This window comes from Stegodyphus dumicola, chromosome 10 (assembly GCF_044657685.1).
Source record: "Stegodyphus dumicola isolate Sdum_Otavi_A_Nest chromosome 10, ASM4465768v1".
Classification (NCBI taxonomy): domain Eukaryota; kingdom Metazoa; phylum Arthropoda; class Arachnida; order Araneae; family Eresidae; genus Stegodyphus; species Stegodyphus dumicola.
Window position 1 is genome coordinate 179,555,640 of NC_140777.1, and position 144,179 is coordinate 179,699,818.

The 144,179-nt window shown below is 32.7% G+C and overlaps 3 protein-coding genes across 9 annotated transcripts; 1 reads left to right on the forward strand and 2 right to left on the reverse strand.

The window, feature by feature from the left end:
• Positions 1–3,417: 3,417 nt before the first annotated feature.
• Positions 3,418–22,854, reverse strand: LOC118187715 (uncharacterized). The gene is made up of 4 exons (XM_035358022.2): positions 22,710–22,854; positions 8,428–8,523; positions 8,282–8,339; positions 3,418–7,944 (listed from the first exon to the last, which is right to left on the reverse strand). The coding sequence occupies exons 1-4, from the start codon at positions 22,725–22,727 to the stop codon at positions 6,626–6,628; spliced, it is 1,491 nt and encodes a 496-aa protein (XP_035213913.2). The 5' UTR covers positions 22,728–22,854; the 3' UTR covers positions 3,418–6,625.
• Positions 22,855–23,157: 303 nt separating this feature from the next.
• Positions 23,158–54,356, forward strand: LOC118187862 (glomulin). Of its 7 annotated transcripts, XM_035358394.2 has the most exons (4): positions 24,370–27,867; positions 28,102–28,152; positions 44,214–44,292; positions 52,311–54,356. In XM_035358394.2, the coding sequence occupies exon 4, from the start codon at positions 52,335–52,337 to the stop codon at positions 54,054–54,056; it is 1,722 nt and encodes a 573-aa protein (XP_035214285.1). In that variant the 5' UTR covers positions 24,370–27,867; positions 28,102–28,152; positions 44,214–44,292; positions 52,311–52,334; the 3' UTR covers positions 54,057–54,356. The 7 variants fall into 7 exon arrangements, with proteins under 7 accessions (XP_035214072.1, XP_035214143.1, XP_085682065.1 ...); XM_035358181.2 differs by lacking the exons at positions 24,370–27,867; positions 28,102–28,152 and adding an exon at positions 23,158–23,307; XM_035358252.2 differs by lacking the exons at positions 24,370–27,867; positions 28,102–28,152 and adding an exon at positions 23,160–23,271.
• Positions 54,357–101,048: 46,692 nt separating this feature from the next.
• Positions 101,049–103,417, reverse strand: LOC118188206 (oxytocin receptor-like). Its single transcript, XM_035358620.2, has one exon. It carries the CDS (start codon positions 103,402–103,404, stop codon positions 102,298–102,300), a length of 1,107 nt encoding a protein of 368 aa, XP_035214511.2. The 5' UTR covers positions 103,405–103,417; the 3' UTR covers positions 101,049–102,297.
• Positions 103,418–144,179: the final 40,762 nt, after the last annotated feature.

A 144,179-nucleotide genomic window follows, 5' to 3' on the forward strand; every position in this document is an offset into this window, starting at 1 on the left:
TAACAAGCGCAGGTATTTTTTGTGATTTCACGATTAGAATTCCTTGAAACTGAAATGCGGACATAGGGCACAGAAAAATATTTTTGAAAAGAACTATGTAGTAATGCATAAATGAAACAAAATAAGTAAAACTATCAACGAAAACATGTAAAAATTATTACATCAAACACTCTCTTGTCCGCAAGGGATAGAATTTTGTTTTCCCGTTTATCTTTCAGCAAATCTTATACAGTTAAATAATCATTTTCATTCGTGTAAAATTATAAACAAATGTAAATGATTATAGAAAACTCATAAAGTTAAACGCTACAGTGCGAAAGGAAAATTCTGGAATAAAAATGTTAAGAAAATTAGATTAGAAATAATCCATTATTTATTGATATCCATATAAACTCTATGCTCTTGCAAAAAATTACACGATTTGAACTGAGATATCAATCACCAAAACAGAGTTAATTTCTTTCCTTATTTTGATTTGTAAAAAGATATGCTAGGTGAAAATTTTTTCAACATTTCTAAAGAATAAAATTTAAAAGTATTTTTACACAGTAAATAAGTACAAAAAAAGAAAGAGCTGAGGTTTTCTGGGAGTAGAAACTCGGGTTGAACTACCAATGCTCAGTGACTTTTCCGCTTGATCATAAGATATTCTGAAATTAGGCTGAACATAATATTGAAGAAAATAGAAGATACAGTATACGTAAGAACAAAAGTGGGCTGAATCAGAGATATACATGTTTGGAAAATGAGTTAAACTTATCTGTGTGCCATTATAAAATATTAGGAATGTAGTATAAAAGCAACAGTGAAGAAGGCAATGGCAATATAAATGTATAACATTATCAGTATCTGCTATTAATTTCAACACTGCTGAAAAAATTATAAATGAATTATAAATCACATGAACTCATTGTATTATAAATTACAACAGAAATATTATTAGTGTAATTTAGCGACTATTTTTATTAACAAATAACTCAGCGTGAAACTAGGTTGGAAAATGAGTTGCATGCTGAAGATTAAACTTTACCAAGGTGTTAGAAACATCTTCTGTTAACTAGAGTTATGATACAAGAATTTGTAAAAATTATCATTTAAATATAAATTGACATAAACACAATACAAAATATATAAATTCTACATACATAAAAACTTGAATACAGTGCAATAATATGTGAAAAAGGAATGGATTAAAAGGGAACTGAAAATCCCAAGATATTAATATGAGGATGTTCGAGGTTTTTTTTTTTTTGGTTAATTATGAAAATTCTGCAGATGCTCATAGTTATGAATTTATTAATTAAGTGTGCATTAGAAATTAAATGCATGCTAAAGTACATCAGCAGATTAAATTTTCATTCATTAATATTGTTTAATTGTTTTTTATCATACATTTAATGACTTCCATTTCTTTGTGTTAGGTACTTATGTACAAAGTAAATGTTGTAAATTAAATAAAGGATCATCTGTGGTCCTGTAACAGATTAATCCATTTTATCTGAATAATTTCAAATTACGAACCGCCCCATTCAAACTCCCTGCCTGATACTGTCCTCAGAGCGGATTGTGCGGGGCTCAGAGTCCCCACACTTAGTGCTAGAAATGTGGCCCCTTCGGACTGCTCTCAGCTTCACCGAGTCAGTAAAGACACGATGAAAGTAGTGGTATTTCACCGACGGCCACAGAGCGATCTCCCACTTATACTACACCTCTCATGTCTCTTCACAGAGTCAGACTAGAGTCAAGTTCAACAGGCTCTTCTTTCCCCGCTGATTCTGCCAAGCCCGTTCCCTTGACTGTGGTTTTGCTAGATAGTAGATAGGGACGGAAGGAACCTCATTAATCCATTTATGCGCGCCAATTAAATTTGTGAAGGAATATTTTGCTTTAATATGTTTTAGAAGCAGTTGCTCATAACATTGCCTGTTCCTAATAACTGTTTCATTGCTAACACAAGCCCACTTTTTATATTGATTCTGAGATATGGACTGGTTTGTCAATTATAGTACAGCATATAAGATCACCTGCCTGAAGGGAGAGATACCTTCATGGATGACCTTCCAAACTGACTGGCATTCACAATACTACATGGGAAAGATCATAGGAAATTCAATCAACTACCCTGTTCAACTGGTAAGGACTCGTGATGAATTGCAAATGTTCCCCAGTTTAGTTTTAGTGACTCAATCATTGATAGGGTCTTCACAACTCTTAATTCAGTAAATGGTAACACTGAATCATTACACCTCACATAAGGGCAGGATTTTGATTTGGTACATTCTTAAAATTTACTACAACTAGTCATACATATTTTTTGTGGTCAGACACACAAATTCTCATCAAGCTTTTTATTATTATATTAAAGTTTGTGATAAAAAATTCCATAAAATAAATGACCACATAATTATCATTAGAAACAATTATATGAAAAGAAGTAATTTTAATGATAAAGTAAACTGGAACTGGAAATTATTAAAAATGACATAACAATTAAGACTATCACAAATGGACATGGAAGTTATAATTTTAATCAGTATTTGTTGTCTGATGCTGATTTTCTGTGCTTTTATTGTCTCCTGAAAATAGCTGGAATTACATAATTTTTACTTATTTAATTCATGAATTTCAGATACTACTTCAGCAATAGTTAGTTATCTTTCATTCTTCCTCACATATTTTAATGAATGGAAACACAATAAATCACGTTTTTTTCCCCACATTATGGACACCTATTCAGGAGACAAGTATAACATTATGAAAATAGAAGCTAGAAATAAATCTGAGATTACAAATTACACAAATAAAAAAAAGTGCCATATTATGAATACTTAAATAGCAATGATTTTCACAGGTGTTTTGAAGTAAACTCCGTATATAATTTATTATTATATTAAAGTCAATGATTGGAAATGTTTTAAATGGAATTGTAATAAATACCAAGATATAATCATGTTATACACAGCATACTTGGAAGATTTAGGCTACTTGGATGTATGCTGAATATTTCATAATTTTCAGCGAACACCTCAGCTACTTCAGTACAGAACTTTCATAGCATTATGCTGATCCATTTTAACAAGGCTTCCTGGCTAAATCTTTCATTTAGGTTTGTTCATCGTAGTTACTGCTTTCTTTAGCTTAATATATTTCAGTAATTTGACCCTAGTACTGCTTTATGACATGATAATTTGCATTTTAAAATCATATAAATTGACTAGGGCTAGCTAAGTATGCACCAAAACTTTTAAACCAGATTTTTTTAAAAGGATCACTATAAAATAGGCAGTACATTAGAGAAGAAGCAGTACTAGTTGTTTTTGTACCTAATGAACAATATCATCTCACTAATCACTTGCACTTTGATTACATAGAAATTAACTGAAAATGTTCATAAAGAAACAGTTATAAACCACGAGGTAAAGAATGCAAAAAATTTGTCTATTTTAATCAGGTTACAACTTTTACCTTCGCATAACTATTACAAAATGTCTTCTCAAAATGATTAACGAGAAAAGAAAACACAATAAACTAAAAAAGAGCTAATGTTAACTGTAAGCATGAATATTGGTATCTGCAGGTTTAATGAGGTTTGATTCTTATCCTGAAAAAGTAACCGAATGTGTCAACTTCTAAAAACATAAAAGCTCCAATTACCAACTAAGCCAGAAATTTTACTGTGTGCAAACTTTAATCTGTACATTTATCATACAATTCATTTAATAATAACAATGTTTGATCACCAAAATTTTACATAAAAAATGTATAAAAAGGTAACTTATTAATCATGTATGCTCATAATAGGATATTCAGACTGCTGAATTTTTTCATATGCATCTCCAATTTGTGTAGTATGATATCAAATATATATCGGACCCATGAAAAATTATTAATTTTGAAAAACTGGTAAAATAATAATATAATTATAATACTAAAACTTGTATAATAATATAATTATAATAACAATATTAATTTTTTAAATAGTTTTTCTTTTCCTTTAAAGGAAAATGATTCTTATTAAGTTTTTTCTGAAATGTTTGCTATCTTTGTGAGAACTTAAGATTTTACAATTAAAAAAATACAATATGTTATATATAAAATAACATAGATTTAAAAAAAGGCAATTATTTTATTACAGTACAAAATATTATTTAAAGCCTCTTTTGTTATATAAGAAATCTGCATTGCTTCCACGATGGACGACTAAAATTGCTAAAACAAAAGTCTGATTTTGATTGATGAATTACTTTTTTTCATCTTCTTTCGAATTATACATTTAGATACAGAGGACCGATTTTCAGCTTTACTTGCTTCCAAAAATTTTAAATGATGCGTTTATACAAAAAACTTTCATCTAGTTTTAACAAATACTCAATAGCCAAAAATGTGACTTCATTATGTTTAGCCAAAAATTATTAGGTTCCTTTCATAGCTGCCAGTTTAATTTGAATTAAAATTATAGGACATTCATTCATAAAATCATTACACAATTTTAAACGTTACTATTATTTAATTACAACAAAACCATAACATGTTATCTATATCATCTGAATTGATAATGAATATGATGCTATATTAAAAATAGATTACTGGAAATTTAAATATGATCTGATGTATTTATTTAGAGAAATTAAATGTGAAATAGCTTTTGTAATTCTCCCCTCCAAAAAAAACCTTATTTTTAAAATTTAGGTAGTTTTCTGCAACAAATAATTTCAATACTTTATAAATTTTAAACTACAAAGGGAAATTTTATTTTAGATTTATAACAGTGTTTCCCATACTGTCTTGAAAATAAGACTATTAAAAAAGTAATTTTCACCAACTTCAAAAGAAGTAAAGCATACTACTAGCAAGTAATATATGGTATGGTTTAAAACTTCGCATTTTTGATTAAAAACAATACAATACTTGACACAACTGCAAAGATTTTTTCTAAACGCAAAATAATATTTGTTAAAAAATAGCAATAGTGACCTACTTAAGTATTTCAATATGCTTCATATTCATTTAACAGTATCATACAAATGTAACACCATAATAAATTAATAATTTAACACAACAATTATTTATAAAATTATGTTTCAGATATATTTTTCTCTGCTTAAATTAGAAAACAACCAAATGTTTTACATTCTGCTTAATGGAAAATAAAACAAGTACTATTTTTTTCAGGGGAGGGGAGAGGGACCGAATTACTTCCCAGATGAAAAATGCAAAGGAATTAAGACTATTATACCTGTATGCTATATGCTTATCTTAGCAAACATTTGAATAATGATGAAACATTTACATAATTTAAGTTTTGTGAATAAATTCTATTAGCTATGAATACATCTGAAAGATGTTATTTTCAATACCGTAAAAACTACTTAAACAGTATATGCCAGAATAGATATTTTTTACACTATATTTAAAAATCACATATTATTAAATTAGTCTTTTAATATGTAAATGGGTAAGGAAAAATATCACTACATCAGTTTGGGAAACACTGAAATGAATTATCGTCTAGTTTCTTGTTTACTAATAAAACATACAGTTTAAGAATTAATGAACAGCACTATTTAATAATCTCACCAATTCCAATAAATAATGCATCATAAATTAGTAGAAACATGCAAAAAATTAATCTAAAATTCATTTACATATTTAATTTTGCATAAAACTGATACAAAGAAAATTCATTTTTGTTTTCCTGGCCAAAAAATGTTTTAAAAATTAGACTGACAGATAATTTTATCATTGTTCATGCATATTTTCATTTTAATATATTTATTGACTTACAGTATGCAATTTTGATACTAGCTTAAGAAAAACTAAAAAAATGTTAATAAATTATTAAAAAAGCATCAATATCACAATAAAACCATATTACAAAAATAAATAAATAAAAAGTAAAATATTTTAGCATACAGCTGAAAACAGAATTAAGTTTATCAAATTTTCTATGCTATTAAAAATTTATTTTCTTCATATAACTTCCACAATCATAACATTAACTTGTATTGCATATGGATTTGCATAAACTTGTTAACAGGTAAGAAAATTGCATATTTCAGTTGCTGACAATAACTTCAACAGTTACATTGAAAAATTGCATGATTTTCTTCTTTTATTGCCATTAAACAGTACGATTAAAGCAAAAAAATGCAAAGCAAAAACAATTTTCCTACATTTGATTTCTGAACATGAATAATTCTTGTCTAACTTTAGAAAAATGTATACCTAAATTTTCAGACACATTTGCTAAAGTCTTCATTCATAAGTCTATTTTAGAAAAGTGTATGTACATTATATTTTGTAAAGAACAAGATAAAAATTAAAACACAGCAAATCTTACACTGTAAAGTTAGTAATGCACAGTCCAGTATAATCTTACACCACACAACTGCACTTCATTTTTGCAGAAGCAAGTGAAATGTGGTAGATATGAGTGAAAGATAGCACAAAAATTTACCCTACCTAATAATTTAAATATACTTATGCACAAAAGCTCAACCCTTCAATCATGATCACAACAATATCACGCTGACAATGTGTAGCAGCCTGCAAAACAGTCTCATTAAAAATGTTTTTCAGGCAAAATATGTTGCACAGCCACACTTCAGTTCTTAGTTCATAACATCTACAGAACATCATCACTAGCAGGCACAGAGTACAATTTTCCATTTGAAATATCTTTGTTTAAGTTATTAATATTTTCATGTCCCTGTTCAACAGCAAGTTGACGATCAATGCCATTGACCTCAGTACATGGTTTCTTGAACAAGTCAGCCCAGCAACGTGAAGAATCCCGAATAGGTTCTTTGTAATCTTCATTTGCTGGTTGGCATTTACAATTATCATCAGCTGTTTCAGGAATGCAGTCAGGAGAAGAGCTAATACTCTTGCTTAAATGATAATCAGAGGAGGAGTTACAGTCTGTTACTTCTTCCCCCTCTGAAATTGTGTTTTTGGCAGTAGGGTCAACAGGTGCCTGTTTGGCATCAGCATGTTGGACACACTGTTCAGGAGCTGGTTCAACCTCACAGTTTGACTGGACATTTTCTAAAGACTTAGGGTGAGATACAGATGGAACAACAGTATTAATATTTTTAATTACTTCATTACTCTCTGTATTTATTTCTGAAGTAGGTTCACTTTCAGGGCGGAGGTTTACAGGAAGAACCATAGGAGCTGAAGGAGGAGAAGGTATATAACTGCCATAAGGATGATTAAATACGGGAACATAATACATGGCAGCTGAAGGTGCTTGCGGTCCAGACATCTGTGTGTATGGAAGTGTGTGCAAACCAGGCGGATAACCATGCAAGGGAAGTGTACCACCCGCAACACCAAACGTTGATGGTGGCACAGGTAAAGGCACAAGAGGCACAGATGTTGGACGTTCGTTGCTAACAGTGGAAGAAACGGGAGATGAAACTGACGTTTGTTCATCACCTAAAACTGCGTCTCTGTAGACATCCACAACATTTTCAGAATCATAAGAACCACAATACTCAGTATTGGGAAGTTTCTTTTTGTTGCGTCGGTTGAACTGCCTGTCAGCAGGTCCTCTGTTTTTCTGAGTATTTTCATTTTCTATTTGTCCAATAAATTTTTCTTGTCCTACTGTAGCTGGGACCACAGGTACAAACTGACCGTATGGAGAGGGCATAGGACTTGACTCCCCTGCACCCGGTATAGGACATGCAAAGAAGGGCACTCCTACATGCGAGTAGGCACGCAGGTAAGGTATAGTCCTGGACACAAAGTACGGAGTATTTGGATACGGACCGATTGTTGTTGGTGGCGTAACAAATGCTTCAACAGGAGGAGGTGGTAGTCGTGCAATTGGAGGAGAAAGAGGAGTCTGAGGTGAGACAAAATGTAAATCTTGCCCAACAACTGTTCCTAAAGTCTTAGTACTTTTCGTTGAATTTATCTCAGTTTTTTCAGCTACACCTGCAAATAAAAAAAAAGCAATTCAAAATAATACTATAGCTTTTTGCAACACATAATTTAAGGATGCTGGTGTGTTTGCTATTTATTTCCTACTTTTCTAAAATATCTTCTCTAATATACTAAACTACATTTTTCATTTAATAAATTAATTTTTATTAATAAAAAAAAGGAAAACAATTTTCTTATCAAATAATGATTTCTAAATGTTGCACATCAGATAAGAATTTACTTGTAAAGAATATTAATGAATTTAACAGCCAATTAATAAATTTAAAAAAATGCAAGTTGTAAACTAAAGAAAAGTAACATTCAAATTATGAGCAAAAAGTAATAGTACCTTCATTTTGTGGAGCTACCTCAGCACTGTTTTCTCTTATTGGAATTTCCCAAGGTAGCTGAAAAGTGCAAAAAAATTAAATACTACATATATAATGATTCTAAAAGAGTTTTAATTTTAACCTCAGAGAAATCACCTTCTATTACCTCAACACAGCCATTGCTTCCAGGACCTTTAAGTATAGCTTGTATTTCTTTGATTTCCTCTTCACTAACATTTTTGAAATCAAAGAATTCCAAATCCTGCATAGGAAATTTAAAAATTCATATAATAAAAACAATAAACCACTTAATACTTAAAACACACATGCATGTGAATATATTAACATATATATGACATAATAATATTTAAGTAAAATTTAGTTTATGAAAAAACATTACTTAAAATACAGAGCATATGCTTACATATAGAAATTTTGAGCAGCTTGGCAAAAACAATTATTTAAGAGGTTTCGGATAAAATGACATTTATTTAATCATTTCATTGCTTAATTATGATTTGAAATGAAAAACCGAGAATGAAACAGGCTTTTGATCTAAAACAAAATCTTTATTTGCTACACAAGATCAAAATTTTAGCCTCTACAATGAATATCAATTGTACTTCAACAATCGAATATTAACAATGTGTACCTCTAAATAAAAATTTTGGACAAATTTTAAAAGCTTCTTATGTTAATAAAATTAATACCTACAGAAATGTTTAATAATAATTTTATAAACTAGCATGAAACGCACGTTTCAACATAACTTCTATTAAGTTAATGATAAACCAGTCCAACCATAACAGATTACCTAATCAAATACAAAGTATTGTATTATTATTAAAATGTTTTCTGCAACCAGGTATGCCCAACATGTGCAGTTTCCAAAGCTCACCATTGCAATGCAGGGCTAAAAGTCAAGTACTGGGTGCACGCCAAAGTTGACAATTTCCTTATTAGATATAATATTATCCCCCCCTTTTTTTTTAAACTCAAGTTTATGGAATTGTGGAATATTTCTAGCCCAGTCGTTTTTTTTCTATTGTTGATCGCTTTAAGTTATTTTTAAACGCTTAAACAGAATTCCCTTTTTTTTTTTTTTTTATTATGTTGGAATGCTTTACGTATATCAAAGTTTCATCTGTCCTTGGGTGATTGTTACCATAATCAGTACGTAATGCTCAGTTAGTACAATTACCCAATTTCCCCCACCAAAACAAAATGGAATAGCATTAAAAAACTACAGAGCGATTTCCCAAAAAAGGTAGCTTTATTTTTTTTATTATCATATAATTTTTACTTATTAATCAAAAATCTGCATTTAAATGCTTCAAGTACATTTTCTTTTTATATGTTGATAATTTTGTGATCTTTTTAATAAAATCTCAAAAAATAATAAAATCACAAACTCGCATCTGATAATTTTTTTTTTTTTTTTTTAAACAGATTTGGTGGTTTACTGAGACACATGGTACATCTTAAAGCCAAAAGCAATTAATAAGTATTGTTTTACAATATTCATAGGATAAAAAATTCAATCATTTCAACTTCTGATAGAAAGTTAACATTTACGAGGGCCATCCAGGAAGTAGATTACGTTTCCGTCTGTGTCCGCTAGGGGCGGGGCTAGCGCGGCCATCTTGGGGTCAGAGCGTTGCGCAGCTCAGTCTGCATCTAGCCGTGCTAGTGAGAGGTTCGTGCTGTGCTCCATTCAGATACTGTGACGGTTTGAAATGTCTGCGTTAATTGAAAATCCCGCGAGCTGCGAGGTGCGCTCAGTAATAAGGTTTCTGACTGCAAAAAACTGTAAACCGATAGAAATCTATCGGCAGCTTCGTGAAGTGTATGGGGACAACATTATCACTGAAGGTGGAGTGCGTCAGTGGGTCATAAGATTTCAAAATGGCTGAACCAATGTTCACGACGAAGATCGAAGTGGGAGACCCAGCATAGTGACCGCCGAACTTCTCGAAAAAGTCGATGCTAAAGTCCGTGAACATCGAAATTTCACAATAACGGAACTTTCTTTGAGTTTTCCACAAATTTCGCGAAGTTTGTTGCACGAAATCATCAGCGAAAAGCTTGGTTACCACAAGTTTTGTGCAAGATGGATTCCAAAAATCTTGACAGAGGACCACAAAAATCAGCGAATGGCTGCAGCGTTGAACTTTTTGGACGCTTACCATAAGGATGGTGACTCTTTACTCGATCGCATCGTTACTGGTGACGAAACATGGGTGAAACATGTGAACTGTTAAATGAAATTGCAATCAATGCAGTGGGGGCACACAAGTTCTCCCCAAAAACCCAAGAAATGCATGCAAACAATATCGGCAAGGAAGATGATGGCGACTGTTTTTTGGGACAGAAAAGGTGTAATTTTGGTGGACTTCCTGGAAAGAGACACTACAATAAACTCTCAAAGGTATTGCCAAACTCTCCAAAAACTCAGAAGAGAAATTCAAAACAAGCGCAGAGGAATGTTGAGCTCTAAGATCTTGTTGATTCACGACAACGCCCGGCCCCACACGGCAAATGTCACTCGTAAAGTTCTTGAATCTTTTAAGTGGGAGTTGTTTCCTCATCCGCCGTACAGTCCCGACCTGGCATTGAGCGACTTCCACCTATTCCCAGCAATGAAGAAGTGGCTGGCTATGCAGCGTTTTGATGACGACGCACAGCTGCAAGAAGAGGTAACGAAGTGGTTGAAGGCGCAGGCGGCCGAATTTTTTGACGAAGGAATTTCCAAGCTCGTACATCGCTACGATAAATGCCTTAATTTGTATGGTGACTATGTAGAAAAGTAGTATTTGAGTGTGGCTTTCATCTGTATATAATAAAATTTGTTTCCTATACTTTGTTTATTTTTTTATTCCAAAACGTAATCTACTTTCTGGATAGCCCTCGTAATTTTGCCTGGCCAGTCATACAAATAAGTAAAATATGTGATTGTATTTACCATTTGATCAGAAGATTTTGATAACAGATTTCAAAATTTCAGATAATACCACTAGCATCTCAAAATATTTGCTCCTACATTTTTAGCTCATATCCAATTTATTTGTAAACTTGAAACTGTGAAGTTACAGCCAGATATATAAGGTACAGAAAACTAAATTTAAGAACAGGGAGTTTGGCTTGTAGCTATAAAAGGCAGTGGTCTCAAAATCTATTCAATCAAGAATTAATTAGGAATGAATGCTGATGCACAACAGCCTGCCATTAGGAAACTGACTCTGTTACTGTCACTAACATTGTCAGTACACTTCTATATAATTACCCTTAGTTGCATGCAGATATCTGTATAGAAATATGATATCATAATGCAATAGCAGCGCCCTCACCTGAAGTAGAAGTTAGATGCTAGATGGGAATGGCGCAATAAGCCATATCCTTTGATTAGTAGAATTTTCCCTATGTTCATTAACTAATTAACTGTATATATTGTAAATAAATATTTTCTTTGATTAGTAGAATTTTCTGTATGTTCATTAAGTAACTAATTAACTGTATATATTGTAAATAAATATTTAACTTAACCTTGTCGAATATGGATCAATTATAGATATGATGTTCTTCATTTAGAAAGATTGATTTTAGATATGGTATAAGTTTTGCCTTAGAATTAAAACCACCCTTTTGCGACAATATTCAACCTGTACTCCAAATCCACCCAAATATTATACAGTATGGTTAATAATGCTGTCTATTATCCGACACATTGCGGGTACACTTTTTTTTATTGATGGCAACAAATGATACTACTGTACACACACAAGTTTTGACTGTGACAGTTATTAATAAATAAGCTGTCATGTATGCTTCTCTTATTATAGCTATAAGACGGTCAGGTAAGTAAACACAAAAATTTCACACACACATCCTAAATACACACTATGTAACATTAAACTTTACACTTAACCATAACAAAATAGACTATACGGTTAAACAAAAGCAAATTACATATTCTGTGCTAAAGTAATTAAAAACAATAAATATACAAATATCGTTAAGAATTTTTGTATATTTGTAAATAATTTTAGTGAAGTTATAGTCTCTTTTACAGAGTAACATGAATACAAAGCTCAGTTGGAAAGGGAAGATTACAGGAGCTGGCCCATTTAACCAGATTAATGGCTTTTGGTGACAAATTATAAACTTGGCAACATTTTGGCCAAATCCCTACGTTACTGTATATGCCAGACATGTCGAAACTGCAGCTCTCCGACATTTTAAAAGCAGCTGGCGAGCTACTTGTGATCATTTGCCATCTGAAATGTGGTTTTGAATAAATATAGTTTAATTTTTTTAATACAAATGAAATTTGAAATTTAAATCATGCAGTGCCACATTTCTTTATTAATTTCTGATGTTATGTACATAAAAATTTGATAGATTCCAAACTGTCCACTGCTTATCGTCAATACAACAAATACGTAAAATTACAAATAATTTCATTTCTGGTAATTACTATTCTGGTTATGTTATTTTTTGAATGGGTAATGGTCATCAGAATACACTATTATGAAGTTAATCTAAAATGCAATACTAATATATTTATTTAATTATTCTCCCTATTTTCCCCCCTCTTAAGTTAATTTTAAATTTTACTTCAAGCAGTATCTGCTTACATTCCTCTATGATCCCATTGTTCACGACAGTTGTGACCTGGAAGATTTGCTATTCGTTGTAGGATTTTCAATCCTTGATTGGCACGAGTAACTGCTGAAGAAACCTTTTCAATCCATATAGAGCTCTTTTAATCTGTGGAAGAGTTTTACGAGAATTTTATTTTTTGTGGAGTGTACCTTCAGCCTCTTACTTGGTTAGGAGACACGCCTCAATTTTTTGTGGAACTCCTTCAAAATTAATTTCCTATTCCTAAGCAAGTCAAGCATTTTTATGATATTGCTTCCCATATTTTGCAACCATTCACGATAACATGCTTAATGAACAATTTTACCACATGAAACTCTTATCTTTCATAATAATTTCTTGGTAATCCTAGGCAGAGATCATAATTTATTTCACCAATGGTTGTGTACGCTGAAACATTTGGAGTCGTGGGAAGAATCACTGGTTTGACAACAATTTAAATTTTAGTCAAAATGTTTAATTCCCGTTTTATCAAATATCGTTATGCCAGATAGAGATCTTTCACGTTAGTCTCAAATCTCCATATCAATAACGTTGCATCAAGCAATGAGGGATCAACAGAACACAAATGTCTCTCTTTTCCAAAGTTTCTGTTAAAATCGGCGTACTGATAATGGTGAAATCTGTTTAGCTTGTGATACTTCCCCCTATTTTTCGATTTCTTGTTTGATGATCTTCTTTCCTTCTACCTCTCACTTGGTTAGAGACATTTTGCTGCACTAGGCTAGAGGCACTATGCTGTCTGACATATGTGAAATTTTTCAACCCGTAAGTACTCCCGCTCTGCAGATGCACCCATTGCCTTAGCTCTAATGGAGACACTTTTAATCTGTTGATATTTTTTGTCTTCCTAATTTTCAATCGTCATGTACGTCTGAAATGTCCTTCATGACAGCTTAGTAGCCAAATGAAAAGTTGAACAATGATCCACTGCTTGATCACTACAAATTTCAGGCTATAATGGAGAAATTTTGCTCCTGTAAACGTTTATTTTTAAAGTCTAATCTTTTAAATTATCCTCTGTTTACAGACTCCATTTTAAGACTACTTTCTGTACGTCTGCTGTGCTACAAAAGGCCTCCACCTCAAACATCTGTGCATGTCCACAGAAATATGAAGAGTTACACGTTCATGATGTATATGAATTCACAAAATAAGTTCATTTTAGTAGTGACAGGTATGTTTTCTTTCTGTAACATCAGTTTTGATTTGCCTTGTATTTGAAAAACAGCTAGGCTGGAAAGTTTGGCTGGTACGCAGATGGGATATGTGTTTGACGTAGCGTTTTATTTAGCTTGGTGTGAACTACTAGATTTATTAGCAACAGGTTATGTATGACCAGAATTATTGCAATGATTCAAGAGTTGTTTCGAGAATTTTCAATGATGTGCATGAACTTCATTATCCGTGTCCAAAATTATCGGGACACCTCGAGATAGTTTTGAGAATTTTCAGTGATGTGGCCAAACTTCATTAGCTATATCCAAAATTATTGGGGTGATTCGAGAGATAGTTTCGAGAATTTTTAACGATGCACAGTGTACTGATTACTAAAAAATTCAGGCAGATTCCGTTGGATGCCACGCTGAAATACTGTATCAGTAAGGGCTGTCATGATAGATACTCATTATTCAAACACCACTGAAGTTACAATCATATTTATTTTGGTGGGGAGACATGAACTCTTTTATACTGGGTATCAGTAAAAGAAGTTATTCCAAAATTTTGAGAAAAAATGTTTAACTATTTCTTAGGTTAAAATCCAAAGATTCGAATGATCTCAGTATGTTGGTCCTTATAATAATTGTGTGCAGAGATGTGAATAGCTTAGTTTTGAATAAATATATTTTTCTCGAATAACAGTTTCTTTGCAGTGTGCGTCGACGTGCATCATTTAAATTATCCTAGACTGCTGACGAGTTTAAAAATTTTCTTTTAAATAATTGTTTGTAGTTCATTGAAATAACACTTTTAATGTAATTATAAAGCAAGGAATATACTTCTGATTCATTTTATTTCTACTATAATAAAACAACAATATTTATAAACAAAAAGGTATAAAGGAAATTAGAAGAAAATATTTGATTTCTCTACCTGAAGAAAAACGCTCAGTTGTCCAATACAAGAGTTACAAAAAAATTTTTATTTCTTGGAACTTAACTTTGATAACCACAAAACAATAGATACAAGATTTATTTATTCAAAATCTGTCTCATTATTATTTTTAAAAAAACATAAATTTGGACTTGTGGCTTTCAAACGTTCATAAAATTTATCATGTGGATCCCATAGTCTTGAAGTTTGGCCATCCCTGGTATATACCTTACAGCAATTTCGAGAAATCTAAGATACAGTACATTTCTTGGCGGTTTTTTATACTGCCTTGTGGCTTTCAAACGTTCATAAAATTTATCATGTGGATCCCATAGTCTTGAAGTTTGGCCATCCCTGGTATATACCTTACAGCAATTTCGAGAAATCTAAGATACAGTACATTTCTTGGCGGTTTTTTATACTGCCTAGTGCTTAATGTTCTTAGTAGTCTGAAGTGATAACTACTGACTGTGCTCTGTCATACTGAGAAAAGCTGCACAAGCTCTGAAAATTTTCAGAACTGCACAGTGTTCCTATTGAGAAAATAAAATTTATCATGCTATCATCGGTTTTCTGTGCATTCAATCCATTATGAACTCGTATGCACATAACAATACGATACTTGTTTTTAAATAATGCTTAGTATGAAGAGGTACACTGGACAAAAAAAAAAAAAGGACAGTTCTATATCTCCTGTTCTATTGGGACGATTAATGAAATTCAACTTGCGTTTTTATGTCTTGAAAGTGTGACTTAGGATATATATTAGATTTATATAAAGCATTATTTTAACACAAAATCGGACTCTTTCTGAAATAACATACCAATTTTTCCATATTTTATTTTTATAACTCATATTATGCCAAAATGCCAAGTTTTGTAAAAATGGCAATAGTTTTTAAAAAATTAGCTCCTCCATGTTAATTGAATTTGATATATACTTATGAATGTTGCTTTTTTTTAAGCATTTTTTGAGTTTTGTCCTTGCTTTGATATTTGAGCGGATAGTGCAGACACGAACATGTCTCTTTATCTGCTCGAGTCAGCTCAAGCGGCACCCGGTGATTGAACTTACACGTCAAGTTTATGCAATGCATAGCGTGACTAACGGACATGGTACTAACATCTAACTCCTTAGCATACTCTCGAGTGGCTGCATACTGATCTTTCACAAGTTCTCGCAAGAGGGCCTTATCAACATCAGTAGACTGGCCAGAGCACTCTGCTTCTTGAACTTGCTTCTTGAAAGTTCTTGTTTTCGAACTTTCGGTACCAAACCTTCACAGTGCCATATGATACAACACTAGTATTTAAAGCTGTAACACGATTTGGTAACATTCTGTAACTGACTTTTTGCAATACAACTGGAAGTAAATGATGGTTCTAATCTGGTAACGAGACAGTTCCATTTCAGATATCTTGTACTTAATGACAACATTTTTTACAAATTTCACTCTACAGTGATCTAAAGTAAGTCTCTTTCTTTCAAATGCCAAAAACTATTTGATAAAATATGATTAAACATGCCAACAGGAACTGTTTGCACATAGAATATTTGCAGTGGGGGGAAACTCTAAAATCTGATTAATCCACAGACATTGATTGTCTAGTGTTGCCTGAATACTTGAAATTACGTCGAAAGCACTGGAATTTTAAACAGTATTGAAACAAATGGTGCAGATAATAAGAAAGTGCTCGAAAAATGAAGATGCTTTACGCTGCATTATGATATTATAATTTTTAAAAATAATTTAAAATGCAGATAAAGTTGCTACAAGCCTTAAATCAATTAAAATTTTTTGAAAACAATCCCGATTTTTATGAATCTTTATTAAAAATACATCAGTACGTTACAACAAATATTCTGGAGATTTTTTCATTACATCTTCATGGATCAACGTGAATTTGTTCATATTTACATTTCACACAACAAAGGAAACACAGATACAGCCAATTATTCTGTCATCAACTAAAATATTAATATTGAATATACTAATTACTCAACATGACAGAAAATACTGCCATCTTCACAAAGGCAAAAAATTAACAAGAATAGAAGCAACTGAAAGCACAACTGCAGACAAGTTATTGGTGACACAACAGCCATCCATGAACCCTCATATCAGAATAATATATTCTGATAGTAAGGGTATTTTCCACAAATTATATTCTACGAGTCCTTGGCATTTTTGTTATTTTGATGAATATAACATTTAATGTAACGTTCATCTCACAGCAATGACATACGATTCTGTCATCAACTAAAATATTAATATTAAATATACTAATTACTCAACATGACAGAAAATACTGCCATCTTCACAAAGGCAAAAAATTAACAAGAATAGAAGCAACTGAAAGCACAACTGCAGACAAGTTATTGGTGACACAACAGCCATCCATGAACCCTCATATCAGAATAATATATTCTGATAGTAACAGCCTACAGTCAGAAATTAATTCTCTTCTAGTCATCCACACTATACACAGTATAGTGGCTAGGGAGCCTACTGCGGTACCGAAGGGCTGGGGTTTGAATCCCGGAGAAGGCATGGATGTTCGTAAATATACAACGCTTTGCAGCATGGGGGCACTCTAAATATATGATGAGCGGAAGTCCTCTCATATGGTTTGGTGGAAGGGAAGAGGGCTGAGAGACACCTTGGACTACCGCCCAGGGTGTTCTCCCTCAAAATTGAGGTGGTAGTAGAAGTTTAACCTCTTTGAGGATCTGGACAACCATTCTAACATGAAATTCATGGACAAGACAACAACAACTCTCTTCTCCTTACTACAAGTAATTTTATAAACTACAGGGACAGATAATTTATTAAATTATTAGCATTTCTGGTTGGATCCTAGCAGAGCCTACACCCTTGATATGAATGATTTTGGTTGGCGCCAATCTTGGTAACCCTACTTTGATACACTTGATATGGTAAACCTAACTATTTCTGGAATTTTCGCATTTCACCATTTTGTCGGCAGGCATTTCGAATTTCGTCATTGGGCTGGAAGTATGGCTACATGCGTGTGTGAGTGAGTATAGGTTAGAATTTTTTACTTTGTTGAATGTGAAAGGTAAGAATTGATTGAATGGTGTATGAAAGAAAAATTGTTTGCTTCAAATTATGAATGTCTTAAATGTAACGAGTGAATGGGGTTATACGAACGAAAGAGTGTTGTTTTGGATGGATTTGAATGGAGATGTCGAAAAAAGGTGTGAATGCGCATGGTGTTTGCAGATGCATAAGAAAGAATTCATGGTTTTTCAATAGTAATTTAAGTATGCATGATATTGTGCATGTAACTAAAATGTGGTTTGGAAGATGTTTGAATAATTATATTGTGAATGAATTGAAACTGAATAAGAATACAGTTGTTGATTGGTTTATGTTTTGTCGAGAGGTTTGTATGAACGTGATTGTGAATGATAGTGTGAAAATTGGAGGAGTATATGTTATTGTTGAAATTGACAAGAGTAAGTTTGGGAAAATGAAGTATGGAAAAGGCAAGCCTGTGAATGGACAAGTTATTGTTTGATATAGAAAGAGGAACAAATAGATTTTTTTTAAGAAGTGATTGAACGACAGACGGAACAGGAATTGTTGTGCGTGATTTTAAGGAATGGGTCTTGCCTGCAAGTACGATTGTTGGTAAGCTTATAAATGTTTGTCAGATGAGGAGTTTAAACATTTCGAGGTTTACCATAGCGTATGTTTTAAAGATTCTGACACCGGTACTCACACAAATTCTATTAAGGGTACATGGTCTGCAATAAAATGTTTTCGGCTGATCTTTAGAATATGGTAACTGGTAGTTTGGCGACATTTTGGAGGCGATAAAGGTTACTACCTGGGACTTTGGTAATAATGTGAGCAGTACTCAGTTCCGATTACGCATTATTTTGTGTGAGGAAAATGAGAGATCATGGGATATGTCATGTGATATTAATGGACGAATTACGGTTCTTTAATCGGAAAAGGGGGGAAATCGGGAAAAAAATCTGGAAATTTTGTATTTGGCTTTATTCTGTGTTGTTGTGAAACAGTGTTCGTTAATTTTTGGATCCCATGGCCCTAACTAAAGTTAATTTTTGGATCCTATGGGCCTAACTAAAGTGAATTCGAAATGGGTATTTAGTGGGATTGAAAGGGGTAGTAATAAGTGTTTCTTTAAGGTTGGGCGAGATAGAAGTAAAGATGTTTTATTAAGTTATTTATTTTACCTGGTACCTTGCTGTGAACTATAAGTATGATTTTAAAGATCCTGAAACAGAAATAAGAAAAGTTTATCGGACACGTAATCAAGATTCTGAAGAAGAATAGGTAAGTTAGTATTTTTAATTATTTGAGGATATTATTTTTATGCATTGTTCTAAATGTAAGGTGGAAGTAAAGTAATTTGCGTAAACGTGCATGGAAATAATTTAAATATTTGACACTAAGTATTTGTAATGTTTGCGGTATGAATTAGTTAGTGATGTTTGTAATATAATAGATAATGTAGAGGTAAAAGTTTTTGGATATTTTATTTATTTTATACGGGGAAATGTTCATATTTGGAAAGGGTATATACGTTTTCGCGATCAGGTAATTTTATATATGTTCTTTTTACCAGGTTTAAAGATTCAGAAAATTGTTATGCATTTTCGTGAAATTTTTCTAATTTATGAGAAAAAAGCAGTGTACATGGATATAATGAAGAGTGTGCGCAATGCCATTTTTGTGCAATTCTGGGATGTTTTTTAAGTAAAAATAAGTCGATGTGTACATGGTTTAGTGATATTTTAATTAAATGATAGTTATTTTGTGAATTTTATGTTTGTAGGAATTTGGTATACGTTTAAGTTGAAGTAAACGTGCATGGAAATAATTTAAATATTTGACACTAAGTATTTGTAATGCTTGCGGTATGAATTCGTTGGTGACGTGTATAATATAATAGATGATTTAGAGGTAAAAGTTTTTGGATATTTTATTTATTTGATATGTGGAAATGTTCATATTTGGAAAAGGTATAAAATTTTTCGCGATCAGGTAATTTCATATATGTTCTTTTTACCGGGTTTAAAGATTCAGAAAATTGTCATGTATTTTTGTGAAATTTTTCTAATTTATGAGAAAAAAGCAGTGTACATGGATATAGTGAAGAGTGTGCGCAATGCCATTTTTGTGCAATTCTGGGATTTTTTTTAGGTAAAAATAAGTCAGCGTGTACATGGTTTATGTGTATGTGTTATTTTGAAAAACGCGTAAGGAGTATGGTATTGTGCACTTTTTCCCAATTTTGCAGTGAATATTTGTCATGATTAAGCAGTTTTGTTAGATAAAATTTCCAGCATAAGTGCAATTCGGCTAGTAGATTGTTGGAAGAAGTGTTCAGTAGATAAAAAGAAAAGAAACATGTCTTTACTTCGTGAAGACAAAATGGCGGCGGGAAAAAAAAATAGAGGGTTGCTGTAGGAGAGTTGGTCGACAAATTTTCGCCAAAAAAACGCCAAGTTACCATAATGTAAAGATCAACCGATTTTAGCTTTGAGGTCTGGATTATAGATCATTCCGGATTATGGGTGTCCGAATTAATGACTTTTGACTGTATTTTCATTACGCATACACCTTGTCCTGCTATATTCACTTGCTCTCATCTCGTTACGGCTTGGCACTTTTTGTTTCATTTTGTCACCAAGGGTGTGGGCTCTCCTAGGATTTTACTGCATTTACTGTTTTAATTTATTTACAGTTCAATTTACATCTTAATTCTAAATTCTTACATTCTCTTTAAAATTTTAATCTATGGATACAATTTAGTATCATACACTAAAAAACACTTTATTAAGATCAATACTTTTACAAGATATAATAATTTCATCTCAGATATAAAAGAAAATATAAAGAAAAAAAATGAACGGAATTCCCAAGAGAAATTTCTTTTCCCATCTTATTTAAAAATCTATTTGTATTTCTTTTGATGGATAAAATAACAGGTTATTTATCTTCATTCAATAAACCCTCACAAATTTTAATACATTTAGTAAGCAAGATTCTTTAATATATTAAGATGTAAGTTCATTAAGAACAAATAATTGTAATACTAACAATTTTTAAATAAATGAATTCTTAGCATCTTGCATGAATTATTACAGATTATTCATTACTTGTCCATCAGCCAGAAAGAAGCAAAATGATTTCGTAATGCTCAGAAAAAAGATGCGATAAATCACTGCAAATTTGTTAAGTTAAATGCCAGGCCTATTTTGAAGTATCTAGACTTGTTCTTACAGACTGATGTGGTGTTTAATGTGTTAAACTAAGAAACTAGGGCACTATATGATCAGTGGCTGATTTCTGGTGCTATGAAATTGTATTCACAGATATTTGAAGTATTAAAATTCAGCTGCTGCCCACTATGTTTGGCAGATTACCACCATATGAATATGTTCTGTATCTTTCATTTGAATGTTTCAAATATATCAAAGACTAAGGTACCGAAGAAAGCATTATTCGTATGGCAGAACTGAATATCCACTGGCAAACAGGAACTCAAATGGCACAAAATTTAAATTTGAACAAGCTTTCAGTTAATGACACAGAAGAGACATGACATTATGATAAATACATCTGTTTTTTGGATTATTTATATCTTATACAGGATTACTACATCAGACAGCAATTTGTATTGAAATTAATATTAATATAACTAGGAAATTATAATTTAATGAAGATCATTTACATCTATGCTTACTAGCTGTTACGCTTAAATTACTGGAAAGAGTATAAGCTACCAGATACAAACTTAAAAGAAATGGAAAGCTCAAATTTTATGTTAAGAATAAAAACTAAAAATCCGATTAATATATTTCGAAGTATTAACAGTTATAAAAATTACTGTGAAGTTCATATTTGCCTATAAGAATCTTTTACTAGAGACTCACTAAATTGTTTTCATACGAACTTTAACCAATCGTTAGTAAAAAATTGCACATGTTAAAGGATATACAATTTATAAACTTTCAATAGGAAGGAAAATTTTTAATAAACATGCTCCGAACTGTTTATCACATAAAATTAAGATAAAAGTACACACACATATATCCAAAATTAAAGAATTTAACTAAACTGTTCCACATGAAAATTTAGTTTTCTTAAACATAAATTAAAACAAAATAATTTTATTAATAGCGAAAGGCGTACTCAATGACAAAATTAAGATGTGTTGCATGTATCCGGATATACCCGACACTTTAAAGAAAGCTTAAAGTAAGCTAAGTATATACATAAAAAACATACGAAATTAACGTCACTAGTATACGCTGTGCTCTTCCTTTCAACGGAAAAATAAGCTATTGATATTTTATATTAAAATCTCACATAATGATTAGGCTTAAATTTGTCATCATCTGATCAAAAGCTTTAGAAAATGAAATATTTGTGCATATTTAGTAATGATAGACACATGTATTGTAGTTAAGAGATTGGCAGGAAGAATATTATTTACGTTCTTGAGGTATTATTACACCAAAGCACATAAAATATTTACTTCCTATTATGGAACAATGCAGGCTTAAAAAGTCAAGACCGCTCATTTCTCTTTCACACAAGAATTTAAGTATAAGGAAATACAAAATACCATTTATTTATTACAAATCGAAAGAATCCACACTTGTATACACAACTTTATGAATTAAATACTTACAGAACAACTTTGGTCCATTTCTATGTCCCTAACACGGCATGCTCTAGCCGAAAGGGGCCGACATCTTGCTTGACACTGTCGTCAGCACGCAAAAATGAATTCGGAATAAATTTCCTCTGGTAATAAAAAACTCCCACTAAAATTAAGAAAAAAAAAAAAATTCGATTTTAACCTCATTGTTTTAGTATGAGGTAGTTAGTGAAATTTTAGTTCAGCTATTTTTTCCAGCAAACTTTAAAAAAAAAAAATAAATAAGTGTTCTTTTATATTAATGAATGTTGCAAAAAAAAAAAAAAAAAAGGAATTTATATCCAGCTCTCACTCAAATATTTATATTTTTACGGCTTTGAAATAACGTGTGTGATGTCAGATCAAAGTATGATGTAGTAAATGAATATTATTTAACATAAAATTTTTATAAATTGAAATTGTTCAGCAACTATAAAATATTTTAACCGAAACTGTAACGTTGTAATAGTTCTATCCCGGGGGGGGGGGAAATCGCTATTTTGATGTTCCAAATTTAGTCGCATTTTATATCTTCAAAATTAAAGAAATTATGGTAATGCTGTCCTGTTCTTAAAAATTGATTTTGAAGGTATTATGTACAGCTTTTCTATGACTACTTTCATTTAATAAGTCTGTCGTGTTATTTTTTAAATTTAATAAATTTACACTCTGCAGTGAATATATTTATAAACTTTTCATAATAATACTGAATGTGTAATTTTCGTTTTCTTTATTAATTCTTGAAATGGCTGTTTCTCGAGATTTGTGATCGTATCTGCAAGCACATTGCATTATTGCATTCATAAAATAATTCGGGAAAAAAAGAAAATTTGGACATTGGCCAAGTCGGGATTTTTATTACATGAACTGCTAGTTTTTGTTTATTTGTTTTTCTCAAGCGAAAGTTGGTAAACTCTGAAGACATATAGGTATGAAATAGTTTATTATTTGAGAAAAACCGTCAGGTTGGAGTATACAGAGTAGAAAGTAATAATTTACGAAGCATTAAGTACAGAGTGTTTATCACAAAGAGTATGGTGATTCATTGTTATGATGTCCATCTTTTGTTTTGCTATACAGTGGCTCACAAAAGTGTTCGTACACTTATGAGTTTTAGTGAAATATAGCTTGGGTTTTCTTCCGCAGAGGATCCGTTGGCGCCGATGCGAATGAAAATTTTTTAATATCTATAAATTTTAGCAAAACAACATTGATTATTGGTTGGATCCTAGCAGAGCCCACACCCTTGGCGCGCCCACTTATGGCGCGTATCGATGTGTACATGGACAAAGTCAAAGGAGTGTGCAATGCCAAATTTGTGCAATTGTGGGATGTTTTTTTAAGCGAAAATAGATCGATGTGCACATGGATACTGAGTTCGTGCAATTTTTTTTACTCTTTATTTTCAAGTTGGCGATTTTGAGAAACGCGCGAAGCAGTGGGTGATTCTGCACTTTCCCAGTTTGTGGCCAGAGGCTCTCCTATTATTTTATGAAGATACTAAAACTTTTTTTTTTGTGTGTGTGAAAAAAATCTAATTAAAAAGTAACAGAAAAGTTACCTCACAAAAGTCTTCGTATGTTTTAAAGAAATCTGCATATATCAGTAAATATTGTAATATTTCTGTTAGTATATCCTACAGTATTTGCCACAGTTTTCAAACATCTGTGCTTAGAGTTCACCAGTTATTTTCTGTAATATCTGTAATAACCTCTAATTCTCTCCAAACATGTTCTGTTGGGTTTAACCCTTAAAAATGTAGTTGCCATTTGGCAACATATTCATATTTAGTCATGTAAATCAAACCAAAATGCAAATTTTAGCTCACTGCATAATATGACCAATTGGATACATACAGTTTAGGTATATAGTTTTGAAAGTTTCAGTGTGGTGGCACGACTAACATGGTGTAACTGTCATTATTGTATAGGGTGTGGTCATCATTTGTGTTTATGTGTTTGTTGTTAATTTGATGTATTCAAAGTTTTAAAATTGTTTGAACAAATTTAAAAGGTATATATTATTACATATTTGCCTATCACATTCTTTTGGTAAAAGTTAATTTCTAAAAGTTAATATTTTTTCAAAAAATGGAATAAAAACTTAGTTTAGATTATTTTTTACAATTTTCATTATTTTATTTGATATCAATTCTAATCATGCATTTAAGGGTTAAATCTTGTTACTGAGGTGATGTTTTGAGAACTTTTGGTCAGTTATGGACACCCAAAAGGCAAACGTTAAAGGGCTCTTAGGATCGTTATCCTGATAAAAAATAAAGTATAGTTTCCAGTACCCAAATTTTGGGCAGATAATTTAAAATTATCTTTTAAAATATTTAAATAAAGAGCATGATTCATTATGCCATCAATATTAAATTATTTAATCCTAGTGCTGACACGCATCCTCTCATAAGAACCCTTCCACTGCCATGCTTTACTGTTCCAACCTTGTTCTTGGAATTAAGCTAATTTTGGAACTACTCTCATATACGCCCTCGGTTGGCGACATTTTTGGCGAGAAACTCCACAGCGTCATATTACTACCTAAAATTTTGTCTGCATTTTAAACTTTAAGCCTAAAATGTCTGCAAAAATGTGTCCGTTCGCATGTGCAAAAGCTACGTTTTGAACACACGATTTAAGCTAAAAATCCGAAACAAAAACAAAAAAATTACATAGCAAAAACGCAAAGTTTCTAACCAAACATATTTCAGAAGACTCCATGTACACATCAATATGTTTTAACTTAAAAAAATTAATAAATTGCACAATCTATGCAGGAAATGAATCTACGAACTAGACACAGCTAGCTTAAATAAATTAACATAATAACAATAAATTTCAAAGAATACCACGTACACAGCATTGTGTTTAAACTTAAAAAAATCTATGAATTGCACAATCTAGGCAGTGCAGGAATCTACGAACTACACGCACCTCACTTTAATAAATTAACATAACAATATCAAGAATAGCGTGTACACAGCGTTCTGTTTCAACTTTAAAAAACATCTACGAATTGCACAATCTAGGCATTGTGCACTAATCAACAAAATAAACTAAAATAAATTTCAAACAATTTAAAAAAACAACAATAACGACAGAAGTTCATACTAAAAAACAATGAGCATAACATTCTACAAAATAAGAAACAAGAATAAAATAAAATGCATTTACCATGAACGAATGCTTCTTCAAACAGCAGAAATACCAATGCCGCTACGTATCACTATCATATTTATATGACAGCCAGACTCACTATCCACAAAATTGATACTATCTTTCACAAATAAATGTTCAAAACCTTCTTTTTCTAAATCCTTGTAGGATTTCCAGCCATTCGAAAAAACAGTTGTACCAAGCTCAGTTCGCTCTTTAATATACTGCATCAGAGTTTCCTTACTTTTATCATGCACAGGCACCGTAAATAATATCCCAGACCCTCTTTTTTCACACCTTCAAATACCCACTGCCCATCAACAGGATGGCCACGATATTTCTTTTTGCCGAACTTCGACTCGTCAGCTTCCACCATTCTATCTTTCCCTCCTATCTTCTGAGACACAGAGCATACAAAGTCCAGTATACATAAATCAGTCATAAATCACTTAAATACCACACATCACACGAACCAACTAGCAACCGAAATCCAAGTTTCCATATAAAAAGAGTTACCATCGAAACCAACAACGCGCTAAAAACCAGTACACAACACGTATCGCCGCATTTGGCGACCAGAGGGCGCATATAAGAGTAGTACCCTCATTTTTTTTCCTCCATATAATTATACGCCTATCAGAAACAAAAATGTTAAATTTGCTGTCATCTTAAGACATGCTTCCAATATGCTTCAGGCTTATTTACCATTGATTTTACAAAAGAAAAGCCTAAGCTTTCTAATTTTGCACTTCCAAAAATTTTCTTTGAGCAGAGCACCTATGTAATACAGCTGATCTGAGTACTCGAACAGTAGATAAGTTTTCAGTAAATTCTGTAGAAATCTTTACAACACTCAGTGATTTTTCACAGTTTTTCTAACTATAAATCTCTGATCATGATGAGTCATGTCAAGTCCTTTTTGTCAGACAACCTCTTCTTACTTTATTTTGGATCCAGTTTTCTTCTTTAAAGCATTTTTTCACATACTGCACCACAGAATTGGGGAAATTTATTAATTTAGTGATATCCCGAATTGAATTTTCCTCCTTATGATAAAAAATGATCAATTTTCGAATGCTGTTCGCTGTTTCCTTATGGTTATAAGCCATTTTTAAACATTAAATAAAATATAGCGAAGTAAGCAAGCAAAATTTAGCTTTAAACAATTTTTTAAATGTCAAAAAAATGCAAAAATAAAAAAAAGGTGGTAGATATTATTTTATTTATGAAATTTTATGAAAATGTTTTGTTGTACGATCACTTTGGTGGCATGTTTTACCTCCTTACATTTTTCAGCTTTTAGAAAAAGAAAATAAGTCAATATTTGAAATTAAAAAGTTTGGTTTTATTCAAAATTACATGGAGATGATATGAAAACATATTGGACTTTATATTTGAATTCAATTCCGGGTTACAGCACTTTTTCTGCAAATTGTGAAAGTGTGCAAACACTTTTGGGAGACACTGTATATGCCTAGAGGAAAGATGAGCGGACTGAAATCATGAGATCAGAATTTTAATTAATATTTTATGGCAGATACTTGTATGAGAATTTTCAGTGTTATTTATTGCAATTTACTGCACATTTTCAATAAGATTGGCTGTTTGAATGGGTAAAAATATATTTCGGGGTTTGGCCAGCAAGGCATAATTTCAAGATAGCCGCTACACAAAGCAAAAATAACAAGTCTAAGAATTGCACAGACTCTGGGATCTGTGTACACAAATATCTAGTTTCACTTGAAAAGTCATGAGAGAATTGCACAAACTCGGCAATACGAGTTTTGACTTTGTCTTGTCCTTGACTTTGTCTATGTACACATCGATCTATTTTCACTTAAAAAAAAAAAAAAAAAAATCAGGAGAATGATGATGTCATATAATGTTAAAACAAAGTTACTCATCACCCAAATTGAACAAAATTTGTAGCCTATCAAAGCTCAGTAAACTCCATTTTAAATCACTCAAGGAAAGGGGCACCCAAAAATGTAATTAATCTTTGAATGATGAAAATAGGAAACCATATCGGTTCTTTTGTTTTTCATTGTAGATTATATTTTTTTCAAATAAAATGAATCTTTCTATGTATAGAAAGAACAATTAGATTTAACTGCAGTTTGAATAATTTTTTATATTTCTCTGCTAAAGTACGGCTTGGCTGATTTTTTTTTTGTTGTTTGACATATCATGGATTATTCTCACTATTAAATGTTTTGTTGTAGAAAAATCTGTGAAGAAACCCATTTGGTAAATTCCAAGGCAGAGCAAGAATAGTAAAAACATTTTTTGTGATTATATTATATTTGTTCAAGCTTGTTATTAAAATATTTCTAATATATTGGGCAGATAAGCAACGTTGGGATTGGGAGTGGGAGAAGATTGACATAGATAATTAGTTGTCATATAATTCTGTCCTTGCTATTTCTCACTCTGGGAGAAAATATACTGGTACTCAAATATTATCTTGTCTATAAAAATATTTTTTCTGCTATCGGTTAAGAGATTTTGGAAATTGAACAGAAATTTTTAGTGGTGGCTACTGTGGTAACTGTGTAGAACCTTATCTGAAACAGATAAAGACACATTTTAATTAAAAGTGATTTTAAGAGATAATTACTGTAATATAATCATAGTAAATAATTATGCATCATAGTGAATAACTAATTAGTAAATATAATAATAGTAAATACGATAATTATAATTAATGTAATGTAAATAATTATGTTTACATATAGTATTAATTATCATAATTTTCATTGATGTGAGGCTGCTTGAAATTCTTAATGACAGATATTTATCAAATTTCTGATATATATATATATATACATATTGTAGGTATTTCTGGATTGTTTTTGTAGTAGTACATTGTCATGAGGCTGCAGTTAATTTATTGCAATTGTCCATTATTGCAAATCTTATGAATTTTTTTGCAACTGAATGGTCTAATGAATGTAAAGTTGTAGTCTGATCATTTTCACAAGGAAAACTGAACATAAAGGTTCTTTGCCCTCTGCAATTATTGGTACAAAATTGTCTGTCAATAGCCTCAGCATTACCTAGATTGAGAAATCAGTTTGGTTCTGAATAGAATATGACTACCTTTAAATCGGGTATTTTTTCTTAGTTGTGTCTGTTACAGAACTTAATTTCGTACAGCATTTCAAATAATCTAGGCATTATTTGCAAAAATCCTATGATTTAGCCAAGTGCACTTTAGTTAGTTTAGAGAAAAGTTATTTTGTTATTTTCATAATTATATTTCAACAAATAAGTGGAATTGAATTGAATCTTAAAAGTTTAAAATAATACTAAAACAGGGTAACAGTTTTTTTAATCCTAATGAAAAATAACTAGTCTCAATTAAATTAAAAAAAAGTTTGATAAAATTTAATAAGTAAGTAGTGAGGAGTAAATTATACTGATGCCTGCTGTATTGGGCAAGATCTGACAAATGCTGTATGATTAAATGCTCGATAGAAAGATAGTGATGATATTAACAACGAAGTTCCATTTTTCCCTTTCCGATACTAATATATTTTTTGACAAAGGGGTTGAAAGCTGAATATTTTATTAAATGATTTAAGAAATTATATTCAATATAAATATGAAGGCTGCTTTAAATTCTCATGATTTTGTTTCATTTTAAATTATTGTGAAATGATTTCATGATCTTTCATTAAGTAATGTGGCCCATCGGTCACTGAGTTGTTAACACACTGACTGCCAGTCACTTGAGTTAGATTGATAGTTATTGCCATCCATATGGAAGTAAATTGTATCCAGATGCCAACATACTTATTATAAGAAATATGATTTAAAAATATTAATAAAAGATAATTATGTGATACCTAAGTATTATTTAAGGCTTTTATTAAAGAATTTTTTAATTACGCGCCAGTGCGTGATTGGCACTACATGTCAAAATTTTCCCCAAGTGCCACATTACGTGCTGGCGCGTGGAATGTAAAAAATAAATTTAAATAAGAAAAATAAGTGACAGTATGCATTATTTAATATGTATTACAGATAATTATACATATTACAAAGGAATTTATAACAAGAAAATTACGGATACATCTAGAATGTTGAGCACGAAGAACAGATGGCTGTTTCAGTAAACTTTGTATCACGGATAAACGGGTAGTCATACAGTGATGTATTTTCATTGGATATAATTATATAGATAAAGTGGGAATAGATAATATTATATAGATAAAGTGGGAATTATTATAGATAAAGTGGGAATCGTTTATCATTATTTGCAAAACATGCACAAATATTTTCATGGGACACCTAATTGTTTTTCTCCCACAAGGATAATAAGCAAGCATCTAATCTTTCTTATCATTAACGGCCATAAATTTATGATCTTTAATTACAGGTAGAGGTTTCAATTTAATTTCACCTGTTTTGTTTGTTATTTCCGCCATATCATTTTTATATTCGTTGGAAATGTAAGTGACGTCTCTCTTATCCTGCCACTTTGCAATCATCACACCATTAGCATATTTTGCTACAGTTTGCCCTTTCTTCAGTTTTTTTTTTTCGTTTACCTCTTTTGGAAATGTCTTTCTGTTCTTTCTGATTGTCCCAGTGCAGCTGTCATAATAATTGTCCATAAATATGCTATGTCCTACATCCAGCATTTCCTCAAGTAAATTCATAACGACTTTTTTTTTTTCATGTTCTTTTCCGCCAGAATCATCCAACATGCCTGTATATATCATAAATTTCAAAACCATACCATCAGGGGTTGTGATCATGTACAACTTGATACCATATTTGTGACTTTATTTGGTATATACTGTCTGAATATAAGCCGTCCATGCCACAATACCATCGATTCATTGTTTTCCATCATAGTTGAATCATCCTGCTGACATGCAGCCTCTGCACGATTCGTTCTTCATCATCATCAGAATCCGAAATATCATGCGTACCAGTCGGAGGAACGAATTCTTCGTCACTGTCATAACTAAAATCGCTCGGGAACTCATCCGATAGCTCAGCCAACAAATTTGCTGTTTCATCATCCGTAAGAGCCTTTTTATATTGAACTTTTCGTTTTTTTGGGCACGAAGACCCTGCACTATCATCTCTATAACTCATACTAAAAGATTATTTTTTTAATAAAAATAAAACGGTAATTTCGAAACCTCGATTATTTATATGTAGTTTCTAATTTTTACTCCATGCCAATACCATAAGAAATGCCTTGCAAATTTTAAGTTTTTGTAATTTTCTCATATGTGGCCAAATATTTTTCATTAGAAAGTTCTCCTAAGGCAGTGCTTTTTGTAGCCATTCTTAGTATACTTTATCATAATAATTTACTAAGTGAAGTGCAAAGTGATGGAGAAAGATTTGTATGTTGTTTATTTACATACTATACTAAGGTTTACCATGTTTCAATGTTTTATATGACCCTTGCCCACCCCCACCCCCTCACACACAAAGTCAAACTCAAAAAATTAATGTAATGTATTTGTAGAGTAATATATGCAATTGATTTGTGCTAATATGAACCTTCAATATAATTAGAAATGGTAGACCAACTCACTTTCCGCAAGATAGATGTAATTTTTCTATCGGTGTAATGACCCAGTCGATCAGCCAGAATTCTGTTATGACTACCTTTTTGAAAGCATAAATAAAATAAAGTGAGTACTGTTAACAAAATGATAATTTGGTACTTTTTCATTATTCATCTGCCGCACATTTTATCGAGTTTTTGCAATTGTAAACAGTTTCTAGTTATAAGAAAAGTTTATAAATGACAAATATGACAGACGATGGACAGTGTGACATGATGACACTATGATGATGGACCATTGTGGCATGATGACACCATGTGACAGATGATGGACAATAGATTGTCACCTGCCACGTGCCAAGAAGCATGACAGGTGCATAACAGAAAAGAATGCTGTGCTTAACATTTTAATTAATATAAATTAATTGAACTATTCATCTATATACAGGGATCAACCATTTGTCGATCCTTTTCCATTATGCAATTAATTTCTTTCAAATTCATTGGTTTGTGTTTTTGAGTTTCGTATTTTACCACAGTGGGACTTAAAATGTGAGACTTACCCAGCAAAAAAACAAGCGGCAGTTATATTCTTTCAAGATAAAGATTTTATCTATAAAGAAAGACTGTGTTAAAATAAGCATCTGATGGAAATGAAATATTTGCCGAAAGCTAAATGGTTCTGCTATCTTCATTCAGGCAGAGAAGAGAAAGGTATCTGAAAAGGAATCTGGCTTGAGAGCTCACGTATTCCTTTTGTCTCTAGTGTATGATATATTTGTGGTGTGAAAAGCTGACTTCCATTGATTTTTGTGAATTAAGTCACAGCAGAACAGTGGACTTGAGTATTTACCTTCAAGAGGTATGTCATAATTCTTTGATGTCCTGTCTTAAAACTAAGATCAGTAGTACTGACAAAATCGTTGAAATTGATGAAAGTTTGTTCACAAAGAGGAAACATAAGGTAGGTTGCATATTATCTCTATAGTGGGTTTTTGGAGGTTTGTATGAAGAATTGGGAGAATTCCTAGTCTACTTCCTAGTCACTGTTCTAGATCACTCTGCTATAAGACTCTGGGCATCATGTAGAATAATATAGCAGATGGAACAGTGATATTCTTGGACTGCTGGAAAGGTTACAAATGATCTGATTGAAAAGTTGCAGATGATAACTTCATCAGTGAATCATTTGTTCAATTTTATTGACACGGTCACATAGGCTGTCATACCCAGCCTATGAAACATTTTTGAGGCAGTGTTAAATGGTAGAACAAATACCGAAGAAACACTGCCATACTAGCAGATATTTGTAAATTTATGTTGTCCATTTAATGTTCTCATTCATTTCAACTAAATTCTTTTTAGTAATTAACAATGAAAAAAGTTCTTTATAGTAATAAATGCTATTTGTAATAATAAATTCCATCTATAAACTAATTTTGTAACTAGAAATTATTTACAATTAAAAAACCTGCCAAAATGCCTAGCAGGTGCATAATGGAAAAGTACTGATAATTTACTGCAATGAAAAAATGAAAAATATTCTTTTTAATAACAAATGCTATTTGTAATAATAAATTGCTATCTATAAACTAATCATATAAATAGAAATTGTTTACAATTAAAAAACCCACAAAAATGCGTGGGCAAGTGCATGACAAAAAGGTATTGATAATTTACTGCACGCAAAAGACCACAAACAAGTAGTTTAATTACGTCCAGGCATTTTCCAACAGAACAGAAACGGAAAACATTTCCACTTTCTGTAATAGAAAAAGGTTAAAATTCTTGCTGTTTTAAAGGTGTTAAAGTCTGTAATATTTTTAAAAAGGTAACACGTTGCTTTTACTTTGATGAAATAAATGCAAGAACATTTATAAAATATGAAAGGAAATAAAAAAATAATAATTTTCATTAATTGCATTGGCCATCTTTAAATTATTAGAAAAATTTAAAATTCTGTAAAAATTTAATTTTTCATTAAATATGCCATGTTTTACAACCTATGGATCAAAGACATATCCAAAACTTCCTGCAATGTTATAAGAAATAAATGCCGAATGGAATTATAGTGGAATAACAAACTAAAAAAGATCTGTTATAAATATACAAATTGCTGTCCACTTTGAGAAAGCTTTTTGAGATTAATTTCAAATTGGCTGTTAGTAATATATTTCATTAGACAGAATTTAACAAAAAATAAATCTGGCAAAAATCTATTCAGGAATTTTCATGATGATGAATGAAGCATCACAAGACATGTTCACCCACACCCACTGTCACGAACAAAAGATTTAAAACTTAAAAAAAGGGGGGAGTAAATATTTAAATTTTCAGCATTCAGAATTGTTATAATCTCTGTAGTAATAGTTGTTAGTAAAATTATAGTACAGTCAAAAGTCGTTAATCCGGACTCGTCGGGACTTCGGCGATTCCGGATATCTATTTTTCTGGATTATAGATCATCAGTTTAAATCTGGTAAGAAGGCATGCAGAAATTCTAAAATTAAAAATATGAAATAAAGAACAATTATGATCTAAAGGGTATCAAAATTTACAAAAAAAAAAAAAAAAAAAAAAAAAAAAGAGCTTAATATTTATTTGTTTACTTTATTAAACATTTCTTTCAATGTAAGTTGTTTAAATTGCTTCGTTTTATGTGATAATACTTTCTCTTTAATTCTATTAAAGAGACATAATTTCTTGTTCAGTTACAAAGTTCCGCTGTTCAAGTCCCGTAATTGCTGTGCCGAGAATACCGAGTAACTTGTCAATCGAAATTTTTTCGTTTTCACTAACCTCTCTGTCACCTTCTTCATGTCTTTATCCATTTTTTGCAGCAATTCCACTTTTTGTTTGATGGACATCGAAACATACTTTCGTTTTGTAGATCCTTTGGGAGCTCCAGCATCGGAAATTCTATTTGACATAATTGAAAGTTCAAGCTTACTTTTATAAAATTGCTCTTACAGTCTGCAAAAAATAATAAGCCGGATCCAATTTGAAGATTAAGGTACAACGCAATCATCAACGTTAACTGAAATAGATAATTAGATAATTTTAACTTATACCGTCCGTTATACATTAAACGCACACGTGAAAATGTATTCTGCGCTTGCGCACACGCATATGCGCAGTTGTAAAAATCTTACGCGCACGTGTAAACGCCTATGCGCATGTGTCAACGCGGCGTATGTGCAGAAAGTTTTTAGCTTTGTGGTCCGGATTTTAGATCATTCCGGATTAAGGGTGTCTGAATTAACGACTTTTGACTGTAGTAGTTTTTATCATTATTACGTATGTCGATATGATTTTAATTTGCTAAATTCTGTAATTCTGTAAAATGATGTAAATAATTCTATCCCTAAAGGTGATGTAGAATAACAATAGCATCTATTAGTAGAAAAGGCAGTTAGTATGATTAAAGTGCTATAAAATTTTGGCACTTATATATTATCTTTTCAACTGTGAAACTGTGACCAAGCAGCAGGATTTAGTGCCAATTATGGATATGTGTGGCATCACAACACATTTATAACATCAGTGCTTTCATTTAATGTAACTGCAATTGATTTATGACAAGCCATCTGATATTTTTACGAAAAGATATGAATTAACTGTTATTACTATATTTTTTTTAATTTTGGGAGGGGGAAGAGGGCTCTATAATAACATTTGTGACTGCATTCTGTTTCATTTACAATTGATTGAGAAAATTAACATTTGTGAATGGGAAAAATAACAGCTGGATATGTCCAACAAAACAGCAATAGATTAAAAAACAATCACCTGCTGAAAGTTTGTACTGTCGGTGTTCTAAATTTTCAATAAAATTGGAGGACTTTACAAAGTAATAGAACTTGGTGAAAGCTTTTTTATGAAGTGGGTTGAATACTTCTGCAGCAATGTCTGTTTGGTGAACTGGGCAAAAAGACTGATGTAGTGAGACCACAGGAACGATTGGATAACTTTAGTAGGTTCTCTGCCAACTTTCATGGTTGACACAATAATACAGAAGTACTTTAAAATATTTGCATGCATTTTCTACTCTTTCAGGGAGTGGAAAATACAAGTGAGTGTTTTAAATTGACTGATACTTCAGAAAATGAGTTAAGCCACTGTTCGGAATGTCACCTAAAATAACTTACCAAGAAACATTTTATAAAAGCGATTGACTTCTTATGTCTTTTTTTTTTTTTTTTTTTTTTTTTTTTTGTTAGTGTCTAGATGCTCATTGTAATATAAGTAAACTGTATGTGCATATGGTAATTTGCATTCCTGTTACAAAATGACATTGAAGATGAGTGGCATGTCCATGGTTTTAACGAAAGAGGACTAAGTATGAAGAAAAATTATAATCTTTAAGACGACCATGCACAGATGGTTGTAGTGGTCATCTTAGAGAGGTGAAATTCAGTACTAGATGTTAATGTTCTTGGAAATATGGTGACTTTCAGAAGTGGTCACCTTAAGAGGCAGTTATCTGGACATGGGATATTTTATTTTGAATAAGAAGACTAATATAATTGAAGACCGATGAGTACAATAATGGTTAATATATTCTGATAAATTTATGAAAATCTAGTAATGAAGGGAAGTTATAAAAGTGATTATGCCATAATAAATAACTACTTTTTTAACCTTATGGATGTCATAATAAATGATTAATTAAAAATATTTTATCTCAGAAAAAGTTCAAAGTATGCAAAGCAGGTTCAGGTTCAGGTGGAAATGTAGTGGGACACCCAATGTTTACTGTAAGTAATGTAGGTATAGTCCCACTACACTTCGGTTTATTTTTAAAGTTAATATTAAAAAAAATACATAGTATAATATAACACATAATATAACAGTATAAATAGTATATCGCTATTTTGATTGATATCATATCTATAATTATAGAAGTTATAATAGGTATAATATAGTAGGTATAATAGGTATAATAATAGTAGGCTAACAGTCATAATTTATAACAGTTCATAATAGTTCCTTGAGATAAAGTTTATTTTATGAATCTGTATCTTCTTCCTCTTCTTTTTCCTTTTTTTTTACTATATCAGTATTATTGCAAGGGTTTGTTTTTAAGATAATTTGATAAGAAATGTTTTAGATGAATTGCAGCTTCAAAAATGAGTATTTACATTAATTACTTTAGTGCTCACATAAATTTTTGCCTATTGAAGATAGATATTTCATTGTAATTTCTATTTTATTTTTTAAATGTTTATTGGTAATTGCAAAACGGAGGAAGGCATTGATATTTGAATTAGGCAATTTAATATGAGTTGACTTTGTTAAGGGACATTGAGTAATATAATGGAGTATGCAAAGCAGATTAATTTATAGTTTTATTATTAATCTTTTTGTTTTTATCAGAGTCCAAAATAACGGTATAATAATAATAAGCTCCCCTTTGGCAAAGAAATTGTAGCTGGTCGGTGGGATGCGATAAGCTTGGAAATGCCTGTTTTAATATTTCCATCAATTTATTTTAATGATTTTTTTTATTCTAACAGGCTACATTTTCTTTATACTGATGTCATATTTTGTGTCCTCAAATACAAATAAATTTCTATATTATGTGATTTAATATTCATCACCACATAAAATGCTTAAGCAATGGATTTGTGGTTGGAGCTTTGCGAGCAAGATTTTCAAGGTGCATTTTGTTTATCAGTTGTCATCGCAGGGAATTGTTGGAAACATAAGAAAAAGGAAGGTCATTTTGTTTGTTAACATAATAAACATGTTTGCTAATGAATTCATGGAAAATTTTTATCTGGTGATCAGGATGTTAAGAAATTAAAAAAGTTTCCTGTTATTTTTCAGAAAAAAAAAAAAAAAAATATCACATGAGTCCTCTGTGTAGTGTTATTTCTGTGCAAATAACTTTCTGAACAAAACAAAGTGACTATTACAGGAGATTCTGGTGAAAGCAAGAACTAGTTCAGAAAGCAGTGGTGCAATGAATTTCGGTAATTACCATATGAACATGATACCTCTTTGAGTGGAATTTACACAAAAAAACCCGAAATAGCAGATAGATACTTTCAGATCCTGCAGGGTTTCAGTGGGCCATTAAAATTAGAAACTTTCAAGTTACACAATTGATCACAAATGCACAAAGACTGCTTATTGAGAGATACAGCTGTAGAAAAGTCCATAGTCCAGATCATTAGCAGTGTGCTAAATAAAAATGGATGAAAGACTATTTCAGCCCTTAAAAAAGGTACTTAACACAGCGTATTATATTGCAAAGTGCAATAAACCATTTTTTGATTTTAAAGATCTGGTTAATCTGCTTAATAAATATGAAGCAGATGTTCATCTCGGCGAATATCAAAATGATAAATTATTATATTATGTTTATTTCTGATATTGCAGATATTATCCATAAGGAGGCTATTGAGAAATTGGATTGTAGTTGTGTTAACATTCTTTCAGATGCATCAATTCGTAAATCTACAAGGAAGAACTAATAGTATATTTCCATTTTCTGACTGTTTTCATTTAATTTTATTTAATTTCATTTAAGCTTATGCTCTCTCTTTTGTACTTTACTATTTTTTATTCAACTCCTGCATTTTTATATTCAGTAAAAACCTCTTCATTTGAAATGGTAAGAATTTTTGTACTTAAATCGGTCTTTACTCAAATATGTTTTTGGCAAGCTACTTCGTTCCAGGTCGACTTTTCTTTAATCTGATGCCAATTCTTCTCTTCTTGCAAATTGTCATTTAAAATTGTTACTATTTTATTGAATTTTTCTTGCATAGGCTCTGATTATTAAATTTACATTTTTCTTTACAGTTTTTCTTCCATTTTTTGAGACATTCCTTTTTTAAGTTGTTTTACAGGACTGTCTCTTTTAATTTTTTAAAAGAGGCTAATTTTGAATTTTTCCATTTTAGTTTATTGCATAGCAAACAATTTTTGCATGAATCCACAGGTATTTTCTATTTGTATATTTTGAAGCATAAAATTTTTTGTATACATGTAAAGTATTTCTATTTTCTTTTTTGTGTTAGAAAGCTAAGACAATTAAGGAAAAGAGACTATTCAATGAGACTTCTAATTCTGTTAATTATTTAACTAATAGATTAAGTATTGTGTTTACAAGTCTCAGTTGAAGTCAGAACGCCACCAAGTATGGAGCTTCAAAACACTTTTTCCCTTGACAAGTTCTGTTATGAAGCTGCAAAGAAGGGAGATTAAAATTTTTTGCACAATCACATCCCTTGTTTTCTTTCATAGTATAAATCAATGTCTTAGTATCTTAGATTTTTTAATTTCTTCATTCATTTCAACGTCTTAGTATCTTAGCTTTTTGCTTTTATATAGTTCATGTATTATTAATTAACTTGGTAAAATTCGGGTCTTATCGCTGATGAGTTGGATCTAACAATACTTAAATTAAAATTTAGCCGCACTTTGCGCTAATTTCTTCTTTAAGTACTAGCTACTCAACTCGTTGACTACTTCTTTTTTATTTAGATCCTTCCAAATGTATGTATGGGCTTTTCTTCTGCTTTAGGTTACTATGAAACTTTAGGTAGATAAATAGGTCTGCAAACAGAATTGGAAGAGAAAATGGATAACTACCATTTTTTGGGAAAAGGACTTAAAGAAGTCTGTAACACAAAACTATATTGCACACAAGGGAAATATGTTGGACTCAGTAAAAGGCACAAAGTATCTTGATAAACTAAACAATGTTCTTAAGAAACTGGATAAATTTTAGAGTAATTCTCCAAAAAAGGCTATGGCAACTAGGACAATTTGCTCAGCTGCTGCAAGTCAAAACTTTTGAAAATCAAATACTAACATCATATTTGATGAGTATAGTGTCATTCTTCCTCTGTTAAACAATTATGATGTAATGGTTGTTTATTTGAAAGAAGGTCAAATGAAAAGGGAAAGGATGCTGCTGTGGCTGGCCAAAGGATTGTTGAAACAAAAACTTTGTCTTCTTTCCGAATTCAATTAACTTTCTCTGATCATGATTTTAAACAGGGTAGATATTCATATTAATAGGACAATCTCAGAGTTGAATGACTTGAAATTTAAACCAGACACACATGACCATGAGTTTGTTAATTTAACAATTATTAGTGGGAAGTTCGGGAATTGTCAGCGTACAGATATTGATCATCAGATTTTTGATTCAGTCAAGCAGAAAATAATTTCACAAGGAATATAGCACCTAAAGAAATGTTTTCTAGGATGGAACGGGGGTGTTATAAAGGCATGTGTTATCTCCGACATTTTCATGTGGCCTCATGACAATTTGGAAATTTAGAGAAAGGACGAGATTGTGACTTTGAAGGATATCTGTCATTTCAAACCTAGGCTTCTAAAGAGCAAAACTTGAATCTCTACAGAATGAATGATATGAATTTAAAATTTTAAGACAGTGTGCAGAAATACATGAATTGTTTTGTAAAGCAAATCACATAAAGAAAGGTTTCAGCCAGTTATTGTCTATTGTCACGGTTTTGCCATCTTCCACAGCTTCTTGCGAACAAGCTTTTAGCCAAATGACTCTTAAGACTGAGCATGCATAGACAATGTAACACTCAACGACCTTATGATGATTAAACTCAGTGCACCATCGCTAATAGACTTTCAACCAAAAAATGCAACAGAAACAACAGTTTTTTTTAAACACAAAACATCAAGACACATTAGCAGTGCAACCAGAGTGTGCCTGAAGCATAATTTGGTTAAGATGGTGCAGCTGAGAGATTTTGTAAAAAGTTAACAGCACTATAATGATTATTAATAGTAAGTTTTTATTATATTTTTGGGATGGGAGCAAGAGGGGCTGACCAGAATTTTTATTAGCTCCTGGATTTTTGAAATTATTTTGAGTCCTGATTACTATTAATTATTTTGTTATTAATAACAATGGGATAGACAAGTGATCAGAACTATAGGCAGAAGTTGTGACACTGTCGCAGTGTTGTATAAGGACTTTGGAGGTTGCTGGCACGTACTGTGTAATGATCTCTTGCATGGGGACTAGCTTTTTGCACTGCGTCCCTCTCCATAGTTTAAACTTGAAATTACAGAAGCAATATATTTTGCTTTGAATTCTTTCATGTACCTAATAATGCTTTAATAAAGGTAAACTAAAATATAGCACAAAAAGTTAAATTAGTTTGCTTATAAGATTTATGAGAAAATTAAATTTTCTTAATGACCTTTCACCGATAGTACACTGTATCTGTGGCATCTATGGGAACAGACAAAAGCAGTCTAGTCCTTTGTGGCATACAGCCAATGCAATTTGAGCACCTCCTTTTTCACATGAAAACTTCATAACACTTGAATGGTGTGCCATTTCAAAAGAAATAAAATGATATTCCTTTTAATGTTTTTGAATGATATTAAAAATATACTTGAAAGTGTTAATGAATAAAATGTTAAAGGATTAGCCTAGTCCATTGATGACATGCTGCTGTTGGAGATGATGATTTTTTTTTTTTTTTTGGATAGAATCTGTATTAAATTATTATTTGTTTCAATAGTTTTAATTTGCAAATAATTTAATTTTAATTTGCAATAATTGTAAAGGGATCCTTAATATACAGAGATTATATTATGTAAGCTGGTGGCCTCTGATGACTGAGTGACTAAAGACCTAGAACTCTAATAGTTCATTGTAGATTTTACAGCTGGTGGCTGAAGAAGTTGAAGTTTTGCCTTGGTACTGCGTCAATTTTACACATGTTGGTGCATGAAAAGATGCCAGTTACCCAGAAGTGGTCTTACATAAAGGCATTTAACCAAGCAAATAATTTGACTCATATTACATGCTAGCAGTTTCTTAATTATTGTCTTATGGTCTTAACGTTCTGCTACTATTAAACCCATGTCTGGTTGACTGACAGTTAAAAAAATGACTGTTGATGGGCAATATTTGCCCATCATTGGCCATAGGCCTTCAGCATCAGTAACAATAGTATGACTTCATTTAGCTCTGCATTATTTTTTATCAAGACTACCTGAGGAATTCAATCTGACGTTCTTGTATCCTTCATCCCTTACCTCTAACTTTTCTAGAAGACTTTCAAATTGTACGTTAAGTGTCCAATAGTGTTATTTTAAGTCTGCAAAGTCTACAGAACAGTTAGTAGAACTGTATTTGTCAGAAATTATGTGAAATGAAATATAGCGTAAATAATGTTTCCTACACACGGGAAGAATCATGAAAGCATAGCAAAACTGGATGTATTAATTCTTTATTGCATCATATGATATTCATACTTGCAAATTCATAGAATAAATATTTTTTTAACTAACTCAAATTGCATGTGGATAAAATCCATGAGCTACAAGCAGTTGTTGGGCAGAAAATGTTTTAACAGGTTGACACAGTTAAAATATGCATAAACATATTAAATATTAAAAAAAATGCATAAACAACAATAATAATAATAATGCAAATGATAAAGTTAAAATTTGTGGTATTCCGTTTCTATCTGAAAATTAAAGTTTGGTAGCTGCAAGAAATTTTAGTTGGTTTCATTTTGTAATTTGAATGTATTTGGAGCTAACTATTCAATTTTCAGACTTATAACTAATTCAAATAATTCTAGTATGCTGAGTGAACCACCATGCAACATATTTTTAACTTGAGCTAAAAATAAACAAATTTTAAAAACTGAAAGTTTTCAGACAAAACCTTTCAAGTGGAACTAAACTGAGAATAAATAATGACATCCTGTTCTCTTTTATTTATTAATTTTTTCAGCATACTAAATTTTATGTAAATATTATAAATGTCTTTACTTCTAACTACAACAGTTTTGATTCACTTTGCAGCTACGAAGAAAAATTGTGAGAAATTATCTTCATCATAGATTATGATTGATTATTGATCAGGTGTTGTTTATAAGACTTGTTAATTTTCAACAGTAAAAAAAAACTTGTCACATGTAAATGTACTCCCAAACAAAATATTATCACAAAAATTCATAACTGAGGGCATTTATCTTTTGAAAAATAGGAATAAAATTTAATCAAATCTGTATCTTCAAATCTTTTAAGTAAGCTGCATATCACCAATTAATTAGCTCCATTTGTAAATATCCGATCCTTATTCATATTTATTTTTAATGGTAGTGAAAAGGACATAAAATTGAATTCCAAATCATTAAATCATTCTTTAAATTCTTTTTATAATGTTATTTTTCTTTCATATTCTGGAGATTTTTCATTTGAAATAATAAGGCAGGATTTAAGATGTAGGAAATGTACAATTCTTTTTTATTCCAACTTTGTTTCCTATAATTATAATTTATCTTTAATATGAACAAATGATAATTTGTTCTCTCTTTTCAGTTCTTGTATATTTAAATGGTTGATTAAATCAATGAGGAATGCCGAATCTGCTCTCCTTGTATCATTATATAGCTCAATAACGGTTTCATTTTATTTTTATTTATTTATTTATTCATGCATTTATTTATTATGGAATCATCAAAAATTTGATTTGATTTTTTTAAATCAGCAATTCCCAATCTTAATTCTTTTCCCTACCCCTTAATGACAAATTTACCATTTAGAGTAACCCTAACCTTCCCCTTCAGAAGCTGTGCCTCCCTCCTGCATTCTCACAGATATCAAACAGTGGAATATCCTAAAGGTAATAAATTGCAAGAAAGAAAAGTCAGAAATATTTTTTTCTTTGTTCTTTTTTAGAAAATCATAAATTTTGAGGCTTTCTCATCTTCGTTGAAAGGATTTGAAATCTAATTGTCTTCTCATTTGGTGTTGACAAGTAATGTTTGAACAACTCTTAGAGGCCTTTCAAGTAGGTTATTTATGTTCATTATAACTTCATTTGGAACCTGAAACTTGTATTTCTGACAAGGATTTGTAAAGCGTTTTTAATATTTCAATGTAATTTTTTTTTTAAATAAATGATTTGTTGAGTCAGTTTTGTCAGACACTATGAAAACATTTATGACCTGTTCAGCAATACTAAACTGAGTTTATTTATTTTTGAAAAAATATTAGGTAGTTATGCAAGTCCTCAACGATTCATCATTGTAAAAAATCAAGCTTAACTGAAATGTGTAGTCTCTAAAAATGTGTTGGGCACGACCACCAAATCAGAGCTATTATCCACTAATATTTTCTGTTCAATGTAAAGATCTACTTTTTCACTATTTATCCATTTTTACATTAACAACAGTTCATCTAACAACTTTAAAAGAATATGAATTATAAATAAAACCCACACTCAAATTAATTTACACATCACAATTAAAAAAAAAAAAAAGTACTTAACTGGGTTGATGAATCACTCGCTCAATACTGAAAATATAGTTAGTTGCCAATATGAGATATGTTAACAGAGCTGGGGATTAGATACATGCATGTACAGTGCTTCTGGAATCGAGTAATATGACAGGTTGTAGGCAGAGTTAGTTACAGTTTTTTACTTGCTTTTGAATGCATTTCAGTTAGAAATAGTTGAAATTCCTGTGCATTTTAACCAGTGCCAAACTGAAATTTTATAAATATTTTGAATTGTATTATCATTTATTATAATGTGTGATATTTTTCACCATTATTGACAATTCTTTCAGGTGCCCCTGGGTAAATTGTTATGTGTTCCTAAGAGTATGCATACCATGGGTTGAGGAGTGCTGTATTAAATCAAGAAACTATTTTCATACACATCTTCTTGATTTAACCATATTGCATCATTATTTATTATAATATGTTCTTCTAAACTTATTCATCAGTTGTTGCCTAATTTTAGCATAATGATTATTGTATATTTTACAGATGTTTGGAAGAGGGTGAAATGAACACGTGTCATTTTGCGTTTGATTCATCTGCTGTTTGAAAAATATTTGCAAATTGTGTAAGAAATGTACTTTATTTTTTAATTTGTTGACAGTAAAATCACTAATATGCTCTCATATTTTCAGTGTGCCATATCTGCTTTGAATTTACATAGTGTTGCCTTGTTTAATTTACCCGAATAACAATTTCTGAAAGTAAAAATAAAAAAATTGGAAATGGAAATTTTTTTCTGAAGAACAGTGATAGTTATGTAAAAGTTAAATGAACTGTTTATTGAAAGCTTGAAGAAATTGAAGGAAATTAGTTTTTTTAGTCCAAAGGGATTTGAATCCCGATTATTAGTTTCGTTTTGGCATTTTGCGTCGGACGGATAAATGTCGGTTCACTTTTCAAACTGTTGCCATAAAATGTTAGAGTCCTGCATTATATTTGAAGAAATTAAATAATGAAAATCTGCGTAAATGTATGTATATTTCTCACATTGTCATAAAATAACGGTACATAGAGTCATCGAATTTTGAATAACGTAATCCTCCAACAAATATGAGCATGTGGAAGACCAAATTTGAAATTTGTTTTATGATCGATTTCCTATTTTTTAAAACTTTGATGAATTTTTGATTAACAAACTCAAGGATTTCAAAGTGAGCAATGGCAACGTTGTGCAGAAAAAACATTTTTATCTCCAGCGCATGAGTCTCTGTATCGGAAATTCTAAAGATATGCTCGTTTTAAAACTATTTTGCGATATTGCTGTTGCACTGGATCTTATGGTTTAAGTGCGAGGAACATGATATTTAATAAAGAAAGGTAACACACAAAATGTTAAAAAACGCCCCTTTGGACGTAATTTAAAATCTGAAACATTTCAGATTTTTTTTTTTATTTATTTAAATATTCCCCTTACATTCATTTTTGGGTACATAAAGCATCGTCTTTCAAATATTATTTTTAGGATATTTTATGTGATAGGACAGCACATGCCAAATATTTCTGTCAACAGAAAGATACATCTTAAGATATATTCAGAAAGATGTATGTGCCAACCTGATGTTTCTTTCTAGAAAGCATGCTGTAATCATCAAATCATTTTGACTGTAATATATATATTTTTTTAAATGGAAGAAATGTATCTAATAGGTTAGTTATTTTAATGAACAAATAATGAAAGAGAATGGTGCACTTACTCTGTATACGTAAAGAGATAAGAAGGATGTAATTAGTTCAATGGTGGCCTGTGCATTGTCGGTGCATTATAATAGAAAAGATGTTTATTTTTATAAGCATAATTTTAGAGGCAATTGTCAATTGATTTACAATCTGAAAATTTTTTGGGTATGTGAAATTTCATTCTACATATAGGCAATATCTGCTTAGTAGATATATCTCATTCAGTGGAACCTTGTAATAAAAATCTAGTTGTAGAAACATTGATTACTGATATGCTTGATGTCATTTTATACTTTGAATCTTCTGGCTAAATCTGGAATATTTAAAAAAAAAAAAAAAAAAAAAAAAGAGTTTTAGCCAATTACATTGGTCGTTAGGCCATTAAACTCCTTGCTTGCCAATAGCGCTGAAATCCACAAGAAAAATTTGTCAGTGCTTCACACTCATCCAAATCTTCCGACATCATTGGCCATCCACTATTACATAAAACACACAACGCCAAATCAGCTAGTCCAATGCGAAATAAATGATTCTGTAGACAGTCATGTCCCGTCAATAGTCTAAAAGATGCAACCATAACTGTTTGTGGGTGGTCAGAAACAAAAGCTGGGTTTGTTGAGAGAACACTCCAAGGGTTGCTCTCATAAGCCCGAGTGGCAAAACTTCTAAAAGTCTTTTGATATGTTAGCGATGTCAGAAGCTTAATAGAAGGGAGGCTTGCACTCCTTTTTGGTTTTTGGAGAACTGTAGCCCCCTTTTTCGCAAACATATCAACCATCTCGTTTCCATAAATACCGCAGTGTGAAGGTACCCATTGAAAAGATATCTTGTGGGAAAGTTCTTTTACGACTTCCTGACACTGTTGAACGCATATGTTCTTATACTCTTGGTAAGAGGAGATGGCCTGTATTGCTGAAGTCGAATCAGACAGTACAGCAGCCCTTCTGAACGAGCTCTGTCTCAATGATAATTGTTGGAGAGCTACATAAATGGCTTTCAGTTCTCCATAAAAGTGAGTGGAGTAAGCCCCTACATGTATGTAGAAACTGAAAAGCTTGCTAAAAACTCCAGCTCCAGCCCCCTGGATCCTATCGGTCAAAGAGCCATCCGTATATACATGTATCTATTCCTCAGCCGGAAAACGTTGCTCAATTGTTTCCAAAGCTATAGTTCTTATTTGCTATAGACTCATTTCCTTCTTATCTACTTTCATTTCCAGGTCCAACCGTACATTAAGGAAGCTATAATCCAAAGGATTTAAAAAAACAGCAATGACGGTTGCACTGTTCTTATATGATTGTATTGTTCTAGGCAAGAGACACACTGCAGAAAGCCATATTGTGTTTTCAGATTTCGTTGTTTATTATAATCATAATTCCTCCAATGAGGGTTACTTGGTAGACGAATAAGTCTTTGGAAAAGCATGAAAGCATTTTCCATGAGGAAATTATATCATAACTATTTTCGATTTCTATCAATTTCTTTCCAATTTCAATTTCTTTTATAGTAATTTCTTTCCTTAACAGAACTTTCTTGAATTTTCTAGTCTGTTGTTATAATTTGAGTATAGACATCTCCTTTGCCATTGGAGCTGAAGGAAGATGTTCCATATTCAAGCCTTCAAAACTAGTTTTGAAAATTAGTTGAAAATTATGGTGATTCTTCTCATCTTGGTATCTCTATTAATTGCTATTAACATTTTATTTTAACCCACAAAGCATGTAATGTTGAATAAATCGAAGCTACTTTTCTAATATATATATATATATATATATATATATATATATATATATTAAAGTGTGATAGCTTTCAAAATATTTTCCTTTATGAAGGGGTACATTGCAAAATTTTCACACCACATTACGCTGTATATGTAGCTGATGAAGCACATACAACATTGTTGTAAAGTATTTTTCTTTTTCCTAATTCCCGATGGGTTCTAACTTCTAACGTGTGTTAAGTCTCTATCAAGAATTGTTACTTTGTTGCTTTTTTTTTCTAATGTCAGGTGTTGATGGACACCTGCAGGAGGGAGGTACATTGCCCTATTGCCAAAAAGAAACCCATGCATCACAGCTTAGCTGGTGGTGAATGTTTTTCTTGTTGCTACTGGATAATGGATCCCCTGAAAAACTGTAGTTAGATGTTTGGGAGAAGGAGGACTATATACCTGTAGATCTGTTGTGTGTGCCATATTGTTCAGACAGCATCGTACCGCCCATCTGCAATGGTGTCATGAGCATTACAGTTATTAGGCTTGTGTAATATTCTTGGACAGTAGCTTCAGTCTGTCATTGGCTTACAGATGCCAACTGATCCGCTGTTAGAGTGGTACTATTTATTGCCTAGAAAATATCAAGTAAAGGGACTGCTATCCAAGACACAGTATCAAGGTGCAATATGGGCCAGCATCATGCTCAGTGACTGCATGCCTCTGTATGTGCTTGCAGATGGGACTATGATCGGGTAACAATACATAAATGCAATTTTACTGCCTCATGTTTGGCTTTTATGTTGTGCTTTTGTTGATAAATTTGATATTTTAGTGTAGCATATATACTATGTATGCTATACTATTTGGAGCGTTTTCTCTATTTATTCCCGAGCAGCTCCAAAAATCTTCTGAGACTGGTGGATTGTTTGTGGATTACCACTCTTATTCAGAACCAGAATCATCTGAATCTGCACTTTAAACAAACTGTCTGCACACAATTCTTGATTGAAGCATCATATTCTTTCTTGATGCATTTTTAGGAATTTACTGTAAAAAAATGTTATTGTTAGAAATTTATTTTATCACCCCCCCAAAAAAAAACACTGAAAACAATAATCCACTGATAATTCATAAAAAACAAGTGCATATGCTTTTGTAGCAGTCTGTACGAAACAAGTTTAGTTATCTCTCCTGTTTAAATAATCTGCACAAAATTAGTTATTTCCTGTGTTTTAATAACAATACACACAAAGAGAGTTTATTTGTTTTCTGCTTAAACTATGTTAATATTAGGCAAAATGTATTGATCCAGAATGAAAATGAGCATTCTCTAATTCCATGACAAAATCCTCCAGAAACCGATTGTGGTGGGAGAGCATGACCCCCTTTTTTTTTTCCGATCTAGTTTCCATCAGATTTTACAGTTTTGTTGTGCCCATTGATTTTTAAGGTTAAGATTGACACATATCTTTCTTATATAATTATTCGGTACTTATGTATTAATGTCACCGCAGTTGCACATTTGTGTGCCACTTATGTATTAATGGCAGCGCAGTTGCACATTTTAAGTGCCGCCATTCTACACCTAAAATTTTCACGACAAATCATAAATTAAAATACTTTATTTAAAATAAAAACACTTTAAAAAATCAAAACACTTTATTTAAAATCAAAGTAGTCAGTTGGATTTCGGTGGAAAATGGGCCGATGTAAAGTTTAACATAAATTCAAAACAGTCTCTATTTATAAACATTTTCTCTCTATTTCAAAACAGTCTATATTTTGCTATTCAAAACATTTTCTTTGACCTGATGCTGTCGCCATATGAACTCTGCTAAATAAGATTATAAATGATGTCTCGCTGTCCCCCTATGTCCCTTGTTCCTCCATTTAGCACTGTCCCACATTCTCTCAATTGTTTGTGTATGAACTTTTGTATCAGGATCAATAAAATTGTATTTATGATTAACTTCAGCATAAAGGAATCCTTCTTTTTCTATTCTATTTATTTGGTAACCTTTCCAACTGTCAGAATAAATTGTGCTGCCATCTGCAATGTTTTTAATAATTTTATTAAGAAGAGTAGAGCCAGTTCTATTAGGAACAGTGACAACAAACAAATTATTTGTCTCTCTACGTATACCACCAAACACCTACTGTTCGAGTAATACTCGACCACAATTATTTTTACACTTAGTAAACAAACTTTCATCAATTTCCACAATGCAATCTGGTCCACCTACCTTCTTGTTTAGTTTATTCTCCATATCCAAGACACATAATTCATGCATGTGATTGTTCCAATCTTATAACTGTTTTATCCGATAAATCAAGTTGCTTTTCACAAAATTTAATCGACATCAACTCCTCGCACCAGCAGTATATGAATCTCAAAGCTAAACAAAATGGAATTCTGCTCCATTCAGACCAGTTGTCTTTTCCAAGTCCCACTTGCTGATCACACTGTCTTAAATTACATTTCCAAAACGTACGTTCACCAAAATAAAGTTTCATATCATGCAAATTGGTACATTTTCGTTTTTTTGATAAAATATTTTGCTCCTGAAAAAATAAAATTGCATCTTCTTCTGTGTTTGCCATATCCCAGAGACGTATTTTCGTAGCACTAAAAAATGGCGTCAAAAATCAGCAAACAACAAGGCAAAAAGGAATCCAAAAGATAACTGTGTGCAAACAACAGGATTGCCTTTTATTGGCGCATCAGCGCAACTTTTGCTGCGGTGGCGTTAATACATAAGTACCAATTATTCCAATCAATTATCATGTTGTGATTCATTTGAAGCAAGCTTTTCTTCACAAAATTCAGTAAATGTTAACTCCTGATACTAAAAATAAATTATTCATATGGCTATAAAGGAAGAAATGTGGGATCTAACAAATGATGTTTGTGGACAGTTTTCTGGGTACAAGCAAATGTTATGTAGCTATTTCATCTTTGAATTACATTTAATTTCATGCATTAGTTATTCTGTTAACCTTTTCGCCGTCCTGTCCGCGAAAATTTCTTCCCAGCGGCCGTCTGTTTTTCGTAGTGTGTAATGTTGTTTTCTCTGTACATCATAACTTTCCATACATAGCTTTCGTAGTGGCTTAATGTCAATGAATATTAAGTAAAATTATAAGAAATAAAGCATAATGGAAAAATAATATCTCTGACAGCAGGATTATTTGATAACATCTGTTCCGGGCAGTCCACTCCTCCCATTTTGTTGTTGTAATCTTTTACAATTATTGGTTTTTTTTACAGTTCTTTTCCGTGTTCCAACATCAATCATCGAGTTATTATGGACTGTACTCATCAAACATATATCCTTCTTGTCTTTCCAATTCACAACCTCATTTTTTCTCTTTTTCTGCTGAGTAGATGTTGAAGCCATCTCTCACTGTCTTGTATCTTATGTAAAATGGTGCGAATATTCATAAAACCCCAGACAAATTCAATTAGAAATAGAATGCCTGATTAGTGCTGCCCTCTAGGAGGTATTAGAACAAACAAAAATAAAAACTCAAACAAGTAAACATTTAGAAAGCATTTTAAATGTTTAAAAGTTTCAAAATGTAGAAGAACGCTTATAACGTGTTATGGGTGCCCTGCAGAAGTTTCACTTGAACGCGCTAGAAGCGTTACGGACGACGAAGAGGTTAATATGACTATTCATGTAATCTCTCAATAAATAACTTGGAAAATAATGTTAGAGTGATAAAGTGTATTAGATGAAATCCATTCTGTGAAAGGTCTCTGAGAGTTACATCTGATTGAAAAAGTTAGAAACCTTGTGACACACTGAAATAACTTGCTGATAATTTAGTTATTACACATGCATTTAAAATATTATAAAATGTACAGGAATGCAAAATAAAAAACATAAATAAATATTTATTTAATTTGCTCTGTTATATTAAAATTTTCAATACTTGTGAAATTTTATCATTTTTGAGAGGGAAAAAAAAGCGAAACAAATATACTTGGTTTTATTAATAAATAGTTTAGTAAGAGTTTTAAGTTTTACAAATATATATTTTACACACTTAGTGCATATTAAGATATTTTTTCGATGTTGATATATCATTGTGAGCTTTGGGTGTGTAGAAATCTAAAAAAATTGTTCTGGATGAGCCGTTTGGTTTGGTTTATGTGATTATAACAAAGCTTCGAGGGCTATCTGCCTTAAGGGGAGGAATTGCCTTCACAGAGGACTTTCTAAGGAAAGCTGCCTCGTATGCACGTTACACATGGGGAAAACCACAAAAACATCCATGCAGTCAGCCCATTCGCGGGATTCGAACATCAGACCGAGCTAGTGTTCAACAACTTTTCTGCTCGGCCACTGGTGAGCTGAAAGAAATTGATTCTTTATTAAAAGAGAATGTGACTGTTATAGGCAGGTAAGCAATTGTAAATATTTCAAGGAGAGCAACATAAAGGCAGGTAGACATGTATGTGATGGGTATATTGCAAATTAGTAGACTCATTACCAGAGAAAGTCTAAAACAGTAATGAGAAAACAAGAGTTAAGTACAGTTGCATGACTCTGAACTGAATAACTAAACTGATTGACTCTCAGCTCCAGTGTAGCCATAATTATAGAGAAATGGGAATTATGGGAAGCTTCAAGAGAGTCACACCTAAGGGCTTCCAAAATGCATTTTCTGGAAACTTTTGCCTACAGTTTTGTAAGAAATCATAAGATATTATTAGAAAAAGTTTTACTCATATCTTAAATTTTAATTAAATTGTCTGGACAGTTCAAAAGTTGATTGATTCAGATTTAAAAGATCTACAGCATAACACATGGATAAACACAAAACACAGCCACAAATTTAATTAAACAAAAGTATACAATTAATTATTACATAAGATATGCAAAATAAACATTACATAATTCTAGAAAGTTCATAAAAATCAAAACACAATGAAATAAAAAGAAATATTTACTTAAATTTACAACAATACAAGTCTGGAATTACATTTGAAGTTGTAACTGAAAGATAGGCAGAAAATATTGAATTTGAAAACTTTCCTTCAGGTGTGTGTATACCATTGTTTTTCATTTTAGTAATAATTCATGTCATGCGCTATAAACAGTGCCAGAATGAATTGTGAAAAATATTTTATTAAATTTCTCATTTTATAATTATAATATTTTTATGTAATTATTATTTTATTACAGTTTATACTCTGAAACCTGAAGAAAATGGGAGTTTCATTTGAAGCTGATATTACAACTTTACTGAAAGAAAAGAAATTTGAGAAAGTACTTGAGATCCTTAAAAATCTGGAAAATGATAATGAGGTGACAAATAATGTGTGGAATTTAGTTAGTAATATCTGTTCAACATTAAAAACAAATGACTTGGTTCAAGAGGAATCTGATGTTACTCTTTGCAAAAAAATACTACTCCATCTTGTTGACAGAGGTAATCCCAAAGAACTTATTATAGCACTAATGGAGGAAGCTGACTCCTTTAAGGATCATTCATATTTTTGTCTGTTGTTGGATCCGTTGCAAAGAGTATTAAAGAAGGTTCCTGGGAAACGAGGTAAATCTTTAGAATGGGTATTATCTACATTAAATGCTCACATTCAAACTTTGCCTTTGCCAGAAGATTTAGATCTTGAAGGAGATGAAAAACTTTTTTTAGATGCAGATTCATCTGTCATTGATACAAATTATGTATTAGAAAATTATTACCTTTTTTTAGAACCTTTTGTAGATGAAGTTTCACATGAAACACTGTCAAAGAAAGAACATTATTTTATTGATCGCGTAGCTCATCAACAAGAAATTTTGCAAAAGCATATAATAAAACTTTTTCATCATCCATTTTTATATCATGATCTTTATGTGGAGTCAGAGGCTCGACCAAAAAGCACAATACGAGTATTATGTGAAAAATATGTAAAGTGTTTGTTAAAAATTACTCGAAATGTTATTAACTTATTCAGTTATGATAGAATCTCAACCAAGACACATGATTCTACTCAGGATGAACAAGATGTTGATCAAATACCAAAACTAGCTTTTGCAAATCTAGCATACTTACTATTTGTTGAAAATGTTGCATTAGATTTCCAACCATACGTTTACAGCCATCAATATGTATTTGTAAAGTACATGGAATATGTTATTATCCTTTTGTCAAGGAAAGAAAATTTAGTTTTATTTAAAGGACTAAAATTAGCTCAATCTTTCATTGATAAGTTTAAGGAATTTGAGCTTTCATATGATTACATAGAGTTGGAAATCTCTACTCGTTTTCCAGTTGCACTTCTAAATGTTGCAATTTATTGCCAAATAGAAACTCGCCGTAAAACATCAGTCAACCTGTTTTTGAGTTACATAAGTAAATGTGATTGGAAAAGTCGATATCATTTAATTATGCAGGTGATTACCACCATAAATCATTCTGGTGTCCAAGGATTAGTTATTAATTTATGCAAGAATTATGTGCATGAAACTTTAACTGGAAATGTTATTGGTGATTACTTTGTAGGAAGAAACTTAAACTTAATTATGAGAAAAATTTTTACTTTAAGCGATGGTGTTGAAACTGATATTCTTGAAAATTGTGATAAAATAGTTACTGCTTTAAATTTCCTTAGATATCTCTTATTAAAAGATCTGAACAATCTTGGTCAAACTGGGGTATGGGATATGATAGACTTTATAAAAGAAAATTTTATCCATCCTTTGGCTACTGGTCTTGATTTGTCAAGGGCTCATTACAAGCAAGTTGCAAAGGATGCTCGTGAAGCAAAGAAACAGAAGTCTGTAAATACAACTGTTTCTGTTAACAATGAAGTATTGCCGAATATCCCACTGAACTTCCAGAAAGAGGTTTTTGAAAAAGCTCTCGTCACTTTTGATATGATCGAAAGTATTTTATCTCGTGTTAAAGAACTTATTTTGTATTAAATCTGTAATATTGATTGTGTTCATCCATGTTTTACATTTCACAAAAGCTAAAATAGCTTTATTTTCCCCTGCCGTTTGGTAACAAATGTTAAGTTTGATTTAATTATTGATTGTGCTTACCATGCGTCTTGCATTTTACAAAAGGTAATATAGCTTCTTTTTCCTCCCTACATTTTGATAACAAATGTTAACATTGATATAATTGAATACTTTTTTAAATTTGTAAAAATGAATGCATACGTTATGTTGTATAAATATGAAGAACATTTCTGTAGTAATTAAAATTATTTTAACAGTGTTGTTTTAAGGCATGTCTTAATAGAATGATAGTCTGAAGTTTTTCTTATGAATAATGTAGTCTTCATCATGAGAATTGGAAAAAGTCCTAAAACTACCGAAAACAATAGAGAGTTTTTTTTTGTTTTTAAATTGAGGAGGAGGGTAAGAGATGAATGTTTTTTGTGAAATCTGTTATCTTTATAATAGTGCTTTTAGTATTTAAGTTTATAAACATCACAACTTAATAAATAGCCTAATGTTGATTTATTTTTATTACTTTATACATGCACGTAAGGTATAAAATAAGAAAGAAAAGCACATAAATTACTAACTTAATTTGACAAGAGTCTTTTTAATTTCCAATTTTATTTTAGCTACTTCTTCATTCATAATCTGTACTGCCGTACTTTCATTTGCAATGAACAGTGTTTTAAAGCTCTTGACCAATCACCAATAAAAAATTTGACAAAGTAGTCCGATCCTAGATGAAGTGCACATTTACTTTTCTTGTTCTTGCCTAGGTAACTCACGTCTTCTCATTTAGCTTTATCTTCTCTTATTTAATATGTGACCAATGTATATAGAATTGTGAGGTGCTTGTCACATCCGTAGTGATGTGAAGAAAAGGAAATACGTTCTAGGAAATTATTCCTACATAGAACAATCAAATTAATTTTCATGATTAAAAATATTGTGAGCTTACTTTTAGTATTTTTTATTATTACAATTTTTCTTTTGCATTTATTTTATTCTAGAATGTCAAATTACCTTTTAGAATTTTTCTTGTATTTTATCATTTTACTGATATTTAGATAGCTTATTGGTTTATTTTTTTGTATCGAGTTAGTATTATTTATTTCAACTTTCAATATTTTTGTGACTTTGGACAGCTGAAACATGTCAGGAAAAGAGACAAATTGAATGAGATTGTACATTTGTCTCAGTACCTCAAAAAATTTAAGTTCGCTTTGGCGTTCAAAGTCTCTGTGAATTTGTTGCAACAAAACTTGTTTCAGCTTATCTATTTAATCAACTCGGTTTGGAGCTTCAAAACATTTTTCCTTGACAATTTCTGTTTGAAGCTGTGAATAAAAGAGATTAACCTATGTTTTTGATACTCCTAGGTTGCCATTTTTATGTATTTAGCAATTTCGGTTTTAATCTTATTGTTAAAATTTTTTCTTTTGCGATATAATTCAGAAACAAAGATAGGTAGAGTCCAAATATTTTTACAGCTTTTACTAGGTATTTTAATCTTAACTTTTAAAATTAATTAGCACTAGGTGCTAATTTTGAACTTGTTAGTTCTTTCATAATTTTTATAAATTGAACTTTTGTCTTCTTCTCTATGTATATATGTATATATATCACACATATATATGTGTGTGTGTGAGTACACATTTTTGTAAATAATAGCATATTCTTACTAATTTAATGCCAACATAGGGGAGGATGTTGTATATCTTTGTGGGTAATTATTTCACAAGACACTGTATTTAATTACATTCTAATTTATTATGTACAGAACACGTCATCAGTCGCATACACATGTATCACTACAACTACTTGTATTCCAATGTTAGTTCTGCTTTACAACTCTTCCGCGTGCTTGCGATGCTTGGTGCTGTGCTAGCTTTAAGTTCGATTATGATTTAGTTCTCAATACACCACATCCCTCCCCCCTTTTTCATAATTGCAGCCTATCTGGGGAACGTCGAATTCTACTGGACCGATGCAAATATGGCACAGTAGGTTTCTTTGGTAACCTGGTTGTATCAGCAGCAGGTCCGGTGGATGGAACATCCTGTAAATACCTTGACCTTGGAAGACAACACATGCTCATCTACCTGGTAGCTATTATCTTTGGATGGTTATGGAACTCCACTCTTATCAGGCTGTTTGGGAATCATGAGAGCTGGAGTTTACAAGACACTGTATTTAATTACATTCTAATTCATTATGTACAAAACACATCATCACTCGCATACACACGTACCACTACAACTACTTGCATTCCAGTCTTAGTTCTGGTTTACAACTTCTTTGCACGCTTGCAATGCTTTTCACTGTTCAAAATGGGGAACTTAAAGCTAAGTTCGATTATGATCAAGTCCTCGATACACCTTAGAAAACCAGTTTTATATTTCATAAACATTAATTTTTTTCTATGATTTCCTAGTAGTACTTGTTTAAATATTTTTACTTAGTGATCAAAATTATGCATTGCTTTTTTAAATACAAACACTGTTAAGTACAAGGGAAGAAGAAAGCAAAAAAATTACAGTAGGATTTCGATAAAAATTTTACTTTTTAATATATCATAATCCTCATTTAAATTTCTTTTTTAAATTGCAAAAGCATGTTTTCTTTGGATATGTTGATACTTGCTGACTTATGACAAATATCGATAATTTTGCAAAATGTCTCCAAAATTGCCAATTTTCATTTGATCTTTTACCAGTTCGCCAAACTGCACCAATGTAGTTGCGCTAATGTGCAAGTTCCATTCACAGAACTTTAACTAGGGAGAAAAAGAAAAATTTACGTTTTCATCATCAGGCATCATGGTTTATCAAGAACAGTAACTTAGAGATATGTTGATAATACTTGAAATTAATTTAAAAACTCATCTCGTTAACAATCATCTGGAAGCCATCAGAGGCAACTATTTTCGGAGAGTATTTCGGAAAGTAAATGACATTGCCAAATTTTCCCCAAGTTTTCTCTTTCTTTCTTTCTTTCTTTTTTTTTTTTAGATATTTAGCAGTACATAAGGAACTTCAGTTTGTTATGACTTAATCTTACTTCAAGATCTTCAGCTAGTCGGATTTAATTCTTTACAATGCTCTTAAGTTTTCAAGACCATCCTTTGCTTTTGGATGCGAATTTTCAGAAAATTTCTTCCTGCTGCTAAATTAACAGCACTTTTTGCTTCTGGATTGGCTTGTGTACTCACATGGCACCCACCCTTCCCAAAACCAGACCCCAGTTGCCATCATAGTAAGAATTTTTTGATGTACTGAGTCATTTCTCCAACTGCAATAACATGGGGTTACAAGTCCTGCTCCAAAAGAAAAGAACTTTGAGTGTTTTCTCTTATAACAGCTAAGGATTCTGTTGGAATTGTCTGCAAAATCATCAGCCCTATCCTCCGTGCAGCCTTTGTGAAGTTTTTCTTCCTCTTCAAGTTGCTGACTTGACACTTCATGACTGTTGGCTTTAGTTTTTCCTTATGCAAATTTTGATCACAGGTCAATCGGCGGTAAGCTAACGTGGTTGCCGCTGATGTCAAGATCTGCGGGTTGGCCGAGTATTATATGTACGCCGGTATCAGCGAATGTGTTATGATGAGTTAGCATAATTCTATAATTTTCTTTCACTCAAATGATTTTAAATGTAAAGGCTACAACGTTAGCTTATTTTATTTTAATTTACGGAATAAAGCATGAATTTTATTTAGTCTTAACTTTATTTAAGGGAAGCAAAATATGCTCTGCCTTTATTGCCACTGCCAATGGGGTTATGAGCCCAGCGCCAATAGGGTTATGACCTGTTACCCAGTTCAACTCAGCATTGAAGGAATGTAGGTGAAGAGGGCTGTTATCCACGAGAAGAAGCTGACCTGTCTTAGAAGTTTGTTCAAGTTGTTGTGCTCGCACTTAATTGAAGATGTCATTACTACCTGAAGGTTTTGAGCTGTTAAACCATGACAACTGGCATCAATGAAAAGTCGGTATGAAAATGCTGCTACTGGATAGAAATTGTTGGAGCTTCATAGAAGACAAAGAAGAAGAATTAGATAAAAGTGCAACAAGACGTGAAAAGCAGGAATTCACATTGAGAGAGAATAGAGCCTTCACTACATTATATTATGGAATTAAAACTTGGTTCAGGCCACTGATACAAGAATGCTCAAGTGGTAAAGAAGCATGGGAAGTTCTACAGAAGCAATTTGAACCTAAAACAAGAGCAAGGACAATTCAGTTACTGGATGAATTTTTTAGTATTAGATATACCCCAAATGAACAACTTGGCAGATCTTTTTAAAAGATTTCAGGCAATAAGGAAATTACCCCAGGAATACTCCGGCATTGTACAGTTGATCTGTAGATGGAAGGACGAAGATTTTACACTGGAAAAGAATTGCTGAAGAACTGGTAAGGGAAGAAAGCCGACTTCGCCAGGTAAATGCTGATTTAGAAGACAGCAAGGTAAGCGTGTTTAATACTATTAGTTCATATGCAGGGAAAGAGTTGAAAATAAAAATAAATCTAAGAAAAAAATGGGGAATATGAGAATAGAACCTTGTTTCAGATGTCATAAATTTGGACACTTAATGGCTCAATGTAAAGAAAATGTAAGTAAAAATCAGACATTTAAAATAGACAATAAAAATGGACAGTTTAAAGATAAAGAATTAATGTTAGTAGGAAGTTATGTAACAACTACAGATAAAGGAGGTAACGCAGATAAATTTAATTGGCTCGTAAATACTGCAGCTACAACTCATTTCTGTAATAATAGAAATTTAATGACAAATTTTGAAGAAATAAACGATATACGTATGTCTTTAGCTGTAAGAAATTGTGAAAGTAAAGTACTAGGAAAGGGTACTGTCAAATTTTCAGTAAAAGTAGGCAATCGAATAAATTGGATTTAGATAATGTGTTATATAATCCAAATCTAAGGAGAAATTTACTATCAGGAGCAAGGTTAGAGAAGGCTGGTGCTCATTTTGTGATTTTAAAAGGGAAGATGTGGATGTACTTTAATAATTGGAATAGATTATGCTACGCTAAATGATATGGACTTTATCACGTAAAACCATTTAGATATGCAACAGATAAAAAAGAAGCTGGTTACGGCGCAGAAATTGGAAAGTTAAATAAAGTAGACGATGCGATGCTATGGCATTGAAGATTTAGCCACATAAATTTTGATTATATTAAGAATACTAGTAAGAATCAAAGCGTGAAAGGGTTACTAGAAATTGAAAAACCAATGGAGAGGTGTGTGAACCATGTATTATTGCTAAATCTAGTAGAATAACTTTCAAAACTGTTCCGAAGAGATCGGATAAACCATTGCAGTTGGTTTATTTAGACGTTTTTGGCCTACTCCCAGTTCCATCTAAGGGTGGGAGTAAATATTTCCTTGCTATTGTGAATGACTATAGTAGATTAGTAACAGTGTGTGTATGAAAATAAATGTGTAATAGTGTATTGTATGAAAAATAAAAATGAATCGTTCTACAACTTTAAGAATTATCATAAGCAAATGGAAAGACTGACGAACAGAAAATTAATAAGTAAACGCACCGATAACGGTGGGGAATTCTGTAACAGGCAATTCGAAGGGTACTTAGCCGAAAATGGAATTAGTGTTGAACGTGCAAACGCGTACACCCCAGAAGAGAATGGTGTATGTGAACATTTTAACCGAATGGCATTAGACGCAGTTAAAGCTATGGTTAATGATGGGAAAAGAATGGTGGGCAGAAGCTCTTGGCTCATACATACGTGGAACAGAGTATGTCATAAAAGCAACCGAACCCCTTATGAAATGTTCCTAAATAGAAAACCCAGTGTTGTTTATTTTAAAATATTTGGTTGTAAAGCCTATGTTGGTGTGCCAAAACAGATTAGAAATAAATTACAAATGTGCAAAGAAGGAATCATGGTAGGATATGCGAAGGAAACTAGGGGTTATAGGATATGGCTACCAGAAGAACGCAAATTAATAGAAACTTGTAATGTGAAGTTTGATGAAAAACTGAATGCAGCAAATGGCATCCTGGACCAGAAATCAAAAACTAAGTTTAAAAGACTAGAGGAATCTGAGCTATTAGCAGAATCAGATGAAGAACAGGAAACTTCTAGAGAAGAAATAAAGTTGTCGGATAACAAATCTACCCCGAGAGAAGTATCAGACTTAAACTGGCAAAGAAAAGGAGTTAAAAGGCCAGACGGAACACGTACAGACATATATTATTGTGTAGAGGGAACAGACACCTGTTTTAGATCCTATAATGATATTGAAAAGTATTGTGAGGCAAGAAATATGAAAGTTGAAAAAGATAAGTTTGATTTTAGTGGAAAAAACTAATACTCGAGGAAAGTTAATTTTGTAGAACAGGAGACTAGCTCTGTGTCTGAAGAGGCAAATTCCGTAGAAATTGTTATCCCACAAAATTTTAAAGAAGCACGAAAATCAGTAAATGCCGAAGAATGGGATAAGGCAATGAAAGAAGAAATTGACACTGAAATGAAGAAAAGAAAGGTTTGGGAATTAGTCGAAAAGCCAAAAAATAAAACTATGCTAGGAAGCAAATGGGTCTATATGCTAAAAAGAAATGAAAAGAATCAAGTGGTTAGATACAAAGCACGTTTAGTAGCACAGGGATTCAGGCAGAAAAGAGGGAATATTTTAATACCGTTTACAGTCTTGTAGTAAATTTTTCAATCATAAGAATATTTTTCACTATACTGGTATGTTTATATGGATGGACTAATTGTCAGTTAGATGTAAAGAATGCATATTTATATGCAAACCTAAATAAAAAAGTATATATGACCCAACCAGAGGGATTTATTGAAGAGGAAAATAAAGTGTGTTTATTACACAAGGCCATTTACGGTCTACATCAAAGCGGCCGTGAATGGTTTTGTGAATTTGAAAGTACTTTAGAAAATCTACATTTTAAGAAAATACAATGGTGTAATTGTGTTTATAAGAGTTGAAATGTAATTCGGTTGTTATACGTAGATGATATCGTGATTTTGATACAACTCTGATATACGCCCTAATTTCACCAAATGTGGCGATATGTGTTCTGCGCTGGTTTTTGGCGCGATTGCGTATTCTATGGCAACCCTGTTGAAGTTGAAAAGTCTTTCGCTGGAGCTCGTTGATTCGCGTCTGTGTCTGAGAAGATGGGAAGGAAAGATAAAACGGTAGTTGTTGAATTGAAGTTCGGCAAAAGGAAATATCGTTGTGGCCATCCCGTTGAGGGGTAATGGGTATTTGGAGGTGTGGAAAGAGGGTTTGGGAGATTATTTTTAATGGCTATGCATGATAGAAGTAGGGATTTGTGATTTATTTTATTTTTTTTTTTATTTGTGAACCGTATTTTCTGGAGTATGTCTGGCTGTCATGCAAATACGATAGTGATTACGCGGCGGTATGAAATTGCTATTTCTGCTGTTTGAAAAAGCATTAATTCATGGTAAGTGCATTTTATTTTATTCTTATTTTGTAGAATGTTATGTTCATTGGTACTTTAGTATGAATTTCTGTCGTTATTGTTGTTTTTGAAACAGAATGCTGTGTACATGGTATTATTTGAAATTTATTGTTGTTATGTTATTTTATTAACCTTCTGAAGCCGGCTGGTACAGCAGTTGTACCAGGAGAATGACTTTCTCAGCCGCCGGCATTGGTACAATTGTCGTACCATCCATGCCCTCCCCATTTTAAAAAATCTCCTATCTGTAGATTTCTGGGTGGTCCATTGTCGCTGCTCAGAGTAGCCGCTGGTTATGCATTAGTTCCCTCTTCTTATCAGTTTGGCTACATTTTGGCAAAAACCGCAGGTTTCGTCTCGCGCCAATATACTCGAAAATCGAATAGAGGCCATCTCTTTCTCAATCTGTCTCATAATTTTAATGCTAATTTTTTTAGAACTGACTTTTGCTATGATTAAAACGTCAGTGATTTTGTACGCTCTTTAAGCTTACCATATTTAATGTTTTTTAATCATAACAGATAAGAATAGATTAATATTTTAGAATTAATGCCCTTCTAGAAAATAGGTAAAACCGCTTTTATCGTTTACTTCCTTTTCATACTTATGAATAATAAGATTTTATTTTGACATTTTTTGTGGAGTGCATAAAACCCTTAAGAACTGTTAACTCTTTCAAAGTGCTTCTATTATGTAGGCAATTTTGTCTGATTTATCAGAAGATAAATAAGAGACAATTATATGCATAATAGTTTTTGTGATTTTCATTCATTCAGTGATTGCTTTCAATGATTTTCATTGATTGTAAATTAAATAAAATCAATTTATCTTTAGACCCTCTTTTAGGATGAGATCTGCCAAAAAGTATTTAAATATCAGTAAAGCTCACGTTACTCCTAAATTGAATCAAAACATCAGTTACATTGTATAAAATCTCGGCCAGTTTTATTTGCTGAAATTCTTATACTACTCAAGAGATAAAGGGAATTCGGACAAGTTCATAAAAAAAATCTTTAAAAAAGGTTGTTATTTTGTCTGTAATAAGGTGTATGTCAACTTACTATTAAATGTATGAAAAATAGGATTGGATTACGGAAAAGCACGCGAACGCTATCTGCTTAAGGGGATGGATGCTTTCGTGTAAACCTTTATAAGAGAAAATTGCTCGCATTTACGTTCCTGGTGGAAAACTCCACATGCAATCAACCCATTCTTCGGGTTTGATTGGATTAATTTTGTTTGCTTACTGAATTACATCAAAGCACACAAAAATTACCTGTATAAGGGGAGTTATGCCTTCTCGGAGGACTTTCTAAGAGAAACTGGCTTGCATTTACGTTACACAAAAACCGTGAATCCAACTATTCAGCCGGGATTCAAACCCAAGCGAGCTACAAGTGTTCAGCCACCTTTACCGCTCTACTGAAGAGCCCGTAAAAATATTGATAAAGGAAAAGTATTGAAATAACCGGTTTAATTTACTAACCTATATTTCTCAATCAACAGTACATAAATTATGCATATGAGGGGGATTATTTGTGAATAAATAAACTGTATTGCACTTTTCTCCAATATTTCATATTAAGATGGAATTATTGCATTTCAAAGTTATTTCTCATGAATTAATTTTGCTCCGTTCATGATTTTTGATATTTTTAAAGAGAAAATTCCACACTTTAAATAAAAAAATACACGAGAAGATACTTTATGCAAAATTTGGCGTAAACGGTTTTCTTAATTTTGCTTTGAAAATATTCCAGGGTAATCATTTTCATTACTGGAAGAAATATGAAAAACAGATTTACTACATTGTGTCAACACCCAGTATGTTCTTATTCTTTTGAAAACGTGAAGGATTACTCTTTCTAAAATAAATTAAAAAATATATTATGTGCAAATAGAATATTCGTTGAAAATGAAATAGACTTCAACAATTGGATATAACGATGGTTTTAGATGAAATTTCTACCTATGAAAAGAAATTGACGTATAATTAATTCTTCATGAACATTTAAAACTGTTCTAAAAATTCTTTTGATGATTGCATGTATAGGTCACGGATTTTTTTTTCTCTGCTAACATAAACAAAAGCCAATTTTACAAAGAAAAATTCTCGTTAAAGATATACCTTCTTTGCCTGATAGTCCAGTGTAATATTTGTTAAAGTTAAATTATTAAACGTGACCAATGTATCTCGAATTTTGATTTTTATATTATAATAACTGTTGTTCAGAGGCCAATATTTACAGTAAAGAAGGCATCGATTTAGGACAACACACTTTATTTACATGAATAATGAATAAAGATATCACACAGGAAATCATATTGAGTATCACACAGCAAATAACATATCAGCATCTTCCTACGCTCGAAGCTCGAATGACGGATGTGTCGGGAGAAGAGACAGCTGCGCCATCATACGCATGCGCATAAGAAAAAACGTTTGCTCGCCTCAACCCAACACACCCCTCCTGCGAGCAACATTTTTTCAATACAAAAATGAAATACAAACAATATATAACACATTACATTAAGAAATTAATGAATCACCTAGTAAAATAGTACCACCAGAAAATGACTTACCATTTTCTGCATTTCCCCAGCTAGCATCAGCATATGCATTTAAAACTCCAAAATCATTGCTATAGAAAAGTTTTTTATTTTTTGTACCTTTTAAATACCTTAATACCTTTTTAGCCAAAAGATAATGCCTTTTTTCTGGTACATGATTAAATTGTGACAAATAAGTTGTTACAAATGATATATCAGGACGCGTTCTATTCGCTAAATATAAAAGTTCCCCAATTAATTCCTGATACAAAATTGCATCAATTTTTTCATTTGTACATGAAAAACCTTTATCTGCCCCTTTAACGATTGGCGTTTTCACTGCTTTACAATTTTCCAGATTGTGTTTAGTAAATAAAGATTCAATATATTCTGTTTGAGACAAACATATACCATTTTCAAGTTTTTCTATTTGCATTCCTAAAAATTTTGAATTAGTATTTTCATGTAACTCAAATACATTTTTTATTTTAGAAACAATATTTTCAAGCATTTCTTTATTATTACAGAATACAGCTAAATCATCAACATACAAACACAATATAAAAATGTTTTTGGTATCATTATAAATGAATATACAATTATCAGATGCTAACTGTACCAGCCCAAGTTTTTCTAATTCATTTTTTATTTTCATATACCAATTTCTACCGGATTGAGGCAACCCATAAATACTTTTCTTCAATTTACATACTTTACCTTCTCCAATCAGTTTTTCATAACCAGGTGGAGGAGTCATATACACATCCTCGTTTAAGTCACTGTACAAGTACGCTGTTTTTACATCATAAAATTTAACAGTCAAGTTTAATTTAGCTGAAAGTGCAAGCAATAATCTAAAACATTCAATGTTAACTACTGGTGAATATGATTCGGTATAATCCTTATTTTTTATTTGATTAAACCCAGCCGCTACTAATCGCGCTTTATATTTTACTTCCCCAGAGTCTCCTTCCTTCAAAGTATACACCCACTTACTTTTTACTAATTTTGTTTTTTCAGGCCTCTCTACTATTTCCCACACTTCGTGTTTATGTAATGAATCTATTTAATTTTCCATTGCGGATTTCCAGTCATACCAATTAGCACTTTGTTTTGCTTCTGAAAAATTATTCGGAACATTACTGATTACACTTGACGCTAGTTGTTTTGATTTGAGCCTCTCGGATCGTCTTAATGGTATTTCATTTCCATATTTATTACTTTTTTCATAGCTATCTATCAGATGTTTGGACTTTATTCCCCCTGTCATCACCCCCGCTACAACGGCTTATGTCGCCGATTTCGAAATTCGATGAGTCATCATATTCGCTTGCTTGAGTATTTTCCGTAACAACCAATTCGAGGTGTGGTTTTTGATCTAATTCGTTTCCCTTTCTTTCTAATTCTTCAATATCCCAAGTTTCTAAGGTTTTATTTTTTCCTATATAATTACTACCCTTTAAAGATTCGTTAAATTTAACTGATCGTTCTTCAATTAGTTTGTTACTTGCAATATCATAAATACGATATCCTTTTCTTTCTCTAGCATATCCTAACAGTATCCCTCTTTTCCCTGGTATGTCAAATTTGTTTCGCATTACTTTCGGAATGTGAAAGTATGCCACACATCCAAACCTTTTTAGATAGTTTATTTTGGGTTTTTTACCAGTCCAAATTTCTAAAGGAATTTTTTCTTTTCCTTTCCGGGGTGTTAAATTTGATACTTGAGTACTAAAATTAATTGCTTCTGCCCAGAATTTTACCGGAAGCTCACTCTCATGTAGTAATGTCCTAGCTCTTTCTAAAAGAACTCTGTTTGCTCGTTCAGCTTTTCCATTACTCTCACTGTTATATGGAATTGTTTTTTCATGAAAAATACCTGAATTAGCAAGATAATTATCTAATTGTTGATTTACAAATTCTAAACCATTGTCTGTTCTCAAACGTTTAATTCTTTTACCAGTTAAATTTTCATACTTAGCTTTAAATTTACAAAATGCGTCAAACACTTCACTTTTGCTTTTAAGAAAATAAGTAAAATACATTCCAGAAAAATCATCCACTAAGATCATAAAATATTTAGACCCACCAATTGATTCAGTTTGAACAGGGCCACATAGATCCGAATGAATTAATTCTAAAATTTCTGAACTCTGATTAATGTCAATATTTGGATGACTTTTTCTAGTTATTTTACTTATGTCACAAGTTTCACACTTAAAATCACTTACATCATTAATATCAATGTATTCTTTCATTTTAAGCATATATTTTGGATTTAAATGGCACAATCTACTATGCCAAAGCTCATAATTATTACCAGTACAATCATTAGCAATGCAAGATTCAGAATTATAATATGGTTCTAAATTAACTTCAAGCCTACCGTTATTCTTAAATGCTTTAAAAAGTAATTCATTACACCTACTAAAAACTAATACAGAATTATTCCTTGATTCAATTTTACATCCTTTATCCATTAAGGCAGTGAGTGACAATAAGTTATTTCTTAAATCAGGAATATAACTAACATTACTAATAGTTAAATTAATAAAACTAGAATTCTTCGTATTTATAGCTTTTGCTTTAACAGTACCAATACCTTCTGAATATATTTTTGAGTGTTTACCTGCCTGGTAAATTTCCCTCACCTCTGGTGTAATATTCTGAAACCAAAAGAAGTCTTTTGCCATGTGTCCGGTTGCACCACTATCCAGCAACCAAATTTTATCACATTCATCATTTTTTCCCCGCGTAAGTTGAAGAGCAAAATCATTTTCTATTTCACCAGAACGAGATGAAACGTTCACACTAGTAGGTTGTAACTTCATTCTTTCCTTGTTACCTTTGGATAACTCACTTTTTGGATTCTTGTTTCTGTAATAGCAGTCCTTCGCGATGTGACCAGGCCGTCGGCAAATGTAACAAATTCTTGGCTTATAGTTTTTATTCCTTCTTGATATGAACGCCTCTGCGTTGTTTCCATCAGGCCGTTTCCCATTCGTTGAATTGTGAACGGACTCTTCCTCACGGAGTATCTCGAGTACTTCATCAATAGTTTTTTCACGCTGAGTTTTTACAATTTCCCTAATTCGAGAGAATTTCCCACGAAGTCCACGGACTGTGTAAAACGCCAGTTCCCGAGGAGATACATCTAGTCCTAGCGATTGACACTTAGTTGCTATTCCTCTCGCTCTAGCGATATAATCATTAGCCGACTCATGCAACTTCATTTCTAAATTTTTTAACTCATTACCAGCATCTATTTTTCGATCTTCGGCTTGTCCCGTAAATGTTGACTTTATTTTTTCCCAAAGAATTTTTGCATTCTCTTCTGTGGAGAACTGAAGCGCCTGTTGATCCGATAGTGAAAGTTTTATATATGCTACGGCGTCAGCGTTTTTCTCATTCCACAATCTTTCATCTTTCTCGTCTAAATTTTCTGGTTTTACTGTTGAAATTACCGAGTCAAGTCTTTTCAGTGATAAGGCAGCTTTAATTTTCAATGCCCAAATAAAATAGTTCTCTCCAGTTAATTCGGGAACGTTCCACTTCTCCATTTTTGGCTTCCACTAAGTTTCGGTTTCGACTTGGTCTCTAATATCCAATTCTTCTTGACAAAACCACGCTCTGCTACCATTTGTTTTTCAGAGGCCAATATTTACAGTAAAGAAGGCATCGATTTAAGACAACACACTTTATTTACATGAATAATGAATAAAGATATCACACAGGAAATCATATTGAGTATCACACAGCAAATAACATATCAGCATCTTCCTACGCTCGAAGCTCGAATGACGGATGTGTCGGGAGAAGAGACAGCTGCGCCATCATACGCATGCGCATAAGAAAAAACGTTTGCTCGCCTCAACCCAACAATAACAAAATTATCGGAAAAAGCAGATTTAAATCTCTGTCATTGTTATGTAAAGCTTTATTATTGCTGTAAGTTCATCTCAAAATCTAATTGTATTGAATCTCATTCTAACATCTAATGGTAATAAATATTATTATTTCATTAAATTAGTCATTACCATTATTTTATTAATGAACATATGTTATTAAAAATCCCATTCCAGCCTGCAGACTTACAAATCTAGTTCGTATTTACTACATTTTGTTAAATTTTGTTCTCGCTTTCTAATTTCTAATACGAAAATACGCGAATATAAATGAAGAGTGAAAACAAAGTTAAAAAATTCACAAATTATTTACGAGATTGATTAGAAATAGTGAGTGAAATATAAACATTGCATACATTTTGTTCTAAATAAATTGTGCACTGGATATGCATCCAGTACTGCATATTTATTTATGCACTATTTATTTAGAACTTCATTTAAATGAAAGGAAAATAATCATCGAAAAAATTGCAAATCTAGCAAGCCCTCTACTATGGGACGTAAGCGTCGAACAAACATGTAAATTTTACTTCATCCATGGAGGGGGACTAACGACTTTTCTCATTAGGAAAATGTCAAAGAGGGGGCAAAACTCTTTCGGATCGCGCCGGTCTGAAGGCTATATTATGAGAATTTCGGCCTGGTTTTAGATGGGATTAGTGGAGCAGCGGTAAGGGTAGGTTGTCTGTCGACGTTGCTCTTTTCCACCTGCGAGTTGCACCTGCGTGTTCTACCCGTACTTCGATGACGTGTTTTCCCGCCTCGGTGTGGTGGGATCGTCTGCGTTTTCGCTTTGTGGTTGCTTATCTTGTGCCACTGATCGTTCATCACTGAATTGTTGGATTTCGATCCTTCGATTTTTTACTGTTTTGGATTGTTACTCTTTAGCTTTGACTATCAGTGCTGAAGACAAGGGCCTTGTGAAGTCCCGCCAGCTCATCCAGAACACCTTCGTGTGGGTCTGGTTCCGGAGCGCCGGACTCCATTAATTTGCTTATGAATGATGGAACCAAAGTTTTTGCGGCTACTGTTGAGGAGCTGAGAGTTAAGAAACAAAATGGAAATCTTTCTATCAAAGAAGACAAAGAATTTGATCTACTTCAAAAAGTGTATGATGCCTTAATTACTGCTCACAAAGAAATTGAAGAGTTATTAGAACATCAAGAAGAAACTCCTTCTACACCTACAGAAAATGAATGGAAAATTGTCAAAAGAAAACGTATGAAAGGCTCACCTAATAAGCCAAATAAAGACAATTCAACTGAAATTCCTTTCGAACAAGAAACGGATAGTTCAGGTAACGAAACTGAATAGAAACCCAAAAGAGATCGTAGAGTGGGTAAAAGGAAAAAGGGTCATTTTCTTCCCATTAATCCTTCTCAGCTCAAACCAGTTGTTAGTCCTTCCATTAATAGTCAAGAATCAATGGACACTAATCCTGTTGTTCCAAATGAATCTCAGATAAATGAAGAAATACAAAACGATCAAAACAAAAAAGGCAAAGCGCCACCTGCCATTTATATAAATGATAAAAAATTTGATTGGAAAGAACTAAAAGCGTTATTTGCAGAACATAAATTATCAGACAAATCTGATTACACAGGTTACATTCAAAAAGAAGGCTTTAAAATTAAAGTCTCTCATGTCAACATTCATAGAGAAATGACAAGTGTTCTGAACAAAAAGGAAATTAAATATCACTCCTTTCTCTTGCCTGATGAGAAGAATCATAAAGTGGTCTTCCGTCATCTTACAATGGACACAGATCCTGATGAAATCAAAGAAGAACTTTTAAGCAAAAATTACGAAGTTATAAGTGTCAGTCAACTCTCTCGTAGATTTAAAGGAGAAGTTAAAAAATTTCCACTTTTTCTTATCACTCTGAAGAAAAATGAAAAATCTAAAGAAATTTCTAAAGAAACCAAAATTTGTGGATTACATATCAAAGTCGAACCATATAAAGGACGCTCTGGCCCAGTCCAGTGCTTCCGATGTCAAGGATTTCACCATTCACAAGCTGCTTGCCACAATGACTTTAGATGTGTTAAATGTGGTGATAACCATGACTCAAGAACCTGTCAAAAAGACAAGAATGCACCTGCTAAATGTGCAAATTGTGGTCTAGACCACACAGCTTCATTTAAAGGTTGTGAAAAGTTTTCGAAGCAAGCTAAAAAAGAACAAATCAAATCATATGCTGATAGGTTTATTATCAATAAGTCTTTTGCTGAAGCCATCAAAGCTAATAACAATCCTTCTCCAAATCTTATTGCAGAAGCAAAAAAGATATTTGATGACCTTAATACTCTAGTCACCTTCCTGAAAAACTCAGGAATACAACTCCTTGCGCAAAACATCCGTCAAAATGCCACTAATACAGTATCAGATGAAACTAATTCTGACCAGCATATTCAATAAGTCAGATTCGCTTAAACTTTGCTATTGGAATGCTGCTGGCATTGTTAACAAAATTGATGAACTTTCGGACTTTTTTATAGAATATAACACAGATATTGGCATGATCTCTGAAACGCATGTTGTTCCTGCCGATAGACTGTATATTGCTAATTATCGCACCTACAGAGGTGATAGACTTTCACAAAGAAGAGGAGGAACTGCAATTTTTGTTAAAAACTCTCTGCAATCCTGTCTTGTCTCGACAAACTCTGCTTCTGGATTCGAAAGTGTGACTGTTGCTGTTATACTCCCACAATTTGGTACCATCCATTTTACGGCTATTTATAATCCACCACGAAACCGACTTTCTGAAAATATGTTAAAAAACTTACTTCCTGAAGATCAGCAAGTTATTATCGCCGGAGACATGAATGCTAAGCACCTCGAATGGGGATGTCGTCGTTCTAACACCAATGGATGTATTATGCATAATTTTATCTGCAATCATCCTGTCGCATTACATGTACCTTCTGAAGCCACTTATCGTCCTGCCTCTCCAAATCTCTCGGACATCTTGGATATTATCCTTACAAATACTTCTATCCCTATTTCCTTGGAAGTCAAGGCAGAACTTACATCTGATCATGTACCTGTCATTGCTTCTCTTGGTGTTTCTAAAGAAAACCCTCCTATTACCAGAAATAATACTGACTGGATTACTTTTCACAATATCTTAATCAAACATCCTCCTATTTTCACTTCACTTTCTACCAAAGAGGATATCGATCTTGCCATTCATATCTTCACTGACAGTATACTGAAGGCTTTCAGAGATGCTACAGTTACCATTCAATTAACTAACAATAATATTCGACTTCCTCGCAGTATCAGAGACATTATCAAAGAAAGAAACCGATTGCTGAAGCTTTGGCACTGTAACTGGGACCCTGCCCTTAAAAGAGAAATCAATATTTTTAATAGAAGAATCAAGAAACTTATCACTGATTTTAAAAAGGAAACAAGAGAAGATTTTATATCTAAACTTAATATTAATGATGGTTCTCTGTGGAAGTATCTTCAAAATCTTAAAAGAAGTAGTATTAATAATAGACCTATTCATACGGATACTAAAATTGCCTACTCACTTAAAGATAAAGTCGATATTTTCGCTGAATACCTGGAAAAGCAGTTTACTCCTAATATGGAGCCTATGAATCTGACCTTTAAAGATGTTCTCGAAAACTATGTGTATTCCTGGCTTCATTCTTCTTCGGCTCATAACATCCCAAGGCTTACTTCTCCTATGGAAATTACTAATATTATTAAATATCTCAACATCAAAAAAGCTCCTGGAAGTGATCAAATTACAAATAAAATGCTTCGTAACTTACCTAGAAAACTTATCAGTAAATTCGCTAGTATTCTCAACGCTTGTCTTGCTCTCAACTATTTCCCTGATCCTTGGAAGCAAGCCAAGATCTTTCTTCTTCCCAAACCGGGTAAAGATGTGACTAAGCCTGATGGCTATCGTCCTATCAGTTTGTTATCCAGCCTTGGTAAAATTTATGAAAGACTTATTCTCACTAGATTGGAACCTTTTCTTCACCTGCTACCTAATGATCAGTACGGATTCAGAAAAAACCTCAGTACTACTCGACAACTAGTAAGAATTGTAGAATTTGTGGGATCTGCATTCCATAACAAGCAAAGTGTTGCGCTCCTTATGCTGGACGTGGCAAAAGCCTTTGACCGCGTCTGGCATGAGGGGCTCGTCTTCAAGCTTATCAACTTGGGACTTCCTAGAGAGCTCATTCTTCTGATCTTCTCCTTTTTGCAAAACGGCACTTTCTTCGTCGCTCAAGGAAATGAAAAATCCAATTCAAAACCTATAAGATCCAGCGTCCCACAAGGAAGTATTCTCGGTCCAGTACTATATCTTTTCTACATATCAGATTTTCCTCACCCTGGTTTGGACAATTACTCTCTGTTAGCATGTTATGCCGACGATACGGCGATTGCAATTAAATCCATTCAAGCTAATTAATCATGCAATAGACAAAATGCAAAATTACCTCTATGCCGTAGAAGACTGGTGCACAAATTGGCGAGTAAAAATCAATGCTAGCAAGTCACAACTTTTAATTCTTAGCAAAACTAAGAAAAACATTGCTTTTAAAGACCTCTACCTTTTTCAGGAAGCTGTTCCTCTGGTCACAAAGGCCAAATACTTAGGAATTATTTTGAACCAAAGGCTCACATGGTGTAATCACATTAATAGTGTCAAGAGCAAAGCCATGGGCATAATATGCAGATTTCTGCCGGTCATTGGAAAATATTCAAATCTTAGCTTGCGTACCAAAAAAACATATATATACCACTTGCATTCGACCGATACTTTGTTATGCTGCTCCTGCTTGGAACACGGTAACTCAAACTCAACTGCATCAATTACAAGTAGTGCAAAACAAATTTCTGCGCATTATTACTGATTCTCACTATCTTATCCGCAATAAACTTTTACACAGAGACTTAAAACTTGATACGATTCCAGATTACATCAGAAGATCTAATGAAAAATTCTTCAACAAAGCTGTGCAATGTGACTTTGTTAATTACTCCCAAGTTTTTAATTATGAAATTCTCTTCGAAGATAGAAGCGTCAGACCACTTGCAGCCCATACCTTCATGGGAGGAGACGACAATTTTTTCACTTAGATCCTCAATCGTTAGCTATTTACACTTCCAATGCATCTGATTTTGATTGAAGTTCTTCTGTTGCTTCGTTGAATAATTGTATTTAAATTGTGTTGTATAGTTGTTTTGTATTGTGTTGTATTTAGCACTACTGATTGATGTTGTTTAATTATATTTGAATTTGACATTGGAACTATTGCTGTAGTGTATCTTCTCGTATTGTTGTCATTGATTTCCATTGTCTTGGGTCCTCCTTGAAAGCTATGATCGCTCGTCACCTTTTGCGAACTTGTCCGATTGGATTGTCTTGCTCCTTTTGGTACTTTTCTTCTTCCCCTTATCTCCGTTTTCTCATCTGAGATTTTCTCCAAGTCCGGATTTATTTATGTCAAGTGCCCTTGGGCTTTAATTTTGGAACCGGCAACATTGCTCTTCGCAATAGCTCGGTCAATTATAGAGTCTAAGGTTTTAGAAGGTTAAAGCGAGGTGTGCGTAGATCGTAGATTCGTTGCCTAAATTGTGCAATTCGTAGATGTTTTTTTAAGTTTAAACAGGATGCTGTGTACATGGTATTCTTTGAAATTTATTATTGTTATGTTAATTTATTAAAGCGAGGTGTGCGTAGTTCGTAGATTCGTTCGTTGCCTACATTGTGCCATTCGTAGATGTTTTTTTTTAAAGTTAAAACATGTCGCTGTGTACATGGATTCTTGTCAAATATTTTTGGTTAGAAACTTTACGTTTTTGCTATCTAAATTTTTGTTTTTGTTTCGGATTTTTAGCTTAAATCGTGTGTTCAAAACGTAGTTTTTGCATGGGCGAAAACCGCGTTTTTGGAGACATTTTAGGCTTAAAGTTCGAAATGTAGACAAAAAATTTAGATAGTAATATAGCAGCGTGAAGTTTCTCGCCAAAAATGTTTGGCGACTTGAGGGCGCATATCAGAGTAGTTCCGTAATTTTTAGTAAAGATCAATAAAGTAATTTCACAGCTGAGTAAGTTTTTTGATCATAAAGTATTAGGCAAAACTAAAACGTTACTTGTAATTGAATTTTTAGAGAATGAGAATGGGGTTTTTATACATCAGCAAATATATATCGAAGAAATTTTTGAAAAATTTAAACATTTCCAGATACCAATAACTTCACTTCCCATAGCTAAAGGCACTATTCTTACAAAATTAGATTGTTCATCTACAAGTGCAGAAATGCATACATTATCCTTTAGAAATCTGATGGGATGTTTAGTTTTTGTAGCTAACAGGACAAGGCCTGATATTACATATGCAGTGAATATCTTATCACAATTTCAGGAGAATCCTGGAATTAGCATTGTTAAATTGCTTGGTTATCTCAGTAGTACTCAATTATATAAGTTAAACTTATCGAAGATTAAACATCTAAATTTATATTGTTATTCAGATGCTGATTATGGAAGTAATAGGGATGACCGCGTGTCCATGGGAGGATTTATATTATATTTAGATGAAGTACCGGTAATCTGGAAAACTGTTTAACAAAAATGTGTAAGTTTATCAACCATGGAAGCAGAGTATATCGCCTTATCGGAGGCAGCGAAGGAATTAATGTGGACGAAAAATGTCTTACCAGATGAAATTTTAAAATTTAATTTAAGAGAATGTAAACTATTTTGTGATAACAAGTCTGCCATTGATTTTTCTAGATCGCTAATAGAAAATCGCCGAACTAAGCACATAGACATAAAATATCACTTTATTAGAAGACTATTAAATGATGGAGTGTTTGACCTTGAATTTATCACCAATCAATTAAATACTGCGGACTTATTTACAAAACCGGCGACTACTGTTAATTTAAGGAATTTTTGTTTAGATGTTTTCAGTGTTTTCGTATAATAGAATTGAACTATGAACTTCTGTAATTCTGTGTAAGTTTTGTTTTTGTCTTTGCATGAGGAAAAGAGGGCCGTTTGTTGGCTTTAGTTTTTCCTTATGCAAATTATGATCGGAGGTCAATCGGCGGTAAGCTAACATGGTTGCCGCTGATTGGCCGATGACGTCAAGATCGGCGGGTTGGCCGAGTATTATATGTACGCCGGTATGGGCGAATGTGTTATTATAAGTTAGCATAATGCTAGTTTTCTTTCACTCAAATGATTTTAAATGTAAAGTCTACAGTGTTAGCTTATTTTATTTTAATTTACGGACTAAAGCATGAATTTTATTTAGATTAGTCTTAACTTTATTTAAGGGAAGCAAAATATGCTTTGCCTTTCTCGCCACTGCCAACAATGACCAGAGCAGAGACTTCCTAAGTCTTGTTCCTGGATCTCTGAGTCATTTGAGAGACCCTGAGTCTTTGAGAGACTGATGAGCTGTTTAAGTACTCAATAACATTTCGTTTTTAGTGTGCTATCAGGACTACTATTCCTCCTAATCTGCTTGGCGAACATGACATATCCTGACTAAACAGTGATTTGATTACAAGCTACTATGTCCTATGGCGTGTAGCAAAGACAACAAGATGAGAAGGGTTAAATTACCCTTTATTTTGCATGATATTACGGGCACTCTTGCACTTCAGAATACAAAGACCAACCATTTGTGGTCTGAACATAAAAATATAAGAATACTAACTAACTAAAATTTAAATAAGAGCTAACTTTTAATACTTTACACACTGGCCTTTTAAATTACTACGTATGTAGTATGCAAACTGCGAAAAACTACAATACGTCTTTAGCTTTCAAGAGGACTGAAACCTCTGGCCTTAAGGCGGACAGCAAATGATTGAAGCTTGCGTGTAATACAGCGGCAAGAAAGTTCACTCTCTCTTCGTCTAACTCTGCTCTTGGTAAAAAGCCACAAATTAAATACTTAAGTGTTAGCAAGTACAATTTGCATAAACAATATAATGCGTTTATTCTGGCTGAAAGTGGAGAATGAGAAATGATAGCAAAATTTTAAAACAAAATAAATGTTAGTCAAACTTAAGATCCTTACAGTGCATGCGATTTTCTAATCTGCAATATTGGTCTTGTGTTATGAAGAACTTGAGCACTATCTGTCAGCCTTCCTATAACTTTTTTAAATCTTTTTTTAAAGAATAAAGCTACAAGCTTCTATTACTAATTACTAGTTTAATTTCGCATTACTTATCTCTATTGGAAGAAGATTAGTCATAGAGGAAAAAGCGAGAAAAGCTTTGCACGTTTTTTCAAGTGTGAAGAATATAAGTTGAAAAATAGTGAAAATAAAATATCCATGATAATTTTTTCAAAGAAATCGATGTAGCTCGTCTTCTTATAGTTTCATGGAAAGACAGGAATATTATTAGCAAAGATATTATAAAATATTTGGGAATAATTATAGATACAAACCTCAGTTGGATTCCACATTTGACAAATATAAAGATTTACAAAATTTTTAATAAATTAAATAGATTCATAAATGAAGATAAAATCAAAGAGTTGTATAAAAGAGGAACAGAAAGAATTATCTTATAAGGATCTCCCATGTGTAGGAACGGGAAAGAAAAAAACGAGAGTTAAATTATTTACAGATCCAAAGAGTAACACTGCTATCTATCACTAGATGCTACAAAACGGTATCGACAGCGAGTGTACGAGTTCTAGCTGTAGTTATTTCCCTGGATTTGAAAACAGATTTGAAAGTTCAATATATCTAGCACAACATATGGAAAAAGATATAATTTATGGTGATTTGGTTATCAATTACGAAAATATTGATATAAAAGAAGATAAATATTATTACCATGCAGCAAAAATAAAGAATGTAACGTGGGAAAGAAACATTCAACAAGAACGTGTCTTACGAGATATTCACTGATGTCTTGGTGATGAACGTAAAAGCGGGAGCTGCTTTTGTGGCTTATTATATTGAACAGAAATGTGAAAATAAGGGATACAGACTTGATAAAAAAAGTATAATTTTTGAGGCTGAATTATCAGTCTTTAAAAAAGCTTTAGAATGGTCTGATATGTGGATAAAAGAAAATGATTTGATTTTTTGTTTCAATTCACACCATTCTCAAAGTTTGTTGAAAAGCAATAAACTCTAGAATGTGTCTTATTAAAAAAGTAATTGAAGTAAGAAATTAAACTTTAGAATTTATAGGAAAACATAACTTGAAAATTAATTGGGTTAAAGGTCATATAGGTGTGTTAAGAAATGAAATTGCAGACAACACTGCAAAGGAAGTAACTAAGAATGATAACATAGATATTTTCTTGCACCATTTCAATAGAATACATGAAAACATTACTGCAAAAAGAAATAATGAAAAAATGGCAAGATCGATGCCTTAATGATAACACTGGAAGAAAAGTCTTGGATTTTTCCTAAAGTTATGACAGCAAGACTTTCTAGTGATAAAAGAACAAATTAAGAACTGACAGGTCATGGACAAAGTCCAGAATATTTTTGACATTTCACAGAAAGAAAGTAAAATGTAAATGTTGTGAAACACAAAATGCAGACTTTATACACTATTTGTGTGAATGCATACAGATAATATCCATTAGAGAAGAATATTTAAATGAATATTTTAAGAGAAAATATAAAGTATTTACGAAAGAAAAATCCAAGTTGGGAATTATAAAAATTGTAAATAATTTAATCAAATATGAATAATTTGAAGTAGATTGATTATGTAGTCTATTTCTAAGATTGTAGCTAAGTTGAATTGTACATTTGTGATTATTTATGTGCTTTGATTAGAAAGATTATGTAATAAGCAATAATGTGTTTCATAATTGTGAATTTATGTTAAAAGTTATGTAAAATTGATTAATTTAAATGAATAAGTAATTCAGTGTTGTACAAAAGGTCGAGGTGACCCTGCTGGCAAGGCCAGGGAATCTTCCTCGAAAGACAAGTTAAGGGCGATCTGCCCAGTATTTTCATTTGGTTAATTAGTTTTTTGATTGTCTCTTAGTTTAACTGGTTTGCTAGAATTGGCGGTTTGTAAATTGAGTTTAAGTTATCTTTTTGTTTTATCTGTAAAACTACTTACCTCTTCAAGCTTCGTTAAAGATTCAAATTTTCCTTATCATATGCCCTTGTGTTTAAAGAGATGTCGACCGACACTGACTTAACAAATGTGTCATAAATAAGGATTTAAATAAACATTAAAAAAAAAAAGGAAGCACAATTAAAGCAGTAATAGTAATTGTAGAAAGTTCTGCTAACGTGGAGACACAGCTTAAGAAAACACAAAGTGATCGAAATTCACTCACATCAAGTGTTGTTGTTTTGTGACTTATCTCACTTGTCTGATAGTAATATCAGAACAAGCCCACGAAACTCATCGTGACAAAGAGTGCAAGATTGTGCCTGTTGTTGGGCAAGAGCTTTGAGACCTATACAGGTGACAGTACAATTTCGCTCAGTTTCGCCCCCAGTTTTGATGGAGAGCTCTCCGAGGGTGTCCTATACCTCTTTCCCTACCAATAACCTCTCGAGATGACTTTCGGCTTGCTTCATATTTAAAGTGCCCCCATGCCGCACGGACACTATACATTTACAAACATCCATGCCTTCTCCGAGTTTCGAACCCGGGCTCTTCGGTATCGCAGTAGCCTTCTCGAACCACTATACCGTCTGGGCGGCTCACATCAAGTAAGTTTCTTAATATACAATTCCAATTATAAGAATTGTATCACCTGGCACTAGATATTGCTGTCTTATCCATATTACATGGAACAATCATTGCCAGTAAATGAGAGTTTGGATTTCCATTTACCAAATTTGAGAAAGAGCACCCCGAGGGGTGGGATGCAGGGGTCTCCCTCCACTCTCGCGTTCCACCAATCCACAAGAGAGAACTTCGGCTCGTCTCATATTTAGAGTGCCGCCATGCCGCACCGACACTATACATTTACAAACATCCATGACTGCTCCGGGATTCGAACCCAGACCCTTCGGTACCGTAGTAGGCTTCCTTAACCACTATATCGTCTTGGCGACACCTGGCACTAGATAATACTATTAATAAAGAGAAAACACATCTCTGTCATTTAGCGACCGTATGTCGTCTTTGTAAAAGCTGTGTTTGAATTGCTAGGCGTGCTTTTCGCAAAAGCGACGAATTTTCATTGTTGAGCAGTATTTTACTAATCGTATGAAAGTCTTGTAGATGAGGTTTGTTTTTCAGAAATATGTGATTGCGGCGCAGTAGCGTAGCTTCAGCTTTTGCCGCCTGGTTTGGCTCCTTATTTTACCACATCTCTTGAAATAGAAACAAATAACTAAAAAAATGTCAATACAATACATACGGAAATATATTTGAATTTACATAGGGAAATAGATGTGCATTTTTGAAGGAAAACTTTAATTCGAGCATTTTAAAATTATAGTGTCGTTTTGCTTTTTTTTTTTTTTTTTTTTTTTTTTGTTCGCAAAACCACGGATGAAATTGTAGAGCTCTAGTTGCTGTAATGCAATAACAGTGCGTATTGTTCTGTATGGTTCAAGTATTTGGGCTTCATCGCTTATTCAGCATGAACAAAGAGTACTTGTATCAATTCAGCGACCTCACCTGCTGCTAATTAGTAAGGGATACCGTCTCACACCCACCACAGCTCTGCAAGTGCTCACTGGTATTCTGCCTCTTCACTTGTTCGCAGAGCGGGAGGGTACACTCACCTGTGTTTTGCTTCTTGGGCAAGATAGGACTCTATGGAATAGAACATATTTGCGTACTAATTATAAAGGGAAAACACGCGATTATCTCTGCCAGCCTTCAAGTAATAGTCTTGGGCACTAAATTTTCAATAACAACAAATTGTAGAATTGTGATATATACTGGCGGTTTCAGGACGGAAATTGGAACTGGCAGTTGCCTGTGTGTTATGAAAGATGGCATCCCCATACACAAATGGCGACGAAGGCTGCATCAAAAAAATTCAAGCTTCCAAGTGGAGTTAACGGCCTTAAAAAAGGCGATTAATATCTATAGGTGTTTTAATGCACCTGTACAAATTTTGAGCCATTCGAACTCAAGTTTGGAAGCCACTGGCAGTACCAGGTGCAGAAACGCAATTGTTTATGAGATACAAAGACAACTGCTTCAAATTTCGTCAGACCCGAGGCCACAGCTGCGCTGGGTTCCAGCGCACACTGCCATCATCGGTAACGAAATTGCAGACGAATTTTCTAAGGAAGCGGTAATCAGTATTAACCTACCTGAACATCCACAATTGTTCCCCAATTCCTACCTCCAGAAGACTACATATGCATAGCTAATTTCCAAATGGCAAACCAGGTGGAATGAATCAACCACCGGAAGATGAACTCTTTGCTTCCTACCGCACGTTTCCACAGACATACCTTCCTTTTCACCCGTGCTACCTTCCTCATTGGCCACAGCCATTCCTGACGTATCTGCACCGTTTTGGAATTGCTGAAAGCGATGCATGTGAGTGTGGTCAGCAGAGTGAACATTGCATTTAATGACGCATAAAGGTGCACTTAATAAATTGATTAATATTTTTCAGTACTGCAGTACTGAACTGTGCCGTCCGGAGCGGAACTCTCCCATCTAGCTATGCCACTTTTGCGGCAGTTCCTAATAATTCGAGAGTAACAAGGTTAATCGCAGTTGCAGATAAGAAAAGACCCGGGAGACCGGTCATTTTATTGTTTGACTGCTAACGTTTACTTGTTTTCTTGTGCGGCTTAACTTTTGCTTTTCGTCGCTTTCCATTAGATTGGCACCCCTGCAGTACAGGAGACAATAGACTCTCCACTTTTACCTCACTTTCTTGACCATTCTTGGAGATTCACCTATTAGTTCATCAAAGTCATGTGCTCTCAGTTTCTTCATTTTCTTATCTAACTTATTAAGGCTCCTTCTGGGGCCACAAAAGTACCTTCATAATCCGTATCTTCCATTTTTGACCGAAGATAAACTTTCGAAGTTGAGAGAATGTTGTAGACATCGGCTTCAAGAAGCCCGAGGAGACTATCAGCGATTTGGCATTGAAAATGCTTAGGAAAGCGACCTTTGTGCAATTGACGCTCGCTATGTGCAGAAACTGAAGGAACCGAATGCAGTGGATTGTTCCGGTCATTTGTTGACAACCATGGAATTGCAAAACTTGACTGAGTTTCTCTCAGTGACAAAGCGCGGTCCAATTTTAGTGGCATTCAAATAGGATTTGATCGTTCAAAAATGCACATGTGTTACATGAAATAACCTTAGTCTGCCAGAAAATTGGTGTGGTTTGCTGTAACATTCGTCGAATAATGGCCACTGGTTTCTGTGAGACTACTGCGAACAGCACAGTGGACCAATACATAATTATACAGTATACTGAGCTTTTTGAAGTCGATGGGTGTTGCCAGCAAGACAGTGCCGCTTTTTACTTAATCAATGAAACCCTGTAATTCTTCATAGTGTTTTCGACAAGCATATAATTTCAAAATCATTATGACCTCTGCATTCACTTGATTTATCACCAGCAGAATTTTTCCTGTGGGAGTGCAATTAACGGAAAGGCGTGCGAGCGAAACCACAATATAACTGACTGCCCACCAGCGGCCGAGCTGCAAAGTCGCCGAATGCTGGCAGTTCGGCCTGGGTTTGATTCCAAGCCAATGGGCATGCTTCATGGGCGGTTTCGTGGTTTTCCCGTGTGCAACGTGGATACGAGTCAGTTTCTTTTAAAAAGCCCTCCACGGAAACATCCCTTCTTTCAGGCAGATAGTCTTCGCGTGCATTGTCGTAATCAAATGAACCAAACCAAATGCGCATAACCACCATCTCCCAAGAAGTGTTGAAATTTACACTCCAGCGGGAAAATAAAAGAGGGATTTTGTTTTGGTAAACTTATCATGAATCACTAAAAGTATTTAATTATAACTGACTGAAATTTGGAATTTGTTTTAATGTGAAACTCTGTTACTTAGATTTTGCTTTCTTTACCTACTCTATTTTTTCCCTTTTCATAAAAAAATTTGATTATTTTTTAACGAAGTGTATTATTTAAAGCAAGTCTATTATCATTTATAGCAAATTATTTTAGAATTACTGCTATCTGGGCTTAGACGAATAAATGAAGGTGTATTAATTGATGTTATAAAGACAGTTGAATGATTGGCTTCAGATCCATGGAATTACATATTTGTAAAAACTATGTCCTGAAAAAACGTCGAATCCTCGTTTGTAATTAAAGAATGCTTTATCAATTCTTCTTGGCTGGAAGTCACAGGGCATGGAAGAAGTCACAAGACTTTCTTCACAATGATAAAACGTTCAGTATACTAAAACATTCGTTTAATTTAATCAAATCAATTCGTTTAATTCGTAACACTAATAAAACATTCGTTTCTCTTTGTTCTCACAATTTATGGAATTATTTTAAAATTATTATAATTCAAGCGTTGTATTATTTTTGCAAATTTTAATTACTATATTATTGCAATTTTTAATTACTGTTATTCAAACGTTTTATTATTATATACAAAATATTAAAATATGTATCAAAACCAACGTTACTTTACCTTACCTTTACTTTGCAGAGATTTTTAGACGTACGGAAACTGAAGATATCCACAATACTTTCTCCCAAGATTCGAACTTTTGACCTACCAAATGCACGTCGAGCTCAGGATTAAAAAGGGTTAAATAAATCTCTTTTGAGTTCTGGTCGAGCTTGCTTTTATTTACACTGCGAAGGCATGCGAGAAGGAGGAAGAAAATACCTTATAACTTATCATTGAGAAGCAGTCAGTCAAAATGAGAGGATTGTAAATCAGATACTAAGAAAGTTTCGATTAGAAATTCTTGCGAAACAGTCGCATGAATGACCATTTCTACTGCTGAAGGCCTGAGGAGGAGAAAACATTTTATGGGATCCAAAACATCGATTTCTGTACGCTTCGTTATATAAATAATATTATCACACCTCTCCTTCTCGTCATCTGCTGGAGGAGATACGATACTGAACTTAGCAAATTTCCTTTCAAATGAAAATCTTACTTTTTTTTTTTTTTTTTTTTTTCAAATTTTGATTCTACTTTAATTTCATCAGTTTTTAGCCCAAAGGACGTTAGCCCAGAAGGGCTATTAATTTCGTTTTGGCATTTTGCGTTCGTTCACTATAAATGTCGGTTAACTTTTCAAACTGTTGCCACCAAATATTAGAGCCTTGTGCTATATTTAAAGAAATTAAATAATGAATCTGCACGAATGTATGTATGGTTCTCGCATTGTGATAAAACGGCGGTATCTAGAGCCATCCAATTTTGAATAAAGTAAACTTCCACTAAATATGGGCATCTGGAAGCCCGAATTTGGAATTTGAAATTTGTTTTATTATCGATTTCGTATTTTGTAACACTTTAACGGATTTCTGATTAACAAACTCAACGATTTCAAAGCCAGCAATGGCAATACTGTACGAGAAAAAATTATCTCCATTGTATCGGAAACTCTAATGATATGCTCATGCGATATTGCTGTTGAATGGAATTTTATTGTTTAAGTGCGAAGAACATGATATTTAATAAATAAAGGTAGCACACAAAACGTTAAAACGTCCCTTTGAGTGTAATGTAAAATCTGAAAGCCTTCAGATTTTATTTATTTATTTTTTTATTTATTTTAATTTCCTGGAGCAACCACAGAGCTCACTAGATTCCGTCACGACCAATAATAAAATCGTATCGTTGGCTGTGGCTCCGTGGTACATAGACTGGGAATCGCTACTATAAGGCGACTAACTGCATAAAAGAGTAAAATAGTCTATAACCGTGGACGGTTATCTTACCTAGGGTTCCACTGTATTTTCAATGATAGACCTTCCAAAGTAAGGACTGCGAATGATAACCAATACATTAAGTTTATTCAAAATTCAGTTTCACGCGAAAATCTTCTTGTATTAATTGCATATTCAATAGTGATTTTATAATAACAGTCATGGACCTTGTAGAGTTCCTCACTTTAATTACTTTAATTTTAAATTAATGTTGGAAGTGAAGAATCTTAAGAACTAATAAGCGAATAATCGCTTAAGTTTGGGTGACAAGAAACAACAAGATAGAAGGGTAACTAACTCGTTATTATTTCAATAATATTTAAAAAATCTTCGCCTGGGATTCGCCAAACAAAGCCGACACTCGGGCTTGAACTTAAGAGACTAAGAATTAAACTAAAACTAAGATTAACTAAAGAAATATAGCCGAAGCTATCAAGATTCAAATCGAGTTGGCCCCTTAACTTATTTGACTACGAAGCTTAGCAAGGGCCGGAGTACGGCCGAGCGTAATAACAGCTTTGAGAGAGAGAGTGGCCAAAAAGGCAGACGCGCATAAATCAGAAACTCTGATTCTCTCTGCCTCTGTAAGTAACTTCGTAGTTTAAATACCGCTCCCCCTCATTAAATATTCTGCAAGATTCCAAAACTACGTTCTGGCCGGAAGTAGTAAGTTGAAGTTAAGAATTTGACAGGAAAGGAACTTAAAATTTAACTGTTAATAAAATTAAAATTATCCTTACAACCTGAACTAATATACAGTATATTCTGTTCTATCCGTTGATTAAGGGGACAGTAGACGATGGTTTTAGCAAAAATCGACCAAAAATTGGGAAATAAAAATTTCGTATGATAATATTTTACGGTTTAAACTCTATCGTCTACAAAAAACCGCTTGTTTGTAAAATTATTTTTAAAGATGTTATAAGCATTTGAATACGCTTGTTTACCTTTTTTGTGACATTTAAAGGGACATTTAAATGTCAGTAAAAAGGTAAACGAACATTTGAGAATCGTAATTTTAATTTCCGCAACTAATACTTTTTACTATTAGTAATATATAAATTTATAAGATATGAAGACCACAACTTATGCAAGTTTGTTTCACTGTTCTTCCACGGATGACTCACCCAGACATTATAAATGCCTAATAGGTGTCATATCATGTTTTTTTTTTTTTTTTTTTTTTTTTTTTTTTGTCCCTCAAGTAGCATTGCCCAAAAATAAGAAACGTAAATCTCATTCAATGATAAAAAACAATTAACAGTAGATGTTTTATCCAAAATACTACCAGTGTATCAAAGACTCCAGTAATGAACTTTTAGGGAGATGCATATCTGGAGAAACACAAAACGCTGAAGAAAGTTTACATAGTGTCATTTAAAAGAACTGCCGCAGAGAAACATTTGTACTGAAAACAGACTCGAAATAGCTGCTATCACAGCAGTTAGTAACTTCAATTTTGAGTGTTTAAATACTTTAAGTATGGAACAGGAAGATATAAATTCATGTTCAATATCTATTGGTCAAAGGCAAGATACACATCGTATAGACCAGGGGTCGGCAACCTTTTGAGTCGGAAGAGTCAAAAATTATGGTTTACAAAATTTCAAAGTTTTTAAAGAGCCACCAAATTTTTTCTTTCCAGCAATAAATAGTACTCGCTTAAATAAAGTTTTTGATAAACAAAAACTGATCTATTTATTCATAAGAAAAAAAAATATCTATTTATTCATAAGAAAAATATCTATTTATTCATAAGAAAAATATCCGTTTATTCATATATAAATAGTGTTTTTCACAACAAATTAAATAATATATGTATGGCATTATTAGATAATTATTTATTATTTAAGTAAAAAATTGAAACAATTAAACATTTACTTACAACACTAACTTGTACTTCAATGGAAAACAATTGTGCAAACAAATTCAATGGGAGCATTGGCTTTCCATGGTTTTAGAAAGTTTGGATAAATTTGGCTCATAATCGATTGCTTTAAGTTTCAAACACGACTCTAAATTTTTATTTGTTAGTTGGCTTCCTACTGTACTTTTAATTATATTCATGCAAGAGAACGCTTGCTCGCACGAATATGTCGATCCGAAGATAGTCAGCACTCCAAATGCCAACTTCTTTACCTCACTGTAGCAATCTAGAAGACTGTTTCATGTGTCGATTATAAGTGCCTCAACTCGCGGCATTTCTTTTAAAACTGTCCACTTTTGTTGCATTACGTACATTAATTTCTGGATCTCCAACTCTTCCAACTTGCTTTTAGACTAAATTTTCCACTCCACAAAGCTTCACTTTTTAAATCGATCAATTGCATTTCTAGAGATTCAGTATCAATTCCAAATGGTTCAATATGGATTTCGTTACTATTTGTGTTGAGAGGATTTACTATGAATGCTAGAGTGGTTTTGTTGTTTTTGAATTGCTCAAATCTGTCAGCAAATTCATCTTTAATTTTTTTGTAACTGTGCTGAAGTAATTCGTGTCAACAGTTGCACTGGTTTTATCGCGATAGTGCTTTAGAAATTGAAGATGAAGTAATTTACCGCTCTGAATATCTTATGCAAAAAGAATTAAATGTTTTTCAAAACAAACCTATTCTTCTTCTAAAACATAGGCTGGGTTTCCCTTTCCTTGCAATTTTAGATTCAGCTCATTTAATTTCCATGTGACATCCACCATAAAGTAAAATTTTTGCAACCATTTGTTGTTCTCTAATTCAGGGTGATTAATGCCTTTTTCATTTAGGAATGTATTTATTTCATTCCAGTACAAAGCAGAACGTTTCAACACCTTTCATTTGGAAAGCCATCGCACTTTACTGTGAAGAAGGAGGTCGGAATATTAAGTCTCCATTTCGTTTAAGAATTCTTTAAACTGACGATGGTACAGTTATTTTGACAAGATGCTGTTAACAATCTTGATTACCAAATTCATGACCTCAACTATTTCGGGCAGAAATGTTTGGGCACAAAGCGCTTCTTGGTGTATTACGCAGTGAAACATAACAATTTCGTGGTTTATTTTGCTCTGAAGAATCGTTGTTGCCCCTAAATTTTTTCCTGTCATACTTCTGGCTCCATCAGTTGCTACTGAAACAATTTCATTTAAATCGATCTTATTGTCTTCTAGGCATTTTTGCACGGCATTCGCTATGTGTTCCCCTCTATTTTGTCCCGAGAGCGGTAGCAATCCTGTAAATTCTGCTTTTGGATCTTGGGAAGACATATACCTGACAAAAAGGGCAACTTGTGCCGTGTCTTTTATGTCGCAAGACTCATCTATAGCAAGTGATAAGGCAGAAGAAAGCTGAATATCTTCCACCTGCAAATATGTTACATTTGAAGACATTTTAGCTATTCTATCTTGTACTGTTATAGCGGATAGTGGCAAATCTTTGATTTTTTTCAAGACTTCTGGTTTGTTTTTGAAACACAAAAAAGTTCTTCAGATGCACGTATGAAGCAATCTTTGACATACTCACCATCTGTGAATGGTTTGCATTTTTTTTTTTTTTTTTTTTTTTTTTTCCAATTTCTAATGATACCGCGAAGCTTGCCAGATTGACATTACTTGTACATTGCGTCCAGTTACTTAACATGGAACTTGATTGCTGTTTTTGTTTTTGGAGCTCGTCGACAGCTTTCTTTCGTTCTTCGCCGGCTGGATATTTACTAGCAAACTGAGTATGTTTTTTTAGTGAAGTGTCTCTCTAAATTTGATTTCTTATTGTGTGCGAGTTTTTCGAGGTAAATGAGACAAGTCGGAAGGCTATTTGAGTTGCATATGAAAGCGAACGACTGCGTCCAATCCCGATTGAATTCTCGATGCTCTTCTTCTCTCTCTCTCTTTTTTTTTTTTTTTTTTGATAAAGTAAGTAATATCGATCTTATTGTCTTCTAGGCATTTTTGCACGGCATTCGCTATGTGTTCCCCTCTATTTTGTCCCGAGAGCGGTAGCAATCCTGTAAGTTCTGCTTTTGGATCTTGGGAAGACATATACCTGACAAAAAGGGCAACTTGTGCCGTGTCTTTTATGTCGCAAGACTCATCTATAGCAAGTGATAAGGCAGAAGAAAGCTGAATATCTTCCACCTGCAAATATGTTACATTTGAAGACATTTTATCTATTCTATCTTGTACTGTTATAGCGGATAGTGGCAAATCTTTGATTTTTTTCAAGACTTCTGGTTTGTTTTTGAAATACAAAAAAGTTCTTCAGATGCACGTATGAAGCAATCTTTGATATACTCACCATCTGTGAATGGTTTGCCTTTTTTTTTTTTTTTCAATTTCTAATGATACCGCGAAGCTTGCCAGATTGACATTACTTGTACATTGCGTCCAGTTACTTAACATGGAACTTGATTGCTGTTTTTGTTTTTGGAGCTCGTCGACAGCTTTCTTTCGTTCTTCGCCGGCTGGATATTTACTAGCAAACTGAGTATGTTTTTTTAGTGAAGTGTCTCTCTAAATTTGATTTCTTATTGTGTGCGAGTTTTTCGAGGTAAATGAGACAAGTCGGAAGGCTATTTGAGTTGCATATGAAAGCGAACGACTGCGTCCAATCCCGATTGAATTCTCGATGCTCTTCTTCATTTCTTCTCTCTCTCTCTCTTTTTTTTTTTTTTTTTTTGATAAAATAAGTAATATCGATCTTATTGTCTTCTAGGCATTTTTGCACGGCATTCGCTATGTGTTCCCCTCTATTTTGTCCCGAGAGCGGTAGCAATCCTGTAAGTTCTGCTTTTGGATCTTGGGAAGACATATACCTGACAAAAAGGGCAACTTGTGCCGTGTCTTTTATGTCGCAAGGCTCATCTATAGCAAGTGATAAGGCAGAAGAAAGCTGAATATCTTCCACCTGCAAATATGTTACATTTGAAGACATTTTAGCTATTCTATCTTGTACTGTTATAGCGGATAGTGGCAAATCTTTGATTTTTTTCAAGACTTCTGGTTTGTTTTTGAAACGCAAAACAGTTCTTCAGATGCACGTATGAAGCAATCTTTGACATACTCACCATCTGTGAATGGTTTGCCTTTTTTTTTTTTTTTTTTTTTTTTTTCAATTTCTAATGATACCGCGAAGCTTGCCAGATTGACATTACTTGTACATTGCGTCCAGTTACTTAACATGGAACTTGATTGCTGTTTTTGTTTTTGGAGCTCGTCGACAGCTTTCTTTCGTTCTTCGCCGGCTGGATATTTACTAGCAAACTGAGTATGTTTTTTTAGTGAAGTGTCTCTCTAAATTTGATTTCTTATTGTGTGCGAGTTTTTCGAGGTAAATGAGACAAGTCGGAAGGCTATTTGAGTTGCATATGAAAGCGAACGACTGCGTCCAATCCCGATTGAATTCTCGATGCTCTTCTTCTCTCTCTCTCTCTTTTTTTTTTTTTTTTTTTTTGATAAAATAAGTAATATTTGCGTATGGAACTAAAGAGCCGCAGGTTGCCGACCCCTGGTATAGACCAATACAAAAAGAGGTGTTCGTCTGGATACAAGAAAAGAAGAATTGCCAAAAAAAAAAAAAAAAAAAAAAAAAAAAACTGTGTAAAGTAGTTAAAAATAATGAAAATGTAAATAAGGAAGAGGAAAGATATGGTGCAGGAAGTTTTTAAAGTGATTCTTAGTTTAAAAAAAAAGTATTTAGTTAAATTTACTGAAAGTGTTCGAGAAAATTTCTAAAATAATATTAAGTATTTCTGATCATTCTACGATTTTATTAAGAGAAAAATTATTTATGCATACATAAATTAATGTTAAAATAATTTATATTAAATAAAATTATATATTAGGACATACTGAGAAGTAAATATTAAAGGTAAGCGTAATAAGCGTAAAAATATTCTTGAAATGTATTTTTCTCCTAATGAAATTTTCGTGATTATTACATTTTCAAAATGCTCCATGCGCTTTAGTTTATGCTCAAAATCATTGTAATTTATAACTTAGATTCGTATTTATACATGTAACGAAACTTAGTATGCATTTTTGAATGCAAATTCATTAAGGGGATAAAAGTCCAATTAAAGTGTATTAAAGTGGGAAATTTTGTCCAAAATTTAGGTATATGATATGAGAAAAAGATATTAATTAAAAACTAACATTTTATGCGATTCACTAATTGATACTAAGTTGTGTTCATAATGCATTTTTAATAAAAATAAAGGAAAAAAAGCAAGAAACAGGAAAAAATTAACTCGCATGGAAAATTTTGAAAACATTTTAAAGATTAAAAAAAAAATTAAATTGCAATGAGGCAGAAATTTTTTTCAAAGATATTTGGTATAACTATAGTAAAATAAGCATGCATGCAAAGTTTCATATCTCTATGACAATAATTAAAAAGAAGTATTTGAACGTCCACTGTCCCCTTAAGCGACCAAAGAATATATTCAGCATACTGACTGTGCTTATTTCCTGCGTGGCAGAGTGCAAAAAGATGAAAATTCAGTAAATTCCCCTAAAGGGCATGTAAAAGGATCTAAGTCGATTTCTAAAGCACCGTTACTTGATTCTAATATATATTTTCATTTTCGGAAAACTCCATTTTTAAGAGCTCCTCGACATGATAAAAGGCAACGGATATTAACCCTCTGCTTCTAATATCAGTTGAAATATCTATATAATATCATTTGCTTTAACTCATTTCATTTTATATTCACTTTTCTTAAAAATGTTGTTGCGTTTCACTTTATATCCAATAGTGTATTAGCATGTACGTAATAAAAATACAATTATGTTTCTTTATGGACGAGAGATGGCAGCACCAAAGGTCGTTGGAAAATTAAATGGTATATACTGAATTTTAGTTAATATAATTTAAATAGTCAGTGGTGTAATTATAGGTTTTACCGTCTGCGTCGGTACATTTGCCGCTTCTCTGACTGTACACTAAAAAATCAAATTTATAAAATGTCAAAATAGCATACACGGAAACAAGTAAAAACCCTACGTTAATTTTTGAAGTAAAACTATAGTTCCAGCATTTTAAAATGTTATTTCGCTTGATGCTTCTTAATGGTTAATGTATAGAAAAACTACTCTCGCAACAAATACAGAGATTATTCGCACATTTTGAAACCATTTTGCTTTGCTGTTAAAAAAAGCGTGTGCTTGGAATTTGTTTTAATTGCAGCTATATTTTTGAAAGTATAAATTATCGTATGCTCCATGACAGTTCTATTTTCATGCAAAATATTTGTTTGCTATTGTTTGTGCTCTTTCCGAAAAAAACTATTCGTATGTAGTTATTAAAACACATTGTGAAAGGCCTTGATTTTTCTAGATCTAAATAATAATAATAATAATAATAATAATAATAATTTTAAAAAAAAATCTGAATTCAGATTTTCAATTACGTCCAAAAGGGCGTTTTTTTAACATTTTGTCTGTTACCTTTATTTATTAATTATCACGTTCTTCGCACTGAAACCATAAAATTCAGTTCAACAGCAATATCGCAAAATAGTTTTAAATTGAGCATATCTTTAAAATTTCCGATACACAGTTCCGCGGGCTGGATTTAAATTTTTTTTTCTCCCGTAGAGTGTTGCCATGGCACGCTTTTAAATCGTTGAGTTTGTTAATCAAAAATGTGTTAAAGTTTTACAGAATATGAAATTGCTAATAAAACAAATTCCAAATCTCAAACTTGGGCTTTCAGATGCCCATATAGGATTACGTCATTCGAAACCGTCATTCTGTAGGTACCGTTGTTTTACCAGAATGCGAGAAACATACATACATTTATGTAGATTTTTCGTTATTTAATTTCTTTAAATATAATGCAGGACTCTAACATTGGGTGGCAACAGTTTGAAAAGTGAAACGGACATTTATAGTGAACCAACGCAAAATCGCAAAACGGCAACGATAATCCCTCAGGGACAGAGCCAGTTTGAACTAAAAACCCGCCAAAGTTTAGTTTCAAGCGGAAAAAGGGGGAAAAAAAGAGACCTTGTTTTGTTTGTTGAATGTTTGCCTTTCAACGGACCCAAAGCTTTGGGTTCTTAGCAGCTTAAAGCCGCCTAAAGCAGCTTTTAGCGAAGGATACACTGAGTTCAATATTCGATGTCAATACAGAATCAATTTTCTGGTATAGTTAAAATAGCTGACAGCATCTTTCACATAATTGCTAGGATCAGCGAAAACAAAATACTTCATTTTGATGTCTCAGTTTGATATGTAAAGTCTCGTGTTTTTTGGTATCATCAAATGTAAGAAACTTCTAAGACTATCACTATGCCTTATAGGGTGTCACAGAGATTGGGAAACGATGTAAAAGACCTATTTATTTAACTCAAATAAAAGTTAACAGAAGACGCTACTCGTCTTACAAAAACAGGCAGCATCTGTGGCTTAAAACAAAGGTAATATAATTGTCTTAATTAAGTAAATGTAAGTTAGCTCCACGGTTAACACAGATAAAGAAACGGGCAAGTTGACTCTGACCTAAGTCGGCATGACAAGCCTAATGGCGAGGATTACAAAATGCAGTAGAATGCAGCTTTCAAGAGAATCAAATTAGTAACGTGGCCTTCAGCAGGCAGAACATGCTCTTCCTTAATTCCATGTACTCTTTAAAACCTTCCTTCAAATACTTTGTCTTTCTACCTTATTTAACCGTTTGAGTGCTACGCGGCGCAAAACAGCTGCGTTCATTTGTCTCGAAAACCGCCCTTGGGTGTGAACTTAGTCTGACCTCACGCATACTTTGTAACACGAGTGCATTCTAAAATGACTAACTGCGTCGCAGTTTTCGAGACAAATGAACACAGCGCTTTTGCGCCGCGTTATAGCCTAACGGTTAAATAAACGCGAAGCGAGTTTACATTCTGGCAGGAAAATTGGAAACGTAACATAAAATTTAAACATAACCTTCTGGTTAAGAACTAAATGAAACCTTATAAATGAAAGAAGTATAATACATACAAAATCTATCTGTTTCCTACTCACTCTATCTGTTGTAAGTTCTATTTTACTCCTCACTTACTTACGCTTCTTAAGGCATTGCTTTTTTCCTCGGTTTGGAGAATCGTGTTTTTGGTATAAGAGTATAAACCTAGACCTTCCTTAATTCCATGCAAAACTGATTTTAAAATCTTCAATTTCTTAGAAATCTGACGAACAGAAATGTTTTTTTTTCTATCAAATTCTATTTAAAACATCTATTTTTCTTTCCTTTTTCGACATTTGGATTAATATTAAAATGCCTAAGCTCATTATGTTACTTCAAAATTCGATATATATATATTTGGTTATTTTTGTGACATTTAAACGCAGTAATTTAGCTTTGTTTGGTATCACATTTTATAATGAAAGTGTGTTTTTTCGTTCTTAACAGTTTTAGGCATTTAACGGAAACTGCTATTGTTTTCGAAAAAAATGTACATATTGGGTGTACAAATAAGTTTTGAGAGATTTACATAAGATGGCGTTACTAGTATTAAATCCTATTGGACAACCTTGTAACTATAGTCTTTCCGTCTAAAAGTCAGTCTGTTCCATTTCGCTGAAGTGTCAATAACAAACTTTCTTTATGCTCAATCCACGTTTCTACCAACAAAACAAAATTTGCGGAAAGCGTTCCTTTTTTTGTTTTAATTTGAAGAAAACTGCAGCTGATGGGCATCGACTGCTGTGTGAAACATATAGAGAACATGCCAAAAACATGTGAGTACTGGTTCCGGCGCTTTAAAAGTGGCGATTTTGACGCCAGCGACAAAGAACGCGAAGGAAGGCCACTAAAGTTTGAAGACGCTGAGTTGCAGGGGTTATTGGACCAAGATTCATGCCCCATCACTGGGGAATGTTATGCCCCAATTACATTATGTTTCGGCTACGCGGGACTGGACGTCGAAAGAGACAATTCTCAGAAACCGCACATTTCCAGGAAACCCACGTAGCTAGGATACCATTTCCACTTACTACAAAGACTTGAACGTCGAACAGTAATCGATTATCGCTCAGATTGGGATCACGTGATCCTTCAGAAGCAGAACATTCGTCTGATTGGTTGATCTCTACCCGGGACAGAGCTCCAGCCGAGACATTTTCGGTGAGGTTTGAAAAAATCCCGCGTAGCCGCTACATCGTTTCCGTAGCTAGGCGGGACTTCGCTACCAGCGGAACTTTTTTCCCCTAGGAATCCTCCCGTTTAAACCACTGTTACCACAATCTCGTTTCTCAGAAAAGTCCGTCTGGCAGGGACTGTCGCTAGAAGGGATAACCTCTTTACAAACAATAGTTGATGCAACTAAGCAGACCAGTGAAGCTCAAATGCCCCCAATTTGCCGGAAGACATGACAAAGTGATCTTTCAGTACGATAACGCTTGCCCATATGCTGCAGTTATCAGGGAAACTCTGGAGGCGCTTCAATGGGATGTCCCACCCCACTCGCCGTATTCACCAGACATTGTTCCTTCCGACTTCCACTTGACTCATGATTTGCCCGAGCAGCACACTTCATACGAAGAAGCCAAAAACTGGGTCGGTTCTTGAATCGCCTCAAAAGACGAGGAATTTTTTAAACGCTGAACCCGTATGCTACCTAAAAGATGGGGAAAAGTCGTAGCTAACGATCGACAATACTTTGAATAAAATACATTCTCCCAATTCCTCTGAAACGGAATGATCTTTAGTATTAACTGTCAACAGAAGAAGGTATGTTACCCAAACCAATATTTTGTTGATGAGATTTTCAAAATTTTTACAATAAATGTGGTTTAGATTGAACTATGTTTAAACAGTTAAGACAAGAAAGGCTTGTTTAATTTATGGGAAAAATGTGAGACAATTTGAAACAAGTAATATAAAAAAATTTTAAAGTCAATTCCTACTTAGGTTTAAAAAAAATTAATTAATTAAAAATTAAAAAATTTTTAATATGTGAAAAAACTGTATTAAAATCAAGTGTCATCCACTACAAGTTTAAAATAAGGAATTTGAACTTAAGTGGATGAGTAAAAAGTATTTTATTAACGATTGAAAATTAGTTAATTAATAATTAATTAAATAAAACTTTTTTAAAGTCAATTCCTACGTAGGTCAAAAAAGAAAAATTTTTAAAATGAAAAAAAAAATTATATATATATATATATATATATATATATATTTAAAAATACACACTCCAAAAAAAATTAAACAAAAAAATTTTAATTAAAAAAATTTAATTTATGAAAAAACTGTATGTAATTGTCATCCACTACAAGTTTAAAAAATGTATTTGAACTTGAGTGGATGAATAAAAAGTATTTTATTAACGATTTGAGTTAATAAAATTTCAAATTAATTGAACTAGATATAGGAAGAGTGTGAGCTAAGTGTAGGAATTTAAAAAAGAATGTTAATCTTTATTAATTATTGAAGACTAAAGACATAATAAGGACAAATTTTCAGATTTATTATTTCATTTACATCAATTTAAGAAATTAATTGTTTGCAAAATACAAGCTTAAAATTCCATTAAAACGCAAAATCAGAAATTTTGATCACGATATAAGAAACAATTATTTTTACATTTCAGTTACAGACGACAAAATCTTAAATATTTTTGCAGGATAAAGAAATGTGTCTATAATAAACAAGTGTACACATCTAAAATATTTACACAAATTTTGTATAAAATATTCGAATAGAGAATGCAATATCTGAGAATTTTCACATTTATATATAAATACAAGAGTACATTTTGATCTTGCACACAAAATACAGCCATCCAAAAATTACAAAATTTTTGCAAGATATATATCGAATAAAAGCAGTGTTTGCATAACACACATAAAAGATGATACATCTAGATAGAAAAGAAGAAATCTGTACAAGTTTCCTGACAAGAACACATTTGGTGTTTTGTTAGCTTCTTTCAGCACCACAGAAAAAATTCTTCTCCTTTCTGAACTAAGAATTCCTTTTACGAAAGTTTTTAGATAAAATGTTTCAAACAGTTTTTTCCAACAGCAGATACTACATTTCTGAAAATTTTTTATAACGTCTGGTGGATATAAATGCATTATTTCGTTGTTTTACTTATAGCTGGACTTTCACATTTGCACCGCTCGTGCCACAGAGATAAATAGTTATAAGTGACTTGGCGATCCAGGTTCATCGAACTCACAGAGTCTGTCGTAATATCAACAGCGATGACATTTCTGATACCCTACACGCATTTTTATGTTTAGCTAAACGAGTTAATAACGGAACAAGCTTAATTAACATAGCTCATTAGATGCAATCACAAGTTGCTAAAGCATGAAACGTATGTAGTTTCGTTTCAGATTTAGCATATCTTATAAGGATTTTAAGTTTTACTAATGTTTATTTTTTATGTTAAAACTTTGCTAGGTATTTAAGGTGTGGCTTTTAGGCAAGAGAAGAGAGAGACTCATTTCTGCCTTACCACTCGCGTGGTGTTTTTCAGTCAGTTGATGTCTGCTTTTAAGGCCAGAACTTTGTCCCTGATAATACTGGAAGACGTATTGTAGTTTTGCATTTCGCTCACTACATACGTAGTGTCAAAAGGCCAATCTTCGCGTGACCAGTCTCTGTAAAGTACGAGGGCCATCCAGGAAGTAGATTACGTTTCCGTCTGTGTCCGCTAGGGGCGGGGCTAGCGCGGCCATCTTGGGGTCAGAGCATTGCGCAGCTCAGTCTGCATCTAGCCGTGCTAGTGAGAGGTTCGTGCTGTGCTCCGTTCAGATACTGTGACGGTTTGAAATGTCTGCGTTAATTGAAAATCCCGCGAGCTGCGAGGTGCGCTCAGTAATAAGGTTTCTGACTGCAAAAAACTGTAAACCGATAGAAATCTATCGGCAGCTTCGTGAAGTGTATGGGGACAACATTATCACTGAAGGTGGAGTGCGTCAGTGGGTCATAAGATTTCAAAATGGCCGAACCAATGTTCACGACGAAGATCGAAGTGGGAGACCCAGCATAGTGACCGCCGAACTTCTCGAAAAAGTCGATGCTAAAGTCCGTGAAAATCGAAATTTCACAATAACGGAACTTTCTTTGAGTTTTCCACAAATTTCGCGAAGTTTGTTGCACGAAATCATCAGCGAAAAGCTTGGTTACCACAAGTTTTGTGCAAGATGGAAGGCAAGAAGAGGTAACGAAGTGGTTGAAGGCGCAGGCGGCCGAATTTTTCGACGAAGGAATTTCCAAGCTCGTACATCGCTACGATAAATGCCTTAATTTGTATGGTGACTATGTAGAAAAGTAGTATTTGAGTGTGGCTTTCATCTGTATATAATAAAATTTGTTTCCTATACTTTGTTTATTTTTTTATTCCAAAACGTAATCTACTTTCTGGATAGCCCTCGTATCTAAGTTTAGTTCTTATTTAGTTAGTTTGTAAGGATTATGTTAAATTTATTAACAGTTAAACTTTGAGTTCAACTTCTTATCCAATCGCCTCTTAATTTCAACTTACCGTTTCCGGCCAAAACGTAATTTTAGAATCACGCCTGAATGCAAATTGAGGAAGAGCGGTATTTAACCGTGAAGTTCTACTGTCTTAGTCAGAGAGAACCAGAGATTATTCGCTTATTAGTTCTTAAGATGCTTCACATTCAACTGTAACTTAAGATACACAGTAGAGAATCATACAAGTTTATTTCTTGTTTTCTACGTTTTAGACCTTGTCTAAAACGTAGTGCTGATCTCTGTATCCCGAAGTGCGGGAGCGGCTGCACGCTGTGATAAATAAAGGGTAAATTTAACCCTTCTTATTTTGTTGTATCTTCTACACACACGCACGAACATAGTTTTTGTGTAAGCTCCTTGTTACTACCCAGGACTCCAGTTATGTTTCTAAAGGCATTTAGAAGGAATATCAGTACTGACAATCTAAGCCTGTTGCCTAGTTGTTCGACTGCACTTCCCAAGTGGAATACTAATACAGATCAATTTCTGTTACAACGTACTCCACGAAGGTATTCGTGCATTTGGTAGACATACTACGTATGTCTTGCTTTTTCTAAATACCAACATCTGCAAGTATGTTAATTGTCATGGCAATGCTTGCAGTATTTTCCACTACACTGAGCATTCCGAATCATGCCTTCTGGACTAATTTTAAATTTGTAAACTTGATTCTTAATTTACTGAATAGTTCTTAAATGTTATAATAGCTGATATTTAGGACAATATCCATAACTGCTATTCGAACTATAAAAGAAATATATGTTAGAATTCCCTTCCTTCGCTTTGTGTTATTTAGATTGCAAGCATTAACAATGTTTTCATAGCATCTGTTCATACTTTGTTTCGATGCCCAATGATCTCGGATGTTACATAGGAGTTGATTAAAGATAGATGCAAAAAACACCATCTTATAATCACATTATTAATAGCAGAGCAAACTAAATCATGCCCAAAGAAATTTGTGTGTTGTTGAAGCTGAGAGTGAGGAGAAGCAGATGAAAAAAACGACGTAGAATGTGACAGGTAATGAATGAAGTTGAGAGTATACTGCACAACAGCATGAAGCTGAAAATCTAGATTTCACTCAAATGAAGAGATTGCGATGAATGTTTACTGAAAAATATAAACAGCTGAAAAGCGTGGCAATTTCAGTAAGGTTTCCGAAATGCAACTTTTCGAGACATATAGAATTAACCTCAAAATCCCTGTTAAAGTTAAATTATAGCGTGCTTTCTTCTTTCCCAACTTATGCTAATTAAACTCAAAATAAGTACTCAAAAGGTAACAATAAAGTAAAACAAAATAGTTAACATTTCTGTATCGTTAATTCTAAAACAAAGATCATGAAGTTTTACTACCGCTAATAACTCGCAGAAAATCAGTTTACATTTAAACTCAAGAGGTTTTTGCAATCTTTTGGAAAATAATTATTGCTATTTCGTACGGGCAATTTAAGAATCTCAGCTCTGGCATATATATGTCATAAATTAAAGACATCTCTCTATGTTCTAATTCAGATATTGCTCTGGTTTCTTTTAGAACATCGATGATTCGCACATCTTACCGCCTTCCAACCCTTTTCTCTGTCATATCCTCTGACAGATTCCCGGCACATGACTGTACCACGTGATTCATCCAAGGGACAGGTACAGGTATAATTAGGAGGAGCACCAGGAATTTCACCATTTATTTTGTACATTTACTATGGTAGATCACGCTAAGACCATCTGCCTAAGAGAAGGAATGTCTTCGTGAGGATTTCATGCGAGAGACTGGTTCGTAACATATCGGGAAAACCGCAAAAATGCCCACGCAAGCTGACCATTCTTCTTGAATCTTATCTACGTCGAACTACGGAATCTAACCTATGTCAATGACTTTACGGCTGGGTCGATTGTAGATATGTAATAAAGATTATTGCCCAGTGGTACTTATTGTTGAGCAATGGGATACCTTAGTTATTTGTTTTCAGTCTCAATCAAAAATGCACAAAAGGGATGAATAGAATATTAGCAACACTATTATCACCAAAGGAACTAAGCATATGTTGTTGTTTTTCGAATATATGTTCGATAAAATAAGCTGTCTGAATATTGAATTTACATCTGAGGATTTCAGATTTTACTTGTTTCATTCAATGGTTTTAGTTTAATATAAAAATATTCTTATTTTTTAAAGTCATTTCTTCGTGAAAGTTCCCTCAAATTGATCCAAGCAATGGAATAAATCTTAAATCTATGAATAAAATATATTCAGGAGGCCGTTGCATGGCCTTATTAAATTCACCATCAAATGGTGACAGTGAAAAAGGATTTAAAAATGATTGTTTAAAATTTATTGTTGAACTTAATACTCAAATTGAAAACATATTTCTTTTAAATCATGTTGAAATTATTGCCACTCTCAATGTTCATGACCTAGTAGTGGTACAAAATCATGCCAAAATCCTCATCCTCAATTAACATTTAGCAATAAAATTCCCTGACATTTTTTATGAAGACAAATTAGATCTATATGATGAATGGAAATGATTTCATTTAAATCAAGATTTGGGTATCTCTTACAAAATCATACCTGAATTTTGGTATTTGTTACGCACTGTGAAAGATGGCCTTTAATAATTCTGAATAATAATTTCATACAACTTTGCGACCAGTTTAACTATTTTATTTCGATCTTCGGTTAGCGTAGAAACTTCTCCCAAGTAAACCATATAAAACCAAAAGCCGCAAACTCACTTAAACTGAAAATTACAAAAGACTACTAAAGGGGCAAAACTGACGATAAATAGATCTAATCAAAATTGCTACATATTGAAACCCTGAATTAAAAATTGGTAAAAGTAATTATGCAAGGAACTTATCATTAAAGATGCGAAGAAAGTTTGAAAAAAAATGAAGAAATTTCAAAGACATATGTGAGAGAACTGAATGGGATGAAAATTATGATTACATTTAATTGAAAGATATTTGAATTGAAAGATATTTTTTAATCTCATTTTTGTTGCTATACTGCAATAAAAACTAGTTGTTTTCTGGTTTTATTTATGTTTCAATATAAGTTTCTTTTAAAATAAGTGAGTGGGAGTCCTGGCTCAGATGGTTAGATATTCAGCTGAACAGGCACTCTAAAGCTTTAGAAGGTTTTGCAAGGCACCTGAAGGAAAAAGGTTCGAAAATGAAATATTCGAGAGTCCATGAGGGTAAAAATAAGAACGTTTTGACGTCAAGTGGCACAATGTGCATGTCATGGTTAAAGTGGAGGATGAAAGTTGGCATTTCCGCACTGGTATCTTGTGTGAAGCTGGTTAATGAATACTGGTATCTCCAAGTTGGTGCTGTATGTAAAGCAGGGACAAAGGCCGCTTTACCAGTTTAGAGTTTCATAGTTGAGGATCAGGCTTTTCAGTTTTTAATTTTTCAGTAAATAATTTAATGAATGATAATAGTCAAGTGAGGAAAATTACGTTTTTACAAGACGAATGCTTTGAAGATTTATCCGAGGGTTTTATTGAAATTGAGAATTCTAAAGAAAAACAAAGAATATTTGATATCTTCAGAAGAATATTTAAGCGATGTAGGACTTAAAGATTTCAAAATACACGTGAAAGCGACAACCGACAAAAATTATGGCATATGTAGCTATCAATAGCATATGTAGTAGGAATGTGAAAAACTGGAATTACAAAAAATACGATAAAAGTAAAATAACAAAAGTATTTTTAAGCTTTTTTTTTTTTTTTTTTTTTGCATATTGGATAATTTTAATGAAATTATATGTAAAATTTTCGTATTTTTCTGTATAATGTTTCTGTCTCTCTATGAAAATATAGAGAGACGATACTCTGCCGGAAAAATAAAATTACAGGTGCAAGTCTATTTAACATTGAGTAAATGGCTATCTCGTTAATTTGGCGAGATGTCGCCAAGCTGGCAACGGTTTTGACGGATAATTTTTATAGCCAAATTTGGCGAGAAATAGTCAAAGGCCTGCAAATTTGATGAGTAGCCGGCCCTTATAATGCCTTCCATTAATTTCGAGGAATACTAGACAGTTCTTGGTAGCCGGGTGAAAATTCAATATAGTAGTTTGGAGTGTAACTACTGATTTTACTGTGAAGAGTTGTGACACTATTTTTGCGAACGTTCCAGAATTTAAATAAATTTTATCAACTTATCATCGGAACTGTGTACATTCAATCTACGAACCCGTGCGCACTCAACAGTATGAAGCATACTATAACAAAACAAAACAAAAATGTCCCTGACAATATAATGCTAAGGTCTATAAAATATGTCCTCTTTGACTATCTTCTACGCAGAGTTCACAGAGAAATTAATTAATTATTCTTAACTCAAATGAAGAATTTCTTATTGATATTTTAAAAGAGGTTTCAAGGAATGGTTAATATCTTAATTACTTATATCATTAGAATCTAGCTCGAAAATAGCAGGACCAAAACTTCCTTTTAAGAATGTAAACATAAATAATCATATATCTAAATAATCTGGCGTACAATTCAAGGATGATTCCTTGGTGACGCATGACATTGCATGCTTGATTACTATGTGATTTGCATTAATTGTATTAAAATTTGCATAAAAAAAGTCCTCAGATGCAACAAAAGGCCAAAGCAAGATTGAGAAAGCTTCAATAAATTTGTATTTGATTAGAAATTTGAACACATAATTTGTTAAATGAAGCACCAAAATATGTTAATAGGTTTAAATAATTACATATAGGCAATTTCAATGAGACATAAGGAATTGAATATCCGTTGGTTACCATTGGCAACAAACCATTTAATTGCTTATCCGCTTCTAGTGATAAACGTAATGATAGCAGTATATAAGCACCAAGATTAGAATGTATGATGTTTTCCCACTCAGAAATTTACTTTAATGTCCTTTCTAACAACCAAATAGTTCAAAATTCAATCAATATCTTGTATGCATCTGTAAACTTTTTCATACGTTGCTGCTCGTTTCTCCTCTAGATTCGCCTCTGGCATGTGCAGGAAGGCAGCAACTGCACATCTTGTTAGTGACTCGCTTTGCAATTGCAGCGTTTGCGTTGAACAGTAAATATATGTATGGATTAACAGTACTGTTCGATGCCGAAAAGATACCAGCCATTGCCACAACATTCTCATTCAAAATGGATGGATCTCCAAATGCTATAATCATCTCCTGTACTAAGTATGGTAAAGATGTGGCCAGGAAAGTAACTACTACAGCCAGAGTCATCTTCAAGGTTTTTATTTTGGCTCTTGGAAAGTGCGAGTGGGTTCCGCTGAATTCATTTGGAATGCTGTTGGAGGCTGCAGAATCTGCGGATGTTACATGCCCGGGAAAAGCTCGACTTCTTGTCCAAAGCACGTACAGAATCCTAACATAAAGGCCTACGATGATGCATATGGGTAAAATAAATACAGAAAGAAATATGAATCCCATGTACATTTGCCGCGTCCTGAGAGAGAGTTCAGCTGTGTAGAATTTGGCAACACAGAATCTTTTTCCAGAAGGATCGGTATATTGGTGAAATACGTAGGCATTTGGAAGAGATGGTATAAGAGAGCCTAACCAGGCTATGATGATGTAGCATCGAGTGTTGGGTCTCCTTTTCAATGGGTACACAATTGCTGTATGTCTGTCCAAAGCAATTGTCACGATGAGGTAATTAGAGCAAACCATAGTGAAGGTCTGCAACACCTTGAAAATGGAGCAGAAAGCAGCTCCAGCTATCCATTCTTTTCCCATGCATTCCCAGACAAGCTGAGACGTCATGGTGAAGCAGGTCACAAGCAGGTCTGCTACAGCAAGGTTGATAAACAGCAGCTGGATACGCTGATTCCTCCTTCGACTTTGTTTGATGTGGAAACACATAATCGTATTTCCCAAGAGAGAAGTGGCTATCATAACAGTCAGAAGGAATACTCTCATTTGTCGGTGGTACTCAGGGCCTAGCACGCTGGAGGCGGTCTCATATTCGCTGGTGTTTGAAGCTGTTCTATTCCAGTTTGTGGATGAAATTTCAGAAATGTTAGCAGTGGGGTACTGGATCAAATTTGCCATATTGCTGTGCTTTACTTCTGCAAATAGAATTAAAGAGAAGTAAATATTATTCACAATGCTAGACGAAAAAATGACTTATCATTTAAAATAGACATAAAAGAACTTTATAAAAATCTTACAGAAAAGTTTAATAAAGGCACATTCAGTAGAACAATTGGTAATATTCAAAATAAATCCAATGTTGTAAGGAATTGTCATATTTCCCCGAGCGTGCTTTTGTCCTAAAAGTGGTTAGCATACCCGGGTAGGAAATCGGAAGATATGCGGCTCAAATCCTGGAGAAGACACAGCTGATTATTCATATTTGTTGGCTATGGAAAGCCAAATAATGCCGTATAATGGCGCCCTAATTAAAACGCATGACCTAAAGAGGATACGTCTTCGCAACTTCGGTTTGGTACACTTGTTCACGTGCTCCTCTTCAATCGCTTTGTAAGTGGGAGCACAATGTTAGCAATTAGCGCATTCTTCCGTGCTTGTTCTTGTTGTGTGAGTGGTTAGCACGTTCTGGTGGCAGCTGGAAAATCCATGGTTCGATTCCCGGTGAGAGCGCAGTTGGTTTCTCCTATTTGCTGGGTTACCAAAATGTAATTGGACTCTGGTGGTGGTAAATGATCACTTGTCGTCACCAGAATTTGGTCGACTAGACCGACCGACTGCTTCTACTAAAGTGACCTTTAAAATTGGTAAAATGTAAAGAAATATTGCATTCCTCAGGGCATGTTCTTGTGGTAACACATTTAGCTAACGACTAGAAGATCAAACCCTTCGTTTCCAAGATATTTAGTTTTTCTTTTCAACAATTCCTACAATTTTAGATGAGATCCGATATGTAAAACTAACAGAAATTGAAATGAGTTGAATGTAATTTGTTTCAATCATCGAATAAACTGGAAGACTTTGAAGAATAATGTTTTTTTAAAAATATTACAATATTCTTGGACATACGCAATTAAATGTAAAATTCTGAAGTCTAAATATAGGAAATGTATTTGGATAGTAACATATTCTTAGAAACAGTAGAAGCGAATGACATATACTCGAATGATAAAATTTAATTGCCATGATTTTTTATTTAAAATTTGCTATTGTTAGCAACCTCACGATTTTATTTTTAGTTACACACCACACAGAATATTACCAAACCTAAAAAATTATACTTCATAATTTGATTCTTTAATCAGTGTAAATTTCAAAGGCTATATATACTGTATATATATACATAACAGTATATAAATATATATATATAAACCAATAATATATAATTAGAAAACTTTTTATATACCATCTCCAAGGAACAGAAATTCAATTAAAACCATGAATAATTAAAAAAAGTAATTAATTTGTTAATCGGTATTTTAATCAGTAATTTCAATTAGTATTTTCTGATATCTGTTGCTTTAAAAAATAAAAATTTGTAAAGAAAAATCCTTAAACGCAAAAATACCAAAATCAAAAGTAAAACTTTTAAATATTGAAAGAGTAGGTATTGTCATTGATCGCAGATTAATCGACTTATCAAGGGGAATAAACCAATCTATTATCAATTAACAACAGCTAAATTGAGAGCGTTTCTTCTTTCTTCCAAGCAAGCATCAAGTTATATTTCTGCAAGAGCCAAATCATAAATCACGAATAGTACTCAATTAAAAAGAGCCAAAAGAATCTTCATAAACAAAATAAATTAATAAATCATCTTTTAAATATAAGTTGTTCACTAAGAACACAACTAAACGGAATGCTTACTTTAGAATATATATCTCCGATACTTTCATTTTCAAACTCAAATTCAAAAGTAAAAACAAAAGTAGTGCGTCTAAAAATTTTTAAACAAAGTTAGTTCACGTACACTCACAACAAAAGTAAATAAATAAAAAATAAAAACTTTACTTTTTTTATCTTTAATACGTAATCGTTGAAAATGCTTGATTCCTTTATAGAACTCATCTTTTGGAATACTACTTAGTGTATAGTTAGGATTTTCTAAATCTCTTTAGCGCTATTAAAATAATTACCTTCGGGAAAACTTTTCTTTAATGAAGAACTTGTACCAAATCTGGTAAATAGAGGAGGGATTGAAAATGGTGACACTTTTCTTTGCTAGAAATTGTTTCACGAAATTAAAACTGGCTGATGGCGTTTTGTCCTGCACTTTATTGATTGAATTTTTTCAGGCATTACGCGTTGAATTCTTTCTAGGAATTTCTCCATTCTCTTAACCCTTTCCGGCACGCTACCTTTTAAAGTCGAAGTTTTGATTAAAAAAAAAAAAAAAAAAGTAGGCAGTCTAAATAGGCCTAGAGGAGTACACAAGTAAAATTTTATCAAGATAGCACTTATCGTTTATTTCTGTGAGTGTGCCCGAAGAGGGCGCACTGATTGAATAGAGCTTCGAAAAGAGTGCTGAAACGAGCATTGTTGTCAATGAACAGACCGACGAGATGCGGAGAAACAAAGAATACAGACTCTTAGTTGTCCTAGATTATCGGTGAGCCCGGTCTGGGCACACCTAGGGTTCGCCGTTTGGTTTTAGGCAAAATTTCAAGGTAAAAATTTAAAACTAATATAGATAAGGAGATTAGCATACAGCCAAAAAAAATAACTTAGAAATTTTTTTTCAAACAATTCTTCTTATACCCTAAAAAAATCTGGAAGATTTCTTTGAAAAATGAGGGTCTTAAAAAACTAAACATGGCTAAAATAAAATATATGGTTTGTGTTGAGCTGCCATCTACTATAAATAAAGAAGGTTCAGAGTAACCTATAGTAACCTATAAATCCTTTTTCATTCAATTTTTCTGTGCGTATAGAAGGAAAATTTTAGGTGTGCCCAGACCGGACACACTGTGCCGCAAAGGGTTAAGCTGAGCATAAGAACTTATCTATCAAATAGGAATTTCTCCATTTTCTTAAGCTGACGATAAGAATTTGTCCCTAAAGTAGGAATTTCTCCATTCTTTTAAGCTGACCATAAGAATTTGTCTATAAAATAGGAATTTCTCCATTCTCTTAAGCTGACCATAAGAATTTGTCTATAAAATAGGAATTTCTCCATTCTTTTAAGCTTACCATAAGAATTTGTCTATAAAATAGTAATTTCTCCATTCTCTTAATCTGACCATAAGAATTTGTCTATAAAATAGGAATGTCTCCATTATCTTAAGCTGACCATAAGAATTTCTCTATAAAATAGGAATGTCTCCATTATCTTAAGCTGACCATAAGAATTTCTCTATAAAATAGGAATGTCTCCATTATCTTAAGCTGACCATAAGAATTTGTCTATAAAATAGGAATGTCTCTATTCTCTTAAGCTGACCATAAGAATTTGTTTATAAAATAGGAATGTCTCCATTATCTTAAGCTGACCATAAGAATTTCTCTATAAAATAGGAATGTCTCAATTATCTTAAGCTGACCATAAGAATTTGTCTATAAAATAGAGTTCGATATGGTAAAGTATTTGTGACATATCCTTTTCCAATCAAAAAGATCACTAACATAGCTTAATTCCAGATTCTAGAAGCGAAATTTCTATAACAGTTTCTGTGAAGTGTTAGTTTCTCGGGTAGAATTGTTGATTTTTGAGTTATGATTTCAACGATTACATTATTAAGATAGCTCAACTAGAATAGAAGATATGAATGGAAATGCTCCTAATTAGTATTATCGACTTTTCTTGAAGTTTCCAGATATGTGGGAAGTACCATATATGTGCGGCTCTAAGCCAGGATGAATCAATTGTTACTCAGGTCCGAGATACTCCATTCAAAGAGGGTTAACTGAATTGCGCTTTTCAGTTTACTTTAAAAATAGTATCAGTAATTTAAAAGTATTTATTTTGTCTGATATCGGCTTTCTTCTAGAGCAGGGGTTCTCATCCGATGGTAGGCAAAGAAAAAGTAATTTTAATTATGAAATTGAAAAATTTCGTGAAGAAAAAGAAAAATTGATTGAAATTTCCTGTGATCGAATTCGAACTGAAGATTTCGAAAATAATAATACACTTGTTAAATTTTGTCTGAACCGAAAAATAACTTTAAAGGCATTTCAAAATAAAGCTATTAAATTTTTATTCCTTTTTTGCTCAACCTATTTGTGTGGACAAGGATTTTCTTCTATGTTATATTTAAAAATTATGTAGAGACATTAGGATTTTTTTTGGAAGTAGGAAAGATGAAAAATAACAAACCGCCTTCGCTGGGAATTGAACCACAGACCTCTGAATACCGCCTCAGTGTGTTGACCACTACACCACGAAGGCACGCTACAAAGGCGGGAGAAATACCTTATATACTCCCCCTTTTAAAGGGCGATTGGGGGTTTTTAGGGGATCCAGTCGCCAAATCCTGAATCCCTTTTAGTTCGGGCACCACTGTAGAGACATTAGGTTATTTCGAAGCCAGAGAGATGAAAAATGAGCAATCGCTTTCGCCGGAAATCGAACCACAGACCTCTGGAATACCGTCCCAGCGTGCAGAACCACTACACCACGAAGGCACACTATGAAAGCGGGAGAAATACCTTATAATTAAATACAGATCAAAACTAAAAGTGGATCTTTATTTGTGGTTGAAACTAAGTGAAATAAGACCAGGCACAAAGAAATTTGTCTCTCTTAACCGGGCCTAAATTTAGCACTAAATTTTAGAAATAAAGTATTATAACTTAAATTTTGATAATAAAAATGGTAACCCATTTTTAGACTAATATATTTTTTATGTATGCGTATTTAATACAGGGAAAATTGCAAAATATAGTTATTGTTAATATTTCTATTGAAAAATTGAAAAATAATCATTGTAAAATGTAGCGGTGGTACTTAAATTTTTCAGTTTTTATTTAAATGGTACGCGTTAGTCGAAAAGTTGCGAACCGCTGTTCTAAAGCTATTTACAGCTTTCTTTCTTTTCAACAACAGAAGGACGACCTATCCACTGAGCGTTAGCATATGGGGGCGAAAAGCCCCACTGTTGTAATTATCTGTAACACAATCCCTGGTATATATATGCTTAGAACAGTTTTTGCCGAATACATGTACCCTCCAACTGTCAAAGGTTAAGTAAATGACTGAACAAGATTGTAACAAACGTCTAACAATTAATGGAAGAAAGGGCGGATGAGAAAATATAACATAAGTAAATCAATAACAGCAAGACTGTGTAAATTAAATAAATAAATAGATAAAAATTAGTAAATATGTTACATAAAATGAATAAATATCTACATACAGCAATGCAGTCACGTAAATGGATAGTAGTGAGATAGTCTGATATTGCTAGGAATTGAAACAAGGTTCAATTAAAAAAGACAGATTGTAGAGCCATTGGGATTTTTGGAAGCCGGAGAGATGAAAATTTAGCAATCGCCTTCGCCGGGAATTGAACCACGGACCTCTGGAATACCGGCCCAGCGTGCAGAACCACCACACCACGAGGGCACGCTAGGGAAGCGGGAGAAATACCTTATATACTCCCCCTCTTAAAGGGCGACTGGGGTTTTTAGGGAACCCAATCGCCAAATCCTGAGTGGGGAGAAATCCTCATCCACCACCCTTTTAGTTCGGGTGCCACTGTAGAGACATTAGGTTATTTTTAGGAAGTAGGCAGGATGAAAAATAGCAATCGCCTTCGCCGGGAATCGAACCACGGACTTCTGGAATACCGGCTCAGCGTGCAGAACCATTACACCACGAAGGCACACTAGGAAAGCGGGAGAAATACCTTATAAGATGAGCTTAGTGAATAATTACATAATAAACATGGCAGATGTGAAGATTTATAAGGTTAAGAAACAGATGAATTAGATGGGGACCGTAATGTAATAAAATAAACGCAGAAGGAGTAATTTTAAATAGTGAATGTGCAACACGATTCAAATTCACAACAGGGAAAAATACATAAAATATTCGCTGGGCACTGTTTTGGTTTTCTATAAATTGTTAGTTTCTTTCTGCCCATACGTACTTATTATTAAAGAACACAATTACGAACCCAGAACTCGTAACAGTATCACAAGGTGTACGACAGACTGGACGAGATAAACATAATGAGCACTGTATAATTTACGTATGAATTATTAGCACGCGTCATATAGTCACATATCACCATCATACTGCACGTATAAACGGTATGAAATCTTTTTGGTTAGATTGCTGGAATTTGTTAAAACATTTAACATTTATTACTTTACAGAACAATCATTGTTTTTTTTCCTCGGTGCTTTTATGAAATTTTTAATACTTCTATGCTTCTAATTTAAATTATTTTATCACTTTTTCTTGTTCGAAAGAAAGAACATATTTATAGCAAAAGATAAAGAATACATGTGCAGCTTAGTCTGGAATGAACATTACCAAATCGTTCTAACATTCCTTAAAAGAAATTTTCGGAACTATAATGTAAATTTCAAGACCATTCATTTTAAATGCTGATACTTTTCCAGTGAATTTCTAATCGACTACGCTTTTATCACTCTGTGAAAAAGTTTCGGACGATTTTTCACCAAGTGATACATTAAACACGTGACTCATGAAGCAATCTATTCTCGCGGCTCCGCAGCGCTGCTTTTTTCCCTAGCGGTGTGACCGTAATTTATATTCTGAAAAACTTCTTCATCCTTTTTTTTATAAACAGGACACTCTATACTTCGCCGATACAATCAAGGGAATAAAAAACAGTAAAAATGAAAATGTCTTATCTGGCTTCGGTATCTTTATTCTGGTATTTTTCTGCCAAATTTATTGCAGGCCTAAGATTTTATACGATTGGTTACGTGTATATAAGGGAGAAAAATATCGATTTTGATTTGCTGACTACCGCGCGCTTTAAGAATAATAAAAAAAATAACAATCATGAAAAATAAGAATTTAACGAACATCGCATTTGAAAGCAAGAAATTGGCTTCCAGTTTCGGTGATTAAATTGTGAGATATTACTCCTTTGCTGTGTTCGCTTATCTTTTTACTCTGAAATGTTTGCTGAAATGGGTAAGTTCAAAACATTCGATGCACAAAAATACCGATTGCAATAGTTTGGAATTGAGATTGCTTTCTTTTACTTTAAAAGCTCACTAGAATAATTAAATTCAAACATCTGATGCAAAAATATATCGATTATTTCTAATAAAAGAAAGAGTCTGTCTGTGTGTGTGTCTTTCGTTCGCGCTGCGCATAAGCTAATAGACCCACGGCTACTCAATTTGGTACATAGGTGCATCTAGATAAGAGCCAGTGCACCTCGAAGCAATTTTTTTCGAAATTCGAATTATAATTTTTTAAATTTTATGTTTTGGGACGAAATCGCGTCATTTTGAGACATAATGGGCTATAGGAAAGCGAGATTTTACTCTACACACTCCATTTTCACATCGTCATGAAACGTAGGCACTTAGCTATTTTACGAACTTAAAATAAATTTCGTGTTTCAATAAATCGATTCAATACGAATTTATTTAACAAAGAGAGCTTAACACCTTTTCAACAGGATTTTTTCTAAAAAAGTTTAATTTTAAAAATGTGCAGTTTATTTTTCTTTGATTTTTGGATCCTTGATAACAAATCCTTGATAACTAAATTGAACTAAAGGCATTAAGTTTGGCGAAGTTATGATTTAGTAAAAGTGCGAATTCTAAGCTCTTAAAATGTGTTGTTAATGTAATGTTGTAAGGTAATCCAAACGTCTAAAGTTGCTACGGAGGTGGAGGCTAAGACAAAATAATTTTAGCAGATCGTACAAAGTGGTTAACAATACCGAACTTTTCACGAATTGTTAAAACTGCACATTTCTAGTTTTTCTCCTTATTAATAGTTTAATAAAATTTTGAAGATACTTAAAATAAATAAAGTTAGAAAAACCAAGCCATACATAAACGCGAAAATTTAGAAAAAGACTAACCGAAAAAGAGGCAACAATTGCCTGACTATTTCGAATGCTGCTGGACGAGATATTAATAAGGTCATAGTATGACAAGAAGTAGATGAAGACGTACTGGATAATTGTATGTATCGAACCATTAAACGAATTAACGAAATTTAATTGCATATTTAAAATAAGTAAAGGATTTCTCAAAGAAACAAATGAAAATCTAAAAACCCAGGGATTCTCTGAAGGAGAGTTCAGTAATACAAAATTAAATGCATAAATAAATAAATAAGAAATAAAAATTTAAAATATGTAAAACATCATGACGTTTACAAAATATCCGATGCAGACACCATATGACTTCGTTGCACGTATTTCTCATTCAATCATTTCAGTTCTTAGTTCAGGCAAGGCAAAAACACATAAAAACTCCAGATATCTCCATTAAAAATTGTAAAATAGAGAAAAACCTAAAACACCAAGTACTGTTAAAAACAGTTAAAACAAACAATTTTTGAAATTAAAATTAGAGTTTTTACGCAAAAACAAGTAATTTGTCTAGTGGATAGAAACACAGATTTTTTGATGCACAAAACTGAAGTTAACGTTTTGGTCCCACCCAGCAGAATGACATTGAAGCTGCTGCACAAACTGAATTAATCCACTATTCTACTAAGAGTTTCAAATGTAAACAAATAGCGCCACTTTTAAACTGTTGACAGTTCTACAACTTTTGATACAAAGATTAACTAAAAGCATAAAAACCTTAAGCAGAACATAAGAACAGTACAATTGGATTCAGAAGAGATTTGTTAATAAAAAATAATACTTTTAATAAATAATGCACAATGAAAAACTGAGTTCAATGTGCCGGGTTACAGAACGGATATATATATATATATATATATAAGTTTGTTGCAGTGGATGGCATCAAAAGAGGGAGGTTTCCAACTGGATGTTATAGCCTTTCCATATACAAAATCTCAACGTTTTACTCGTTTTTGAGTTATGAAAGATACATACATGCGTTTTTCGTGACGTCAATGTGTACGTCACGAAAAACAAATCTCTTCTGAATCCATTTTAAATCCATTCTACAATCCCTTTAGGAAGAAAGAGTCCTTTATTCTATCCATACGTACAGATATCACGAAAATAAATCGTTCTAACGGATTCGAGAGCGGTCAAAATGCATATTTTCGTTGAAATATGATAACCGAAACTTTTCGCCATTAGAGTACTTCCTTTACTTTGAACAAAAAAGTAAAAAGGTGTACCAGCTCCGAAAGATAGGGTCTTAGAAATATCGCTTATGCTATAAATGCTCATTCATTTAACGGTTGGTTATAAATTAAGTATATTGTAGTTAATATAATTTAGATATCTTATTAAAACTCAAAATTTAAATTATTGAGAAATGTGTGATATTGTTTTATCTCTTGCTTTAAAAATCTGTAACGGATTTATTAACTTTAAAAGATAAGTTCTATACTTTGCTGATTGATAAGTGCGAGAGTGCAGAGAAGATAAGTTAAAGGTCTTCTGCTACGCGTTGTGGTAACATTTGTCGAAGATTGCCTCTATATTGTTTCATGCTACTTGTCTACACAGATATCTTTAAATGATATGCGAGATGAATTGGAATAGCGGATCTTTATTAAGATAAATATTAGCTCATCCAGTAAGTCAACATCTAAAAGTTGTCCGAGAAGACAACAGAAACAGAGACAAGAAATATCACCAGAATCACTTTCACAGCAAAGCAGTCATCACCAATCAGAAATTTATTACAGTCGCGTAACTAAGAACTGAATTAGACGACACACTGACTAATTAACGACTACTCATAACTTTATATTTTATAGGGTTCTCAATGGGGAGGGTAAGCACATCTGGAAGCTACGAGAAAATTCGTTTCTGGGATTTCAGAAATGAATTTTCCGAAAAATGGTTTTCCAAAACATCACCAAATTGGAGAAAAATCACCGAATGTAGTCAAATTGATTACAAAATGTTTCGCAAAGACTCCGTGAAAGTGTAGCCAATATCTCTGGTTCTACTTGAGCTATTTTTGCAACTAAAATAGCAGTCAATTCAGAATCAAAAGATCTGTAAAATAATACATGACGTAAGTATATACAGATGCATTCAACAAAACCAAATTAAGAATTAAATAAAGTATACAATAAGTAGAAATTTATCCCTTGCTAACTGCACTAATTAAATAAGGAAATACTGTTTAACACAATTCACAATATCACAGCCCACCAGCGGCCGAGCGGTAAAGACGCTGAACACTGGTAGTTCGGTCCGAGGTTCGAATCCCGCGAACGGGCTGGCTGCATGGGCGTTTTCGTGGTTTTCCCCATGTGTAACGTGTATACGAGCCAGTTTCCCTTAGAAAGTCCTCCACGAAGGCATCCATCTCCTTAGGCAGATAGCCCTCGAGGCTTTGCCATAATCACACACACAATATAATGCATTAAGTTGTAAGCAAATAAAAAAAAATTTTAGAAATATTCACAATAATATGCTTTCCGTTCTTCGATCATAAAATATGATTAATTTTGTTAATTTAATTTAATTTAATTTAATCGGTAATATTTCAATTAACAGAAAGTATTTTAATTTCTATCTCTTAAGGCGTTTTTTAGAACACTTCTCGACAAAAAAAAAAAAAAAAAAGCATTACTATAAGCATTTCGAACTATCTGATTTTATCTCTTAAAAGCCTTAATTTATTTTATTTATACATTTAGATATAAACACGCTCATCGTATCGCAAACGTCAATAATATATAGACAACTCAGCTATAGCTGCAGACGAATGACTGAATTTGTTACGCCGCCTGTATTTTGTTTCTCTGCTTGAGAACGTAACTAGCGGTGAAAGCACTTTTACAAGTGACTGCTATTAAGTTTATAGATTGCCGAGGGAATAAGTATTGACCCTTGGGACTCTAACAAAGAGGTCGATGAAGGTAATTGGCCGAAGGAATCGGTACTGAAAGAGTTCATTCCCTCGCAGTAATTAATAATTCTCTTATTTATTTTTTTCTTCAAAGCTCAAAGGCTCGTCTAATGTGATCAGATTATATAGTAGAATTGGAAGTAAACAGTTTGGTTTTTATATGAGGATTTTTTTTAATCCAAAGGGATTTGAGTCCCGAAGGACTATTACTTTCGTTTTGGCATTTTGCGTCGGATTCCTATAAATGTCGGTTCACTTTTTAAACTGTTGCCACAAAATGTTAGAGTCCTGCATTATATTTGAAGAAATTAAATAATGAAAAATCTGCATTAAATGTATGTATATTTCTCGCTTTGTGATAAAATGACGGTATCTAGAGCCATCTAATTTTGAATGACTTGATCCTACTGCCAATATGGGCATCTGAAATACCAAATTTGAAATTTGGAATGATCGATTTCATATTTTGTAAACCTTTAACGAATTTTTTAATAACAAACTCAACAATTTAAAAGCGAGCAATGGCAACACTCTTCGGGGGGGGGGACCCATTTTTCAGAATTTATCAAGCCATATTAATAACCACAAGGCAACTGAAACAGAGAAATACTCGGAAAACTTAAATGCACTGAAAAATAATTTTGAACTCCGCTTCTCTAATTTTCATAAAGTTCAACCAATATTATTATTCATCTCAACCCCATTTGCCGAAATTAATATTTCAGATGTATCACATAAGATTGGAAATATGCTTAACAAAAATGTTGATGTTTTGGAAATGTGCTCGTCATAAGCCAAAATGTGCTGGCGAGAGGCAAAGGTTGAGCACTACTGCCCTAAACTATTAACTATTAGAAAATTAAAATAATCCCTAAAAATCCCTAAAATAAACTCTAAACAATGAATCATTGTTTGCGATTCGGAGAAACATAATACAATCGACTCTGTTTTGAAACAAATTATCACTGGTGATGAAAAATGAATGGTCTGTAATAGCATTAGCCAAAAACGATAATGGTCCAAACAATGATGAATCAGCACAAATCATATCGAAAGCTAAGTTCGATTAGATAAAGATCCTTCTTTCAGTTTGGTGGGAATACAAAGGTGTTGTGTATTTTGAGGTACTTCCGAGCAGCCTAACGATCAGCTCAGATAATTTCTGCCAACAGCTTTCGAAACTGGAGGAAGCAATCAAAGAGAAAAGGCAAGCATCGGCAAATTGCAAAGGAATCGTGTTCCACTACGATAGTATGAGAAATTACACATCTTTAGCATCGGGTACGAAATGTTGGAGCTTAGTTAGTTAATGATGTCATAAACCCATATTGCCTCGACTTTGCCATATCAAGTTATAATTTATTTCGAAGTTTACGGAACTTCTTAAATGGTAAAAATTTCAGTAATAATGGTGACGTCAATTCGCACTTAATTGAGGTTTTTGATGATAAAGTCTGGAAGTTGTACGGGCGCCAAATCACGAAGCTACCAGAAAGACGGCAAAAGGTCATCAAATACAATGGATATTTTGACTGATTAAAATAATTATATATATATATATATATATATATATATAAGGAAACTAAGTTTTTTTTCCACCCTAAAAACTGAAACTGCGTTCTTTACAAATCAATATAATGACATCTTTTACCGCATTTTATGTTCTAAAACGAAATGCAGAAATAAATGCTGGAAATTTAGAAATCAATATTATTTTGACGTGAGTTTCAAAGTTGCTCAAGGGTAAAGATTCTATTTAATAAGTTAAAGCGTTAGTTTTATGATTTTTTAACTTTTTAATTAAAAAGTTAATGATAAACATTTTTTGACTGTAAACGGGAAGTTTTCAGGTCGGATAGCAAAGTTGTTTTCTTTCATCTTCTGTGTATTTATTTCTTGACAGCTTAAACCTTGTTAAATAGTAGCTTTCGCTAACGACTTGTCAAGTATAATGAATTCTATCGAATTCCGTATCTAAGCCTCTGCCTAATTGATATATTGCTCTTTTATATTACATTTCATGCAGTACAAAGATTAAGGAGACAAAGTAAATAACCTTACGACGATGTATTGTCTTTAAATAAGCAGAACTAATAGTATGTCCTGTAGCAGTGCGATATAGTAGGCAGTTTCGAACGTGCTGATTAAAGATTTGTCTTGTAGAGGATAGCTGGTTTGTGCGTGTAGGAAGAAGAAAGAACTTATGCTGTTATGATAAATCATGAGTTAAGTTCTTAAATGAGGATATGGATAAGTATTATTGTGATGCACACGGTGAGTCTACAAAGTTTCAGTACTAAGTTCGCATAAAATATGAATATTATAAAATATTTTCGTAATTACTTATAGGTATATTTTAACTGGGTTACAAAGGTATAATTGCATATATTTATATGCACATAAAGCATAAACGTAAACTGAACGTCACTGTACATCTGAATGTTATGTAAGGATTATGTTAATTTTATTAACAATTAAATTTTGAGTTAAACTTCTTTCCTGTCAAATTCTTGACTTCAACTTACTACTTCCGGCCAGAACGTAGTTTTTGAATCACTCTGAATACTTAATAAGGAGGAGCGGTATTTAAACCGCGAAGTCTATCTGCTTAGTTAGAGAGAATCAAAGTTTCTGATTTGATCTTTTGAGTTTCTTTTTGGCTACCCTCTCTCTCAAAGCTGTTATTACACTCGGCCGTACTCAGGCCCTTGATAAGCTTCGTAGTCATATAGAGTTAAGGGGCCAACTCGATTAGAATCTTGATAGCTTCGGCTATATCTTTTTAGTTAATCTTAGTTTTAGTTTATTTCTTAGTCTCTTAAGTTCAAGTCCAAGTGTCGCCTTTGATTGTACATTCCAAGACGGAGTTTTGTTAAATCTTATTGAAATAATAAAAAGTTAGTTACCCTTTCATCTTGTTGTTTCTTCTTACACGAACTTAAGCGATTATTCGCAAACTAGTTCTTAAGATTCGTCACTTTCTACAGTAACTGAGAAATACACTAGTGAGAATCTTGCAGTATAATTAACTGTATCATTTTGTTAAAGTTTTAAATTAAGATGTAAGCACATGAATGGAAATTCAGTAAAATATTTTGCGAAAGGTGTGTAAAGACATTAGGTATTTTTTGAAAGCAGCAGACATGAAAAATAAGCACTGCCCTCTACAGGAATCGAACCACGGACCTCTCGAATACGCGAAAAGCGTGCAGACCGCTACACCACGAAGGCACGCTAAGAAGGCGGGAGAAATACCTTATATACTCCCCCCTTTTAAAGGGCGACTGGGGATTAGGGGCCCAATCGCCAAATCCTGGCGGTGGAAAATCGTCATCCACTTCCGTTTTTAGTTCGGGTGCCTCTGTAGAGACATTAGGTATTTTTTGAAAGCAGGAGAGATGAAAAATGAGCAATGTCCTCGCCGAGAATCGAACCACGGACCTCTTGAATACGCGCCGAGCGTGCTGACCACTACGCTACGAAGGCATGGTAAGAAAGGTTGGGGGCAATACCTTATAGGTGAAAAATATTCTTCAACTCAATCGCTTGTTTTCAAAAGTTAGTTATCAAAAGAAGAGTGTAATTTAAATCCAAAGTATTACAAATTTATTCTAATATTTTACAGTATATTTCTCTCTTGTTACATTTATTGTTATAATAAGTAAGCATTAATTTACACTATAAAAGGCTTAAACTGATAGCATTTAGCAAATGAGTGTAATATTTCTCATCATTAAAAGAATATAATTCTGTAGAAGAAAAATAATAAACGTCAATTTATCTTTGTATTTCCAAAATCTAATCTAAAATATTTAAAATTCATCTTTATAATGCAAAATTATTTAAAATAATATTTGATTTAAATTGAAAATTTATCTTTTTACGGTAGAAATAACTTTAATTATCTTCACAAGAATAGCGTCTAATAAACTGACTTAATACGTTTTGCAAATTCAGGATATTATCATTTATTATAGAGCTATGGGTTTTTCTTTTTCAGTTTTGCTCATAACACTGATTATATTCTTCACTCCCGTTTTGGAACCTCTTATTTGAATATTTCTTCTACAGAATAATATAATGTAGGCCTCTCCTCTGATAAATATTTTTTCTAAAGTTGCTCTAGGAATAGTTGCGTGAAATTTCTTCTTAACTGTATTTAGCATATTTTTCTTAAAAGCAGTCCAAACATTATTCACCTGAAATGTAAAGTATTACAAAATACCTTAACCGGCTGATGTCAAGAAACTTTAAGGAATGCATTTTTGGCATTTGATTTAAATCTTGCGCATCGTATTTTATAACTCTGTAATATGCTAATGTTTTGGGGAGTTGCACAGCCTTTATTTTTACTTCTCCATTTGAAAGTAAAATGCTCAAAATCAAAGTATTTTTTTATTACAGTACCTGACTGGTATATCGTCAAACATGTGTCACAGTGTTAATAAGTGTGACTGTATGAGGTGCAGCTCGAATGTGAATTTGTGCGGAGTGAAGTAAAGTACTGAAATATTTTCTTTCTACTGTTTATGTATCTAACCTTATTGTACAGTTGCAAGTAATTCTAAGAAAATTTAAAATTAATTTCAGCTTAGAAAATGCAGAAAACTAAAATCGCAATCATTTTTCGATGTCAGTTTCCTAAACTAAAATTGGATTTAGAAGAATGTGTGTAATAACTGGATAGCAATAGCCATGCTTAACGACCTGATTCGTTGGCATCCTTAAATTAGCTATTCAATTGGTTAGATTTTATTTTCGATTCATAAATGTTAAATAAATGCACAAAAAAATCTTCTTTTCTATACTAGAGAGGTTATGTTTACAATGTATTTCACCTGTTACCGTAAAAACTATAATTTTATTTATTTGCTGCATGGGAAGAAACATTAATTAAGGAAATTCTGCTTTCTATTTTTATTAGGAATGTTATTTAAGATAAAAGAATTTTGTATAAGCTACTAGTATTAAAAATTAGGGCAGTCAGATTGACTGCTAAGGCGAATAAAGTTACATAAATTCAAAATTAAATTTTTTTTTTTGAAAATTTATATACAGCATTTTTGTATAAGCTTCCAATATTAAACTGATAGGGCAGTCAGATTGACTGCTAAAGCGAATAAAGGTACATAAATTCAAAATTAAAATATTTATTTCTTTTGAAAATTTACATGCAGCATTTTTGTATAAGCTTCCGAAATTAAAGTTATAAGGCAGTCAGACTGACTGCTAAAGCGAATAAATGTACATAAATTCAAAATTAAAATATTTATTTCTTTTGAAAATTTACATGCAGCATTTTTGTATAACCTTCCGAAATTAAACTGATAGGGCAGTCGGATTGACTGCTAAAGAGAATAAATGTACATAAATTGAAAATTAAAAGATTTATTTCTTTTGAAAATTTACATGCAGCATTTTTGTATAAGCTTCCAAAATTAAACTGATAGGGCAGTCAGATTGACTGCTAAAACGAATAAAGGTACATAAATTCAAAATTAAAGTAATTATGTATTTCTTTTTTACATGCAGTAAGTAAAGAATTTATGGTATTATTAAATTATTTATTTCTTTTGAAAATTTACATGCAGCATATTTCTGAAATTTTAGAGAAGGTTATGAAATTCGACTTTCGAAGGTAATATGAGATAATGAGTTAAACTTTCAAAGCGATTTATTTGAACATTGTTGCAGTTCTGGTGTTAAAGTTGTTACCCTTTTAGCACAGAAATTTGTCAAGACGCGTCGATAATAAATGGTGGACGTTTTTAGCACCACTCTAAGATCTTCAAGTTACATTACATCCACAACATTATTTTATTATTAACATTTGGCATTATAGCAAATTCCGCTGCTTGACCAAACAGAAATTACATTTCTCAGTAAAACGCTTACTAAAATATTTTTTAAAAATTTTACTTAAAATAAAAATAAAAAGTAAAATTTGCAAAGTAAGCGTTAGAAAGTAAAAAGTAAAATATGAAAGTAAGAAAAAGTAAAATATGTCTAATATAAGCGTTAGATAAAAAATTCACAGAAAATCAGTTAAATCCTTTGAAAATAACAACAACATTTAGAGCGGAATTACTACAATTTGTATTTTTTGATTAATTTGGGAAAAGTAATCTGACTATTTTAAAAGCTCTGAACATAAATTATATAATAGTGGCCACCCTAACGAGAATGTAATTAGTGACTCAGACTGCCGTATCGAAGGGCCTGGGTTCGAATCCTGGTGAAGGCATGGATGTAATTTTTCCGTCCTTTCACAGAAAGCAGCCCACCTGTTAGGTGCCTTCATTATAAAGAGACCACTGCTTCCGGCCTCAGTAGTGGCTAAAGCCTATAAAAGGCAAGAACCTGCCATTGAAAAACAAACTATAAAATAGTTTATTTTTTGAGCGGAAGTCTTCACTTATTTCTTTATTTTGTTAGTCCAAAGGGGGAATTTGCCCAGAAGGACTATTAATTTCGTTTTGGCATTTTGCGTTTATTCACTACAAACGTTGTTTCCCTTTTCAAATTGTTGCCACCAAATATTATCGTCCTGTATTATATTTAAAGAAATTAAATAATAAAGAATCTGCATAAATGTATGTATATTTCTCGCATTGTGATAAAACATTAATTTATCAAACAGCAGTATTATAAAACAGCGGTACCTAGAGCTATCCAATTTTGAATAACGTAATCTTCCTCCGCATACGGGCTTCTAGAAGCCCATATTTGAAATTTGGAGTTTGTTTTATTGTCGATTTCATACTTTGTGAAACTTTAACAAATTTTTGATGAACTATCTCAAGGATTCAAAAGCGAGCGATGGCAACACTGTACGAAAAAGAAAACGTTTTGATCTCCAGAGCGCGAGACTGTGTTACGGAAATTCTAAAGATATGCTTATTTAAAATTATTTTGCGATGTTGCTGTTGAACTGAATTTTTTGGTTTAAGTGTGAAGAACATGATATTTAATAAATAAAGGTAACACACAAAATGTTAAAAAAAAACGCCTCTTTGGGCGTAATTTAAAATCTGAAACCTTTCAGGTTTATATATGTATATTAAATACTAAACAGAAAAATGATGATACAATTTTTCACCAAATCTTGCGATTTAAGTGGGATTTATTTATGAATTCATCTGGTTGTAATGCCAACGGAAAATATTCTTGCAAAGATAATTAAATTAAGTTGACAATACAGATTTTAATGATCAGTTCCCATTCAGCGCGCTCTGTGAACTTGAATTCCAATTCTTAAATTTAAGAAATCGTTTCATATTGTTTCCGATTTTTTTTTAGATTATAACTTATTTTTAAATATAGGACAAAGCAGATCGTTCCCTTATTATTTTGAAGTTTTAAAATGCTAAACGGTACTGAACAATTCATCAGCCATTTGAGATTACCTATTAAATAGACAAGGTATAACGTATTTCTCCCGCCTTCCTAGCGTGCCTTCGTAGTGTGGTGGTTCTGCACGCTGGGCCGGTATTCCAGAGGTCAGTGGTTTGATTCCCGGCGAATGCGTTTGCTCATTTTTCAAATCTCCTGCTTCCAAAAAATACCTCATGTCTCTACAGCGGCGCCGGAACTAAAATGGTGTTAGATGATGGTTCTCCGCACCCAGGATTTGGCGACTGGGTCCCCTTAAAAGAAACCCAGTCGTCCCTTTAAAATAGGAGTATATAAGGTATTTCTCCCGCTTTCCTAGCGTGCCTTTGTGAGGTGGTAATCTGCACGCTGGGCCGGTATTCCAGAAGTCCGTGGTTCGATTTCTGGGAAAGGCGTTTACGAATTTTTCATCTTGCCTGCTTCCAAAAATACCTAATATCTCTACAAAGGTTGTTCGAAAAAGGAGATTACAACCTTTAAATAATAGTTCTAAAACTAAACTTCTAATAACAGGAGTTTTGAAAATAAGATAGGAAATTTAACAAAGCATTTTTAATGTTGGGGGATAGATATATAAAATATAACGTTGTGTATAATTCCTAAAATAAAAAAGATTATCGTTTAAACTTCCTTGTATGAAGTAAAATATTGTAATCAGGAAAAATTACAGGTACCATATTTCAAAGAAAATATCCATTTTGACTCCTATCGAATGCAATTTTACGATGTTTTCGCGTGACATCTGTACGTATGGACAGAATAAAGGACTCTCCGTCACCCTCCAAAAATTAAAAATTGATTTGAAATGGATTCAGAACAGATTTTTCTCGTGGCGCCTGTACGTACGTACGTACGTGCGTATGTATAACTCAAAAACGAGTAGCCTCAGAACGTTGACATTTTGTACATAAAACGCAATAGGATGTAGTTGTGCATCTTCCTTTTTGGTGGCAATCGGCCGCACCAAAAGTTAATATATATATATATATATATATATATATATATATATATATCTGTGTGTGTGTGTATATATATCCACTCTGTTAATCGGCTGCTTGAGCTCAGATTTTTAGTCTTATATGCTGGTAAATTGTGTATTTTTTGCTTTAAAAATGATTGAATTATGTTGTTCTTATCTTCTGGTTAAGGGTTTTATGTATTTTAGTTAACCTGCATGCAATATTTGTAGAATTGTCAACAACTTAAAAGTAGTTTAAGTATGTCTAAACCTAATTTTTTCACCATAGCAGCCATATTTGTTTACATTTGAAATTTAGCAGAGTAGTGGATCTGTTGCTAATCTAAAAAAACTAAGCTTCGAAACAACAACTGTTCCTTTTTTATTTGTCTTATTTCATTTATACATCGTTTTAGATTTATTATAGTATTTGAATAGACCATGTGGCAAAGATTACATAATTCTTCAGATGATATAATTTTTGCGCATTCTGAGTTCTAAAATGAATGAGATGTAACGATATTAAGTGAACCTAGCACCAGAGCGTCACTATGGTAAATAAACATAGGGAATTTTAAAGAGTGCGTTTATTCTATTGTGGTTTATGAGCTATCGATGAAGTAGATTTAATTCAATTCAATAAGTTTAATTGAAATGCAGGAAAAATGCGCATAAGCACTATTTATATATATCAATTAAAAGCGAATATTATTTCACAAAAAATATTTATTTGCAAAATCCTTGACACTCTAACTGGTATGCCTTACTCGCAGACAGTGATTCCTATACGGTATGATATGTGGAATCCAAATAGATTCAGATACAAAATGGCGGATAGTCATTTGGTATTTGATGGCGTAGCGAAAGGATAAAATAACAAAGTAATCTACATTTAATTTAACCTTGTTGTAAAGACTGACTGCTTTTAAATTGAATTTTTTTGCACCTCTTTTGAATTATTCATCGTCTTACTTGTATCAACATTATTAAAATGATTTTATTATATTTTTTCTTGGTATTTATGTCAAACAGATGGTGTCAGCTCAAGAAAGATTACGCAAATGAAAGTTATTGTACTTTATAATGACTGAGTAAAATGAGTGTTCTCTTAAATAATATCTGCATAATGAAGTCTCTTAAATAATATCTGCATAATGAACAATTAATTTAAATATACTTTCAGAAGTTCTAATGCTTTTATTTCGTTTAATGCCTCAAGTGTTGCATTGTACTATTTTATACTACAGTATAGAACATAGGTATAGGATATATTATATTAACTTACTAGCAATAAAGATTAGCTACTATTTTATACTAGTTTAGTATATAAAGTTTTGTACATTTTATACTATTGTCAAACTCAGTATATGTTTTATGTAATAAACTTCTGATATATTTCTTGTAATGAACCTCTCTAAACTGAATTATTTCAAACCTTATCAATGTCATATCGCTCTTTCAAACGCTAAAGATGCACATAATTTTGCAAGCTGAAATTTAAAAACTAAACGAAACATTGTAAATAAAAACTCAACATCTTAAACTAGTCGCATTTTTTCTCTTGATTCTGTATATCTATATGTATGTATTATATAATATATATATATATATATCTATGTATGTATTATATAATATATATATATATATCTATGTATGTATTATATAATATATATATATATATATATATATATATGTATGTATTATATAATATATATGTATTTAAACACTTCGTATGAACATCAAACATTATTTCTTGCAAATATCGTGATTAAAACGATATTTTGTTTTCCATGTTCTTTGTATTTTGATATACTATAAGGTATTTCTTCCGCCTTCTTAACTTGACTTCGTGGTGTGATGGTCTGCATGCTGGGCGTGTATTCCAGAGGTCCGTGGTTCGAGTTTCGGCGAAGGCGTTGCTCATTTTTCACGTCTCCTACTTCCAAAAATACCTAATGTCTCTATAGTGGCGCCCGAACTATAAGGGTGGTGGATGATGATCCTCCACACCCTGGATATGGTGATTGAGTCCTCTAAAACCTCAGTCGCCCTGTAAAAGGGAAGTATATAAGGTATTTCTCCCGCCTTCTTAAGGTTCTCTTGTGGTGTGGTGGTATGCATACTGGGTGCGTATTCCAGAGGTCCGTGGTTCGATTCCCGGTGAAGGCGTTGCTCATTTTTCACGTCTCCTATTTACAAAAATACTTAATATCTCTACAATACTTCCATTTTCACATTTCAGATTGCACCACAGATTGTATTGCAGCAACTGAGTTTGTATATTTAATATGATGCAGGCCTTTATCCTGTGTATTACATCATATATATAAATACATGTCATGTGTGCTACAGTATAGGACATATGGTGCTTTTACATATATATGTATTATTTATACTATCTAAAGCCTCTGTAATAATGTAATTACAACATCAATTTTTAACATTCTTTATCAGTTTGCGAATACAACGTTCATCTCTTTAAAGACAAACTTTGTTTATTTTATTAACGGCATTTGATATATTGCAAAAGTGTACAGACATAAATACGTAGATAAAGAGTACATTTCCCTTTCCAGGAATATAACTCTTTAGATTTTGACAAGAATTCTCGTAAAAGCAGAGAATGCGGCTGCTGGAATTCTCTGATACAGAGCGATAATTTTCGCTTCAGAGGATCTGAAACTTCCAGTGATTCTTCCTTGTAATTTACTATAGTGGATCAGGAATCCTTAGAGAAAATAGATGCCAGGACAGAAAATGCTGACGCGAAAAGAGAGTTTCTGAAAGAGTTTTTAGAAATTGTTTCTGCGTTCGGTTTCAAAGATTCTTATTGAGATATAAAAAGCTCTGAAGAAAGAGTTCCATTTCCCAAATTAAATCGTACTTCGATGTTGCTTATATAGGTATATATATATTTAAATTTAACAAATATTCTCTATTCGTAAGAAGCTAATATAAATTAAAATTTAATTAAGAAATTTTAATTGCAAAAATAAAAGATAAAAGATTAATTAATTATTGCTGCGAACTAATTTACAATATCATTTACATTCTAAGAGCAGTTGTAAATTAAGTGCACGTATCTAAAACCATGAAAAAATATAATATTCCAAAAATTTAATCTCAAAACTTTTGCAATGAATTTTTAAGACCAAATTAATTTGCATAAGTGAATAGTTGTTGAGGCACGAGACAGACTTATCAAGGGGAAGTTTCCCCCAAACCTAACTCTTCAATCACTCAATTCGTGTTTCGTCATCCATATAGTCAAGGGTATATTAAAATTCAAAACCAAAAGTAAAACCAACCGAACCATATATATATGTTAACCAAACCTTAATTATAGATATTAGTTAACCGAAACGCCATCCCCAATATTACTCCGGTTAATCGAGAGTGTCTGCAGTGTGGCGGAATTTAAAATTCGAGGAACTAAATAATTAAAATTCACAAAGATTTAGAGGCAAAGTATATATGCTAATGTTAATATGTTTCGTAGTTGATGATCTGTATTGAAATTTTGAGCGGAAATGGCTAGAAGAAAGGAAGCAGTAATACAGGATAAGCTGTATTAATTGATAAAGGAATCAAACTCTGGAAACGTATCTAACATCATTATTTAAGATATTAAGAGCATCATTTAATTTGGACTTTATTTTTGTACATGAAACTGCGCATTCATATAGTATTTGCTTTATTAAGAGAAACGTTTTTTTGGAGGGCAGCATCAACGATTACGTATGGCTTAGAGACACAGCAGAGGGCGACGTTGTGTGATTTCAGAAAAGGCCATTTTTTAAATTCAGCAAAACGTAGGGTAATTCAAAATTCAGTATCTTGACGGGACCATTTGGGTTTTGAAATAAGATGATTTTCAAGGATAGTTTTGCGAAACTTTCAGCGAAAAGCACTATAAAACGAAAGCTGATATTAATAATAGAAATTAAAACATATAAAAAAATTTTCGAAACTCACGAATTAAACTTCATTAAAAAAAGATATTCACTAAAATAACTTGAAAAATTCTTTCAAAATTCTTTAAAATAAAAATGAGGTAATCCACATACATGTCAAAAGAAAGTTTTAACCGCAATTATAAGTTAAAGATATTTAAGTAACATAAAATAATTGTATTCTAATTCTTATTAGTTAGCTACATTATTAAAAAAATAAAATAAAGAACTAAATTATTAGGATTATTGCTTTTAAATCGCGCAGTTAATTAGTCAGTAATAGGCTGGTTAAATAGAAAGATAAATTAACTGTAAATAAGGGTAACGTAACCAAAGTTTAAATATGATAGATAGGGAACTATGAAGGTTTAGTTTTGAAATAGGACAGAGTTAACTTGCGATTTATTTTATAAAAATGTACAAAAGTAAGAAAATTACGAGCTAAAGATCTGAATTAAAAAAAAAAGAGTTTACTATTAAAGCTTTGAAAAATTAAAAACAATTGTCAGAAGATATAAAAAATGCGAAACATTGTACAAATTTTAAGACATAAATAGTTCTGTGAAAATTGCATATCATATGGTGTTTCAAAAAATTTATATTAATTGCAGAAAAGTTGAAAATTTTAATAAACATTATTAGTTGAATGCATTATACAGGCAAATACCCATTCCCGCTCGCGAATTAACCGGCTTGCGGATCGGTCAGACCCTATGACACTTCCCAGGCTAAGATCAATGATCTTAAATAATCTGCCTCTCCCCCCGCCCGAAAACAATTCTAACCGAATTTTTCGCTCTAGTTTTCATTTAGTGATATTAAATTTAATTTGTAAATATTAATCTTTAATATTCCATTTATAATTTATTTTCTTCCCTTCTAATGATGTTTGTCTTGCCGTTAGTATGTTTTCTTTTCCTACTGAATACTGATTTAACTTATGTAAACAAATTAACTGTGATTAAACTGCTTTTATTAATAATATTTTTCTGCCGGTTGCAATATTGATTATTACTTTTTCTCTGTGTTTATATCTGCTGTTGTGTACAAGCGTAAGATGTTAGTCATTACAAACATGCCTAGATATTTATTTACTTCGAAAATGCGATTGTCGTTTGGAGAATCAAATGTCCAAACTAAAGAGAAATGCTCAACAGTAACAATCAGAAACATTTTAGAATCTCAAACTGCACGCCAATAAGAACGCTTCCAGTCATTCCAATCACTAACATTCGCTTTTGTTCAGGATCTCAATTCGATACCGGTCCGCAAAGAAACTACATTTATGAATGTCGTTAATTTATTCAGGATGTGAATCCAAGTTGCTGTAAGCTACCTTATCTTCACAAAGGTATAAAGAATTTGATCCTTGGTTTGGCTATTCAATCTCTGGAAAATTAAAATCTACTTTTATGCTACTTTAATAAAATTATGTAAAAAACAAGAAAATTGCATTTGAGAGATTTCGAATACAGTCTAAAATCTTCGATCACAGACTGAAACCTGGAAAAAAGATGCAAGTCCACGTTTCTTCAATGGTAATAAAATGTGCTTCGAGAAGTGCTTTTCTTGAGAAAGCATCTCCTGTGCACAATGTTGCTTTTGGGGCACATTGTTGTTTTGGGAAGAAAACAACATTCTTGGAATAATTTTGGAAGCAAGATACCACGACCACAAATACTCCTCCAGAATTCTTCAGAAGCATCGAAATGACATAGGACCTTAATTGTTAAACGATGATCGCTAAGGACCACATCGACTTCTTGATCCTTAGGCAAAGAAGATGATCTCTCAGAGTGTGGTTCATCTTCAAAGCGTTATTTACTGTCCTAAAATGTCTTATACCCCTAAAAACGTATGCTGCTTCTGCGCATGATCGCGGCCATATTGCATGGTGTTGTGTGAACTCGTATTTTAAAGTTGTATATCTTGGTGAATTTTATTATTGTGTTTGTAAAAGTGCTTTCTTTTGATTAGTTTTGTGTTCCGGTTTTGATTTCTGTACTGCTTTTTGAATATGTGGATTATTTTTGAAGATTGAATGTTTTGAAAATTTGAAGTTCGCCGAGCTGTTAATTTGCATACGCTCGTAAGTCTTTTACTGATTTATTTTTATATTTACTGTCCAAATTGAATCTGTATGATTATTTAAGCTCGATACTATATTATTTAGCGCTAATCTTAAAAGCACAGCACTAGCTTCTATGGTTTTTGAAATATATTCCATTATTTTTCTGAGTACTGCTAAGCCTAACGAGGCGGACATTTGTTGATATTGGAACTTTTTCGGGTTGATCTTTGGATTATGGTAACTTGGCGATTTTTTGGCGAAAATTTGGCCACCAAGTCTGCTACAGCAACCCTCTACTTTTTTTTTTTCGCCGCCATTTTGTCTTCACGAAGTAAAGACATATTTCTTTTCTTTTTATTTACTCAACACTTTTTCCAACAATCTAATAGCCGAATTACACTTATGCTAGAAATTTTATGTAACAAAACTGCTTAATCATGAGAAATATTAACTGCAAAATTGGGAAAAAGTGCAGAATCGCAAACTCCTTGCGCGTTTTTCATAATAGCACATACACATAAACCATTTACACGTCGACTTATTTTTAATTAAAAAAAAACATCCCAGAATTGCACAAAAATGGCATTGCACACACTCTTAACTTTATCCATCTACACTGCTATTTTTTCATAAATTGCAAAAATTTGCACGAAAATGCAGGAAAATTTTCTTAATCTTTAAACTCGGTAAAAAGCTCATATATGAAATTACCTGATCGCAAAAAAGTATATACCCTTTGCAAGAATGAACATTTCCAAGTATAAAATAAATAAAGTATCCAAAAACTTTTACCTCTAAATTATCTATTATATTATAAACGTCACCAACAAATTTATACGCAAACATTAAAAATAGCTACAAATACTTAGTGTCAAATATTTAAATTATTTCCATACACGTTTACTTCAACTGAAACGTATACGAAATTCCTACAAACATAAAATTCACAAAATAACTATCATTTAATTAAAATATCACTAAACCATGTACACGTCGACTTATTTTTACTTAAAAAAACATCCCAGAATTGACAAAAATGGCATTGCGCACACTCTTCATTATATCCATGTACACTGCATTTTTCTCATAAATTAGAAAAATTTCACGAAAATGCATGAAAATACTCAACATATACTACTCAAACGTATTCCAAAATACTACAAACATATAACTCACAAAATCACGATCATTAAATTAAAATATAATTAAATTAAAAAACACTACTTAAAATATAAATAAGCACATACATTAAATTAATAAAAATTAGATTACAATCCTAATTACTTTAAACTAAATCATTGCTAATAACAATTTTCCAATAATACCATTTTAATTTATTTACTCCTTATATTTAGTACAATGCACAAAAATAATATCCTCAAATGATTAAAAATACTAACTTACCTAATCTTCTTCAGAATCTTCATTACGTGGCACGCACACTTCCCTACAGAAAGAGTTCCAATCGGCTGCAGTACTACTGCTAATTTCTAAATTCGAAATCCAGTAGTCAACTTATTATTAATTATTACGTATTAAAAATTTAGAATTCACTTTACATAGCGCCATGCAATCCGAAAATTAATCAACACTATTTCACACAACACACAATGAAGCTTAATACAAAATAATTTTTCCAAATTTACCCCCTTTTCCGATTAAAGAACTCTAATTCGTCCATTAATGTCACATGACATATCTCATGATCTCTCATTTCCCTCACACAAAATAATGCGTAATCGGAACTGAGTGCTTCTCACATTATTACCAAAGTCCTATGTAGTAATCTTTATCGCCTCCAAAATGTCGCCAAACTACCTGTGACCATATTCCAAAGATCAGTCCTTTTTCGAGTTTTGCGTTAGAGACATTGCTGCTTTTTGCCAACTGAAAATTTCTTTTATTTGATTTCCTGCGCAGAACTACTGTATTTTGATATTTTAGTGAATTTTATGTAGGATCTTGTGTTTTTAGTAAAGGCATTTTTTTTTTTTTTACTCAACATTTTTTTCCAACAATCTGCTAGCCGAATTACGCTTATGCTAGAACTTTTATGGAACAAAAGTGCTTAATCATGACGAAGATTAGGTGCGAAATTGGTAGAAAGTGGAGAATCGCCCACTGCTTGCCACGTTTTTAAGAATTGCACATACACGGTATCATCCATGTACACGTCGACCTATTTTCTCTTAAAAAAAAGCATCTTAGAATTGCACAAAAATGGCATTGCGCACACTCTTGACTTTATCCATGTACACTGCTAAAGTCCTAGCTAGTAACCTTTATCGCCTTACCAAAATGTCGCCAAACTACCTGTTACCATATTCCAAAGATTAGCCGGAAAATTTGCTCAGATTGATGAAGAAATTCTCGATGGTTCTGATACAATTAAAGGAAATATGGATTGTAATATAGGAAAATCTAGCGATGATGGAAGATCCGGTGGTGTTTTGTTTGTTGTTAAATCGCTTTATCAGTTTGTGGATAAGTTGAAGGGGTGAAGTGAGGTATATATCGGAATAATTTTACTTATTGGATTTTAATATATTGTTACGAAATGTAAAGGTGCGGTGAGATGGCTTCCCCGCAAAGCAGTTTTAGGGTTGCCATAAAATAGCAAGGATGGAGAGGTTGCCACATTTGGCGAGAAATCGCCCACTTGGCGACAAAATTGGCGATATACCATGGACGGTTGGAGAACCTTCTGGAACGAATTCTTACCGGTTTAGTCCAGAATGTTCCCGAACACAAGCCGAAAGCTATATAAGCGTGCTGGTCCGCAGTCAGGGAGTGTGCTTCATCGAGAGGGAAAGTGCGTGTCTATCATCGAGTGAGTGTGTCTCGTCTAGCGACTCAACTTCTGCGGAAGCGATCGCGTTGACAGCCGGCCAGCGAGTGCCGAGTGGGTCGTCGAGTGCACCGAAAGAGTTTCGTAGAGTATCGCGGTTAGTGCATCGTCGAGAGAGCGTGTTGAGCTCCGGGAAAGACTGAAGCGAAGTGTCAGGAGCTATGCTCGTGTGTCGTCGAGTGCATGGCGAGTTGTAGCGTGGAGAGTCTCGGGAGTACGTGGAGTTCCGAGAACGACCAAGCAGAGTCGGGAGCTGTACTTCGGAAAGCAGAGTTGGCTGCTTTGCAGGAAGCTGTCTCCACCGTGATAGCCTGATAACCTGAAGGCTGTGTCGTTGATCGTGTCAGCGTTTTATAGTAGATTTTCGACGAATGTAAAAGTAAGTGTTATTGGAGCTGTCCTGATAATTATTCGCTAATAAAGTGTGTTTCGATACTTCATCAAGTAGTGTCGTCATTATTCACTCCAAATCTACGAACCTCGTACGAACGTGAAGTGAAGGAAGAAAATAACTCAACAACTGGTGTCAGAAAAGAATAGGAAAAACGTAACAATATGTTTTTAACTGCGATTGGGCTGCTATTTTTCATAATTTAAATCATCTGTTTCATGGAAATTTTGTGTTTTTAATTATAATTTATCTTATTGCTCCCTTAATTATGAAGATTTTGAACATTAATTTGAATCATCGTACAGCGCAGCGTGTCAGTTGGCCGCTGTTGAGGATATTTTGGGTCAAGAGTTTGAACTGATTACAGTACAAGAGTCCTATTTTATAGATACTAAGATGCCATATTTAAAAAAGATTATGAGTACACCACATGACGTTCTTGTATTAAATTATACGCATTTTTTCTTGCATTTCATTTAAACTTATTGGATTGAATTAAATCTACATCGCCGACAGCGCACAAACATCAACAGAATAAATGCATTCTTTAAAATTCACTCTATTTGTTTACCATAGCGACACTCTGGCGCTAGGTTCACTTAACAGTATTAAATTTCGTTCATATTATAACTCAGAATGCACAAAATTTGTATCATTTAAAGAATTATCTAATCGTTGCCGCATGTTCTATTCAAATACTATAAAAAAGCTAGAACGATGTATAAAAGAAATTAAGCAAACAAAACAAAAAAAGAAACAGTTTTTCACAGACGATTGAGTACTTCTCATTCACTTAATTTACTTCCCACTTCGCGACAAGGCAAAAGTACATAAAAACTCAAAATATCTGTATTAAAAATTACGAAGTACAACTTAAACACTTATTTCCTCGAAAAAAATTCCAGAAAGGATTAAGCATGATTTAATTCGACATAGTAAATGAAGGCGTTACCTTCGTTGTTGCGAAGCTAAGTTTCTCTAGATTGGCAACAAATCCACTACCCTGCTGTTTCAAATGTAAACAAGCAATGGCCGCCATCGAGAAAATTATTAGGCTAATCGGCACTTAAACAACTTTAAAATTGTTGATAATTCTAAAAATATTGCATACTGTTTTACTAAAGGCATAAAAACCTTAACCGGAAGAACATAATTCAATCATTTTAAAGCAAAAAATCTACAATTTACAAATATATAAGAGTCAAGAAACTGAGATCACTGAGCCGGGTAACAGAGTGGATATATAGTATTTAAATATATTTATATACGTTTGGTGCGGCCGATCGCAATCAAAATACGAGGTGCACATCTACGTGTTATAGCAGTCCTATATACAAAATTTCAATGTTCTGAGGCTACTCGTTTTTGAGTTATGCGAGATACGTACGTACGTACATACGTTCGCACAGGCGCCACGAAAAATTCTCTTCAGAATTCATTTTAAAGCAGTTTTATAATTTTTTTTGGAGGAAAATAGTATTTTATTCTGTCTTTACGTACAGATATCACGCAAAAACATCGTTAAATTGCACTCGATAGCGGTTAAAAATGGATATTTTCGTTGAAATATGCTGCCTGAAACTTTTCGCGATTACAATACTTCCTTTTTACTTCGTAGAAGGAAGTAAAAAGGGTTAGAGAGCAGTGTTGGAGGAAAACTGTAGATCAGCTATTATTGTTACAAATGAAGAGAGCGAATTTATTGTGGATTATAAATCAAATGGGATTGTTGCCGTTTCTTTTCGAATGGGAATTTTTATATTGGATATTATCTCTGAGTATATTTCCCCGGCAGAGAACTTGCATTTGCATTTAACTAGATTGGAAGATATTTTAAATATGTACAAATTTTATATTATTATCGGAGATTTTAATTGGGGTTCGAGGGGTGTTGATGATAGAGGTGTTTTAATAATGGATTTTATTATACAAAATAATTTGATTTTATTCAACAAAATGTATTCAGAACCCACTTTTGTATCTGCTGTCGGGAAGGGTTGGACCGATTTAGTTCTCAGTTCTCCTTCTCTCTCGTCGTTTTATACTGAGTTAAGGTTAAAAGAAGAAGAAAGCTTAAGTGATCACCGTTATGTTTCTTTCGAAATTTGTGATGCTCATCCAGTTTGTAATAAAAGTATTATGTTTACGAAGAATGCTTTTAGAATAGATAACCTTTGTAAGAAGTTAAAACCAGATATAAATCGTATGAAGAAACAACTAGATGGAATTGTTGAAGCGGATGTACTTGACGAGTTTGAAAATTTGATTTTTAATAATGAAAAGAAGTATCTGGTTCTGCGCAAAGAGAAATCTAGAGAGACTAATTTGTGGACTATTTGAATTACAGAAACTTAAGTGGAGAGTACGAGCTCTGAGAAAGTATTATCAGGTCAAAGAAATTGATGAAAATACTTAAAGAGATAGGAAATTTGATACAAGAAGGAAATGGCGATATATAGAAAAAAAGATTAAGAAGACAAAATACGAAAGTAAGATGAAGCATTTTTTGGAAAATAAGATTTTATCATGATTGTTATTTTCGATTGGCCTTACGTAAATTTCATTTCCTTTATTATGTTTTTACTTACAGATGATTTTGTTTATTTAATTAGTTTTATTTCTTTGTACTTTCCTATTGTGCCGTGTAAGTCCACCAGGTTTAAGACTGACGGTCGTGTTATTATTATTTTGCTTTAGTTTCGTTATATGTGTTTTTTGCTCGGAGCCCTTTAACATTTTATTGGTTTCCTCGCTTAATGTTTTCTTTATTTAATATCTTAGTTTTGTTTTATTGCCCTTTGAATGGGACACGGACGGGTTGCCTTCGTTTGTGGTTACCACTTGGCGGATCCCATACAGTCATTAAATCACGTCGATTAGGGTGGACGGGGGCTGCGCCCTTTCTGTACCCCTAAAAGCGTATTTTTAGTTAACATTGGGGGTCTAGAAACATTTAAACTATGATTAGAGGATATTTCCTCTAATCTAGACTATAATTAGACGAAATTTCAGTGCGAGAATAAATTTATTGCGCTTGTCGGTTCGCAAATTCTTCCGAAGAAATTACTTTATTTGTTCGGAAATTATTTATTAATGACGAAAGAAAACTTTTCCGTTTTGCTGGCGCAAACGATAAAGTCGCCAATAATGGTTACAACTGATGCCAAATGAATATCCTCCCTGGTAACATTTTACCCTTCATTTTCAAAACAAGTCGCAGCCATTTCTTATCAGATTGATTGTTTCTTTCAATACTGGCATACAATTACATAGAATTTTTACTAGTTAAATTTTATGCCCTAAGACCATTCGCGGTAATTAATTAGGATGCAATCACACCACTCACTCGAAGGCGAAAATATAGAAACGGCACAATCAAGAGTTAAATTCATCTAATCTAATGAGAATGCACAAGCGAAGTAAAGCACTGCAGTTTTACATAATTTGAATAAGCTATTCGTACGAATTGAAATAATTCTTGCATTTAAACTTGTATTCCATAAGATTTAATTTAATATTTAATTTGAAATTAACGTAGATAATTACTAAGATAATTAGATTTTTGTAGCGTAGTTTCCGTGAGATCAGATCACTTGGGGTTCACGTGATATGAACCGGCGAATCAAAATGTTAAACCATGAAAGCATAGTAAATTCTTAAATTAATGTCTTTTTACAAATTTATTGTCTTTATTGGCTTTTTACAAAATTTTAAACCATATTAAAATGTTTATGCCTTCAAAATGAAAATTCTTAGAACTAATATTTATTAACATTTTTATGCGTATTTTTTATGTGTATATTTTTTTATGTTTTTTATGTGTATGTATTATCTTAATGATATGCTGTGGCCATGTCTGCTTGGCGAGATTTGCGCCGGCGAAACGGAAAAGTACCAAAACGGTATACGAATTATTTTCAGATGTCAATAAAAGTCGTTATTAACGCTTGAGAAACTCTTCAAGCATTTTCTTGCATGCGAATAACGGTAGAGCTAAAAAGATATCTCCTCGAATAATGTTTTATTAACTTATTGGGCTATATGTGGAAAAGTTACTTTTTGTCAATGTTGATAATTTTACAAATCTACCTGCTTCTGTAACTTTTAACTAGTTTCCTTGCAAATTACGAATCGTGTTCATCCGACCGCCAAAATAAACACCGTATGTGGATATCAAGGTCTGAGAATTTGCTCTTCCTATCTGATTCTTCTACGACTGTCAGCATGCGATATTTCTTTTGTTCGAATTCCCCATATCGTTTGAAATAGAGCTGACAATAACTCCTGCTGACGTATCTAAAACTCCAGTTTTGTCCCATTACTGAGCTAAGCGGTTTAGTTTCGTTCCCACCGAAGAAACTGGAGATACATATTATTATAACGCCTTTTTTTCCTGAGGAATAAATTCTGTGTCTTGATGAAGCAGAGGGAAAAAGACAAGAAATATGTCATCATGTTAGTTCAGCTTTCAAACAATTGAGTTGTTTGAATTCTTTCCTTTAGCTTGGCCTTACGCTGAAACCTCTTCTCAATTTTTGCAGTTTTCCCGATCGATTTCTCGCATAACAATTTTTTTTTTTCATGTTCGTTGATTAGACGAAAAATCTTTTTCGGTTGCAGGCAATTATATGATTTTATATGAGATAATTATATTTACACAACTTAATATCAAAACGCTTTTTTCTCGACCTTCTGTCTAAATGAGACAACTCTTTTTGAAGTGTTCATTTTACAGCTCAAGAACGAAGCATTTGCTATGAAAATCACACATATAAGGTATTTTCTTTCTCCTTTATGCGTGCCTTCGTGGTGTAACGATAACACACTCGGCGCCTATTCCAGAGGTCCAGGTTCGAGACATGGAGAGGACATTGCTCATTTTCCATGTCTTCTGCTTCAAAATAATCTAATGACACTACAGTATAATATTTATTGAATTAAAAACAACAAGAACAGAACATTTTTTCCCATAGAGGAATGATTTTTTTTTAAATACTAAGCACACAACAGAACAAAGTGTGTTTGTTCTTTTCTAAATTTTATACAGAGTTCTTTTAGATTTATAAATAACACTTAATTAAGTCCACATAGAATGGCAACACAGTTTCATTAAAAGAGTTTAATGCCTCAAACACGATGCATAAAGCATTTAATTATGTCGGTCGGATTTATGTAGATTAAAAATTAGAAGTAATTAAATTGTTTTTCCTTTTAAAAAGTATAACAAATACAAGGATTTATGATTCTCTCACCGAATAACAAATAAAATATAACAAAGGCAAATTCATTTGTTCGAAGCAAACAGACATATCCAGCATTCAGAAAGTGAAAATGTCCAAAGAACTAAATGTGAGGCCACACGGAAAATGAAATTGATAAATGAAAAAGATCTTTTGTTTCGCCTAGCACTTACTGTTTTGTTTCATCTACCACGGATTTAAATGGCTTGCCTTTAAAGAAGTAACAGACTGATAAAGTTTTAAATTTAAATTAAGGACCTTATGCTCTGCAAAATGGAAACACTCGGAAAACATACTGGCTTAAATCGCTAATCTTCAAACCAGTTAAAGACAGGCTAAATTTGAAATATCAAAGTATTTTTTCTAAATGACAGCATGTAGTAAACCGGCATATGAGGGGATGTGTATAAGATAAAGGTGTTATTTTTCGCGCAGTGGAATACATTGGCTTAAATAATGAACTTTTAAATCAGTAACAGACTGATTAAATTTTAAAACATCGGTTATCTTATGCTTTGTCAAATAAAAACACCCTTGAGAATTTTGTGGGAACGTGGGCAGTTGGAAGATACATGTGTTATTGTTAGCATATTAGCAATCCTTAGAATGTGTACTTATTAATTTTATAATTTTCTTCTCATCCGACATATTTGGAAAAAGAGGTAATACCTTCTTTAAATATAAAAATTTAAGTCATACGCGGTTTTAAGCTGGTGCGAAAAAAAAATAGGTATCGTACAACATTTTTCGTCACATATGACAAAACGTTTTGTTACTGTTAACTGATTATAAATAAAAAAATATTTGAATATTTATTTATTCCATATTAAAAAACTGATTATAAATAAAACCTATTTGAATATTTAAATAAATAAACTTTGTTTAAATGAACTGTATATTATCTTTTGTATAATATAACTTCTGCTGTTCTGTTAGACTTTGGTAATGTACTAGCACAAGTGACATAAATAAACCTACGGTTTTACTTACATTCATATGCATCACAGAATGCTGCAATAGCTAAATTATATCAACTAAGCACTTCATTAGCTGCTAGTGATTAATTTTGGAAAGCCATATTAAATATTTCGCGAGCAGTTTTTCGATATCAGAAACGCAGCTAATGGAATTCTAAATATGTCGCTGTCTGATGAGACATATGTGTAATTTCAGTATCCATTGACTTTTTAAATCAAAGGAGCGTTAGGCCTAAATGGCTATTAGTCTCTAAACCAGATTTTGCGTCGTTCCACTTTCTGCGTTGGTTCACTTTTCAAACTGTTGCCACCAAATATTATTGCCTTTCATTATATTTAAAGAAACTAAATAATAAAGAATCTGCATGAATACATTAATGTTTCTCACACTGTGAAAAAACAACGGTACCTAAAGCCATCTAATTTTCTATAATGTAGCCCTCCAACTGAACATGGGCACTTGGAAGCCCGAATTTTGAGTTTCGAATTTGTTTTATTATTTGCTTCAAATTTTGTAAAACCTTATCGAAATTTTGATTAACAAACTCAACGATATCAAAGCGTGCAATGGCAGCACTGTACGAAAAAAAAACCTTTATTTTGATTAACAAACTCAACGATTTCAAAGCGTGCAATGGCAGCATTGTACGAAAAAAAAACCTTTATATCTCCAGCGCGTGAGACTGTGTATTGGAAATCTTAATGATATGCTGTTTTGCTGTTTTTAAAAATATTTTGTGATATTGCTGTTGAATTAAATTTTATGTGGTTTGACTGCGAAGAACGTGATATTTAATGAACAAAGGTAACACACAAAACGTTAAAAAAACGGCGGCCTTTTGGGGGTAATATAAAATCTGAAAGCCTTTTAGATTTTCTTTTTTAATTTTTTTATTTCTGCTTTGTTTATTTTTATTTTCGTAAGGCTTGGGTCTTTGGATTTTACATAAAGTAAAAATTTGTGAAAATTTTCGGTTTATTTGTGGATAATACTGGTATTTATTTACCCGATCCCCCAACTTCGATTTACTTAAATTGATTTTAATTTGTCAAGTATTTTAATTTTAATCGCAAGTTTACATATAATTAATGCTATTAATCTTTCAGTTACACATTTTTAAGCTTTGACAGCTGTTCAGATCTCGTTACATATTTCTTTTTGCCACATGAAAGTAAATTTAAATCCGTCTGTCAACAAACGCCTATATTTTAACTGGAATCTGAATCTTTATTACTTCAATTAATTTTAGTTTCTCGAAAAAGACCAAATGGATTCTCAGTTTCATTAAATTATGTTGTTCATACTTTAATTTTACATATAATTTCAGGATCGATTGCCTAGTTTGTGATGATGGCTTTCATAATATTAGATAGCGTACCATCGTTGTTTAGATTTAAATTATCTTATACACAAAGCGAAACACACACACTGATTACTGTTTCTAGAGTTTTATTAAGTCCGGCTGCATTAATGTGACGTTTTATTTCTTAAACATGGAATGCTTTCAACATCTGTGATATTCATTTCAGTACCTTACAGCTACCAATCATGGAAAGAATCATTAAAATTGTAATTTTGTTCAAATATTAACTGTTTCGGTTTCGCAACCATCCAATAATACGTTTTGCACGAAGCGTACGTTAAATAGATTGCTTAACACGAACAAAGATTATTTTTACGAATATTCTCCAACATCCAGTTAAGTCAATATTTCTTTCCGAGTTCTAAACCTGGAGACAGAGCTCGTCGCTGATTCGTCGGCGAGAACCACCTGATCGATAAACGCGGGAAAATTCTCAATGGAGCTCAGTGTAAGCAGAAAATTCCCGTTGCGGGAGATGGAACTGCTTTCTTCAAAAGACAAAGTAAGAGCTGTCAAGGGGTTGTCGTGACGAGGAGCGTTTATCAGCTGCACTGGATTTCGCCTGGAAATTTTCGGTGGATGTCAATGACGTATTATTAAATTGGAACTTGTTGACGCTGTGAACATTTGAATGAAAGTTGATGTCAAATATTCCTGTTCAAATAGGAAGAATTCCATTACCTTTATAAATATTTGCAATGTCACATTAAAATATTTTTAATCGAAGCGCCAGATAACGATAGAAATGTGCTCCAAGAGGTTGTGATTTGCATCTTATTATCAAATGAGGGCATCTATAATGTAAGAACAAATAAATGAACTTGTAATGTTCCAACCTAGAATTTACAGTTGGATGTGTGGAACCTTGAGAACTGTTAAGCGAATAATCGCTTTAGTTCTGTAGACAGACACGTAAACTGGAGAAGGGTTAATTACCCTTTATTACTCAAAATAAAGTTCACAGATGACCCTTTCTCAGGACGTACATAAAGGTTACAGCCGAAAACATCGCGGCAAAAACATCGCGGATTAAAAGGTCGTGGAGAAAACAACGCAAGGAGAAAACGTCGTGGTACAAAACATCGTGGTAGAAAACATCGCAAAGAGAAAACATCCTAATTCTAAAACATCGTGGTCTGGTACAAAATATCGATGTCAAAAATAAAGCGGTTCAAAAACTTCGCAGTTTAAAAACATCGTCGTCAAAAATATCGTGGTAAAAAATAAAGTACGTACAAATCATCGCATAAATTGTTGCAAAATCAGTTTAGTGACAAACTCACAGAGAGTGCACAAAACGGATAAAACCGAAAACTTGGCGTTCGAGTGTTAATTAAGAGCTGAGACTTTGATGACTAACACTGAAATGCACATCTTTGGCAAGATCTTAACCTCGGTCTATTTTGTTGGCAAGGTCTCAACCTCGCAAATGATTGCAACAAATTAATTATCTAAATTATTAGGGGAGAACTATCTATTAGGGAAAAGAAATACCTTGATATCAAGTATCAAGTATCAAGGTAGCAGTTGTTTTTCTCTTAGCCATCTTCTATCCTGTCTTCCTGGACTTGCTCTGCTGCGCTTATTCTACTTGAAGCGCCCTTCCTTCTATGGGACTCGAAATTCTGACAGCCGGAGCACAAAATGAGCTTTTCATGCTAATCTCGACATGCAGCGGACGTTGGAGTTAGTTGATAATATTCAGCCCTTCATTACATAATTAACTTGTTGCAATCGTTTGCGAGGTTGAGACCTTGCCAACCTAAGATGTGCATTTGAGTGTTTGCTCTCAAAGTCTGAGCTCGATTCGATTTTATTTGTTTCGTGCACTCTCTGTGAGTTTGTCACTAAACTGGTTGTGCAACATTTGGCTTCGTTCATTCTCTCTCCGAACACTGTTAACTTCAGATTGGAATTCTAATATTTTTCTTTTCTGCCTCTCAGAGTTAAATGCGACCCTATGTTCTATGATAATTATTGCTCATCTGGATGAAAACTATTACCCCTCTTAATTTGTAAAAACAATTTAGAATCACCCTGCATACGGCCATATTGAAGTAAAAATAATGATAATTATAATAAACACAAACATTACAAAAGAAAAAATAATATTCTATTGAAGACATTATTTTCTGAAGAGCGTAGAAGAAATTAAATGTTTTCTGCTATTAATTCAGTGGTCTTATATTTATGTTTCCTAAAACCCTTGGACTTCTTGCAAATCTCCTAGGTATTTCAAAAGTCGAGATAAAAATTAGAAATAATTTTATTTATTACTACAGAGGCGCCGCTTAATGAAACCACATTCATCCAGAACTATTTTGAGAAAATTAACAGAATGATAACATTAAGCGATGACACACACTTCTAAATATGAATGGAATTTCCGTAGTTTTATATAAATATAACTAGGAATTTATAAGTGATTACTTTCACAGCATTTTAATTAGAAAGGAGTCATAAATAGCGGATTGCCTGCAGTTATTACGGAAAAGCTCATTTATGAATTGCTTAATATTCATGCTTCTGTAAATTATATGATTGATGCTGTAAAGGAATTTCCCTAGTTTTATATAAATATAACTAGGAATTTATAAATGATTACTTTCATGGCATTTTAATTAGAAAGGAGTCATTAACAGTGGAGTCTCTGCAATTATTACGGAAAACGCATTTATGAATTGTTTTAATATTCGTAATGCTTCTGTAAATTATATGATTGATGCTGTAAAAGAATTTCCCTAGTTTTATTTAAATATAAATAGGAATTTATAAATGATTACTTTCATGGCATTTTAATTAGAAAGGAGTCATTAACAGTGGAGTTTCTGCAATTATTACGGAAAACTCATTTATGAATTGGTTTAATATTCTTAATGTTTCTGTAAATTATATGATTGATGCTGTAAAGGAATTTCCCTAGTTTTATATAAATATAACTAGGAATTTATAAATGATTGCATTCACAGCATTTTAATTAGAAAGGAGTCATAAATAGCGGATTCTCTGCAGTTATGACAGAAAAGGTCTTTTATGAATTGTTTAATATAGTTTTATACAAATATAAGTAGGAATTTATAACTTATTACTTTCACAGCATTTTAATTAGAAAGGAGTCATAAATAGCGGATTCTCTGCTTTTATTGCAGAAAAGATCTTTTATGAATTGTTTAATATTCATAATGCTTCTGTAAATTATATGATTGATGCTGTAAAGGAATTTCCCTAGTTTTATATAAATATAACTAGGAATTTATAAGTGATTACTTTCACAGCATTTTAATTAGAAAGGAGTCATAAATAGCGGATTCTCTGCTTTTATTACAGAAAAGATCTTTTATGAATTGTTTAATATTCATAATGCTTTTGTAAATTATATGATTGATGCTGTAAAGGAATTTCCCTAGTTTTATATAAATATAACTAGTAATTTATAAAGGATTACTTTCACGGCACTTTAATTAGGAAAGAGTCATAAACAGTGGATTATATACAGTTATTACGGAAAAGCTCATTTGTGAATTGGTTTAATATTCATAATGTTTCTGTAAATTACATGATTGATGCTGTAAAGGAATTTCCCTAATTTTATATAAATATAACTAGGAGTTTATAAATGATTACTTTCGCAGCCTTTTAATTAGAAAAGAATCATTAATAGTAGTTTATCTGCAGTTATTACGGAAAAGCTCATTTATAAATTATTTAATATTCATAATCCTTCTGTAAATTATATTATTGATTCTGTAATGGAATTTCCCTAGTTTTATACAAATATATAACTAGGAATTTATAAATGATTACTTTCACGGCATTTTAATTAGAAAGGAGTCATTAATAGTGGATTATCTGCAGTTCTTATGGAAAACCTCATTTATGATTGTTTAATAGTTTAATAGAGTTTTTAAGGTTTTGGAATAACTTTAGCTAAATGTATGATGAAAATATTCCCAATACTGCTTGCTTCTTCCCCGAAACCCAAATCCCACTATGTCTTTTTGATATCCTATGACTCCCTGGATAATACGAATCTGCCTAAGGGAACGGCGATGAAACGCCATGAAAAATATTGCTTTAGAAAGTTTGTACTCTTTAACTTAAAACAGGAGCGACGACACCTTTTATCAAAACAAAAGTAAGAGAAACAAAATATTATTGACCATATCAGCCCCCCTCAAAAAGCATAGATACGAAGCCAAGTTTCTGCCTTCGTTCCCCTACGGCAGGGATTACATAATCAAAGAACATTAGGCAGTTTCCTCCCGTCTTAAACTTCGGCTCTTCATTTTAACGAGATGTCATCGGCGGATGCTCCAAGATATTTACTCATCATTTTCGCCTTATCAAGTGCTTATCTTTCTTTCCCTTTAAGCTAAGAAGATTTTAATTTTTCTTTTATCATAAGCTTCTAATACCTCAAGGACTTTATTATCTGTCTAGTTTTAAGGACTTTATTTCAAACTGACGGCTTTTATGCGCGTAAGAAAAACACAATAACAGAATAGAAGCCTAAAAAAACGAATAACAAAATATATTATAAATTTCGTAGTGTGATAATATCACTTAAATAGAATATGCGTTTTTTAAAACGTACATGTTTCTAGTTTATTATAAAATAATAAATACAGTAGAACTCCAATTATCCGAATCTATTGGAACCGGACCCTATTCGGATAATCATAAATTCGGATAACTGGATTTTTTCCGGAGAAAGGTCTACGTACACTTTAATTAACTGCTGTGTGTAC

What these genes read in the sequence shown, in the direction of transcription:
- LOC118187715 (XM_035358022.2), bottom strand. An exon ending in GAAGCAATGGCTGTGTTGAG is followed by an intron (nt 8,340 to 8,427) that starts GTAATAGAAGGT and finishes TGCACTTTTCAG; the next exon opens with CTACCTTGGGAAATTCCAAT. An exon ending in GGTAGCTCCACAAAATGAAG is followed by an intron (nt 7,945 to 8,281) that starts GTACTATTACTT and finishes TTTTATTTGCAG; the next exon opens with GTGTAGCTGAAAAAACTGAG.
- LOC118187862 (XM_035358181.2), top strand. Translation starts at nt 52,335, where the DNA reads ATGGGAGTTTCATTTGAAGCTGATATTACAACTTTACTGAAAGAAAAG.
- LOC118188206 (XM_035358620.2), bottom strand. Translation starts at nt 103,404, where the DNA reads ATGGCAAATTTGATCCAGTACCCCACTGCTAACATTTCTGAAATTTCA.